Source organism: Malania oleifera, chromosome 2 (assembly GCF_029873635.1).
Source record: "Malania oleifera isolate guangnan ecotype guangnan chromosome 2, ASM2987363v1, whole genome shotgun sequence".
Classification (NCBI taxonomy): domain Eukaryota; kingdom Viridiplantae; phylum Streptophyta; class Magnoliopsida; order Santalales; family Ximeniaceae; genus Malania; species Malania oleifera.
In genome coordinates this window covers 139,889,665-140,033,843 of record NC_080418.1, presented here as the reverse complement: position 1 = coordinate 140,033,843, position 144,179 = coordinate 139,889,665, and the positions used below count along the sequence as shown (strand labels likewise).

At 37.3% G+C, this 144,179-nt stretch overlaps 2 protein-coding genes across 5 annotated transcripts; both read right to left on the bottom strand.

Annotated features, from left to right (window-relative positions):
- Positions 1-28,393: 28,393 nt before the first annotated feature.
- LOC131149469 (magnesium-chelatase subunit ChlD, chloroplastic) lies at positions 28,394-89,041 on the bottom strand. 3 transcript variants are annotated; one of them, XM_058099922.1, is made up of 15 exons: positions 88,708-89,041; positions 77,117-77,295; positions 68,219-68,303; positions 67,824-68,140; positions 67,550-67,673; positions 39,239-39,331; positions 37,681-37,776; positions 33,390-33,524; positions 33,000-33,200; positions 32,550-32,705; positions 30,822-30,929; positions 29,616-29,750; positions 29,217-29,375; positions 28,785-28,905; positions 28,394-28,706 (listed from the first exon to the last, which is right to left on the bottom strand). In XM_058099922.1, the coding sequence occupies exons 1-15, from the start codon at positions 88,981-88,983 to the stop codon at positions 28,621-28,623; spliced, it is 2,271 nt and encodes a 756-aa protein (XP_057955905.1). In that variant the 5' UTR covers positions 88,984-89,041; the 3' UTR covers positions 28,394-28,620. The 3 variants fall into 3 exon arrangements, with proteins under 3 accessions (XP_057955905.1, XP_057955906.1, XP_057955907.1); XM_058099923.1 differs by having other exon boundaries at positions 88,713-88,845; XM_058099924.1 differs by lacking the exons at positions 28,394-28,706; positions 28,785-28,905; positions 29,217-29,375; positions 29,616-29,750 and adding an exon at positions 29,826-30,049 and having other exon boundaries at positions 88,708-89,029.
- A 19,461-nt stretch (positions 89,042-108,502) lies between these two features.
- LOC131149218 (DDT domain-containing protein PTM) lies at positions 108,503-139,802 on the bottom strand. 2 transcript variants are annotated; one of them, XM_058099470.1, is made up of 10 exons: positions 137,944-139,796; positions 137,230-137,835; positions 126,498-127,593; positions 125,448-125,736; positions 125,215-125,339; positions 124,187-124,647; positions 122,337-122,365; positions 110,259-110,852; positions 109,913-110,124; positions 108,503-109,831 (listed from the first exon to the last, which is right to left on the bottom strand). In XM_058099470.1, the coding sequence occupies exons 1-10, from the start codon at positions 139,536-139,538 to the stop codon at positions 109,508-109,510; spliced, it is 5,331 nt and encodes a 1,776-aa protein (XP_057955453.1). In that variant the 5' UTR covers positions 139,539-139,796; the 3' UTR covers positions 108,503-109,507. The 2 variants fall into 2 exon arrangements, with proteins under 2 accessions (XP_057955453.1, XP_057955452.1); XM_058099469.1 differs by having other exon boundaries at positions 108,503-110,124; positions 137,944-139,802.
- Between the last annotated feature and the right edge of the window lie 4,377 nt (positions 139,803-144,179).

The window sequence follows — 144,179 nt, the reverse complement described above, 5'->3', positions numbered from 1 at the left end:
AGGGTGAAATGCAGTACTGAAAGTGAGTTGAGAACCCAATGCTCCCTACAAACTCTTCCAGAACTGGGAAGTGAACCGCAGATCTTGATCTGAAACGATGGACACAGGCATGCCATGCATTTTGACTATCTCATGAACATAGAGTTCTGCTAGCTTATCCATGGAGTAATTGGTTCTAACAGGAATGAAATTGACAGTTTTCATTAATTTGTCAACATCAACAACTACCCATATGACATTCTACCCATGCACCGTTGAAGACAATCCCGATACAAAGTCCATTGAGATATGCTTCCATTTCCACGTAGGGATGTCGAGTGGTTGAAGTGGTCCTGCTGGCCTCTGGTATTCCGCCTTCACCTGTTGACATGTCAAGCATTGTCCTACAAATTTGGCAATCTCCCTCTTCATGTTACTCCACCAAAATGATTCTCGCAAGTCTTTATACATCTTCGTGCTACTCGGGTGAATAGTATAGAGAGAGCGGTGAGCTTTCCCAAAAATTGTGAAATCTAAGAACTCCACCCTCAGAAACATTAAAGTCTGTGCGCTACTCATCCTGTAACTTCTCTACAATCTCCATCAACTCTGCATCTTTCAGCTGAGCTATTCTGATTCTCTTTCGTAAAGTCGGTTGAACCACTAGACTAGAAATGAACGCCTGATGATTCCCTTCTACCAATTCTACACCCAACCTATCCAAGCCCATCATGATCTGGTGTGAAGCCATAACTGCTGAGACTGACGTACCCCCAAATTTCCAACTCAATGCATCGACTACCACGTTTACCTTTCCTGGGTGATAGCTAATGGTGCAGTCATAATCCTTTATCAAATTGAGCCATATGCGCTGCCTCATATTCAACTCTTTTTGGGTGAAGAAGCACTTGAGACTCTTATGGTCAATAAAGATCTCGCACCTTACACCATAAAGGTACTGTTGCCAGATCTTTAACACAAACACAACTACTACCAGCTCCAAGTCGTGCGTAGGATAGTTCTTTTCGTACTCTTTCAACTGGCGAGACACATACGCAATGACTTTCCCTTACTGCGTTAGAATACAACAAAGTCCCTTCAGCGACGCAACACTGTAAATTACAAATCCACCCTCACTTGATGGAAGGGACAACACTAGGGCAGTGACTAGACGCTGCTTCAACCACTAGAAGTTCTGCTTGCATTTGTCGATCTAGTAAAACTTCACATTCTTCCTCGTGAGTCATGTCAAAGACCCTGATAATCTGGAAAACCCCTCAACAAACCGGTGGTAGTATCCGGAAAGACCTAAGAAACTTTTGACTTCCTGCACGTTCTTTGGCCTTGCCCAGTCAACTACAACCTCTACTTTACTCAGGTCCACTGAAATCCCTTCCTTAGATACCACATGACCCAAAAATGCAACCTACTCTAGTCAGAATTCACATTTCTTAAGTTTAGCAAATAACTTCTTTTCCCTGAGCACCTGAAGTACTAGTCTTAGATGAGCTTCATTCTCCTCAAGGCTCCTCGAGTAGAATAGAATATCATCTTTGAACATAATAAAAAGCTGGTCTAAGTACTCGTGGAATACCCTGTTCATTAGATCCATGAATACTGTTGGAGCATTCTTCAACTCGAACGACATAACCAAGAACTCGTAATGGTCGTACTGAGTTCGAAAAGTAGTCTTTGATACATCATCTAATCTAACCTTCACCTGATGATATCCAGATAGCAGATTGATTTTAGAGAAAATATGCGTACCCTAAAGCTGATCAAACAGATCGTAAATTCGGGATAATGGATACTTGTGCTTCACTATTACTTTATTAAATTCGGGATAATTGATACATCATCTAATCTAACCTTCACCTGATGATATCCAGATAGCAGATTGATTTTAGAGAAAATATGCGTACCCTAAAGCTGATCAAACAGATCGTAAATTCGAGATAATGGATACTTGTGCTTCACTATTACTTTATTAATCTCTCGGTAGTCGATGCACATCCTTATCTACTCGTCCTTCTTCTTCATAAACAACACTGGTGCACCCCAGGGCGATACACTTGGTCTGATAAACCCCTTGTCTAGAAGCTCTTGTAGTTGCTCTTTTAACTCCTTTAATTCATCTAGAGCCATTCTGTATGGGGCTTTAGAGATTGGTGGTGTCCCTGGAATCAACTCTATTGTAAATTCTACCTTCCAATCAGGAGGCAACCCCGGTAAATCCTTTGGAAAACATCAGAGAACTCTTTTATCACTGGGATATCTTCCAACTTGAACTCCTCCTTTGGTGCTTCCTTCACAATTGCAAAGTAACGCTGGCATCCCCCCAAAAGAAACCTCTTCGCCTGGATAGTAGAAAGGATTTGTGGTGCCGAACGCACACACGACCCAACAAATACAAACTCCTACTCCCCAGGAGGTCTGAATACCACCTCCTTCTTGTGATAGTTAATGCTCGCGTAGCTGGATGCTAGCCAGTCCATACCCAAAATAATGTCAAAATTATGCATATCAAGGACTATCAAGCCAGAAGGCAGCACTCTCCCTTGAATCTCTACTGGATAATCCTTGATCACCTTGCTACATATTAATACTGACCCTGTCGGTGTGCCCACTACTAGCTCAGTCTCTAACAGTTGAGCCTCTAACTCACATAGTTTAACAAATCCCTGAGACACAAATGAGTGGGTTGCACCTAAATCAAATAGCACAACAACACTATTTGACAAAAAGGTAATAATACTTGTCACTACATCACTGACATTCTCCGCATCTCCCGGCATAAGTGAGTACACCCACACTTGGGCGGTGCCACTCTAGTGACCACCTCGGGGTGCCTGGTTACCACCCTGATAGTGAGGTTATGAAGGTGTGTAGTTCAATGTCGCGCGACAGTCCCGCGCCAAATGTCCTACCCCACCACATCGGTAGTAGACAATTGGTCCTCCTCTGCACTCGTCCCAATGCCTCTAATGGCATCTGGAATAGATAGAACGTTAGGGACCCCCCTGATGGCCTCAGTACCCTATCTACTATCACTGGCCCGAGAAATTACCAGGACGCTTCCATGAGTCCTGACTAGTGTTGGTTTGAAACTTTTAAGGCAAAGGCCTCTTCTTCTGGTTCACCACTCTCTTCCCCTCCTGAATGTTGGCCTTGACTACCATAGTCTGGTCCACCAGCTCAGAAAAACTCTAAGTCAACAACGCCACCACCTATGCGCGTATTACCTATCTCACTCATCTCTCAAACATTTGGGCCTTCAGTGGCTCGGTCGGAACTATGTGTGGAGCAAAATGGGATAACTCCACAAACTTGGTCGCATATTGCTGCACAGTCATGGGCCCCTGAATCAGCTTCAGGAATTCCTCTACCTTAACTACGCGGGTGACAGTGAGGAAATACCTGTCGAAGAAAATTTCCTTGAACCAGCTCCAAGTGTTAGTCGCTGGCCTTGGGCGCTGTTCCTCCAACAGTTTTGCCGATTGCCACCATCTATTTACTTCCCTCATTAGTTTGTAAGTGACATACTTCACCTTTTGATCTTCTGTGCACTCCAGCACCCCCAGCAGTTCCTCTATTTCCAGAATCCAATCTTCAGCTGCGATCGGGTTTGGTCTTCCTGCAAATGCCGGTGGATTCATCCGAGTGAATTGCTAAAATGTGCAGTCCCGCTCAACCGATGGCTGGTCCTACTTTCTAGAGTCCCTTATGTTCTCCTTTCTAGCCTATCGCGCTATATTTCACAGCACTGTTGAAGCATCAGCATCATCCTCACTAGAGGTATCCCCTCCAATCACAATATCTTTTCCCCTGGAATCCATCCTGTAAATAGGATATAACTCGACTTAGAAATTGTTAGAATTGGTGTATTCCCAAGAGTGGGGGTGAATTGGAATTTTAAAATTTTCTCCTAGGTTAAATCAGAAATCAATATGATTTAGCTACCTAGGGTCTTTCTATACAATCCCTAATGTGCAAGTAGATATAATGTACGAAAATTTAAATTATGCGCATCATTCACACCATGACATACACATGTGGTAAATAAAGAGTGCAAAAATATAAACAGATATACGATATGTTATCGGGGTTCGGTTAACCGTGCCTACATCCTCGCCTCTAGCTCGCAAGCTTGAGGATTCCACTAAAGGCTCACTTAAAGGGTGGAGTAGCACCGATTACAACCAGGTTAATTAGCACAGGGCTGACCTCAACCTTCACAACCAAGCCAATTAAAGGGGTTGACCTCAACCAACACGCCTTACCAGGATGGTGCACCTAACTTTCCTAACCGGGTTTAAGCCAATCCGAGACTATTTGATAGGGCTAGTCTCCCTTTTTAGGCTCGTGCCTGAAAATACAACAAATTTGCTCAATCAATGAAATGGTACAATGATTATGCTTTCATGTGAAGCAGATGTGTACCCAGATACGCTTAGTCATATACACCACAATATGATTTAATATGTAAGTTCAGCGTGGTCTAATATTTCAACTCTCAAAATATTTGCTATCAGTGTAATGAGTGTGTGAGAGTATCAACCAACAATCTTTGTATCTCAAGATATTCAATCAATTGCGTTCACACAAAGATGTCAAGCAAACCTCAAGTATATCAATCAATAAGATATCTTAATCTCGTGAATATAAGATAATGTATATGCTTGGTTTGAAAAAGATGTATAATCTTTGTATTCAGCAAATGATGTGTAAATAAATATTGCAACAAAGATCAGTATCACATAAACAAATATCTTCTCAAGAAAATATGTTAAAGTAAATCAACCAAGATAATTGAGAATGTTTTTGAAAATGTTTTTGCAATCCAAAAACAAATACAAGCTTCTTAAGATATTGCAACACAAATACAGACTTCCCAAGATATTGCAATGAATGTGTAATACTCAAAAGTTTAATATAAGTCTTCTTAGGAGAAACTTATTAACAAAGTCCCCTAAGAACACTTAGGTTTGTCTCTCAAGAAAATTGTATCAAACAAGCAAAACAGAGAGGGCAAACCTTTCCAAACAAACACTCAATCAACTTACAAAGAGTTTAGGCAATAGTAGAAGATAAGTATGAGTGAATTGGGTGAGAAAATGAGTAGTATGAATTTTGGGATTTTCAAGGAATTTATTTTAATCAAGATTGCAAATCCTCTGCTAATCTTTGCAAATGATGAGTTATTTATAGATGTTGGAAGAATTATAGCCATTAGGTGTGATGCCTCGATTTTTGTACAATTTTTTTTCAATAATAAATAAATAATCACACGTTATCCATAATATTCACAAATCAGCCACGTCAACAATCCTACAATCATTCATCTCATCTCATACTTCACGTATGACATTTTATCATTTATATTTCACGTATTTCCACATTTCTCATTTTCATATTGTAGAATTAACATTACAATATTTTCATTTCACATATTCACATTTCAATATCAGTATTATCAATACATTTCATCATTTAAATGACATTTTCTCAGTTCATAATTCATCTCATCTCATACTATCATATACATATCTCATTTCACAATTACTCAATATTTCTCAAAACACATTTCCATATTTCACCTTTCTTCATTTTCTCAGAGAATACATTTCTTACACATTTCACTTTCATCATTTTCCCACATTTCAATTCTTATATTAAAACACATTTCGGTATCACATACTTCACAGGGTAAATCATCTAACTCAGTTTAAACATTTCTCAATAGAAATCATATGTCACACAAATTTCATATAATATTTATATCATAATAAATTTAAGGTAAAATAACATACGCCATTTTCACATATTTCTCAACCCATAATTTTCATAAAAAGACTGTTATAATTTATTCTCCTTACCTGACTTACTGAGAGTCTCGCTAGAACCCAAAATCTCACGCCCTTGGCGCTCGAAATTTAACTCCTGCAATTTACATTTTTTCTAAATTAATTAATCTATTTCTCCAAAATAATACTCATGTAGCCTTCCCTAGGCTTCATATACCTCAAATTAATATTTAAACTATTATTTAACACCCCCATCTAATTTTTTGAATTTTTCCTGCAGGTCCCAAAATTACACCCGCGGCGCTCACCCGGGTCCTAAATTTCAAAAATCCTACTTTAGCCCCAGATGCTCAATATTTTTGCATTTCTAAATCAATACTAATTAATTAAAAATAAGCCCTTAATAACCCCTGTACCCTAAATTTGGGGCTTTGGCCCGACACCCCCACGAGAATTTTGTCTCACTAGACTTGTAGAGAATCATCCCTAGATTCTCATGGTGGTTTCCGTTCGTCAATTGAGCTTATATTTTGTAAGAAATTAAGGAAAAAAGGGAAAATGACTTACCCCAGGGAATATGCCTACGTCGCTCTTACCACCAATCCGCTCAAGTAGAAATGATGGTAGCGGAGAATGGAGTCCAGCGGTATTTTCGAATTTCCGATCGGGCAAAAATCCGTCACGAAATCGAGGAGAGAGGGAGAGAGAATGAGAGGAGAGAGAAAGTTCAGAGCTGCGCAAAGAAAAGAAAAGAAAAGAAAAGAAAGAAGAAGAAGAAGAAGAAGAAAAAGAAGAGAAGAAGAAGCCTGAAACTTTCTTCAGGATAATAATAATAATAATAATATATTTAATTAATAATAATATATTTAATTAATAATAATAATAATATATTTTATTAATAAAAATAAAAATAAAATTTAATTATATATATATATTTTGGGAAGCACTATACTAATCTTCTATAATCCTTTTTGGGGTTATTACATTCTCCCCTCCTCATAAAAATTTCATCCTCGAAATTTGCCATTTCCCTGCTTCCATTCCTTAGTGAAAACACTTCCAATTTTTATTAATTAACCTCACTTATGGCGGAGGAATACCTTGGTTACAACGAGGGTTCTGGGAGATTACCAAAATTCTCCTAAAGCCATTCATATTTCAAAATTAAAAACCCTATCTATCCTATGTTACATTATACAAATAAAAACTACAATACTATTCCATTCACTTGACTGGCTCAGCTCTAAACTCCACTGAATAAGTGCGGATATCTCTGGCGCATCTGATCCTCTAGTTCCTAGGAAGCCTTCTCAATGGCATGGTTGTGCCACAGAACTTTTACCAGTGGAATCTTCTTTGTGCATAGCTCTTGTTCCTTCCAGTCAAGAATCTGCACTAGCACTTCCTCATAAGCTAAAGTATCACCTAACTCCAGTGCTTCATATCTGATCACATGGGAGGGGTCTGGGACGTATTTTCTCAGCATAGAAATGTGGAATACGTCATGGATCCTAGATAGGACCGATGGTAATGCCAAACGATAGGCAAATGGACCCACTCTCTCAAGAATCTCGAATGGTTCAATATACCTAGGGCTCAGCTTACCCTTCCTCCCGAACCTCATAACACCCTTCAGCAGTGTCACCTTCAGGAATATGTGATCTCCTATGTCAAACTCTAATTCTCACCTATGAGTATCAGCATAACTTTTCTGCCGGCTCTGCGCTGTCCTAATCCTGTCTCTGATGAGTCTGACTTTATCCTGAGTCTACTGTATCAGATCTGACCCCAATACCTGTCTCTCTCCAACCTCATCCCAGTAAGACAGGGATCGGCACCTCCTACCATAAAGTGCCTCATACGGTGCCATCCTAATGCTGGCCCGATAGCTGTTGTTATATGCAAACTCAACCAGTAGCAAATACTGCATCCAACGACCTCCAAAGTCCAGCACACATGCTCGTAGCATATCCTCCAGAATCTGTATTGTCCTTTCTATCTGTCCATCTGTCTGAGGATGAAAAGTTGTGTTGAACGACAACTGAGAACCCATGGCCCCTTGTAGACTCTTCCAAAAACAAGATATGAACCGTGGGTCTCTATCTAAAACTATGGAAACTGGGACGCCATGGAGCCTAACTATCTCCTGGATGTATAACTCAGCCAATTTGTCCATGGAGTAGCTAACTCTGATTGGAAAAAAGTGGGCAGTCTTCGTTAGTCGATCCACCATTACCTAGATAGCGTCCTGTCCATGTAATGTCGGCAGCAATCCTGAAACAAAATCCATCGCTATATGCTCCCACTTCCACTCAGGAATGTGAAGTGGCTGCAATGATCCTACCGGTCTTTGATGCTCAGCCTTCACTTGCCGGCACGTCAAACACTGATCCACAAACTGAGCTATCTCCTTCTTTATGTTGCTCCACCATAAGGACTCTTGAAGATCCCTGTACATTTTAGTGCTACTTGGATGTACAGTATATAGGGACTGATGTGCTTCCTCCAGAATGACCCTTTTGATCTCAAGATCAGCAGGAACACATAACCTGGTACAGAACCTCAAGGCTCCATCATATGAAATGTTGAACTCTAGTTCCTGACCATCCCGTACCTTTCCCATAAGCTTTACTAGTTCTACATCATTCCTCTGGGCTGCTTTAATCCTCTCCTGTTGAGTCGGCTGCAAAACCAAGTTAGCAATAAACGCCTGGGGATTGCCCTCTACCAGCTCCACACCGAGCCTCTCCAGATCCATTTGGATCAGATGCTGAATTTTCATTGCAGATATAGATGAATCTATTGATTTCTGGCTTAAAGCATCAGCGACCACATTAGCCTTTTCTGGGTGGTAGCTGATAGTGCAATCGTAATCGTTTATTAGCTCCAGCCATCTTCTCTGCCTCATATTCAATTCCTTCTACATGAAGAAATACTTTAAACTCTTATGGTCAGTAAATATCTCACACCTACCCCCATATAGATAGTGCCTCTAAATCTTCAGTGCGTAAACAATCGCCGCCAACTCTAGATCGTAGGTAGGGTAGTTCTTCTCATATTTTTTCAACTGTCGTGAGGCATAGGCTACCACTCTCCCCCGTCGTATCAATACACATTCGAGCCTTTTATGGGATGCATCACTATAAATTACGAACCCCTCTTCTCTTGAAGGAATCGTCAACACAAGCGCAGTGATGAGTCGCTGCTTCAATTCTTGGAAGCTCTGTTCACATTCATCAGACCACTCAAACTTCCCTCCCTTCCTGGTCAATCGGGTAAGTGAGCCTGACAATCTAGAGAAGCCCTCAACAAACCTGCGGTAGTACGCAACCAATCCCAAGAAACTCATGATCTCATGCACGTTCTTTGGTTGTACCCAGTCTACTACCGCCTCAATTTTACTCTGATCAACATAAATATCACCCCTGGATATGACGTGTCCAAGGAGGGTAACTTGTTCCAACCAGAACTCACACTTCTTGAGTTTCGCATAAAGCTTCTTCTCTCGCAATACCTGAAGCACTATACTCAGATGCTCCTCATGCTCCTCTGGGCTCTTCGAATACACCAATATATCATCAATAAATACTACCACAAACTGATCCAAGTACTGGTGAAAGACCCTGTTCATCAGATTCATAAACACTGCAGGAGCATTCGTCAACCCAAATGGCATAACTAGAAATTCATAATGGCCATACTGTGTTCTAAATGCCATCTTCAAAACATCTTTCTCCCTGACTTTCACTTGATGGTACCCGGAGCGTAAGTCTATCTTCGAAAAGATCCGTATCCCCTGTAACTGGTCAAACAAATCATCGATACACGGGAGCGAGTATTTATTCTTGATAGTTACTTTATTTATTTCTCGATAGTCGATGCACAACCTCATCGAGCCATCCTTCTTCCTCACAAACAAAATCGGTGCTCCTTAGGGCGACACACTGGGCCGAATGAACCCCTTATCTAACAGTTCCTACAACTGCTCTTTCAATTCTTTCAGCTCTGTCGGTGCCATTCTATATGGCGCCTTCGAAATCGGCGATGTCCCTGGAACCAGATCAATAACGAACTCTACCTCATGATTAGGAGGTAGTCCCGACAAATCCTTGGGGAATACATCAGGAAAATCCCTCAACACTGAGATATCCTCCACCCTCAGCTCCCCTTCTGATACTGCCTTCCCATAGGCTAAATATCCCTGACAACCTTCTAATAGCAATCTATGTGCTTGAATAGCAGATAATAACTGAGGTGGGGTGTGTACACGTGATCCCATGAATTTGTACTCCTGTCCCTCTAGAGGTCTGAATACTACCACTCTTTAATGGCAATCAATGCTAGCATAATGGGTAGTTAGCCAATCCATACCCAAGATTACCTCAAACCCATGCATATCAAGAACCACCAGATTAGCTAGCAAAGACCTCCCCTGAATATCCACTGGACATGTAACACCCCAACCCCGAGGGGTCTGGGATATTTACTTTTTACCATTGATTTACAGCGGAAGCAAATAAATTCAATTATTATTAAACTAGAACGCTAATTATCCATATTACAATCATTTATTTTAAAAGAAGAAAAATTACACAAGCATAAATATCTGGCATCATACTAATATTTCTAATTAATCTTTATTTTTCTATCCCCACCAGCATGCTTGCTAAGCCTGATTTCTGACATGTCCTTCAGAGTTATCTGAAATAAAAATATGATTGAGTGAGACGATGCTCAGTAAGTAAATAAGATTATTATTAGTGTGTGGCCAAAATGAGTTTTTAAAAATTTTGTAAAATAATATTTAATATTATAACTTCAAAATTTCTTCTAAAATAAATGTAAATCTAAAAATTTCTGCATAAGACTTTTACCATCAACTATAACAGTAAAATTTAATAACCATATACTGTGACCGTTAAATTAAACTTTTAACTTTAAAACTATAAAAATATTTAACTATATACATACATATACTTTTCCTTATACGTTTCCTTTAAATCGTCATTTAGGCACAAGAATGACCCTTTTCATATAAACTTATACTTTTTCTTCAACTCATTAATAACTTTGTACACGTAATTAAATATGTATAAACATATATTATAAAAAAAAACCACCCTTAGGCCTGTTTGCCGTAAGTCACGTTTACTCCTTTGACTGGGTTGTGCGGTCCGAAGATTGGACTTAGTTGACTGGCCGACCAAACTAAATCAACGTACGTAAACATTAAGTGAGATTTTCCTTATTAAGTCCTGGTCCGGAACCAGGTGTGCACTCAGGAGAAATCCACTAACATAAATAACCACTCTGTAAACAGTGTGGGTGCACTCTGATTCGTTTAAACTTTAAGCTGCGGTACCGAGCATCTGTAACTTTGAACTTTCGTTACCATAAGGAGTTTTAAAATCATCTTATTATAATTTATGCAATTCAAAAATAAAATCGTGAAAATCTCATCTTTACTCATATTTTCATGAAAAAAATGCAATGTAGAAGTAAACTCATGCCACACAATTTTTATGTTAAAAATATATATAATTTTTTTTTAATAGAAAGAAATGCTGAAAATTTACTCGAGGGATTAGAACATTTCTTAACCCAAAAATAAATGCAAGTATATTAAAGATAGAACTGGTATAATTAAATATACGTAAAAATAAACTCATGGAAATTTCATGGAACTAACAAACATACTTGAAATTTACTTACAAAATAAACTCGGGTATGAATTTTAAATAAAAAAAAAACTAACATAATCAAATTTACTTACCTTTTCTTTTATCTTATGCTACGAACACAGTAACTATCTTTAAGTAATGAGATCGGAAAGAGTGGGTGAATGAGAACTTACTCAAAAATTCTCTCTCTACCACAAATTCTTTCACTTACTAATCATTCTCTTCCTTGGAAAAATTGTTGTGAAAAATGAAGGTTGAGAGTTTCCTATTTATAGGAAAATTTTGGGAAAGAAATGGAATTTATAAAAATGTGGGGAGATGGGTGAAATTATAATTTTTTTAAAATTAAAGAATAGGTAAGGGATGGGCAAGGTATGGGTTGAGTATGGGATGGGGATGGAGGCCATGTGGGAGTGCTTGCCACCATAAATTTTTAATTAATTACTTACCTAATTAATTAATCAATTAGTTAATTAATTATTTTATTATTTTTCTTAATCATTATTATCATTATTATTATCATTGTTATTACTTTTAAACTATTTTTAGTATTTATTTATTTTATTATTTATTTTTGAACAAGAATTAAATTTGAATTTTGAAAATTCATATGGGCTCCACATGGTCTTGTGGGCCCCACACAACTTCGAGACCTAAATGGATCCTATGTAACTCCAATCATCCTTATACGATTTAATGAGCCCTACACAGTTTCGAGATTCGTGTATACCTCCACATGGCTTCAGGACTCATGTGGGTCCCACACAGTCTTGTGGGCCCTGCATAAGATACTTATATTATTATTATTATTTTATCATATATTTATACAAATTATGTCAGTCAAAACATTATTTTATGTACTTATTTACGTATATAAACAGTGTCTATCTTGTTTATCCTTTGAAATTCCATTTTGACCAGGCCGACCTCCAGGGAGCGACTGAGCCGCAATGGTCTCTGAGCACTTGCTAAGACAAGGTCTTTCTTAGGCATCAAACTTGGAATCAAGGATCCTATAGAAAAACACTTCTGTATTGATATTAACTTAATGACCATTTTTATTATTTTATTATTATTGTGCTTTAATTGTATATATATTTTTGGGTCATCACAAGATAGTCCCTAAGTACGTTTCTACATACCCCTACAGCCCCAGTCGGCGTAGTAACAGACAAACTAATTTCTAACTGCTGAGGCTCAAACCCACACAATTTAACATAATCCCAGGCGATAAACGAATGTGTCGCCCCAGAATCAAACAAAACAATAGCTTTAAATGACAGTATTGAAACCGTACCAATCACCACATCTCCCGCCGCCTTAGCATCTCCCGGCGTCAGTGCATACACTCGCGCCGGAGCAGTATTCCTCTGCTGTCCACCTCGAGGTGCTTGATAGCCTTCTCTGTATGGTCGAGGAGCAGCCGCTACCGCCGGTGGTGCTTGGCAGTTTCTCACGATATGCCCAGGCTGGTAGCACTGATAGCAAACCACCTCTCTCACTTAGCACTCTCTTAGGTGCCACCTTAAACATCTGGGATAAGGAGGGGGCATCTGTTTGCCCTGTACTGCTCGATCTCCTCCTCCCTATCGTCATCCCCCTCAGCTATCAAATCTCCTCCACGGCCCTCGACTGGGCCCTACCTAAAAATCAGAAGGCGCGGACCTCTTCCTCTGGCTCTAGGCTCTTGTGCCTCTCTGTATGCTGCTCTTAATCACTGCAGCCTTCTCCACTATCTCCGAGAAGGTCTAAGCTCGGAAGCCTACCACCTGCTCATAAAGGTTCTGCCTTAAGCCCTCCTCAAACTTCCTCGCCTTCCTCTCATCATTTGGCACCATATACGGGGCGAATCAGGATAGTTCAACAAACCTCGTTGCGTACTGCTTCACTGTCATAGACCGCTGTGTCAGATACAGAAGCTCTGACGCCTTTGCGCTCCTGACCGTAGCGGGAAAGTACCATTTGAAGAAAATCTCCCTAAAGCGACTCCACGTCATCGCTACAGGGTTAGGCCTCTGCTCCTCCAGTACTCTTATTGACCTCCACCAGCGCTTTGCCTCCCCAGTCAATTTAAAAGTAGCAAATAACACCCTTTGCTCATCTGTACATGAGAGGACTGCCAGTATGTCCTCTATGTCCTAAACCCAGTTCTCTGCTACCAGTGGGTCCACTCCTCCAGTAAAAGACGTGGGTCGCATATATGTGAACTGTTCGATCATGCAGCTTCGTTCCCTTGAGCTCCTAGCCATCTCAGCCATCACTTGCTGAGTGACACTACGCAACATTGCGTCAGGGTTTGCATCACCCATACTGGAAGGTCCTGCTCCATCACCTCCCGCATTTGTGTTACTGTTCCCCGGATCCATCTTGTAAAGGAAATAGCTAATCTCAGCATACAATCACTATCACACAACTCATATACTGCAATAACTCATAAATTACTCTTCTATCCACATCCTTAATCCCCATTTAAGATTCAGTCCTACTACTCAGAAACAAGACCAAGCGGTAGTATCCATGATTTTCCTGAAATTGTTACCCCAGGAAAAACACAGAAACAACCTCGGTACTCCTGTCTCTAGGCCGCAAGATAGAATCCTAAATTCTCACCTCATCATCAAACAACCACTAACCCACATTTCAGTCTACCCATCTCCTATTTTCCTCAAAATCTACTCCTATACTCTGGTATTGTATTCTGCTGTTTACTAAAGTCTATAGAACCTAGCAACCTAGGCTTTGATACCAAACTGTGATGCCTTGATTTTCGTACAATTTTTTTTTTCAATAATAAATAAATAATCACACGTCATCCATAACATTCACAAATCGGCCACATTAACAATCCTACTATCATTCGTATGACCCGACCCGCATTGGGTACCGGGTAAAAAGTTATTTTATTATACAACCTAATAGCGGAAGACAGTATATACATATCAGTCAGAATATATTACCCAAAGTATCAATATACACATATACCCAATACTATCTCATACAAAAAAAAAAAAAGACAATACAACCCTAGTCCAAACTCACCCTGTATATCAGGGTTCCAGCTCCTTACTATCATGGAGCTCTATCACCCGACCGGTCTCTGTTCCCTGAAAAATTTAGATAAATTGGGTGAGACACATCTCAGTAAGAAGGAATAAATTATTTACAGTGTGTGACCATATGAGTTCAATTATAATACACTTTACTTTTCAAATCATCGTTTTCATATGAGAAAATACACTGATATACACATTCTCATAATCATATAGATATACAACACAAGCTTTTATAAGCTTTAAAATCATTTCTCAAATTCAATAGTTTCCAACACATGTTTACCGCGAAGTTCCTGAGAATAGAGAAGATTACCGGTCCATATAGGTAGCTTCCCTCTGCCCTAACACGTTATGCAACCACGTATGGCCACATCTGATACCTATCAGGGCACTCACCTTACTCAACAAGCCCTCAGGTGGAGAGTTTCACTTCGCCTCAAATATGTATATTATTAACTTACATGGTTCCATTTCTCAATTTTATCATTATTTAGTTCTCAATTTCCATTCTTTCTTTCATTTTAGCCAATTTTATCATTCTTTTACTTTTGGTTTCCATTTTACTTTTCGGCTCATGAGTATCCTCAGTATCAAATACAAACATCGCGTCTGTAACTCATGGCCACCCTGAGGATCTTTCTATCCACGCCATGCTTCCCCCCATGGTCAAGGTTGGGCGGCCTGAAGGTTAGAAACTTCGGTTGGACGGCCTGGTTAGATCAAATATCATATCACATATCGCGTCTGTAGTACGACTGGCCAGCTTATAACCCTGATCCGGACTCAGGGGGCCCAACAACCCTATATAATGGCATAGTCGACTGTCACGCCACATGCTCCAAGAGTCTGTGTGGTTGCACTAACACCACTAGCAACGGTACCGTACTCAATATCATAACCATCCAACAGGGTTTACCACCACATACCCGCAATCATTATGCGGTATTGGCATTTTATCATTCATATTTTACATATTTCCACATTTCTCATTTTTCATATTGCAGAATTAACATTGCAATATTTTCATTTCACATATTCACATTTCAATATTAGTATTATCAACACATTTCATCATTTAAATGATATTTTCTCAGTTCATAATTCATCTCATCTCATACTATCATATACATATCTAATTTCACAATTACTCAATATTTCTCAAAACACATTTCCATATTTTACATTTCTTCATTTTCTAAGAGAATACATTTCTTACACATTTCACTTTCATCATTTTCCCACATTTCGATTCTCATATTAAAACACATTTCAGTATCACATATTTCACAGGGTAAATCATCTAACTCAGTTTAAAAATTTCTCAATATAAATCATATGCCACACAAATTTCATCTAATATTTATATCATAATAAATTTCAGGTAAAATAACAAACGCCATTTTCACATATTTCTCAACCCATAATTTTCATAAAAAGACTGTTATAATTTATTCCCCTTACCTGACTTACTAAAAGTCTTGCTAAAACCCAAAATCTCACGCCCTTGATGCCCGAAATTTAACCCCTGCAATTTACATTTTTCCCAGATTAATTAATCTATTTCTCCAAAATAATACTCATCTAGCATTCCCTAGGCTCTATATACCTCAAATTAATATTTAAACTATTATTTAACACCCCCACCTAATTTTATGAATTTTGCTTGCGGGTCCCAAAATTACACCCGCGACGCTCACCTGGGCCCTAAATTCCAGAAATTCTACTTAAGCCTCAAATGCTTAATATTTTAGCATTTCTAAATTAATACTAATTAATTAAAAATAAGCCCCTTAATAACCCCCGTGCCCCAAATTTGGGGCTTTGGCCCGACACCCCTACGAGAATTCCGTCCTACTAGACTTGTAGAGAATCATCCCTAGATTCTCGTGGTGGTGTTCATTCACTAATTGCGCTTATATTTTGCAAGAAATTAAAGAAAAAAAGGGAAAATGATTTACCCCAGGGAATATGCCTACGCCGCTCCTACCACCGATCCGCTCCAGTAGAAATGATGGCAGCGGTGAATGGAGTCCAGCGGTATCTTCAGATTTTCAATTGGACGAAAATCCGTCACGAAATCGAGGAGAGAGGGAGAGAGAATGAGAGGAGAGAGAGAGAGAGGGAGAGAGAGTTTAGAGCTGCGCAAAGAAAAGAAAAGAAAGAAGAAGAAGAAGAGAAGAAGAAGCATGAAGCTTCCTTTAGGATAATAGTAATAATAATAATAATAATAATAATATATTTAATTAATATTAATAATAATATATTTTATTAATAAAAAAATAAATTTTAATTATATATATATATATATATATATTTGGGAATCACTATACTAATCTTCTATAATTCTTTTTGGGGTTATTACATTAGGACATGTTGGGTGTTATTAATATTGTTTAAAATCATTTTAACCATAATTAATCTTGTTTAAAAATATTTAACCACGGTAAAAATGTAGGGAAACCCGAGAGCACCAGTCGAAAGCTCATATGGTTCAGTCGACCGGGCCAGAAATGAATTGCCTAGGTCGTTCGATCGGACGAGTATGTTCGAGGCAATTTTTTTTTCAAATCAGTGAGATTCGGTCGAACGGGGTGAAAATGAACTAACTGGTCGGTCGAATAGAATGGCATATCTGAGGCGATTTTTCAAAATCAACGCGGTTCAGTCGACTAGGGCTAGAATGAACTAAGTTGGTCAGTCGACTAGATCGTTTGGACAACTTCTGAGGACCCTTGGTTGACCAGGTTGGTGTGATACAAATTTCGCTCGGTCGACCAGGAAGTCAAACTATTGATGTGACGACCTGCTATTTAATTGGGGGGGGGGGTTTTTTTTAATACTGCAAAATTTATAATGCTCTGACACCTACTTGATCAAACTAATCCATCAACCTAAACAGCAAGAAGCAGAATTCATACAAAGACAACCAAGAAAATATACAATACCAGAGTGCTAAAAAGGTTCTCCAAATATACATATAAGATTGTTACCCAAAATACCCTCAACTGGGCTAGGGCTATACCTAATTACTCTAAAAAATACTCACTTTACTGATAGGGCAGTATTGAAGCCCCTCTATCTGTGAGATTGATCTGCTCGCCTACCTGGATCACCTGAAAAATGTTAAAGTAATGGGATGAGCGAACGCTCAGCAAGACGAAATATGCTATTGCTAGTGTGTGACAAATGAGTTACAATACTAAGAAGACCTATTTCTATATAAACACGTATAACTGAATCTAAAAATATAATACAAATAATATGATAACCATCATCTAATGTTGCTTAACATAACTGTATTTTTAGGTTTCTATACATAATAATTCTACTATACATAAGTACGCCCTCTGTTACTGTAAAACTGTATATACATATAATAGCTGAAAACTTCCCTGGATGGTTGTATGTCATGATTTACCCCCTCATGACAGGGTTGTGCAGCCCGAAAGCGGGATCTACCCTGGCTAGCCAACCAAGAATAAACCACTATACTCCATCAGTCTGATCAGCCCTCCTTAACCCATATTTGATGGGGAGCCTATCCGCTCCTGGGCATTTGATCGACCTACATACCACGTATTATCTGAATAGGTGGTTGCACTATGTGCTGAATATATATATATAGCAACAATATCGTGCTTTGCTGAATCTGATCCATTAGGGTCTGATATTAAATAATACCTTACTATATACAATCTATCTGTTTTACCATGATTCTATAATATTTGTATTAACTATGACGCTGTGATAAATTGTATCTGTATCAACTGTATTTCTGAAATAAACTATAAAACTGTATGTCATGGTACTGAAAACTGTATAATCATGGTATTTTGAAAATACTATAAACCATATTCCCTGTCTGTATAATCTGTAAAACATGATCCTAAAAATACTGTAAAAACATGTTTTTGTACTATATCCATAATCTCATGCCACACAGTAAAATAAAACATTTTAAATGTATTTGATACACTGTATAAATTCTTGCTGTGAAATAATAATTTGATAAAAACATATATTTCATACGGAAATCATACTAGTATTATCGAGTATAGCATATTTCTCTTACCTGATTTCTGCTAAAATCTCCCTACTATGAAGGGTCATAGACCCGCAGGGTTCTCCACTCAATACCCTAAAAACCATAAATCCCAGAACAAAACATCATTATTTATACGTCTATTACATTTCCTACAATTGCTACTAAACCAAATTTTGCTTAAAAGACTTTACCCTGAATTTGGGATGAAATCCAACTTCGTCCCATCGATGATCCGCTCCCGCAGACTTGGAGAGAACTTCCCCAGGAGTGTTATGGTGGCCTTAGATCGTCGATTCGGTGAACGATGGGGCCGAAATCGAAGAGAGATGGAGGGGGAGCCGCAGGAGAGAGAGAGGGAGTGAATTTTTGTAAATTTTCTGTGTAAAAATCCAACTTTCGGCTATTTATAGAGCCGGATTCGTCGACGAGACACGTCTCCTCGTTGACGAGTCCTGTAGAAAGTTCATCGATGAACCTGCACCCTTATCGACGAATTTCAGACTTCCAAAAATCCTCTCTCGGTATCTTCTCGTTGAGGAGACGGAACTTCGTCAATGAGATCCTAAAGAGCCCTCGTTGACGAAACCCCTATGTTCATCGACGAGGCCTGGGAAATTTCTTGGAATTATCACCTCCAAAATGTAATGTCGTCGATGAACACAAAGCGTTCGTCGACGAAGTCGACTGCCTCCTTCTGTTACTGTTTCGATTTTCCTCCCTCTATATTATTAAAATAACATTATTCTTCGGGTCGTTACAATTGACTTCAAGGGTATTCGGTTGATAGAGGTCAAATGAGCTTTAGAAGCTCGGTCGACCAGACTGCGGTCAACATGTTGACTTAGACTTGATTCGGTCAACCAGGGGCAAAATGACCTGTGTAGGTTGGTCGACCGAAAGTGCATAACTTGTGTAGTTCAGTCATATTTTATTCCACAATCACCCTATTCAAGTATCTAACACATACAAGTGCAATGGTGAGTGTCCTAAGGTCCTTTCTAGGTCTTTTTAAAGATATCGAAAAAATCTGGTGTCGGTCGACCGATTCCCTAAGGTCTTTCTAAGGTCATTTTTAGTTTACGGTTGGTTTCAGCTTACCTATTAGATCATGCATGTGATGTGTGTGAGCTTATTACAAATCAATCCCTATTTACTATTACAGACCCTTTGCATAAAAATGAAATACAATACAATTGTAAATTGGGTCTTCAACTTCAGTTCCTCTTTGTTCTATCACTATGATCGGCCAATTAGAATACCTACACATTAACTCGGTAGACATTAAAACAAGGATATGTCTTATAAGGTTAACAGAAATTTCACATTTAACATAATTAATGCAAATATGGAATAATGAAATTGATATAATATACAAGTTCTAATTTAATAATTCATATTCCAATTCTATCACAAAACCATTGAGGTAAAAATCTCCATCCTAACATTAACTTCACACACATACCCACTCATTTTAACATTCCAACCTAAATTTTCTGAGTTCCAGTCCCTCAACCTACAAACGAAACCATCGATGGATTTACCATAGTTTTCTAAAACTCGCGACTGATTTAGAAAATCACAGAAGTCCGTCAAAAGATTTCCGCCTCCAAGCTTCCATACCAAAACCCATCTTAACCTACCCACTCCTATCTCTATCTTATCTCAATCGATACTCTAGTAATTATCAATCCTCAAAGTCTGCAGAACCTAGCAAACCTAGGCTTTGATATCACCTGTAACGACCCCGACCCGCCATGTGGGCCTGGGGTGCTACTTTAGTGACGTTTGTGTACCTGATACCTTATTCATCATATATGAAACACATATACGCAATAGAAATAAAACACAAAATTCTCAAATTACATTACCAGAGTTTTAACTATCTTCATACACAAATATCTCCATTTTCACATAATTACATCCCATAAAACTATTCTAAAATAAAATCATTGTCCATACACACCACCTACATAAATTTAAACCACTAGCCCGACTCCTCCAACCTGCTAGACCCTATCCTTAGGATTTCCTGAAAAGATAGTTTGTAAAGTAGGGGTGAGGCACAACTCAGTAAGGGAAAGACTAAGTTAATGTCAGTGTGTGGCCAGCATGCATTTAGTGTACAGAAAATAACCAGTTCACTAAGTAGATAAATACATTTATAAAATCATTCTTATTTTACGCTCACACATACAATTAATCGAGCATAAGGAAGATTACCCACCCATACAAGTAGCTTCCCTTTGCTCTAATATCATTACTGCTACTAGGGCACTCACCTTTATGAGCAAGCCCTCGAAGTTATCTTTTTAATTATCTGTATTCACATAAATTAACAGATATGCATATAAGAAAATTCCTTGGGACTAATCGCCATGTATAAACCCCCATGGTCAGGGTTGTGCGGCTCGAAGGCTGGACTAATGTCTCAGGGGATCCACCTAGACAATAGTCATTTGTACTCTTCGGTAACATACTCCGCAGGCATATGCAACTCTAGCTGCTAGTCTAATTGCCCTTACCCAGGAGGGTACATTCACTTCACGTAGGCAAATCAGACAAGGCCAGCCTACACCTCTCAGCACAGGTGTGGGTGCACATGACCACATAACAAATCCCTAGAAATGGTACCGTGCCTACAACTCACTGGTCCTTAGAGTTCTTAGAGCATATCATGCAATTTAGATAATAAAAATCACCATTTAAAACATCAATTCACGTATATTTCCTACTATTCCAAAAACCTGGTCCCCGGCCACAAAATACAACCCGGTGTATAGCCATTAATTAGAATTCGGCCCTCAGCCGTCAAATAATAATCCTGGCCCTTGGCCAATCAACAATACCTAGCCACTGGCTGTTATTTCAAACTCCTACATTTTATAAACGGTTCTAGTATTTTCGCAAGTATTTCCAGTATTTCTCAAACAATTCAGTATTTTATAATTTCCAACCCATTCAGATCATCTGCCACACAATTTCACATTTAAACGCACTCATATATATATATATATATATATATATATTCAACTGTCCACCATTCATTTTATACAAAATTACATATCATATATCCTAATTTTGTAAAATGAATTAATTCGAACAGGGGTTTTCGAAAATAACCTCCAAATTCTTAAATTAAGTTATATATATAAACATAACAATTAAATTGATTCAAATTCTATAAAATTACTGACTTAACTTAATCCCCTTACTCGATTCCTGAAAAACTCGATAAAACCCTGACCTACACCTCACAGTGTTCAAAACCCTTGAAACCTTGAAATTCAAATTTTACCATATTATTCATCACAATCCTAAGAGTAACTTTCACTAAAATCTCTCTAGGTTCTGAATACCCTAAATAGCCTATAAAAGCCTAAATTGTTAAGCTTACCCCGATTTAGAGTTGGTGCCCCGGAGCTCCAACTCGAAAATCCGCTTCGATTAGATTATAGAGAATCTCCCTATGAATCTCCTGGAGGTTTCCGTTCGTCAATTGGGCTTAAGATTTAAGAAAAATTGAGGTAAGAGTGAAAATTTACCTTATCCCAGGAGATATGTCTACGTCGCTCCCACGACAAATCCGCTCCTGTAGGAATGTCAGTGGTGGAGATAAGAACCCAACGGTATCTTCGATTTTTCGATCAGCTGAATATTGGTCGGGAAAATGAGAAGAGAAGGAAGAAAGGCGGAGGAGAGCGTTGAGACGCAAAGAGTTTCTGGGGGGCGCACTTTCTCTGGATGAAATATCTCGTGAAGGATATCCTTTAGAAGATTTACTTATGTTATATAATATCTTAAACATATATATATATAATTTAATTAATAATAATAATTATTTAAAATTAAAAAATTAATTAATTTTAATTTTTTAATTTTTTAATTTTTAATTTTTAATTTTTACATTTCCATGCATAAAATTTTTGGGGTCTTTATAGAGATAATCACTTAAAATGTCAACACTTCCTCTCAAGTTGGTACATAGATATCACTCATACCTACCTTGTCGAAATAAATGTTAAATGCTTGTTTGGACTTTGCCATGGTCATCACATCAGCAAGCTGGTCTTGAGCTCGAGAATGAGGAACTTCAATAAGATTTGCTTCCAATTTCTCCTTGATAAAATGCCTATCTACCACAACATGTTTAGTTCGATCATGTTGAACTGGCTTGTGGGCAATATCACATGCTGCCTTGTTATCGCAATATAGTTTCATAGGACTTATATGCTTAATATGTAACTCTTGCATTAGATTCTTGATCCATAGTAATTCACATATTGCCTTGGCCATTCCCATGTACTCGACTTCAGCGCTGGATCTAGCAACCACCACTTGTTTCTTACTTCGCCAAGTAACTAAATTTCCGCTTACAAATGTGAAGTATCGAGATGTAGATCGTCTATCTTTGATTGACCCAGTCCAATCAGCATCGGTATAAACTTCAATATTCAGGTTGCCCCCTTTTTAAATGGAATTCCCTTTCCTAGAGTTGATTTAAAGTAGTGCAAGATCCGAATGACAACATTCATATGTTCTTATTCTGGAGAGTGCATGAATTGATTAACCACACTTAATACTTAAAGCTAAATCAGGTATGGTATGTACGAGGTACATTAACCTCCCAACTAGTCTATGATAACGTTCCTTGTTAGCATGAACCTAATTTGGATGGGTACCTATATATTTTTAGATTTTCTTCCATAGGGGTGCTAGCTGGACTACATGTTGTCATACCAGTTTCTTTCAATAGATCTAAGGTATATTTTCATCGAGATAGAAAAATCTCTTTCTTTGATCTTGACACTTCAATTCCAAGGAAGTATTTTGATTGACAGAGATATTTTTTCAAACTTTCAGGCAATATGACTCTACAATGCCTTCTTTTCTTTAGAATCATTTCCAATCGCTATCATATCATCAATATACACAATAAGAGCTGTGATGATGGCTTCTTTATTATTCTTCAAGAAGAGAGTATTATCTGAGTTGCTTTGCCTGTATCCAATAGACTTCATAAAGTTTGTGAACGTTCCATGTAATGACCCGAAGAATAATAGTATTTAAATAAAAAAGAAAAAGGGTAAATGGGAAACAGTAACAGAAGGAGGCAGCTAGTTTCGTTGACGACGTTGCATACTGCGCTCGTCGATGAAGGTGTGCCTCATCGATGAGAAGATACTGATAGGATGTTTTGGGCGACTCAGAATATCATCAACGAAGGGAAGAGTTCATTGACAAATTGCCTCTTGACCTCGTCGACGAGGTGACGTGGCTCGTCGATGAATCTCATTGTATAGATAGCTCAAACTCAGATTTTACGCAAAAATTTTCGGCATAAAAACCTTCTCTCTCTACTCTACGATTCCTCCCTCCTCTCTTTTTGATTTCGGCCCCATTAGTCGCCGGATCGACGATCTGAGGCCACCATGACGCTCCTGGGAAAGTTCTCTCCAAGTCTGGCGGAGTGGATCGTTGATGGGATGGAGTTGAACTTCATCCTAAGTTCAGGGTAAGGTCTTTTTTGCAATATTTGACTTTCCAGCAGTTATAGGAAATGTAGTAGTTGAAGAAATAGTGATATTTTGTTATGGTAAATGTTATTTTCAGGGTGTTGAGTGGGGAACCCTACGGGTGTAGGACCCATTACAGTAGGGGATTTTAGTAGGAATCAGGTAAGAGAAATATGCTATGCTAGACAATTCTATTACGATTCAGTATTAATTATATGTTTTTAGCAAATTATTATTCAAACCATATGTATAGTTTCAGAGCCTGATAATATTGATATTTAGTTGTGTGGTATGAGTTCAATATTAGATTAGCACATGATTTAGGTAATTTTTAGAATACCATGATTTATAGTAAACATTTAGAAACTTGTATTTTACAGTAATTTTAGAATACTATGATATACAAACCTTAGAATCATAACATTCAGTTACAGTTAACCAGATATTTCAGTTATTCAGTTATGCAGATATCGCAGATATTCAGTTATTACAATTTATTCAGATCAGTTTATATAATGTTATGATTATTTTAGTTGTTATGAAATCATGGTAAAAACAGTATTTTAAAAATATCGGTTATATATATACATAGTATCAGACCCTGATGGACCATATTCAGTCAGCAAAGCACGATACTGTAGCTATATTCAATTCAGAGTGCAACCACTACTCAGATAGTATGTGGTATTCAGAAGTTGATCGTGCCTATGTTGTGGATAGGCTCCCCATCAGATATGGGTTGAGGGAGCCGATCTGACTGTCGAAATTCAGTTGACTTACCCTGGTCGGCTAGCCAAGTTAGGTCTCGCCTTCGAGCCGCACAACCCTGTCACGAGGGGTTAAATTATGACTCTCAGCTATCCATCTAGGGAACTTTTTCAGTTATTATATAAATGTATAATCAGATTTATAGAAAGTAGTCATACCTATAGATATTAGTAGTATTATGAATAAATATTCAAGAAAATCAATTTATGTTAAGAAACATAGGAATGATTTATATTGTAATAGGTATACAGATTTGACTCAACTTTGTTAGTTATGGTATTTGCCTAGTCAGAATTTGCAAGCATGTAGCTCACTTGCCACACACTAGCAATAGCATATTTTATCTTACTGAGCGTCGACTCACCCTATTATTTTAACATTTTTCAGGTGAACCAGTTAGGCGAGTGATCGGTTTTCCCCCGGACCGATCGATGTTTGATCGGTTCGTCATCCCTCGAACCCATTCACGCCGATTTTTCCTATCTCACTTGATTATTATTTAGTTATTCAGAAAATCCACAAAATGGTCTCGACCAAGACCTTAAACTGGTTTTCCCCCGTACCGGTCAGCGTTTGACCAGTTCATCATTCCCGGAACCGGTTCACATCGGTTTTCTCTGTTCCACTTGTATATTATTATTTATGTACCCAGAAAATCCGCAAAAATCACAAAATTCTCAAAAATCCCAAAACATTTTCATACTTTGATTTCCATTGATTTTATTTACATTATTTTGAAGTTCAGGAAAAATATTGAAAAATCACAAAAAAATATTTTCATACTTGGGAAAAATCACAAAAATATTTCTTAGGCATGAAAAATCATTTTCATTCCAAACAAACTTCGAAAACGTCCCAGAATAGTATTTTCCTACTTAGAAAAACTTACAACTTTCAAAACCCTCGGGAGCGTATTTTGTATCCTATTTTCTTGATTTTCCATCCCAATGATTGCAACCAAAGGCATTGACTCTTCGGAATATTGGATTGCCCCGGTTATGAGGGAATACGTATATAGTATTTTCATTATTTGGTTTTTGAAAGGGAGTAATTTTGAAAGACTTATTAGATTTATTTTGGGATAATTTTCGATTAATCTGGTATCGTTCGTAAGAATGGGCGTGTAGGGGGTGCTAATACCTTCTCCTCAAGTAACCGTACTCCCGAGCCCGACTCTGGTAACGCAAGCTGATTCTACCCCTAATGAGGTAGCAATTAAGTGTTCTAATTGCACTTCAAAAGGTTAGTGGCGACTCCATCACACATTTGTTTTCCACGAAAAATCATTTTCAAAATCACACATCCCATTTTTCCCAGTTCGCAGCCGAACCCACATTCCACATTTTTTGTGCTAGAGAGAGTTGGCTCTCTCTGGGCGGGGTCCGGGATGTCGCGACAATAGCTACAATTATGTGATCCAGATGTCTGATTTTGGTCAGTGATGGGACTAGATAATCGATCTGATTTAGGTTTGGCCTGGTGATCCACCATGGCAAATGACTCAACATGATTAGGTTCACTATTTAGTGTCGCTTTGCGAACAGAGTCACAACGTATATATACATAGGCTTCTTCAAGATCCAGTATAGAATCCTCCCTGAGAATCTCACCTCAAATTTGTTCAAATTATGCATCCAGTTCATCCAGGAAAATGTGTACACAATTGTTCAACTGATTTAGGCGATAAGATCATCACAATCTTTCATTAAAATCCTATCACAATGATCTATTTCTTGGAAGATTTCTACAAGATCACCATAATAGATTGATAGAGGGCGATTGACCTGTTTGGCAGAAAAGGTTTGCCGATTCAGTGAAAAAAGTTGTTATTCATCTAACCCATCATAGAAAGATTTGCCAAAAGCACTCTAGATTTCACGTGCGGTGCGCAATTGAATATAGCACTTCATAATCTCTGACGACATAGAAGTGAGCAACCATCCCTTTAACTTTTGATTTTCAGCATACCACTTCGCATAAGAAGCATCAGTAGTCTGTGGAAGGGATGTTTTGCCCATAATATACTCAAGCTTCTCACGTCCTGTAATATGCATCACCATGATTTGGGATCATACATTATAGTTGACTTCAGTAAGAGTGACGCTGGTTGTTAAACCATAGTTTTCTGTTTGAACATGGATAATTGGTGTTGAGGTTGATTGAGGTTTGTCATTAGACATGGTGCAAAGAATATGAGATTCAGCAGTGATATTAACCTGCTTTAATACCAAGTCAAAAGAAGGTTTTTAAAGGCACACACTTCTCTTCTAATCGAAGGTATAAATAGCCATTATACAAGATAGGATTTCAAAGTTTGGGATCATGATAGACTAATCTAGGAAAACAATAAATACCTAGATACAAACTAATAATCACATAGTTCCTAGTCTATTATGTTCAACTAACAACAAGGGAAATAGAAAAATAAAGAAGGAGACAATCTTGGATTATGAAAAACGGTGTAACAGCTTGGAGATAATCACTCACAATATCAACATTTTGATCATTTAATTAGGAAAATTTTGAATTAACCATCCTTCGAGTAGATGATGCGTGGATCGACAATTGAAATCAAAATCAGAATTATAATGGATATTGGAATAAGAATTGAAATTGAAATCTATTACAATAAAAAATGTAATCCATTGCACTTCCTCTATGCTCCTTCTCACACCTCCTTGCGCAACCTCAACTCATTGCCGCCTTACACCAGCAGATCCCTCTTCAGATTTACAAATTTAATGGCATTTTTTTTGGGTTTGACTAATTCATTAAGCAGAAATTATTGATTTCTGAAAAATAGATTAAAGTAATAATATAATAAATATAACTTAGTAAAAATATTATTGTAAATTACGAAATAATAATTACTCTAGCTAAGATTTAAATAACTTGTTAATTAAAAAATATTTAAAATATTAATTAGGAAATTTAATTAAAGTTTAATTTATTTAATAATATCATTGATCACATAAAAGAATTACTAGCACATATAATTATGTAATTAGTTTCAAATTTTACTCATGTTGATTGGGCAATATAATTTCTTTTGTTTCTACTTTCTCCACACTACATTTTTATAAAATCCGATGTTTATCGCTACAAATTGTTCAATACGCTTCTCTTGCATATTTATACTGATATCATTGCTGTAATTTAAAAGGTAGAGATAAATTGAGCGTGTAAATTCTTGATGAGTGTGGATACCATCTACCAAAGTAACTAAACTCAATAATTAGTTTACTGATAAGACACCATAGAAATAAATAGTAAACAAAATTAGGACTGTTCGGGCTAAGGTTTTGTTTGAATAAAATAAAATAATATTTTCCATTACATTTTTTTTTTCTGTCTTAAAATATTATTAGAAATATAAATTATTCTAACATAATTTAAAATTTTAATCACGTGTGTAGTCAAATTGCTATGTATATATATATAATTTTCTTTTTGACTTTTTACTAAAAATGAAACATTAAAAGGTAGATTCTTTTATATTTTTCTTTCCTTTTCCGAGCATTTTCTAAGTTCCAAACTTAGTAAGGATAGAAAAATAAAAAAAAAATTAAATTAAAATTATATTTCCAAAAAAAAAAACCCAACAAGGCATACACAAGATTTCTCAAAATGAAACCCAAAATTTTAAGAAAGAAGTAGACATTTCTGTGGAAAACGCCACCACTGGAAACAATTGGCCATATAGGGAACTTTTGTTGCCTCCAGATTTTTGTATAGATGGAAGAAAACTTGCAAATGACTGCCATTTAAAACTTAAAATCATGAATTTTTTAAGGATGTCAGAGCCTCCTTTGTCGTAGCCGAGATAATTGCATCTGAAGCGTTCGGCAAGTAATAATATTTTCCTGGAAAAACAAGTTTTATAGTGAGAACATGGAAGCGAAAACCATTTTTTCAAGAGGCATATTGTCCCACTAACAAACCTTGAGCTACTCTTGCAATTTCCTTGGCAAAACCAGTTGAAACAAATTTGTTTTCTGTGTCAATGACAAGCAAAGACATCCCTGCTTTGTAGATCTTCCCAGCCACTTCGAGAATCTCATTCTACACCAAGAAGTAATGAAGCCTTGAGATTTGATGAACAGTGAAAAATTACAGGATATAATCTCAACACTTGGTGTACAAATCATTATAAGAACACCATATATCTCAGATATGTAAAAATTGGAGAGTGATAATTTGATGGGTCTACATCGGTTGACACAACTACTGAAAAAAACGATGGTTATTCAATGATTTTGGACAGTTTTGTTTCAGAAACAGTTTGTTGGAGTCTACTGATCAAATCTTTGCTTATCATCTGATGTTAATAATTTCAAGACATGGATCTTTGATTATATTTATCAAAACATTACCTTTAACTCTTCAGCAGAAGGTCTTGGGGCATTTGAAGCAGCTCCTTCTGGGTCAGTGGATCTCTTCAGCGATATGTTGGCTCTGCCATCAGTTATTGCAACAATCATTACACGGCCAACATCGCCACTCTTCTCTGCATTTAGTCCAACCCTGACAGCCTAAGCACATTATGTTATATTGAGAAGTTAGGGGATTTGGCAATAATGTAGTCTCATGGAACTAAAAATGGTGAAGGGGAAAAATGCACTTCAGTGTAAAAGTAAAGAATGAACTAGAAGGATACAAAATGTATGATGGGAAAGAATTACACAGGAGCAGACCAGTTATATTTAAAGTTGCAAACCAGGAGAATTTATAAATTTTTTAATTTCCTAGCTATTTTGTCAGAGACAGCCTACCGTGGTCAGCCCATGTGCTAAAGGAGAACCACCACCACATGGGAGTCTCTCAAGACGCTTTCTTGCCATTGCAATTGATCGGGAAGGAGGCAGGAGAACTTCTGCAGAGTCGCCGCGAAAAGGAATGATAGAAACCTATTTATCATTGCCATTAAACCAGATTACAAGGGTGATTACAATTTACGAGGAGGATAAATATGAAAGAAGCTTTTTTTCTCATTTTTCCAAGAACAATTAAAAGGAATTAGATTATTATTTTAAAAAAGGGAGAGTTTGGGGATATACAGACTGGAATCATGAGCCAAAAATTATTAGTCCCCCTCTGCCATAGCTGCTGCAGGGACAGGTTTAAAGTTCTCTCAAATTTTCCTTTAACAGTAATCTCTTTTCATCCAAGGACATCAACATATGGAGGGGGTCCTTGACCAAGCATCCTACATATCAAAGGTATTTCTTATCAAAAACCAATATCTAGGGTAATATTTTTCCAAACTTCTGGTTCTCCATTTTTCTCAAATCCTTCTCAGGAGGATATTGTAACCCAGAGAAAGCTGCCACATGCAACCATTCAGTCATTCAGTCAGACAAGGATTTCCCCACATGTTGTTAAACTGCGCATAAACGCAAAATCTTTGAAGCATGTTGTAATAATTGTAAGAGTGGCAATCACGACTTATTAGCACAATTTTCTTGCTATACGGCTGGATTATGAGCTGCATGCACAATTGTTTTCTACTACATATAACAATGTTAATCTATCTCCCAAGTATTTTTGAAAAAGAAGGCGTCGAAACTTTTTAGGTCAATGGCAAATTTAAATAGAAGTTTAATGCACAAGAAGTCTTCTATTTAAGCAAACTAGAAAGTGAATTTATTCATGTCATAGGGTTTATTTGAGAGCTTCATAGCAAGTGGTTCCACTGCGTAAGTTATTTTCAATTAGATAGAAAAAGAAATTTTTGTGAAAGAAAAAGTACAAAAGTAAAAGAATAATGTGATGGTAAAATACAAGATAAATCGTGAGAATATAGTTGCATGGTGGTCTTTTATCTATAATGAACTATTAGAGGAGGCTTAAACAATCAATTTTTTTCAAAATCATTTCCAACCCCAATAATGTGATATACGAAGTTGATGAAGAGCTTGCCTAAAAATATTTTTGCACTATGCAGTCACCTACATTTAATGCCAAATCCTCAATATTACCTGATCTCTGCTTGTATAGCTCTCTGCCAGTAATTTGAGCGCAGCACCTTTTGCATTCTGCATTCGGTTCAATGCCATGCTCCCACTAGCATCAACCACAAATATTACCTGTTTGCACCAAATACTTTATATATTAAACACATTGACTGCCAGAAATTTTGTAGGAAAACTCTCAATCACTGTTTGGTGTCTAGATGCAGCTGTTTGTGCATGTGCAGCTGCATGGAAAGCAAAGCTCAGTCGGGATGGACCAAAAGCATTAGATTTGAATTAGTCATCCTTGAACGAACTAGATTGTCATCAGCAAGGGTCCAATAATACATAATAATGTATGACGTAGAACTAAAATATTATAAATAATATGGTACAAGTATATGGTATGTATTGTGCAATAACTATAAAATGTTAAGCAAATGAAAAAATTCAACCAGAATCAATGATATTCATTATAATCTAAATATTAGTTCACATGCAAAAGCAACCTATTAAAGCATGCTCAAACTTATAATACTAAAACTCCATTTTGATCGAAAGATCTATATGATGAAATTCTTCAAATTTCTCAAGACTTTTTACAAGAATTATCAAACCCTAAAAATTTTCATTGAAGTTTAAAAAAAAATGGTCCTATATTGAGTTTGATATTGGAGGCTTTAGCCTGAATTTGTTCTTCTTTTTCTTCTTCTTTTGGGGTACAATGAAAGGGTGAGAGGATGAAACTAGAACCCATGATCGCTTCTCTTATAATTGAGCTGTCCTTAACATCAAACCCAAATTTCAATTGCAATGAAATTTTATTCCATAACCATATGTTTGACAAAATTTGTTGATTTTTTTTTTTTTTTGATAAATTTAGCATGATTTTCCATCAAAATTTCGAAGAAAATTTTTAAGGCAGAAAATTGGCCTTCTTTTGATTTTGGGGTAGTGGAAAGTGTAAATTTAAACAGAATTGTCGTCAAATGGAAATTTAACTGGTTCTGAGATGGGTTAGTGGTGTCCTACTTTTGGTTAAGCCCACTAAGCAACAACTTCTAATTGAACTTAAGCCCAAGGGTTTTTGTCAACTCAATTTTGATATGTTTTTTCCCAATCAGAACTTATTGATTAAATGAAAAAAAGAATTTCTTTGCTTGTGGGGTGAGGCTTTTGGGTGGGGATGGGAAAAGAGGATGTCAGACATGTGGACGAGAGTACAAACTCTGACCAAGCTCAGTTACAAGCCCTATCAGAATCTTTGCCAAGTCTCTCTCTGTTTCCATGCGCATGTATATGAGCATGAACTTAGAGATCCAGGGGTTAATTTTTCCCAATAAAAGTGGGAAGGCTACCCCCCCCCCCCCCCCCACAAAAAAAAAAGGCCGTACCCAGTGCACAAGGCTCCCACTTTGAGTGGGGTCTGGGAGAGGTGGATGTTGGCAAGCCTTACCCCCATTTTTGGAGAGGCCGCTCCCAAGTCTTGAACCCGAGACCACCCGTACCGAGGCGGAGGCACTTGCCATCGCGACAAGGCACGGCCTCTCAACACCACACCCCAAGAACCCAGAAAATAAGAAAGAAACAAAATCTCCTTCTTCTCTCTTCCTTGGGCAGGCTAGACTGAAAATTCCATACGTGCATGCACAGGAATGCACACACTATTGAGAGGGAGATTTGCACCACAATAGGCTTCATAAGAAGAAAAGGAATTATGGATAAATGTGAATTGTGAGAGTAGAGCAACACTACCAATGCTCCCGCTTTTCGAGCCATTCTTTTTGCTCTCATGTCTGTTTTCTCTATAAAAACTTTCCTGCCCTTTTGAGCATCCTTCTCCCTTCGCAGCTTTTGGTAGGGTGCAGCAGCTCTAAGGGTAGCATCAACAGCTAATCTCTTCACAGGACCCTGTTTAAAATCATGGAGCAGAGTCAGCACAGATGGAGTGATAGCAAATTATTCACATAAACAAGGTTCAAGTCTGTGAGGCTTGAAAAGTGACTAGTCAATCTCCTACTTTGGCTATTTAAGTAAGAGCAAGTGAATTTTAAAATCAAGTATCAGTTTCAAATAAACATATCTTCCAAACTAAGAAGTTTTGGATAAATTAAATTCATGCAAATTCACAGGTCAGAAAGGGCATAAATCCAAATGTTAACTTATTCATTTTACTTTTTTTTTTTTTCCATGTAAGGAAGAGACCTTTGGAAGCATTGGCTTAATGTAACGGCCTCTATCCTCTGAAAATATGACATTCTTTGCTCGCCCAGCCTTTCCTCTCCGTCTTTGTGCTTGTTGTGCAAAGAAAAGAAGCTTCTCATCCACTAATCCCCCTTCAGCATCAAAGACAAACTCTTCAGGTATTTGCTCTTGCTGCTGTTCATTCTCCTCATTTTTGTCATCCTAGTTATGAAAAGATGCCTTTAACATCATTAGCATACTCATATTTCACTTTCCAACTTCAACTGGAGAAAAGAAAAAATTAGCTTTAAAATATAAAGATAAATCATAACCAACAATCACTTCAAAAGGGAAGGAAACTTCTACATAGTTTTGTACATCAAATAACAGCTATGATCAATATTATGGAACCTCTTGATCTTCCTCCTCAGTTTGCTCCTCGGTCAAATCTTTATTTTGTGGAGGTGGAGGGGGTGGAGGCTGTTGGTTTTGCTGATCTGGAGGGTTCTCATTAACAATTGAACGAGGAAGAATAACCAGTTCCACCTGCATCAGATGAAACATCAGAATGAAACGTTAGGATACTTTGATCAAAAGAATTACTTATGATTCAAAGAATAAAAAATTATTAACATGATACTACAGATTATTTGTCACTTAAAAGCAAATGGTTATTAGTAGCTGTTTTTTTTACTTAATAAAAAAATATAAATAATATAGCAAAGGACCTGAACCAATCCATTGGCAAATTGGCATTAAAAAACTCATTATTTTATATATATATATATATATAAGTATATAATCTACTAAAGGTGCTACTGTTAATGTTAGCACTAGAGGAGTCCATCTGCAGGCTTGATATACATAGGTGTGTACCAACTTGACCCAAAAGCTTAAGCCTTTGGGTCAAGTTTGTGCTCACTAGTGCATATCAAGCCCATGCAATGACTCCCCCAACACTAACAATTGGTATAAGAGTCAATGGTCGTCATGCTGGGTGAGCAACATCACAAGTTGGGTTTTAGAGCTAAATCTCATCAAATGCTAACAGTTTGAGGACCAAGTGTTATTGAAATGATTATTTAGGTGGCTAGATGGATCAAAATGGATCAAGATGAGAGAGAGAGGATTCATTCAAAAGGCATTTGGAATGCAATCCTAGGCATGCAAAGCACCACAAAGGCAAGTGAAGTTGGTGAGCCGTAGGATGGGATGCTAGCTCCTGCATTTTGGAGAGGATTCTGCTGTTACTCAGTACCCCTCTTGGTTTTGAGGTTGAGTTGTCAACTCCTTCACCCATTCTATTATATATGCTTAGGGAATTTTTTTATTTTATTTTATACAACAAGGTTTTGGTTCACTCTTAAGAGAGACATGACTTCCACTCAAGAGGGAGTGCCAGAAGCTCACAAGGGGGAAGATTGTTGGAAATTCAACTTATGAGTTGTCCCACATCAAAAAAGAGACTGGAAGAAAGGCTTGTATGCATGGATTGGCCCAAAACCTAATGGCTTAAACTTTTAGGTCAAGTTGACGCTCATTCATGTATATCAATCTCGCACATGGACTCCTGTTAACAGTTTCAAGATAGTTCTTGGACCATAGGCAAAAGATCCTTATTGCCAAGTCTTTAGGAACAGACATTTTAACAGTTGCCTTTGCACTTTTTTTTCTTCCTTTTTTGAAAAAAAAAAAAACTTTCCTCTTTCAAGGAAATGTTTTCTGGTCTCAAAATTCATCTACAATAGCCATTGCTTTTGTGTTTTTTAGATTTTGAGCTTCCTACATTTAGTGCAGCAGATACAAAAACTTTCCTCAGAACATCCTTGTTTAACTCTTGCAGATAATTAAGCTCAATGCCGGTTTTGTGCTTCCAGCACCTAATCACTAGAGGGTGCAAATGCCTTATTAAGTAAAAGCCAAAAAGGAGATGAAGACCTGGGATTTCAATAGTTTCAAAATTTTGGTTTGAGAAACAACCTTGGAGTTGGGGCAAAATTTTTACAAATTTCACCCTTCACCAGTGGGGTTAAATACTGCACAGAAAACAGTTTAAACCCAATGTAGTGGATTTAATTCACGATATGGTTTTGTTAAGGCTTCATACATGTTAAAGGTTTGCTATACATAGCTGGCTATCAACCAAACAGCTTAAGCTTTTGGGTAAAGTGGTAAATATAACATGATGTCAGACCAATGGTTGCCAGCAGGTGCTGGTGCCTGTGTTAATTGTCCATTTATTTGTTAAGAATAATCTAATCCCTGCAAGGTGTGTTGTTTATCATTTGTTTATCTCTCCATGTGCAATAGGGCTGTACGGGTGGATGAGTTTTAAGGCTTGATATACATAGTGGGCCCACAACCTAACAGCTTAAGCTTTTAGATAAAGTGGTAATCTAACAATATACATTGTTGGCTCGCAACCTAACAACTTAAGCTTTTAGGTAAAGTGGTACACTAACATATTATCAAAACCATTTTCGATCCTGGGACTTATGGGCCCACCACACTTCAACTTAGATGTTCCAATATTCTTTCTTTCCATATGAAGAGATGTTCCTTGGCTCTCTATACACTAACCTACTAGTAACAGATTTGTTACTTAAAAGCAAATTCAAATCAAATTAAAAAAACTAAAGGACAAAAGACACTCAAATATTCAAATTATGTATCTTTCTATACATGTAAATTTTTTTTACTGGGATTAAACCTAAGAGACCAACATTGTATCAAAGCAAAAATGCCATCTAAACACTTGGTAAAAACACTTATAGGGCATGGGAGAAGATTACTGAAGGTCCCTAAATGTGGAAAACCAAATATTGTACATGAAGTTGGGAATAAGGAAACACTTTCTAGTGTGATGACAAGTAGTTACCCTTTGGTTCCATTGTCGATAGATGTGGTGAGGTCATAATACAGGATTCAGGTCTTAATGAAGATGCAAAAGTGGCAGATAAAATTTCTGTGTTTGATGGATGAGCCACAGTTGCTTCTACTGCTGATTAATTTGAAATTTGGCAGTTTATTAACTCTTCACCTCTGAATGATATCCAGTGTAAGGATAAATTAGCTGGAGGTCTAACTACAAGGTTATGTTTGGATAACAAAATGTCTATCCTAGAACATAATTGTTGTAGTATAAAGGTATGATAGCTTGCAAAAGAAAAATTGTTTTCATCATGTTAAAGCTTGACATGCATTGTTGGTCACAAACCTAACAGCTTAAAATTTTAGGTGAAGTGGAAATCTAACAAGGTATTAGAGCCATGGATGCCAAGAGTCCTCAGTTCTAGTCTTGTTGCCCGCATTATTGTGCGGTGTTTAAACGATAATTGTATTCCCTGTAATGGGTGTTATTTATCATTTGTTTATCTCTCCACGTGCTATCAGGTTGCAATTGCGGGTGAGTGTTAAATCTTGATATAAATTGTTGGTCCACAAACCAAACAGCTTAAGCTTTTAGGGAAAGCAGTAATCTAACACATCATAAAGCAATGGAAGTGCAAAATGTTGTGTCATTTCATCAAACAAGCAATAGGATAGGAATAGACCTATGGTAAATTATGGAATAATAATTCCTCATCTATACCATGTGTGAATTAATAAAAAGTTTTGCACCGTCATTTGGTTTATGATGATAATACCTTTTCTTTTGTAAGTTATCAAATCCCTATACTAAGACCATTATATTCATAGGAACAGACAATCCGTGAGCCAAACATAACCTAAAGAAATTTACAGAATTAAGAGATGGGATACTGTAAGGCAGAATATGCCAGTTGTGCCTTCGAGGCAGTTGGTGTGGACTATGAGTAGACGACACATATGACCAACTGGAGGAAGGAAGAAATCTAAATGGTTCTTTCTGCATTTTTTTCTGCTGATAATAATGAAATTGTGCCTCATCTGTTCTTTGAGTTTGACTTTTCAAGTAGATTTGGAGATGAAGTTATCTGGGTGCAGAAAAAATTTAAAGGAGATGATACCCAAAGCTTGAGGGTAATACCATAGAGCTATGTTGGCAGCAGCTATGTAGCATATCTAGATAGAGAGGAAAGATCCAAAAGCACAGGAGCCAATAGGATAACAGAAGTGGTTGTGAAGAATGTAAGAATGAGATTGAGATGGTAATTGGCATGTAATAAGCTTGTACTGGGTGTGATTGTCAATTTAGCTATTAAGGCCGTATTCGTTCAGGCTTGTGTTGCTTTTTCCACATGTGTTGGTGTTCAGTATTGTCTAGCATCTTCGTATGTAAAGTAATTTTGCTTGCCCAAAAAACATTCAAAGTGGGATGGTCTGGAATTCAGTTTGTAATGCTGGCCAAAAAATCTGACGGTCTTCAAAGGTTTGACAACAAGATTTCAAGAATATTTATACATATGGTAGAAAAGCCTCGTATGTTGTCCAAAGCAGAACAAAAATATCATTCATAATTTGGCCATAATTAGGAAATGAAAAGAACATAAATTCAAAAAATTAAAAATAAAAATTACATTGTCTAATTTATATGTGGGTAAAAAACTGAATTCATCAGAAATCTAAATAAATAAAATTTAATCCACCGTGTTTGATAGTTGTGACACTGCATGGCAAATAAGTGTTTTCCATGAATGAGTTAAGAGAACATGTAAAACAACTACAGTACGCTATCAGTGTAAAGAGACTGTAAGCACTTTGTCACAGAAAAATACTTAACAGCTTTTTTCAGGTCATCCACATTAACTTTTTCACGTCCCTCTAGAGCGGCTAAGCATTTTGCAACACGGGCAGCAAAAAGTTCAGCTCTATGCCCCTGTAAACAATGGACGATTAACATAAGTGCAACAAAAACCTGCATACAATAATTAGACTGTAATAGCAGCAGAGTCTGCTCAGATAGACATAGATAGTGATTATCACTATCATTTATCAATTGAATGGTATTATTTTATTTACTAATATTATGGTATAATGATTAAAAGAATTTGCAATGTGCACTTTAAATTTTATATTACTGTCTTTAATTATGTTTCTGAACCGTGAACCACCTTCTATCTTTATTCATTTAAAAATAAATAAATAAATTATTTTCATAATTCACTTGTTGCTGCTGTTATCATCGTTGATGTTGTTGCCTGAAGGACACTGCAGTTCCAGATGGCTGAATTTTAGAAATTTTATGTTCTGCCCATCATGAGATACAACTTATACATTCTTTTTGGGTAAGGAAGTGATTTCATTAATATGGAAGGCAAATACACATTAAATCTCAAAAGCTCAAACCAGGGACCATAATTTGAGGTCCAAGATCAATGAGAGTTTAAATGCTGTTTGTAACTCTACCCAACCCCAACTTTGCCCAGAAATCTGGAGATCCTGATATCCATGGAACCAAAGGAAAAGAGTTGTAAAATATTCCTTCCTCTCTCATTCATCATTGCTCGATAAATACATCAAAGGCATCATTGCATTGGGACCTGCTTTCAAAAACTAACTGTGAAAAGAAAGGAGAGAAAGGAAAGGTAACTACAAACACTTATGGAGATCCTGATATCCATGGAACCAAAGGAAAAGAGTTGTAAATTATTCCTTCCTCTCTCATTCATCATTGCTCAATAAATACATCAAAGGCATCATTGCATTGGGACCTGCTTTCTAAAACTAACTGTGAAAAGAAAGGAGAGAGGAAAGGTAACTACAAACACGTAGCAGGCTGACAAAATTCCAACACAACCCTGCACCACACCAAACATTACCACAGGAATCCGATAATGCATCAATAAACTTGTCCTCATGGTCAACCATCAACAGCAATCGGCAATGCAAAACCTGCTTTAAATTGGTAATAAAAGCACCCCAGAACAGATGACTTGCAGACAAAAAGCGTGTCAAGAATCTTTCGTAGGGTGCAAATCTATGAAGACTCCACAGATTTAATAGACATAAACATATCATTGAAATTTAGGAGCAAAAGTGATTGGATTAAAAACTTATCCACAAAAAAGTAAATCTTGTCTATAAAAGCTAATCTCAGGTTAGCATCCCCAAGAAATCAGGCTACTGACATCCTCCCAACTGTGGGAAGATTCCAAGATTTGGCCTCCAACTACCATAGCAGCTTAGAGTTGGGCTGGCTGGCACAAAGGGATAATAGCCTTTTGACCGGAATAAAGTATAGCTTTATCAGACTATAATAAGAAGCCGATGTAAAATTTAATAGAAACTTAACAATTTAAAATTTATTAGAAACTTAGGATGAGTTACATATTAAGAACCTGGCAACCACCTCGTAGGGCTTCCATAACTAGGTACTTTAATTGCTCTTTGCCGATGTTGACATCCTTCAAATACTCCCTTGCCAAAATGATCTGCAACACATTATCACAAACGTACGGGTGAATTCTCAGTTCAATTGTTCAAACAACAGCCAACCATCATCTTGTAGCATAACAAAAAGCCCTGTGGTGCTGGGACTCATGGAAGAAAAATTGATCTCATCCAGCTCGTAAGTCCTGCAGCAAATAAACATTTATCCATTCATCATATCAAGTACAAAACCGAATAAAAGTTGTTCAACTCATTTCAGATTTTGCTGGCCTTAGGGTGCTTGAGTACCATGGGTAAGGAGGATTGTTAGTCTTAAGGTGGGGTTAGCGTTCACCCTTTGTCCCAGTTCCATGTACAGGTATGGTACAAGGTTCTTAACATCCCTACTGCCAATGTGCTAACTGTGCATTGCAATGCCTGTCAGGTCCATCAGCTGCACATATAGATAGATGCAAGGCTCCATGCTGCTACTTTAAGAAAATTTAGGGAAAAGTGGGATTGCAGGTATTAATCTAGGAGGTGATATATCTTTGGAGTTGGCTTCTTTAGCAGGTGTGCTATCCTTGACTGGCCTTTGTTGTTTCTAAAATTTCCATTGGGTTGTAATCCTAGGTCCATGGACTTTTAGGATCCTATAGTAGAAAAGGTGTCTAAGCATCTTGGCAGGTGGAAGGGTACTTCTTTTTCTTTAGGGGGTAGGGTAACTTTTATCCATTCTTGTCTTTCTAGTATTGAAGTTCCTGTTGGGCTGGCTAGGACTATTAAGAGAATCATGAGAGACTTTCTTTGGTCTGGGGTGGGTGAGAAGAAAGAATATTTGGTTGGATGGGAGGTGGTAAGTCAAAAAATGAAGAGAGTTTGGGTCTTGGGAATTTGGTGTCTAAAAACGGCTTCATATCAAGAGCAATGGTGCAGCTGATCGATTATTCTTTCTTGGCATAGATATATCAGTCACCGGGTGAAGAAGTGAGGCGAAGCGTACCATCTACCCAGCTGCAGAGCTATCCCTTGTTCTATTGGTTTGGTGGTTGCTACCAAGACGATTTCTTTATGCCCTCGGATTTGGTTCGATCAGTGTTTTCGTATGCATTGGGCATTTAGTTTAGGCCAGAACAGCGAAACTGAAGACAACCTTTAACCCTTAATGAGTAAATGGTTATCGAGCTTTCCTTTAGAGGAGAAATCACTTTGGCATGAAGTAGTTAAAGGAAAATTGGGAATACAAGGAAATGGATGAGATACTAACGTAGGTTTTAGATCTTCCTACACCAAATTTGTCCTTGAAGATCTGTCTCAGCTTTATCCACATTTTACTCCTAATACCAAATTTGAGGTGGGCAATGGGATGAATATTCGTTTTTGAGAAGACCCTTAGGCGGAGGATTCGGTTCTTTACATGTGGTTTCCTCACTGGTATTGTCTTTCTTCATTACATAATGGCCTCATTTCTTCCTTTTTGCTTTCTAATGGGAAAAATATTTCATAGGATTCTCATTTCCGTAGATCTTTGAATGATAGAGGGGTGGAGCAGCTGGCGTCATTGTTGAGTTTATTGGAGGGTTGCTGTCTTTCTAACAGGAAGGACGTGAGGAAGTGGATGCTAGACTCTTCAGGAGAATTTCTAGCAATTCTTTCTTTGAGTTCTTGACACAAGAGAATGTCTTTTTCTTTCTTCTAGATTTGGAAGGCCAACTTTCCTCTAAAATTAAGGCTTTTATTTTGTTGGTTGTTCTTAATAGAGTTAACACCAACAATCTGTTGCAAAGTAGGAGGCTTTCTAAGGCATTATGTCTGGCTATTTCTTTTTTGGGGTTTGGAAGGAATGAAGACAAGGCTGCTCCATGGAGATGTGGTTTGTTTGTTGTATTGTGTGGTATTTGGATGGAAAGGAATAATTGCATTTTTAAAGGAAGAAGACTTATTGGTTTTTGTTTGGGATAAGATTCAGTATTTGGATTGTTTATGGGCTGTTGCTGCTGGTTGTTTCAAGGGATTATATCTAAAGGTTGTTCATCTTGACTGGTCTGCTGTCTTGTAATAATTGTTTGTTTTTCTACTTTAATTTTTCTGTTTTTCCTCTTCTTTTTTTTTTGGAGGATTCCTTATTCTACTGTATTCTATATTCTCTCTATTAATATACTTCTTATTTTGTGATTAAATAAAAAAATAATTTTTTAAAGCAATACTAACAGCATTTGCTTTTAGGACAGTTTCATAGTTTGGAGTGCTAATGAACTACTAGATTTTTCTTGTGAAAAATCCAAGAAAATCCTCCGGATATAAAATCCCTCAGCATCACACTTAGGGCTATCATTGCATCGCACATTCCTAAAAAAGATTAACTGGTAGACAATTTCTTCAAAAGACATTCCAACTTTAAAAAAAAGTGCGTGCCCCATGCAAGCACACTTGTACTTTTTACGTGTGCGTGCATGTGTGTGGACCACTGGAAGATCTCTTATTCTAATAAAATTTCAAATAGAATTACCTCAAAAAAAGTAACTTGTAAAACAAGACTTAATACAACTTAAGGCCACAAGTAATGGTCCAATAACACTTCGAGCAGAAAACATATGGGTAAAAATTACATGTTGAACAAGTTTAAAACTACCAAAGTACTCAAAGGTCCAATCAACAAAATTAAAGGAAATTAAAGCTAAATTAGTAACTATATCAACCCCCACATTACATTTCAATCATAATTATGCATTTCTCTGACCTCTATGCTTGTTTTTACTTATGTTTTACTTGTAGTTTGCACCATTAATATTCTATCATTGTTTTTTGTCCTCTAATAATATATAAGAATAATCTATTTTCGTGATGCAATTCATCCCCAATTCTTGTTTATGCTTAAAAAGAACACTTTCTCTTTTCATTATTGCGTTATTATCGTGTTGATGCCTGCCAAAGTGATTTAATGAATGTTGGAGTCATGAAGCCCACAAAACAATCATGAAGCAATGAGGTGTTTGAAGAAATATCATCAATCCCTTCTTGTTTTCTTCATATTTCAATTAAGTTTCACTTCCTATTTCAATAAAATCAACAGCATTGGGAGTACTAGTCCAGTAGCAATTCCTATGTCATCCAGAAATATAAATGAATATTTTGACGCATGACTGATCTCAGTGAAAACAAAACTTCTAGTATGACTATTAAGCATACAAGCTTAAACAGTTGACATTGCATTAAGGAGCATGAAGTTCAAGCCTTGATTTGGAATTGTGTGGATTTGGAGAAAATGCAATATAAAATTGTATTGAGTTTTGCTAACTCCACACCGTTCTAAATTCAACGCCTGAACTCCATGCTCCCAAACACTATAAATTTTCAAGAAATGCAGAAGATTTGACATCTCAAATTTGAATGAGAAATCCCCATTGTTCAGATAGATTATTGCTGGCGAGAATAAGACAAACTAGCACAGTGAGTGGAATTTGAATGTCATTTTGAAAGACTTTGTGATTTAAATTGGACTCGATATCATGCCTGTGGCTGTGCATAATTTATTGATCTAAAAATATGAAGTTATTTCATGAATTAATTTGGGTATATTGTGAGATCAAGCTTGACATATAGATTCTACATATATTTCCTCATATGTTTTGTTAGAAAATTTTGCAACTCAAATATTTATATAGAAGGTCATCTCTAGTTAAACTGAAATCAATTTGGGTTCAAATTTAAGATAGACACTGCTCATGACTAGAATTAAATACTTCATGCGTGTACCAGGGCATTAATTTCAAAATACAGGATTGAATTGAAATTTGCATTTTGTTTGTTGAGTTTCATGAGAGAGAGAGAGAGAGAGAGGGATGAAGAAATCATGAGGACCAATATAGCTGCCTATCACTCTATTTATAATAAAACATTTGGAGTAGACAATAATACCCCTTCGACTCTACAACACTTCCCCTCAAGCTAGATCTTAGATATCATATTTGTTGAGATTTTGATTAAAATGAATGACCTAACTTGAAGATAGGTCTCTCCTTCTATTTATAATAAAAATTAAATACATTCTAATGACAATAATACCCTTACTAACTCTCACTAATTAACATACTAATACGCTTAATAATAATATTAAAAAACATAAATAACCTCTAACACCCCCTCTCAAGCTGGAGCATAAATGTCATATTCTCCTAGCTTGTTACAAATAAATTTAACACGAGCACCCCCCAAAGCTTTAGGAAACAAATCAGCAAGCTGCATATCAGACTTCACATAAGTGGTAATAATGTGCTTCTACACAAGTGTCTACCAAACAAAATGGCAATAAACTTCAATGTGCTTTGTCTGCTCATGAAAGACCAAGTTGGAGACAATATTAAGAGCAGCTTGATTATCACACATCAACGTCATAGGCTGAGAATGCGAAAAACCAATTCTTCCAACATGTTCTTCAATCAGACAAGTTCATAAGTAGTGTGAGTCATAACTCTATATTTTGATTAAACACTTGACCTAGCCACCACAGTTTGTTTCTTACTCTTCCAAGAAGCCAAATTACCACCAACCAAAATACAGTACCCACTTGTGGATCTCCGGTCGAAAGGCAACCCAACCCAATCTACATCTGTATATCCATGGATATAAGTGTGACCTCGATCACGATATAAAAGACCTCTCCCAAGTGCACTTGAAGTCAAAATAGGTTTTTTGTATTTCTTGAATGAATAATTTGTACAAGCCGATACATTATACTTATAATACAATTGGGTATGCTAAAGATGGAAACAATCTCCTAAAATAATCTCTCTCAATAATAGACAATTCTCTACATAAATATCCCCTAAATCACTCCAAGATACTCGGGATTTCTACACTCCCCTTCAAGTTGGATCATAGATATTGATCATTTCCAACTTGCAGATGAAATTATCAAAACTTTGTCGGACTAACCCTTTGGTAAAGATGTCTGCTATTTGTTCCTTGGTAGGAACATAAGTCATACAAATGGTTCCTTCTTCAACCTTTTCTTTGATAAAGTGTTGGTCCACTTCTACATGCTTAGTCCTGTCATGTTGAACTGGATTGAGAGAGATACTGATGGCTGCTTTGTTATCACTGTAGAGTTTGATAGGAAATTTCATCGTGATCTGTAGTTCTTTCAAAAGTTTTTGTAACCACAGTCCTTCACGTATCTCTTGTGCAACTGCCTTAAACTCAGCTTCAGCACTACTTCAAGCCACTTCATTCTGTTTTTTACTCCTCCAAGTCACCAAATTCTCCCATACAAAGGTGCAATATCCGGTGGTAAACCTTCTATCTTCCGCTGATCCTACCCAATCAGCATATGTCAAAACTTCTACTTCCTTGCTTTCACACTTCTTGAAGAAGAGTCCTTTGCCCGGAGAACCCTTGTGATACCTAAGAATCTTGTACACAGCCTCTAGGTGAGTCTCCTTTGGTGAATACATGTGTTGGCTTACCACACTTACTACATATGCGATGTTGGGTCTGGTATGTGATAGATAGATTAGTTTACCAACCAATCTCTGATACCTCCCCTTTTCAACCGATATTCCACAGTCTTCAACTTTCTTTACTGCTTCAATTGGGGTTTTACTAGGTTTGAATCCAAGCATGCCAGTTTCGGTTAGGAGATCAAGGATATACTTTCGCTGAGAGACACTGATACCCTTTTTTGAACTAGCAACTTCCATTCCCAAGAAGTACCGCATTTGTCCCAGGTCTTTAACTTCAAACTCAACAGCTAGGGCTTTCTTCAATCTTTCCATCTCCATTGTATCATCTACAGTTAGGATTATATCATCAACATACACAATTAGAATTGTTTTCTTCCTACTTTCAGATTGTTGGAAAAACACACTGTGATCTGATTGCCCTTGTCGATATCATTGGTTCTTTATCACCTTTGCAAATATATCGAACCATGCTCTAGGAGATTGCTTGAGTTCATATAGGGACTTCTTGAGTTTACATACTTTGTTTTCTTCACCTTTCTCACTAAAACCTGGTGGTATTGTCATGTAGACTTCTTCTTCTAACTCGCCATTTAGAAATGCATTCTTAATGTCGAGTTGTTGAAGTGGCCAATACAAGTTGGCCGCCAAGGACAGGAGAACTTGAACTGTATTCAATTTTGCCATAGGTGCAAACGTCTCCTTGTAGTCAATGCCATAGGCCCGTGTAAACCCTTTTGCAACAAGACGGGCTTTATACTGTTCAACTATCCTATCAGCTCTATATTTCACCGTGAAGACCCATTTGCAGCCTATTGACTTCTTCCCTCTTGAAAAATTCATAACATCCCAAGTTCCATTCTTTTCCAACGCCCGCATTTCCTCCATGACGGCTTCCCTCCATTCAGGAATCTCCAAGGCTTCTTGGATATTCTTTGGAATTTTTATCTTGTCAAGGTTAGAGGTAAAAGCACGACACCCTGTAGACAGAGTTTTACAAGACATGAATTTTGAAATGGGATGGAGAGTACATGACCTAGTTTGTTTTCTGAGGACAATAGGTAAACTGATGTCATTAGGTGCAGACTTATCAAAAGAAAGCTTATGGCAATTTGGATCTATTACCTGATCGAGATTAGGCGTGGACTCATGGTCGCTCGAAGCTATCACCGGTTCCAACTCTCTTCATGCCCCAGGTATGAGATTATCCCTCTTCTTTGATTTTGGCTTCCTTGAGTAAACAAGTATCTCCTTGTTATTTTGTTTGTCTACATCTCCCCCTGAGTTTAAGTGGTCTTTTGTGCATGACAGATCAAGAAATGGTGTAATGATAATGATGTTGACAGACTCAGTGTATGTCACAGATTCATCAATAGAGAAATCAAAGAACCAATCTTCACTCCATTTCTCCCCCTGAAGAGAGGGCTTTTGAAAGTAAGGAGTGGTTTCAAAGAACGTGACATCAAGGCTAACAAACAAGTTTTTTATGATAGGATCATAACATTTGTAGCCTTTGAGTAACCAATAAAAACACACTTAATGGTGTGAGACTCCAATTTATCCCTATTGTGAGCATGAACATGTACAAATGCAATACACCCAAAAATTTTTAGGGAGAGATTGGAGTTGAGCCGAGAGTTGGGAAAACATTCTTGGAATTTTTAGAGAGGAGGGAAAAAGAAAGAACTCGACTAGGCATTCTATTAATGAGATATGTAGCTGTTAAAATGGCATCGCCCCAAAAATATTTTTTTCATATTTGTAGTGAGCATCAATGCCCGAGCTACTTCAAGAATATGCCTATTTTTGCATTCGGTAACCCCATTTTGTTGAGGGATATCCACATAGGAACTTTGATGGATGATTCCATTTTCTTGAAGATAATTTCCTAAGATATTATTGAAATATTCTGTACCATTATCAGTATGCAAGATTTGAATGTGAGTTTGGAATTGTGTTTGAATCATGGAGTGGAAATTGATAAAAATAGAACAGACTTCAGTTTTATATTTCAACAGGTAAACCCAACAAATACGAGTGTGATCATCAATAAAAGTAACAAACCATTTTGTGTGAGTGTGCGATTAAGAGAGCGTGAGGGCCCCCATAAATCACTGTGCATTATAGTAAACGGTTTGGATGGTTTGTATGTGGATTTTGGAAAGGAATTACATTGGTGTTTTGCAAGTTCACAAATCTCACACCGAAAATCAGAAGATGTCTTATTTGAACAAATGGAAGGAAATAAACGTTTTAAGTATTGAAAATTTAGATGACCCATCCTAAAATGCCATAACAAAATTTCACTATCCCTAGAAATAGATACAGAATTACAAATAGCAGTTTAACATTGTTCACTCATATTCGCCTCTTCAAAGTAATAAAGTCCCTCACACTCCTTAGCAGAGCAATTGGAATATTTTGTCAACTAACTAATGGATAACAAATTGCAAGACAGCCTAGGGACGTGTAGGACCGATTCTAGAGTTATAGAATCAGAGATTTGAATACTCCCTTTGCTTGCAACAGATGAGAGTGATCCATCTGCAATTTTAACTTTCAAATTTCCAGCACAAGGTGAATAGGATGAGAATAGATGATAGGAATTGGTCATATGATCAGAGGCACCAAAATCAATTATCCATGGTGATTTGTAATGAGAGATGGTATTTAATACTGTCAAAAAATTACCTCGGTGGGCTAAAGAACCAGAAGGAATACGTGTGGAAGACTAACCCGATGCTTGAATGGTAGAGAACATTTTATAGAGTTGCTCCAATTGTTCTGGATTGAATGCTCAACTTGAAGTGGAAATGTAGAATTATTATTTTTCTCACCTTGTGGTTTCTCGGCTAGGTTATCAATAGCAGCTTGGTGGCCACGATTTTTGGGATTCTATCTTAGCTTCCAATTTGCGGGCTTCCCATTTAATTCCCAGCAATTATCTTTTGAGTGGCCCGGCTTGCGGCAGTGCTCACACTAGGGTTTTCCTTTTTGCATTTTTTGGCTTGTCCTAGCAGGAGTGCCTCTTGAAATGAGGGCAGACATTTTGGGTCCATTGTTTCCGATCAGAATCAGCTCCTTCAACATCACTTTGTGCCAGTTCTCCTCTCGCCTCAACTCCAAGAAAACTTCTTGAGTTGAAGGCAGAGGACGTCGGCCGAGAATCCTCTCTCGCACCTCGTCCAAGTCTCGGTTGAGTTCGGCAAAAAATTCAAAGACTCATTCATTCTCGAGTCATTTTTTGTATTGGACACTATCTCCAAGGAATTCCCATTCTTCCTTAATGCTCAGGTTGAGTTCTTTCCAGAGATTCGTCATCTCCATATAGTAGTCTGTGACTTCTCTTTCTCCTTGCCGCATTTGCCATAGCTGAGTTTTGATCTCAAAGATTTGAGAGTAGCTTTCAACGTTTGAGTATGTCTCTCGGATAGCATCCCAAACGTCCTTTGTCGATGGTAGGAACAGATAGGTCTTGCTGATTGAAGGTTTCATGGAGTTCACAAGCCATGCAGTCACCATGGAGTTCTCCGACTTCCACTTCTGCAAAAATGCAGCGTCGGTTGAGGCGGGCTTCTTCTTCTCACTGGTAAGGTAGCCTAACTTTCCTTTGCCGTCAATCACGAGTTTGATTCACTAAGCCCATTCACGGAAATTCTTTCCGTTCAGTCTCTCCACCGAGAATGGGAAGGACGAGCTGTCTAGCCCATTCGATTTCAAGGTGGAGGTGGCTTCAGTTTCGCCGTCGAGAGCTTCAGAGGTGCTCGACCCTCTGCTGTTGACGGCTCCTTCTACCATCGTTAACTAGGATTATAGAAACCGTAGCTATGATACCATGAAATCAAAATAGGTTTTTTGTATTTCTCGAAGGAATAATTTGTACAAGCTGATACATTATACTTATAATACAATCGGATATGCTAAATATGGAAACAATCTCGTAAAATAATCTCTCTCAATAATAGATAATTCTCTACATAAATATCCCTTAAATCACTCCAAGACACTCGGGATTTCTACAACACCTTTGAGATATCTCAAGATGTGAATTATTGCATACCAATGACTTGTCCTCGAGAAATCTACAAATTAACTCACAACACTTGTTGCAAAGGATATATACGATCAAGTGACTGTGAGATAATTCAACTTTCCAACAAGTCAATGGTATTGTCCAAGATTAGGTAGCAAATCACCCATATTTAGCAACTAACTTGCTGTTAGGATCCATGGGTGTATCAACCGGTTTAGATCCCACAATCCAGTTTCATCCAACAGATCAAGAACATCCCTTGTGAAAAAATAGTTCCTATACGAGATCAAGATACTTCTATGCCCAACCCCACATCTTTGGTTTGAAACTTAGTCTATAGAAAAAGTTTGAGACTTTGAATACCTTTATCATGATCACTTGTAATAACAATATCGTCCACATAAACAACAAGAAGGATCCTACCTGATGAAGTATGATGATAAAACACAGAACGATCCACTGCACATTGTTGAAGACCAAACTCAAGTACTATAGCATTGAAACGACCAAACCATGTTTTGGGAGACTATTTTAAACCATATAGTGCCTTCTTGAGCTGACACACTAAACCCGACTCCCCCTGAGCAATAAACCTAGGTGGTTGCTTCATATAGACCTCCTCCTCAAGGTCATCATGCAAGAGCCAAGAAGGCATTCTTCACATCTAATTGATGCAGGGGATCAGTAGTAGTCAAGGAGATGAACAAACGTACTAATGTAAGTTTAACAACCAGAGAAAAAGTGTCATAGTAATCTAGACCATACACATGAGTATACCCCTTAGCAACAAGATGGGCCTTTAGACGAGCCACATAACGATCAAGGTTGACTTTCACAGTGTAAACCTAGCGACAGAGAACCATAGACTTGTCAGGAGGAAGAGGTACCAAGTCCCAAATGTCATTGTCAGGTAATAAAACATTCATCTCTTTAACCATAGCATTACTCCACCCATAGTGGGCTAAGGATTATGAAAAAGATTTAGGAAAGGTAGTAGATGATAGGGTAATAACAAAACAATAATAGGAGGGTGATAAGAAGTCATAACAAACATAGTTGGAAATGGGATGTTGAGTACATGTGCCTTTACCTTTCCAAACAACAATGGGAAGATCAACATCATAGGAAATATGATCATCAGACGAGGAAACCAAAGGTGTGGTAGTAGAAGCTAGAGGGGACTCTCTTCCTTGGAGCTTCCGTCGTGAATACACTTGCAAATTAGAATGATCAAGACGACGAGAAGAACTCGAACTACACGGAGACTCAGATGGTCGGTTGGGCAAGGACAACAAGGTAGAATCTAGAAGATTAGGCACAAGAAGAGACTCATTGAGCTTAGAAGCACTCGGGGGTTGGGTGTTAGTAAGGTGTATACTCAAAGAAGGTAACATCGGCAGAAAAAAAAAAAAAAAAGCGGTGCAGCACATGACTATAACAACGATATCCTTTTTGAGTGTATGCGTAGCCCAGCAAGACATTTTATAGCACTAGGATCCAACACATCCACCCTAGGAGTTTGTTGATGAACAAAGGATACACACCCAAATATATGAGGAGGGAGAGAGAATAAAGGTTAATTAGGAAAGAGAATGGAGTAGGAAATTTTACTACTAGGAACAAAGGATGGCATCCTGTTGATTAGATAGCAAGCAGTACGTACAACATTACTCCAAAACACTTTAGGTACATGCATTTGATGAAGTAAGGTGTGAGTGATTTCAAGGATATGTATGTTTTTCCCTTCTACAACCCCATTTTGTTGAGGAGCGTGGACACGATGATTGATGGACAATACCAAACTGAGTCATACAAGTGGTGAATTGTGCACTGAAATACTCTTTAGGCTTATCACTTTGAAGTATTTGAACTAGAAAACCGACTTGAGTCTTTATTTCATAACAAAGGACACAAAATACATGAAATAACTTCGAACTATCTTTTATTAAATATAGCCAAGTCATTCTTGAATAATCATCCACAAAGGTTACAAAGTACAAGAAACCCAACTTGTAGACAACCTTACTAGGACCCCAAACATCAGAATGAACTAACATAAAAGCGCTTGCAACCCGTTTACTAACTTGACAAGCAATAGGGGCACGATGGTGTTTTCCCAACTAATGAGACTCATAATCAAGACTAGATACAAAACCCAAATCAGGAACAAGACGTTTTAACTTTTCCAGCGAAGGATAACCAAGACATCAATGAATTTGGAGACGTGTGGCAACAACAGTGCAGGCAGTAGAAGGAGGTAGAAGCTCAAAGTAATAAAGTCCATCAGCTTCCTGTCATTTGCCAATCGTCTTCCTCGTCTTCAAATCTTGAATAACTATAGAATTAGGGAAGAATGTCACTGAACAATTCTATGATTTAGTTGTCAAAGTATTGTGTGAATGGCCGAATGGTTTGGCCTTGAGTTCTATATATTATATATAGACTTTACAAGAATGCTATACATGTAAAGTAAATAAGTTCTAGCATGATTCTAGCCTTATACATGTAAACTATAATCTGTCAAGCCCTATACATGTAAACTAAATATATGCTAATTGTGCAAAATAATGAAATGAGGAATAAGGAAATAATTGTGGGCTCAAGTATGGAAAGAAATCCTTTGCTTTTCTGTTTGCTGTTCCGTTGACAGCCCCCCCTCAAATTGATGCAGGTTTATCAACAAGCATCAATTTGCTACTTAGGAAGCAATGTTGATGACGAGTGAGAGCCTTGGTGAAGATATCCGCAATTTGTAATTTAGTGGAAATATGTGGAAGAGTGATAACACGAGCTCCAAATGCTTCACGGATGGAGTGACAATTGACTTCAAAATACTTCGTGCGCTCATGATAGACAAGATTGGTCGTGATCTAGATAGCATTCGTATTATCGGCATGTAAAGGTGTAGGATTGGTCTCAGAAAAATCTAGCTCAACAAGAAGCCAAATAATTTCAGAACAAGCAAAAGACATTGCCTGGTATTCAGATTTTGTCGATGACTTAGAAACTCTGTCTTGCTTCTTACTCTTCCAAGAGATCAATGCATCACCTAAGAACACACACCAACTAGTGATGAAGCGACGTGTATCCGCATAACCAGCCCAATCAGCATTGCTGTAAGCAGCAAGGCGAGTAGAATTTCCTGCAGAGAAGAATAAACCATAGGCAGAAGTGCTCTGAACATAGCGTATGATCCTACGGACAGCAGCCAAATGAAGATGACGAGGAGTCTGAAGAAACTGGCTGACTTGTTGTACAGCAAAAGAAATGTCTGGTCTAGTAATGGTGAGATCGACAAGACTACCCACCAACTTTCGGTATAAACTGGGATTAGCAAGTAAGTCACCCTCCTTTTTGCCAAGCTTGACATTTAATTACATGGGAGTATCAATAGAAGTACCCTTCTGAAGGCCAATTGTGGCCACCAAGTCATTAGCATACTTATGTTATTGAGTGAAATATCCGAGGGACTACGATTCACCTCAAGACCAAGAAAATAGATCTTTCATATAAAAGGGCTCTGAGAAATGAGTCTTAAGCTGAGCAAGTAAAGCAAAATTGGAACCAGTAATCACAATATCATCAACATAAACCAAAAGAACAACAATACCCATGTATGATTTCCGAAGAAACAATGAAGTGTCATACTTACTCTGCATGAATGAAAATTGTAATAAAGTGGTGCGGAATTTATCAAACCAGGCCCTCGGAGCTTGTTTGAGACCATAAAGAGAGCGATGAAGCTTACACACATGTGAAGTTGGAGAGGGAAACAAGCCTGGGGGTGGCTTCATATAAATACACTCTTTATGATCCCTGTGAAGAAAAGCATTCTTGACATCCATTTGATGTAGTTACCAATCACTGGAAGCAGCAATAGCCAAAATCGTACGAGCAGTAGTCATCTTAGCCACAGGAGGAAAGGTCTCTTCATAATTGACAACATATTCCTGATTATTCCCAAGTGCAACAAGGCGAGCTTTGCAACGATCCAAACTTCCATCAGATTGGACTTGGACTGAGTAAACCCATTTATAACCCAGAGGAACAATGGTGGGAGGACAAGGCTCAATGTCCCAGGTGTGATTGGCCTCTAGAGCGGCAATTTATTCCAACATAGCTTGTCGCCAACAATCATGCTTGGCAGCGTGTGAGTAGGATGAGGGAATATCTAAATTGGACAATGCTGCAGTAAGAGTTGAAACAGAATCGCCAGAACTTGAAGAGGGAAATCCATACCTATCCGGGGGTACAGACACTTGAGAAGAGCAACGTACCAAAAGCTCTAGAGGTGCTGCAACTGATTGAATCTAGAGCATGGTAGGATCATATATTGGATGAGCTACCGGAAGAGACTGTGTGCGGGAGCGTCATGTGTACACAATACTTGGTTTAAAACAAGAACTGACTTGATGAGGATCTAAAAACTGCTCCTCAAAGGAGGGGAGCGTCGCAGTAGAAGAGGAGGGTACAGAGGACACAGGAAAGAAATATTGATTTTCAAAGAAAATAACATTCCTAGAAATGCATGTACAATGTAATGTAGGATCATAGCTAACAAATCCCTTTTGACACACATTATATCCCAAGAATGCACATTGAACAGATTGAGCAGATAATTTATATCGCTCATGAGGAGGTAAATGAACAAAACAGACACAACAAAAGGTACGGAGGTCATCGTAACTAGGTTGCTTAGCAAATAAGCGAAAATAGGGAGACTCCATGAGTAGGACTTGAGAAGGTAAACGATTAATGAAGTTGTCAGTTTTTTGTCTGAATGTCCCTTCCATAGGGTTTGCTTTCATTATATAGAAGAAATTTACATAGTGGGAACCATATTTTCAGGCAGATTTCCAGCACCTAAATGCTGTCAGAATTTCAGGCACATGCTACCAAAATTTAGGAACATGCTGCCAGAATTTCAGGCACATGTTCAGTGCCAGCATGCTGCCTGATTTGCAGCATTATTTACATAATTACAGAGATTTTTCCTATAATCAAGGAGAGTTGACTGGATAAATTTCGAAACTTTCCAACACTCCACCTCAAGATGGTTTGAAGATGTCTTCCATAGCTAACTTGCCAACCAAATTTTCAAATTTCTTCTTTGGTAGTCCCTTTGTAAGTATATCTGCTACTTGTTCAGTAGTAGAGATATAGGGTAAACAAATCAGTCTACTGTCCAGCTTCTCCTTTATAAAATGCTTGTCGACCTCAATATGTTTTGTTCTATCATGAAGCATTGGATTGTGTGCAATGGCTACGGCAGATTTGTTATCACAATACAGTCTCATAGGTAGCATATTAGTGACTTTCAATTCTTCCAATGATTTTTTAATCCACAACACTTCACAAACTCCATGAGCAACTACTCTAAATTCTGCCTCTGCACTACTCCTAGCTACCACATTTTGTTTTTTGCTTCTCCATGTAACCAAATTTCCACCAACAAAGGCACAATAACCAGAAGTTGATCTTCAATCGATTATACTCCCAGCCCAATTTGCATCAGTGTATACCTCAACTTGTAGATGTCTATGGTCTTCAAACAATAGACCTTTTCCTAGAGTTCCCTTTAAATATCTCAGGATTCTATAAACTGCATCAAAGTGGTCAAGCCCTCGTGAGTGCATGAATTGGCTTACCATAATGACGGCAAAGGCTATGTCAGGACGTGTATGTGATAGATAAAGTAGCCTCACCAATCTTTGGTACTGGTCTCTATTGGTCACTTCCTCAGGCTTCGCAAGTTGTAGTTTAAGATTAGGCTCTATAAGTGTCTCAGCTGCTTTACACCCTAGTAAACCTGTTTCTCCAAGCAAGTCAAGCACATATTTTCTTTGCGAAACAAAAATACCTTTTCTTGACCTTGCAAATTCCATACCGAGAAAATACTTCAAGTCACCCAAGTCTTTAATCTCAAATTCAATAGCAAACATCTGTTTTAATTTCTCAAGTTCCTTGCTGTTATTACCTGTCAAATTAATATCGTCAACATAGACAATTAGAATAGCAACCTTCCCTTCACTCGAGTGCTTATAGAACATGGTGTGATTAGCTTGACCTTGGCTGTAACCATGACCCTTAATAGCCTTCCCAAAGTGTTCAAACCAAGCTCATGGAGATCGCTTGAGCCCATACAATGATTTTTTCATATCTCTGCCAAGATTACCTTCAAAACCTAGTGATAATCCCATAAACACTTCATACTCTAGATCTCCATTTAAAAAAGCATTCTTTACATCCAATTGGTGTAAGGACTAGTTAGAATGCACAACTAAGGAGAGTAACACTCAGATTGAGTTTATCTTGGCCACTGGAGCAAAAGTTTCTTGATAGTCAATTCCATATGTTTGTGTAAACCCTTTTGCAATGAGTCTTGCCTTTTATCTCTCCATATTGCCATCAGCCTTGCATTTAACTGTAAACACCCACTTGCACCCTACGGTTTTCTTTTCCCTTGGCAAATCAACAATTTCCCAAGTACTGTTGTTTCGTAGTGCATTCATCGCTTCAAGAATTGCTAACTTCCAATCCGGATGATCCATAGCTTCTTGAATTTCAGGCACATGTTCAGTGCCAGGATGCTACCTGAGCAAGGATGGAACAGAGTTGGCTAGATAAATTTTGAAACTTTCCAACATAACTAAGTAGCAGTTTTCAGAGTCTCAACCCAGAGCAAGGATGGAACAGAGGATTCTAGCAAGAGAGTACGTACAACATCTACGAGATGACGATTTTTCTGTTTGGCAACTCCATTTTGTTGGGGAGTAGCGGGACATGAACGTAGATGAATAATACCTCTAGAAGCCAAAAATTCCTGAAACTCAATAGACACATATTCACCACCAGAATCTGTGCATAATGTCTTAATAGAAGTAGAAAATTGATTGTCAACATACGCTAAAAACTTGGTGAAAGTACAAAAAACCTCAGATTTAGAGCAAAGAAAGTAGACCCAAGTAAATCTGCTATGATCATCAATGAAAGTCACATAGTATTTAAATTTTTTCATGTGAACTAACCGGGTAAGGTCCCCAACCATCACTATGGATAAGATCAAAGAACTGAGAAGCTCTACTAGCATGCAAAGGGAAGGGAAGAGTTTCACTTTTACCAAGTTTGCAAGAGGCACACTCAAGAGATAAAGAAGAACGTTCTTTATTACCAAGTAAACCAGAGTTCAATACACGAGATAAGATCTGAGTATTGGGATGGCCTAAACGACGATGCCACACCATACTAAGATTTGAAACATTATTACAAGCAAAAGACTTAAAAGAAGAAACTAGAGAACATGCTGGAATAGGAAAAAGTAGTGGAAACAAGCACCCCATTTTAGGTCCCTTTGTGATATGCTCCCTCGTTACTTGGTCTTGCACAACACAACCATTACCAGAAAAATTAACAGCACAATTGTTATCAACTAATTGACCAACAGGAAAAAGATTCGTGGAAAGCTGAGGAGCAAGAAACACATTAGTGAACTTAGAAGAGGCATCACGGACAGCAGCTATTGGCAATGAACTGCCATTGGTAGACTGAATAGCAGATTGACTAGCATAGGGTTGAACATGACACAGGGTAGTGGGATTATTCGTCATGTGATTAGAGGCACCCGAGTCCACATACCAGAGTTTAGTAGAATTGTTACCTTGGAGCCCCATTTCTGATAATGCCGAAATTAGCATTTGTTGCACCATTTTGGGTGTGCAGTAATTCGCTGTAGGAGGTGCAGGAACAGAAGAGTCACCTGAAGAAGAGGCGGGGGCCGCAAAAGTCACTGTGAGGTGGGTACAACAACAGAAATTTGTAATGCTTGGGCTTGACAATTTTGTGGGCGGATACGACAATCTTTGATAATGTGACCCTTCTTCTTGCAATAATAGTAGAATTTCTTGGAACAATTAGCAACGATATGCCCAAATTCTTTGTAGCAAAAACAGTGCAAGGTGGTAGAATGCACAGGCAGTCCTCGTTGTTGAGCAACATAAGCCATAGGGACAGACCCTAAACTACCATGATATTGTGCCCAAGTAACTTGAGTACTAAGTCGTTGTTCTTCACGAAGTAACTCACCAAAACAAACATCAAATAAAGGAACCGGAGAGCGATTCAGCAAAGACGAGCGAATAGATTCATACTCGGGGCAGAGTTTCATAAGAAACTGATCACGACGACTAGTCTCGTGAAGACGTTGAATAATGAGAAAAGAGGCAACAGGAACATCCGCAGTAACCAGATCAGAATATTCGTTCCAATGAGTCAGAAACCCCGAATAATAGTCTTGGATGGAACGATTGTCATGTTGAAACATGGCAATCTGTCACGGTCCGCCTTTTTCACACCGTTGTGAAGGGCCGTGCGGCGCTAGCTAAAGCACTCTTGCTTAACTAGCCAGCCTTTTGTTTACCAACATTCATCCACGGAACACTTTCATTAACATTCAATCAGATAGCAGCGGAAATTATAATCAATTCATGAAAGCCGTGGCAACCAAGCAGTAAATATTGAAGCAAACGTAATTCATTAACAAATCCTCCGTTGACATGTTGTACTTAGCGAGGGAGGCAAGTAGGCTAAGCACGTTGACAATTGCTAGTGAGTTTTACAATGATTGATGAACACTCACCCTCCCCTAAAGAGCTTTCTAGGCCATTCTCACTCTAGCACTAGGAAACATCAAAGTGACCGAGGAGTCATACTGCCTTATTTGGCTTACAATGAAAGAAATACTAGAAAATAACCCTACACTAGTATTTACATGATGGAAACCCATCCCAAACACACGAGATAAGCGGTCATAGGCAAGCATAATGCCCTGAACAAGCTTAGCCCGTGACATTCTCCCCCACTTATGCGGTCGACGTCCTCGTAGACTTTTGGCGGTAGGTACACTTCAAAGTTGTCCACGAACAGTTGAATATCTTCCGCAAAATCCAGCTGATTTCTTTGTCATCAAGGCATTTCCACTCCACTAGGAACTTCTGCCGCTTCTTCCTTGAGGATATGAACATTCTGTCTGCAAGGATCTCTTCAACATCATGTCTGTCAGGTGGCACTGTCTTCAACTCTACGCTGTTTGACTGACTCCTGCTCAGGTTGTTGGTGTTGGCGTTGAATGGCTTGAGGAAGTTGACATGAAACTGCGGTCTTCTCTCCTGTTCTGCCCATTTCTTCATCTGCTTAGAAGCTTTCTCCAGATAGGCTTGGGCAAAGTCTGCATTCTGTCTCCCTTCACTGGTGAAGATGTACGCCTTAGGACTCTTTCGTCTGTACGGCTCGCCCACTGTGTGAGGTAACAGCGGCAGCTGGTCTGTAACAAGCTCAATAGGGCTCTTGTTGATAGTTGAGCGCCTTTGGGCGTTGCCACAGAATGGAGCCACATCAAGTAGTTGCACGCCATTCTTCTGGTTGTCGTTGACAAAATGGCACAAGTACTCATCTAGCAGCTCTCTGAATCTCTTCATCTGTTCGTCTGTCTGTCGATGATAACTCGAAGAGATGTCAAGGTGTGACCTGAATATCCTGAAAAACTCTGTTAAGAAGTTGTCAGCGAACATTAAATCTTGGTCACAAATAATAACTTGGGGAAAACCCCAATGTTTCACAACAGTCACAAGGAACAATTGTGTCGTCCCCTCTGCCGAACAGTACTTTGGTGCGGCCATGAAAGTACCATACTTCTTCCGCTCCCCCTTGTCTTGTTGGCAAGTGAGACAAGTTTTGGTATAATCAACCACATCATCCCGCGTGTGCGGCCAATAATACCTCCCCAGTAGTCCTGTCATTGGAGTCATTCTCCGCGAATACCCCTTAACGAACTTCCTGCAGTAACTAGTAAGGCCAAGAAAGGAACTCAACTCCTTCACTGTTGTGGGGATCTTCCGTTCTTGAATCCTCCTTACCTTCTCCATACCCCTCCGGATACGACCTTGTTCAACGACTTGACCAAGGAATTTGTTGCTCCGCCGAGCGAAAGAGAAATTCTCCTTCTTCATATTCAAACTGTTTCCCTTCAGCCTGTCGAACACCTTCCGTAGATGCTCTTCACGTTTCCTCTGAAACGACACCGATACTCCCAACGGTGTTTTGGAAGGGCGAACACATCCCGCTTCCACTTCATCAAGCTGTTTCCCCAACTCTACTATCTCTCTAGGCGCAATCCAACATGGCCTTTTAGCAGGTGGTTTCACTCCTGATAACAACTTGATCTCTTGCTCCACAGTCCGTCGTGAAAGCAAATTTTGAGGCAGCTTATCCGGCAACACCTCCTTATCCTCATCCAACACCGCTTGGATGGTTGTAGGCTCCAGCTCTTGGCCTACTTCTTTGTCTACCACCACCGTGGCTAGACGTGTCTGCTCACCCTGACCCAATCCTTCATTGAGTTGTATAGCTGAAAGGGACTTCCCTTCGTCTCCTTTTGTTGCAACGACTTGCACCATGCACGAGTGATCTCCCATCAGACACAGGGAACCAGCCGAAGGCATCAGCACTGCCCTCGTCCCCATTAGGAACTCCATTCCTAGAATGACTGGATAGTCATCCAATGGCACCGCTGTGAAATTCGCGTGACCTTCCCACTGTCCAAGCTTTATCACCACTTGCTTGGCTACTCCCAGAGTAGGCTGGGCTACAGAGTTAACTGCTTTCACGCGTCCTGTATCCTTCTCTAAGGATAAGTTGAGTCTTCCTGCTTCCAACTGCGAAACAAAATTATGAGTAGCTCCCGTATCCACCATAGCGCGAGTACTCTTCCCATTTATCCTCAAGTCCACAAACATTAACCCTTTTGCTCGTGTAACTTTCGGTATTTTGGCCTGCTTTTCCAATGCGTTCACTAACCGCACTGAACCCACCCTCGGGGCTTCATCCTCTTCCCCATCGTCTTCCACTGCCTGTTCTACAATGGAAGCTTGTAAGGCATTAAGTGATGCTTTGTGAGGGCACTCAAAAACTCTATGAGGGCCTCGACACAAGAAACACTCAATTTTACTCTTCCCCTTTCCATTGGGTGTGTTGAACCCTCGAGACGACGAAGCTTCCTGTGAGGTTGATGAACTAGGGTCGGCTCCCCCACTCTTGGGTTTGCCATTCTTGAAAGACTTTCCACCGTTTCCCTCTCCGCCAAACCGTTTGGACGAAGTGGTCTCATCACCAGCGTAGTCTGTCAAGCGTTCTGCAGCCGCTTGTGCAGTTGACAAGTCTTGAACCCTTTGTCTATGAAGTTCAGTTCTTGCCCACGGTTTCATCCCCTCTAGAAAATAGAACAACTTGTCCTTCTCCGACATATCCCGAATATCCAACATTAAAGCAGAAAATTGTTTCACATAGTCACTGATTGAACCCGTATGCTTGAGATCTCTCAGTTTTCTCCTTGCATTATACTCAACATTTTCAGGAAAAAATTGGGCCTTGAGCTCTCTCCTCAAGTCTGCCCAACTATCAATCACACAGCTTCCATTTTCAATTTCTCTGTACTTGGTACGCCACCACAGTTTGGCATCACCAACCAAGTACATGGTTGCAGTATCCACCTTTGCCTGTTCTGAGGCCATCCTCACAACGCGAAAGTACTGCTCCACATCAAACAAGAAGTTCTCTAACTCCTTGGCATCTCGGGCACCCCCATACGTCCTGGGTTCTGGCACCTTGGTCTTGCTAACTCCCGGAGTGTTGGAGTTCCCCATAGCAAGAACCATCACATTTACCTTTGCATCCAGATCTGCCATCCGGGCTTGCAAAGTTTCCACAGTGTGGCGAAAGTCCTCTGACATGTCGCCTATCAAACCTGCTTGATGTTTTTGTGATCCCCTCACTTCATCAACAAGTTCTCTCATCTGGGCCACCTCCGCGGCCATAGTGTTGGTTGACTCTTCAACCTGTGCTTCCAGCACGCTGATCCTCTCAGCATTGTTTGGTGCCATGGTCACTTACCAAAGCTTTCCAAACTCAACAACGAAGGCAATCGAATTCACGTAGCAACTCAACCTTGGGCTTTCACCAAGTGTCACCGACTTGGGCTCTGATACCAAATGTCACGGTCCGCCTTTTTCACACCGTTGTGAAGGGCCGTGCGGCGCTAGCTAAAGCACTCTTGCTTAACTAGCCAGCCTTTTGTTTACCAACATTCATCCACGGAACACTTTCATTAACATTCAATCAGATAGCAGCGGAAATTATAATCAATTCATGAAAGCCGTGGCAACCAAGCAGTAAATATTGAAGCAAACGTAATTCATTAACAAATCCTCCGTTGACATGTTGTACTTAGCGAGGGAGGCAAGTAGGCTAAGCACGTTGACAATTGCTAGTGAGTTTTACAATGATTGATGAACACTCACCCTCCCCTAAAGAGCTTTCTAGGCCATTCTCACTCTAGCACTAGGAAACATCAAAGTGACCGAGGAGTCATACTGCCTTATTTGGCTTACAATGAAAGAAATACTAGAAAATAACCCTACACTAGTATTTACATGATGGAAACCCATCCCAAACACACGAGATAAGCGGTCATAGGCAAGCATAATGCCCTGAACAAGCTTAGCCCGTGACACAATCGCATGCTCAAACAAAAAATGACGGGCACCATTATCTTGATGATATACTATTTTTAAATAAGTCCACATGGATTGAGCGGTGCGATAAGGTCGCAACTTGGGTACAATATGAGGCTCAACTGAGCCAAGAAGTCAAGACATAATCCGAGCATCAAGCACAACCCATGAAGGACAAGCCACTGAATCCTTGGCACCAAGCACAGCCTATGAAGGAGAAGCCGCTAACACCTTGAATTTATTAGGATTGGGTGTACAATCCGTGCCATCAATATGACCCCAAAGATCTTTTTCCTTCAGGAAAAGTTCAAATTGAAACACCCATGTAGAATAATTGTTGCCCGTAAACTTGGCACGCACAGGTGCGGAGTCCATGCTAAATGAAGGAGAGAATTGAGAAGCCCAAAAAAACAGACTGTGCCGAAAGAAAAAGACCACCAGAAAATCTAGAAGCCCAAAAAATAAATCAACGCAGGTACAAAGAAAACCAAGAACAATCTGCCTGCACTAAAAAATAAATCTTGAACGAAAAAACCTACTGTGCCGAGAATCACAAGGACAGAGAAGCACCAGAAACAGCAGCAGAGAGAACCAAGACCAACCTTCCTGAACTAAAAAATAAATCTTGAACCAAGAAACCTGCTGTGCCGAGAATCACAAGGGCAGAAACCTGCTGTGCTGAGACAGAGAAGCACCGGAAACAGCAATGGAAATCTGTTGCCTGTTGTGCTAAGAATCACAAGGACAGAAACCTACTGTGTCGAGACAGAGAAGCACCAGAAACAGCAATAGAAAGCTGTTGCCTGCACTAAAATAAATGGCAAACCAGAAAACCTGTTGTGCCAACAGCCACAGAAATACCGAAAGAACAGAGAACATAAAAATTCTAGAAGAGAAAAAAAAAAAAAAACAAAAACCACAGCAGCCACAGAAACAAGAGACACCTCCAAAACCAAAAAAATTCGAAGGGAAAAAAAACTTAGCAGTCGGCTGGCTCTGATACCACATCAAAGTATTGTGTGAATGGTCGAATGGTTTGGCCTTGAGTTCTGTATATTATATATAGACTTTACAAGAATGCTATACATGGAAAGTAAATAAGTTCTAGCATGATTCTAGCCCTATACATGTATAATCTGTCAAACCCTATACATGTAAACTAAATATATGCTGACTGTACAAAATAATGAATTGAGAAATAAGGAAATAATTGTGGGCTGAAGTAAGGAAAGAGATCTTTTGCTTTGATATTTGCTTTTCCATTGACATTAGTAATCTTGCCAACAGACATAAGATTGAAAGGAAATTTGGGAATATACAAACCGAAGGACGAGAAATAATAGAAGTGGGATTTACAGTCCCAATTCCCTTGACAGCAATGGTGGATCCATCAGCAAAAGTAACACAAGGTAAATTTACAGGATATTGAAGAGTGGAGAAAAAGCTAGATATACCGTGATATAATCAGTGGCAGCAGAGTCTATGACCCAAGGACTAGGACGAGAAGTACAAGATGGCAAGCATATTGTGGGATTACTTGTTTGGGCAAGAGATGCAATGGGAAGAGAAGCTTGTTGTGATGCTTGATACTGCTGGAATTTGGAATACTCTTCCTCTGACATGCATATAGCACGTTGCCCCCCACTCAGCCTTAAAGGTGTGGAGTCCGTGGTGGCTGCATCGTCTGCCCCCAAAGGTGTGAAGTCGGTGGTGGCTGCATTGGAAACACGTAAAGGTCTACTTTGGAGATCTCAACACTACTCAATAGTATGGTTACTGCATCCACAATGAGTCCACTTGCAAGCCTCTACCTCGTCCTTCTCTACCACCACGACCACTCGAACCACCTCGATAACTTTTGCAGTTGTTTGGTAGAGAACTAGAATCGCCCTATGTAGCAAAGGCTGTATTCTCAGAGCCAAATGCAAGAGCAGGAGAATGCGTACTAAAGGGAGCACGAAGAGCATAAGAATAAACATCAGCAATGATGGTAGCTCGACACTACTAAGTATCTGGGACCAGACTGCTTCAAACTTGGGTCTCAAGCCTGCTAAAATTAGAAGGGCTGTCATCTGCTTCCTTTGCTTCTGCATCGCATGAACATCAGCAGTTATAGGTTGCAAGACATTAAGCTCCTCATGAATACGCTTCATCTCTCCAAAATAATCTACAATACTCCTATCTCCTTGTTGTAACTGAAAGTACTCCTGTGATAATCATACATACGTGTAATGTTACTAAAGTGTAGAAGCTTGACATAGTCCCAAATCTCATCGCATGTATCTAGACGCATACACATCCGTGCAATATGTGGCTCCATGGAAATCCGTAAGAGGGAAACAATCAAGGCATCTTCTTGAATCCAAACTTCTTTTCTCTTCTCATCAAAAGGATCAGATTGGAGCAAATGGTCAGCTTTTTCTAATCCTGCTAATTAAACCTGAACAACTTTAGACAATTGAACATAATTCTTTCTGTCCAACTTTGAGTGGTTATTTGTGGCAATGATATGGGAAACAGATTTTTGGGATTCGTGGACTCCATCGCAACACTCACAAACTTGCAGCCACACCAATCTCAAACAGGAAGAACAGTAAAAACTAATCGGGACAATCACAAACTATGTGAAGCACCAACACAACCACGAACAAGGTGAACAACTCACCTTCTAATATAGCACTACCACAGCCTCACAACTTGACGTAAGAACACCACCACTGCTCCAAGAAACTCACAAAGAATCCTTTACAAACAATGAGCAGAAATTAACATATTATCACGAGTGCATGGTAAAAAAAGGTTGGATTAATTGAGCAACAAAATTGCCCAACAGTTTGATAATATTGTCTAAAAAGGAATCAGAACATGGCCGAGGAAAAGAAAAAAAAGGTGGCTGGAAACTCTCTCGCGCGCCGGCATGTGGGGTTGGCACTGCCGGCACTTGACTCTGGCAATAGGGTTTTGTGGGGTTAGGCTTTAGAGGGTTATGTGTTTGGGTATATGGTTGGTTTTGTGAAATAATGAAGGGTGGAGGTGGATTTGAAAAGGACAGCAACAGGAATGTGTTTTCCAGCGACGGCCGAGTATAATAGGGTTTAGGTTGGATCACGCTCTGATACCATGTTGATATTTTGATCAAAATGAATGACCAAACTTGAAGATAGGTCTCTCCTTATATTTCTAATACAAATTAAATACATTCTAATGACAATAATACCCTTACTAACTCTCACTAATTAACATACTAACACAATAATAATACTAAACGACATAAATAACCTCTAACAACATGTTCCCAGATTGTTGCAAATATATTTAACTTAAGCAGCTCCAAAAGGCTTCGTGAATAAATCAGCTAGTTGGTCCCCTTATTCAACATAGATAATGCTGACAAGTGTTTTTCGATACCCAAGTTCCTCCAACATATTCCTCAACCAGATTAACTCAATAGTATAAGGCATGGCTAGATATTCAGATTTTTCAACTGTTCTTCTCCAGAACAGTGGCAGATAAAAAGGTTAGAATTCAATTAAGATCCCTAAATGCTGATGGGGCTAAAATTACCTCTCCTGATGAAATCTATTTATCATTGAGTATTTCTCTAATCTTTTGGGCGCTCAAGATCACGAGTTACTGGAATTTAATCCTGTTTTGTTAAGGAAACTTATAAACTTTGCTTGGTCAGAAAGTGAAAAGAATATTCTTAGTAAACAAGTAGGCAGCAATGAAGTAGAAAGGCCATGTTTTCTTTTGCTGACTATAAATCCCAGGAATTGATGGTTACAATGCAATTTTTTTAAAAGAAATGCTAGCAGATAGTAGGTTGTGATGTAACAGAAGCTACTCTTTCTTTCTTCAAGGATGCTAGACTTCTTAAACAAGAAAATACAACTCTTACAACCTTGGTACCTAAGATAAAGAATCCTGCACATCCAAAGGACTTTCGACCTATTGCATGCTGTAATCTGGTATATAAATGCATAACTAAAATCATGACGAATAGACTGCAGCAGTGTATTGGCTCCTTTGTTATTCCAAACCAAACTGTTTTTATGGCAGGAGCATACATGATAACATCCTCTCAGCCCAACAGCTGTTACAAGGATATCATACTAATGCTAAATCTCCCAGGATTGCTCTTAAGGTGGATCTGATGAAAGCTTTTGATACTGTTCGCTGGGATTTCCTCATTTAGGTTTTAAGATGCATCGAGACTCCTTCAATTTTCATTGAATGGATAAAGGAGTGTATTACATCGCCTTCATATTCCATTTAAATCAATGGTGCTGCTAAAGGTTTTTTTAAGGGAAAGAGGGAACTAGACAAGTCCAATTTCTCCCTATATTTTTGTCATGTTGATGGAATTATTAACCAGAATACTACAGTATGCTGCAATTCATGACAAGTGGAAATTTCATCCAAAGTGCAGGAAGATCAATTTACTTCATCTCTGTTTTGTAGATGACTTATCAATATTAGCTCATGGAGACTTTAAATCAGCCCAGAGTATTAAACACGCCTTGTACATATTCTCTAAGTTGTCAGGTTTAAAGGGTAACCAAGCTGAATCTGAGATGTTCTGCTCTAGGCTGGTCATGATATGGTTCAAGAAATTTCTATTGTGCTTCAACTCAAAAGAGGGAAACTTCCAGTCAAATATTTGGGTTTACATTTGATGACAAAGAGAATCAGTGGAGCTGGTTGTGAACTTTTAGTAGAAAAAATCTCTGGTAGAACTCATACTTGGACACAAGTATCCATCCTAGTCTGGTAGATTGCAGTTAATAAAATCAATTCTTCCAGAGTATTTTTGGTTATTGGTCTTCAGCATTATTTCCTCCTCAATCTGTTATTCCTGAATTGGGGAGCAAATTCAAGACATTTCTATGGAGGGCAAATAAATGGAACACTAAAAGTTGCAAGTTTAAATGGAAGGATTTATCCACGCCTTTAAATGAGGGTGATTTGGGTATAAGATTACTCAAACAAGGAATACAGCAACTGCAATAAACTCTTATGGCATATATGTGCCTCAAAGTCTTTCTTATGGGTGATTTAGATTCACACTTATAAATTGGAATGGAATAGTATATGGACAGCTAAAATATCTCTTGGATGTTCCTGGACATGGAGAAACATTTTTAAATCTAGAGAATACGCTTATCCAAATATAAAGTTCATGACAGGAAAGGGGCAGTCAATCCATATATTTTATGACAACTGGCATAACTTTAGCCCTCTTGTACAACACTTTGGTTTACACTTTCCAGTAGAGATGGGCATTTCATCCAATGGCATGCTTCATCAATTATCTTGGCATCCTTTGAGAAGAGTTACTGTAAATAAAGCTTCATTTTACTCTTCTTTAGAAACTATTCAAATCAAGGAGATGTATGATAAAATTAGATGGCAGCTTACAGCAACTGAACTTTTTACTTTTCATCTTGCTTGGGACAGTATAAGAGAGAGAAATACTACAGTTACCTGGGCTAAAGTACTCTGGATTAAACACAATATGCAAGACATGCATTTGTGGCTTGGCTTGCATTAAGGAACAGGTTAAATACAATGGATAGAATTGCTAAATGGAAAAATAATATTGATCCCATTTGTAAGATTTGTGGGAATCGTTATGAAACTAGAAGGCATCTATTTTTTGAATGTTCAGATCCCTATTAAGCCTATCAGAATGCTAATACAATAATGAGCTTTCAAGGTGTATTGTCAAATTGGGATGACAAGCTTAACAGGCTTTCTACTATGGGTGTTAAAGGAATGGAAATACAGAAACTTTATGGGTTGCAACTATATACCACTTGTGGATTGCTAGGAACAAACTTGTTTTTGAAGGAATGGTTGCTAATCCAGATTCAATTGCAATTCTTGGGGTTAATGACGTCAAAGCAAACATTAGTCATGAAGAAGTCCCCTGCTGATGACTGCCGCAAGTTGTAATTTCAGTATGCTTGAAAATGTTCTGTTTCTTGTGTTTAGTAGCTGTGTTACTCTAGTTTTTGCTGTTTGGTTGTTTTTCAGCTGTATTGTTTTAGTTCTATAGCTGCTGTTTGAAGCTTGTATTGTAGTGACTGATGTATTGGCTTTATTGCCTTACCAGCTTGGTTTTATATCTGGAGCTTATTTCACACTAAAAAAAAAAAAAATCTGTGCAAGTAATAATTCAAGAGCAGCTTGTAGATAATCAAACTCGAGCTATTTCAGAGTTACCTGAGTCTTTGCGTAATCTGTTTCTTCCTCAACCATTTTGAAAACTTCATTACTATGTTCCTGAAACTGCGTTGCAACTCCAACAGCTGCAACACGATCTTCAAAACTCATTGGAAGATCTGCGCTGCAGAAGTTTGTCATCAGCAGAAAGAAAAATAGAAGTCAAATATTGTAAATCATTTCCCAGTGCCAGAAATTAGGACTATTGAATATAAATATACAAAAATGCTTCCATTTGAGTGTTCAACCAAAGTGCTGGATACAAGGTCTTCACCTCAAATTGATTGCAACACGATCTAGTAAGTGCTCACGTACAGCACCCTCTTCCGGGTTATAAGTAGCAATTAACAGTGGCTTGCATGGGTGCCTAAAACTGATTCCCTCTCTTTCCACAGTATTAACCCCCTCAGTCAGCACATTAAGAAGCAAATTGCTAATACCCTCATCTAAAAGATTAATGTCATCAGTATACAGAATCCCTCTATGAGCTTCAGCAAGAAGGCCTGGTTGAAATACTGTTGTTCCAGTTTTTACTGACTCTTCAACATCAACTGATCCAATGAGTCTATCTTCAGTGACTCCAAGAGGAATCTACAGAATTCATGAAAATAGCACAATTTATGAAAGAAAATAATTTCAACATGGAAGGCCTTTTTTGTAAAAAAATACCTGGACAAAAGGAGATCTGACAATCTGTGTCTTAACATTTCCAGCAGAATCATGCTCAACCCTTTCACGTAGTCCATCTTCCCACCTTGAAATATTTATTAAAAAATTGTTACAATTTTGAAAGAAATGGATATCACTGTTGCATGCATAGAATAAAACAAAAATAATATATCAAGTCAAAATTTTGTTATACATCATCCTTCTAAAAGGGAAACATTGACTCTTATCGAAAGTACACTGTCAATTTTTTGAACAAACTTTGTCTCTTTCCATATCATAGTTTGGGTTAGAAAAAAGCCGAATAAACAGAGGGTTTCTCTTTGGGGCAACTCATAAGAGAAAAAATTCCAGTTAGTTCATATTTACCAGAGAGAGAGAGACCTTAGTACAAGGGGATTTTGGGAATTTAGAAGGGCTTTAGTGAGTACAAGGCCATGGACATTTGCTATCAAAAAAGGTGGCCTCTGGAAGAGGGTCATTTGAGTTTGTTAGAACTTGATATACATTTTTGCTCCACAACCTAACATCTTAAGCTTTTAGGTAAAATGGTAATATAACATAGTATTAGAGCTATAGTTGCCACCAAATGGTCCTTGGTTCTAGTCTTGTTGCCGTATTTATTTTGTGGTGGTTAACACTCCCCTTGTCCTCAATTACAGAAGACAGATGCCCCTAATAAGGTCGCCGTTTTTAACCTGGGAAGCACCTCACAATAAGTTCTTGACCCTGGACAACTTGCAGAGAAGGGGGTACTCCATTGCCAACAGATGCAACTTTTCATGGCTGAGGCAGAATCAGTAGACCATATCCTTCTCCATCGCCCCTGGACTAGAAATCTTTGGAATGTGGCTTTGACTCTTATTGGACAACGGTGGGTTACTGCTAGATCTGTTGGAGAGGAGCTCTGGGCCTGGAGAGGGATTTGGGCAACAAAGGAAAAGATAAAGACTTTGTCTCTCATTCTTCTCGCAATTTTCTGGTGTGTTTGGAAAGAGAGGAACACAAGGGTTTTAAAAAATTCAAATTCCATGCTTCAGTTCAGCAAAGAGCAGTGGTTTACTGCAGTTACTAGTTGCATTGTAGCAAATGAGTTTAATGTAATTTTTCATTTTTGAGACACCCTTCAGGGTGGTTGATTTCTTGTACTTAGGTTTGGCATCCCTTGAGATGCCCTTTTAATATATACTTTCTTTACTGAAAAAAATTATAATTATCTTATTTCCTGTAATGGGTATTATTTATCATTTGTTTTTATCTTTCATATGCAATCAAGCTGCAGGAGTGCAAAGTTTGACACATATTGTTGGCCCACAATATAACAAGTTAAGCTTTTAGGTAAAGTGGTAATCAAACAGAGTTGTCAAAGTGGGCGCTGATGACGTGGAAGGACTGCGTGAAGTGGGTTTGGAGCATAAACTTTTATTTGAGGTTGGAAGCAGAAACAATATCAACTATTGGGGTTTCATTTTTAAGGTTGGGAGAAGAAAGAATCTATACCCTTGGCAAATGTTTGGTGTAAAAAGGGTTACGTTAAAGGAGATATTTCCCACTTTGTTCTGCTTGGTTCTAGATCTAAATGCCTCAGGTACAGATTACATGGAAATATGGAATGGTGAGTGAGGATTCTCCAAGGGTGCTTTTCTTCGCAAGGAAGAATACTCACGATCTGGTTTTGATGCAGGGTAACTTAAGAAAAAGAGGTTATAGGATGGCAAGTAGGTGTTAATATGTGCATTGTGAAAGCTGAATTCAAGTTCCATCGCAAGTCACGACCAGCAACGATGTGGATCCAAGAACTTCGGTCACTCGGGCAATGAAAAAATATCAATAATAATATTTAGTGTGTGTTTATATATATTTATTAAAATGCATTAAGTGGTCCACTAGACTTGAGCTACACAATGGCAGTAGCCTGCTCCCCATCCCAAATTCCTCCCAACCTTTTCAAGGTTTGAACTTCTCCAACATTAATGTATCCCCATGGTCAAACTGTTAAGTTGTATTTTGACAATGTGTTTGCTTTATAGGACTAGGTTTCACAGGACCGGATTGGAGTGAGTAGAAATGGATTAAACTGGCTATGACGTTATTCTGTCCTCCTTGGCCTGCCATTTAGAAAGAAGATGAGTGGGTTCTTTTTCTACTCTGGTATTTATATGAATGAAATATAAACACATTGGCCTTGGTCATTCCTAGCCGATTGCAGGGTTGGTTTGGGTGGAAATCCCCACCTAGCTCATGTCCATGCAATAAGGATTGCTCAACCCCCCCACCCCCGGACACCCTCAAGCCTGTCCAACCCCTCATTTGGCTGTACCAAACATGGTCTATGAGAGCTGAACCAAACCTGTTCTGCTTTAGCCTATGAAACAAATGTGGACTTAAAATAAATGCTTACCCACATCACTCTCAAATATAAGTAATAGAAAAAATTGTAGGAAATTATTGAGAATTTTAATAATATAACAACAACTAGCATACATTCATGCATGCACCATTAGTGGGGGCAAAGTCACTTGTTAAACATCCATGTAGGATACGCATCAAACCTGTTTTTTAAGATTTAGTGGGCAATTGGACTCTATGAGTGAATGTCACTCCAGCACAGACTGGAAAGGGAGGTATGGTCTAGGCATTTTTCTTTGGAGTTCAATGAGTTATGCAATCATGCCAGAGAGTAATTAGTTGGTTTAGGGCTGCTGGGTTGCAAGGCTGAAACAGGTTAATTCAGTGGTCATTATTATTTTTTTAATGTTTTTGGCATGAAAGGAACAGGAGGGTCTTTGATGGCATGTGGTCTTCTTTGGCACTTTGAAATGATTAACTTTGAGGAGGCTTAGTTGTTATTGGTTAAAGGCTTTTAGTTTGTTTTTTGTGTGCAAGGATGAAGCATATCCATTGCGACATACCTCACCCATTCCCTTTATATGCATGCTGCAACAATATAAAACGCCCAATCAAAAATATTTTTAAGAAATCCATAGCCTAACCTAGATGAAGCAAAATAATATACAAAACTATGAGCTAGAGATTTAGAACTTCAAATTATGGGAAGGCCCACCAATAATAAGTTTTATGCCAGCCCCATCAAGCAACTTGACAGTTTCAACTATACAAGAGTAACAAGAAATTAGTTTAAGCGACGTGAAATTTTGAAATGTAAACAACCCATGCAAGGTGTCAACGGAACAGCAAACAGCAAAGCAAAAGATTTCTTTCCTTAGTTCAGCCCACATTTATTTCCTTATATTTCAATTCATTATTTTGTACAGCTAGCATATATTTATTTTACATGTATAGGGCTTGACAGATTATAGTTTACTTGTATAGGGCTAGAATCATGCTAGACCTTATTTGCTTTCCATGTATAGCATTTTGTAAAGTCTATATATAATATACAGAACTCAAGGCCAATTCATTCGGCCATTCACAAAATATTTGACATGGTATCAGAGCCAGCCAACTGCTAATTTTTTTTTCCCCTTTGTTTTTTGTCTTCTCGGTTTTGTGGCTGTTGGGGTTTTGTTTTCTCTTCTGAATTTTTTTCCCAGTTCTTTCAGTACTTCTGTGGCTGCGTGGCCGTTGGCACAGCAGGTTTCTGGGTTGCCATTTATGCCTCCAGTTTATGTCCTTGTGATTCTCGGCAAGTAGGCAACAGTTTTCTGTTGCTGTTTGTGACTTTTGGCAAGCAGGCACAGCAGGTTTCTGGTTTGCTACTTATTTCTCCAGTTTCTGTTGCTGTTTGAGACTTTCGGCAAGTAGGCAACAGCTTTCTGTTGCTGTTTCTGGCACTTATCTTCTCGGCACAGCAGGTTTTTGGTTCAAGATTAAATTTTTAGTGCAGTTTTTTGGTTCAAGATTTAATTTTTTAGTGCAGGGAGGTTGTTCTTGGTTTTTCTTTGTACCTGCGTTGTTTATTTTGGGCTTCTAGATTTTCTGGTGGTCTGTTCTTTCGGCACAGTCTGTTTTTTTAGGGCTCCTCGATTTTCTCCATTATTTAGCATGGACTCCGCACCTGTGTGTGCCAAGTTTATAAGCAACAATTATTCTACGTGGGCTTTTCAGTTTGAACTTTTCTTGAAGGGAAAAGATCTTTGGGGTCATATTGATGGCACGGATTGTGCACACAATCTTGATAAATCCAAGAAGTCCGCAGCTTATCTTTCATGGGCTGTGCTTGATGCTCAGATTATGTCTTGGCTTCTTTGCTCAGTTGAGCCACATATTGTCCCCAACTTGCGACCTTATTGCACCGCTCAATCCATGTGGACTAATTTAAAAATAGTATATCATCAAGATAACGGTGCCCGTTGTTTTCAGTTAGAGCACGCGATTGTCATGTTTCAACATGACAATCGTTCCATCCAAGACTATTATTCGGGGTTTCTGACTCTTTGGAATGAATATTCTGATCAAGTTACTGCGGATGTTCTAGTGGCTTCTCTTCCCATAATTCAACGTCTTCACGAGACTAGTTGTTGTGATCAGTTTCTTATGAAACTCCGCCCCGAGTATGAATCTGTTCGTTAATCTCTACTAAATCGCTCTTTTATTCCTTCTCAGGATGTTTGTTTTGGTGAGTTACTTCATGAAGAACAACGACTTAGTACTCAAGTTACTCTGGCACAATCTCATGGTAGTTATGAGTCTGTCCTCCCTGTAGCTTATGCTGCTCAACGACGAGGATTGCCTGTGCATTCTAGCACTTTGCCGCGTTTTTTTTGCAAAGAATTTGGACATATCGCTGCTAATTGTTCCAAGAAATTCTGCTCTTATTGCAAGAAGGGTCACATTATCAAAGAATGTCGTATCCACCCGTAGAATCGTTAGGCCCAGGTATTCCAGACTTCTGTTAGTGTACCCCCCCCCCCCACAGTGAAGTTTGCGGCTCTTGGCACTTCTTCAGGTTACTTCTCTATTCCTGCACCTCCTCCACCGAATTACTACACACCCAAAATGGTGCAATAGATGCTAATTTCGGCATTATCAGCAATGGGGCTCCAAGGTAACAATTCTACAAATCTCTGGTATGTGGACTCAGGTGCCTCTAATCACATGACGAATAATCCCACTACCTTGTGTCATGTTCGGCCCTACGCTGGTCAATCTTCTATTCAGACTGCCAAGGGCAGTTCTTTGCCAATAGTTGCTGTCGGAGATGCCTCTTCTAAGTTCACTAATGTGTTTCTTGCTCCTCAACTTTCCACGAATCTTATTTCTGTTGGTCAATTAGTTTATAACAATTGTGCTATTAATTTTTTTGGTAATGGTTGTGTTGTGCAAGACCAAGTAACGGGGGAGCCGATCGCAAAGGGACCTAAAGTGGGGCGCTTGTTTCGACTACTTTTGCCTGTTCCAACACATTCTCCAGTTTCTTCTAATAAGTCTTTTGCTTGTAATAATGATTAAGATCTTAGTATGGTGTGATATTGTCATTTAGGCCATCCCAATACTCAGATCTTATCTCATGTATTAGACTCTGGTTTACTTGGTAATAAAGAACGTTCTTCTTTATCTCTTGAGTGTGCCTCTTGCAAACTTGGTAAAAACAAAACTTTTCCCTTCCCCTTGCATGCTAGTAGAGCTTCTCAGTGTTTTGAGCTTATCCATAGTGATGTTTGGGGACCTTCCCCAGTTAGTTCACATGAAAAATTTAAATACTATGTGACTTTCATTGATGATCATAGCAGATTTACTTGGGTCTACTTTCTTCGCTCTAAATCTAAGGTTTTTGTACTTTCACTGAGTTTTTAGTGTATGTTGCCAATCAATTTTCTACTTCTATTAAGACATTACACACAGATTATGGTGGTGAATATGTGTCTACTGAGTTTTAGGCATTTTTGGCTTCTAAAGGCATTATTCATCAACGTTCATGTCCTGCTACTCCCGAACAGAATGGTGTAGCCGAACGGAAAAATCGTCATCTACTAGAAGTGGTCCATACTCTTTTGCTGGAATCCTCTATTCCATCCTTATTTTGGGTTAAGGCTCTAAAAACTGCTTCTTACTTGATTAATCGTTTACCTTCTCAAGTCCTACTCATGAAGTCTCCCTATTTCCGTTTATTTGCTAAGCAAGCTAGTTACGATAACCTACGTACCATTGGTTGTGTATGTTTTGTTCATTTACCTCCGCATGAGTGACATAAATTATCTGCTCAATCTATTCGATGTGCATTCTTGGGATACAGTGCGCATCAAAAGGGATTTGTTTGCTATGATCCTACATTACATCGTACATGCATTTCTAGGTTATTTTCTTTGAAAATCAACATTTCTTTCTTGTGTCCTCTGTACCCTCCTCTCCTACTATGATTCTCCCCTCCTTTGAGGAGCAGTTCTCAGATCCTCATTCATTCAGTTCTCGTTTTAAACCAAGTATTGTGTATACGCGGTGCCCCCACCCACAGTCTCTTCGGGTAGCTCATCCGATATCTAATACTACCACGCTCTAGATTCAATCAGTTGCAGCACCTCTAGAGCCTTTGGTACGTCGCTCTTCTCGAGTGTCTATACCCACGAACAAGTATGGGTTTCCCTCTTCAAGTTCTGGTAACTCTGTTTCAACTCTTACTGCTGCATTGTCCAATTTAGATATTCCCACTTCCTACTCACACGCTGTCAAGCATGATTGTTGGCAACAAGCTATGCAGGAAGAAATTGCTGCTCTAGAGGCCAATCACACCTGGGACATTGAGCCTTGTCCTCCCACCATTGTTCCTCTATGCTGTAAATGGGTTTACTCAGTCAAGGTCCGATCTGATGGAAGTCTGGATCATTACAAAGCTCGCCTTGTTACTCTTGGGAATAATCAAGAATATGGTGTCAATTATGAAGAGACCTTTGCTCCTGTGGCTAAGATGACTACTGTTCGTCAATTCTAGCTATTGCTGCTTCCAGTGAGTGACAACTACATCAGATGGATGCCAAGAATGCTTTTCTTCATGGGGATCTTAAAGAGTGTATTTATATGAAGCCATCCCCGGGCTTGTTTTCCTCTCCGACTTCACATGTGTATAAGCTTCGTCGTTCTCTTTATGGTCTCAAACAAGCTTCGAGTGCCTGGTTTGATAAATTTCGCCCCACTTTATTACAATTTTCATTCAAGCAGAGCAGGTATGACACTTCATTTTTTCTTCAGAAATCATACAAGGGTATTGTTGTTGTTTTGGTTTATGTTGATGATATTGTGATTACTAGTTCCGATTATGCTTTACTCACTCAACTCAAGACTCGTCTCTCAGAGTCCTTTCATATGAAAGATCTTGGGTCTCTCACATATTTTCTTGGTCTTGAGGTGAATCGTAGTCCCTATGGTATTTCACTCAATCAACATAAGTATGCTAGTAACTTGGTGGCCACAACTGACCTTCAAAAGGGTACTTCTGTTGATACTCCCATGGAATTAAATGTCAAGCTTTGCAAAGAGGAGGGTGATTTACTTGTTGATCCCAATTTATACCGGAAGTTGGTGGGTAGTCTTGTCTATCTTACCATTACTAGACCAAACATTTCTTTTGTTGTACGGCAAGTCGGCCAGTTTCTTCACACTCCTCGTCGTCTTCATTTGGGTGTTGTCTGTAGGATCATACGCTACATTTAGGACACTTCTGCCCATGGTTTATTCTTCCCTGCAGGCAATTCTACTTGCCTTGCTGCTTATAGCAATGCTAAATGGGCTGGTTGTGCGGATACACGTCGCTCCATCACTGGTTGGTGTGTGTTCTTAGGTGATGCATTGATCTCTTGGAAGAGTAAGAAGCAAGACAGAGTTTCTAAGTCATCGATGGAATTTGAATACCAGGCAATGTCCCTTGCTTGTTCTGAAATTATTTGGCTTTGAGCCTTGCTTGCTGAGCTAGATTTTTCTAAGACCAATCCTACACCTCTACATGCTGATAACACGAGTGCTATCCAGATCACGGCCAATCCTGTCTATCATGAGCGCATGAAGCATATTGAAGCTGATTGTCACTCTATCTGTGAAGCATTTGAAGCTCGTGTTATCACTCTTCCACACATTTCCACTAAATTACAAATTGTGGATATCTTCACCAAGGCTCTCACTCGTCATCGACATTGCTTCCTAAGTAGAAAATTGATGCTTGTTGATCAACCCGCATCAATTTGAGGGGGGCTGCCAACGGAACAGAAAACAGCAAAGCAAAAGATTTCTTTCCTTACTTCAGCCCAAATTTATTTCCTTCTATTTCAATTTATTATTTTGTACAGTTAACATATATTTAGTTTACATGTATAGGGCTTGACAAATTATAGTTTACTTGTATAAGGCTAGAATCATGCTAGGCCTTATTTACTTTCCATGTATAGCATTCTTGTAAAGTCTATATATAATATACAGAACGCAAGGCCAATTCATTCGGCCATTCACAAAATATATGACAAAAGGAACCAGATTACCACCATCCTAGTGAATTACATAGAAGAACCGAGGCCATAAAACGAACTTGTGCACTTTTTTTTTTAATTTTTTAATTTTATAGCTCAGTTTCACTTTATAACAGGTTCAAGCATTATGACAATAAATTTGAAGATAACATGCACGTACACACATATAAAAAGCAATCATGAAAATAGAGAAACATGAGATTTTGAGCAGACAATACTTTGCCACACAAGATGGTCAACAAAGTTCTCCCAATCATGGATTGTACAAAGAAGAGGTTTTTACAAAGAATGCTTTTTGAAGAAATTGTAGCATAATAGTGGCATCAGGCCCACAATTTCTAGATTTCCAATATGTGGGCATCTAATAAAGGAAATACACCAATGAAAGAATAGAAATGTAAACACTACCCAGATGTTTTGCATGAAAACATTATTTCTCTTTTCTCTTGAGATAACATTATTAGTGTGCAGCATTCAGTAACCTTACTCTTCTGGGCAGGCTGGATCAGCATTTGCTATTGAACTAACAACTACTTCAATTGGTGGCAAAATTGCATGCAATCCACGTGCCATTACTGTCTTCGCTGTTCCTCGCTTACCAGAGATAGCAATCCCTCCAATCTCACGGTCAATTGCCCCAAGCAAAAGAGCAGTTTTAATAGCATCCTGTTAAAAAATAATTATAAATAAAATAAAAAAATAAAAAGATTAAATAATAAAACCAACCCCATCTGTTAACATAGACATCTCCAGTAATGAACATTCAAGCATGTACAAACATTTGGAAAGATTCTTGAAGTTGAACCTCATTTCTATATTTCCAAATACACAAATAAAAAATAAGGAAGCAATGCATTCATAACAGTTTTTAAATAATCTGATGGCAAAAATACATTTCTGGATTAAGCTGATTTTTCCCAAAGCAAATCCTTAAATAAATCTTGAAGTTTTAAAAAAATTCCCTAATGTCTTCAAAATATTTCTGATAGAAAGTCTAAAATCTTCAGAGAGCTAATTTCTGAAAAATAAAGAAAATATAATAGAAGGGCGTCCTAATCCGAGTTGAATGGAGAAAAGGATTCCCGAAGTGAAACCTAAATAATTGGGACAAAGGCTTTAATGTTGTCATTGCTGTTGCTATTCATCTGTTTCCCTTTGATTCTCCAAAATTTAGATCAAGATGCATGGTTTGCAGTTTTCAGATTAATTCATGGTGAAAATGGTAATGTGGTCTGTAAGTGCACTTTAATATTATATAATTTATAAATATGGTGGATGTATCTTGGGAAGGGATATGTACCTTGAAGGTATATACATCTATAATTAATTGAATCATTGATGACATAAATTCATAATATTAATAAATTGGGTGTACTTTTAACTTACATTTGTATCTATTATTTTAAATACATCCTACATTTATTAAGATCATGCATAATGGAAGGTCATGTGAGCCTATAGACCCTCAAGCATTGGCACTTCACACCATTCTCATTCCAACTCAATCATGCATAATCTAAATCAGTTTGACAACCAAAAAAGCTGTTTCTTTCTGGAGCTTTGAACTCTTTCACTTGAACTGAATCGGAAAGAGTCATATAATTCAAATCAAGCTTCTATATCCAGGGGAGACAAGTCAAAAAGAGTTTTGTTGCGCTAGTTCACGAGCTAAGCCAAAACCACAAGGGGCTTGAATCTTCTTAAAGAAAGCAAGATTTTTGTGCATCAAACTAATTGTGAATTGTGTTTGTTCTTTATTTGTGTTTTTGTTTATTTTTATATCTATACTAAATTTCCAACAATTTTAAGGAGATTCATAATATGGAGCCTATTATTGAAAAACTAAAAGAAAATGTTAGGGATCTCAATAAACCCTTTTTTGTTCAAAGGAACCCTCTTCAATAGATGGAAAGGCAAGGTACTTTTGTACCTTAGTCTTGTCAAGGTTGCATACGTGCTCCCTAAGAGGCATTTGAACAAGGTACTTTTGTACCTTAGTCTTATCAAGGTTGCTTATGTGCTCCCTGAGAGGCATTTGAACAAGGTCAACACCGACAATATGAATGAGGATGAATTGATCGAGCACCATGAGAGCTCGGGAAGATTGAACAATATGAAAAGGATGAGCGTAACAATCCATTACCTTTTAAATTATCTTGTTGATACTATACTAGTTTTTTGCAAAAAATAAAAAAAAAAATTGGGAGGCTTTGCAGAGATAGTATGCTACTGAGGAAACAGGCACTTTGAAATATGCTGCTAGCCGATTTTTCAGTTATCAAATAGTGGATGGACAGCCGGTTGTGGAGCAAGCTCAAGATTTCAAGTTACATTCGAAGGTATCAAAATTGGAAAAGATTTTGTTTGCCCCCATAATGGAGAGATTTCCAAAAGAGCATGTTCCACAAGCAAAAGGATATGTCCCTCGAAACCGTAATCACTCGTATCTGCATAAGCCATAAAGGTAGTGACAAGAGGACAAGATGCGCTTATGCAAGAAAGTTATAGGAACAACCAATATAAAAAATAATGGTAACCAAGTCACCAACTGCCCCCATTATAATCAAAAAAAGCAAAACAATCATGTTTGTTCTATTTGCGGAAAAAATGGACATATTGCTCAAATTTGTAAATGTAGAAAACATGGACCTAATCCTCAAGCCAATGTAGTTGAGGACACTTTTGTGGCAATAATTGCTAATATATACATGGTCCACAATATTGAACGTAGTGGGCAAACTTTGGAGCTAATAAACGTCCCTGCACAATAAATGTTGGTTCAAGTTGTACACTCTTTTTAAGGAGCCTAAAACTTTCATGCATGGTGTGATTCACAGACCACATAGGTACTTGGTAGCGGTGAGGTTGAATTGAAGTTTACTTCTAGAAGAATATGATTATTAAAGGATGTGTATTACACCCCTTCCAAGAAAGAATTTGGTGTCAAGTTTTCTTCTTAATAAGGCTGCATTTAAACAACATATGTAATTCGATAGTATTTAATCACTAAGAATGGAACCTTTTACTCTTTTAGGGCAACTTTAAGTTTGTTATGGGAATGTTTAAATTAAGTGTTGAAAATGGCAATAAAGCATCCTCAAGTTCTGTTTACATGCTTTCTTTTTAATTTTTTGGCATGCTCATTTATGTCATATTAATAGCAGATATGTACGCACAATGAATAATTTAGGATTAGTTTCAAATGCTAGAAAGGATTTTGAAAATTTTGAATCATGTAGTAAAGCTATAAAAAAAAAAGGGTCTCATGAAAGTGTTGCAAGAAACACCAAATTGCTAGAGTTAATTCTCACTGATTTGCGTGAATTAAAAGGAATTTTAACTCATGGATTAAATGGGTATTTTATCACGTTCATAGATGATTTTTCAAAATATATGCATGTTTATTTGTTGAAAAATAAAAGTGATGCTTTTGAGAAATTTAAAAGATTCCTCCTTGAGTTGAAAATCAATTCGGTAGGAAAATAAATAGAGAATTAGAAGTGATAGAGGCCATGAATTTGAATCTTTGCAGTTCAACGCATATGTTCAATCCTTGGGAATAATCCAAAATTTCTCCACCTTACTGACATGCTTCCAATGGCATAGCTAAGAGAAAAATAGAAATTTAATAGATTTAATTAATTCTATGCTAATAGAATCAGAGGCATCTCCTAACCTTTGAGGAGAAGAACTTTTTTAATTGCTTCTCATATATTAAGCCTAATTTAGGTTGTCTTAGAGTTCGGGATTTTTTACCTTTTGTAATTACTTGGTGTTAGAGCTTCTACTCATGTTTTTTTTGGATATGTCGTAAATAGTACAACAGTAAACCTATAGATTTTTTAGACATTAAAATGATGTTATTTTTTAATCAGGTGATGAAATTTTTCATGAAGAAAAATTTCCTTTTAAGACTAGGAATAGTAGGGGCAAAACTTTAGTGACAATGCTTTCATAGAACCTAGCTCATCTACTCCTAGTTTAAAGAATAAAAGAGATTTTGAGATTGAACTTGCAAAAGAGCAAGAGTTGAAAAGGATTTTGGTCTGGACTATTTTGTTTATATCTTAGAGTAGGCTCAAATTACTTTGCAAGATGCATTTGATGCCATTTTTTGGAAAGAGGCTGCAAACGATGAGATAGAATCTTTAACTTCCAATAGAACTTGGAAATTTGTTGATTTACCACCAAGTTGTAAAAACACAGGCTATAAATGGCTCTTTGAAAAGAAACTCAAACTCAATGCATCAGTAAACAAGTATTATGCACATCTTGTAGCCAAAGGTTTTAAACAAAAAAGAAGACCTTCATGTTTCCAATATTTTTTCTCTAGTTTCTAGAAATAAGGATTTAATGGCCTTGAATCTGTCAAAAAAAATGGTCCATGATCACATAAATTGGCAGAAAACGATTCATATAGCCGACCCCACCTAGTGGGACTTAAGGCTTGGTATCATTGTTGTTGTTGTTTCTAGAAGTATATCCATTATATTAATTGCATTGCTACAATTTATAATCCACAAAATCGTCAAATGGATGTAAAAATTATTTTTTTACATGAGGCCTAGATAGAGAAATTTATATGGACCAACCGAAAGCCTTTATAGAGCTTTGCCAAGAAAATAAATTGTGAAAATTAAATAAGTCATTTTATGGCTCAAAGCAAGCCCCAAACAATCATATGAAAAGATTGATTCGTGCATGATAGAAAAAATGGATATAAAACAATGAGTCTAGCAAGTGTATTTATTTTATATCTTGCAAAGGCTCACTTATTATTAGCCTCTATATGGATCACTTCCTAATTTTTTGTTCAAATTTGCAAGTCATAAATAAAATGAAAAATATGCTTAGAAGCATTTTGAGATGAGGGATTTTAATAAGACATTCTAAGATGAAAGATTTAAATAAGGATAATGTTATTTTAAGCATAAAAATTATGAGACTATGCGAGGGTATATTCCTTGATCAATTGCATTACATCTAGAAAACTTTAAGAAAATAAGGCTTTGATAATTGCAAACATGTCTCTTCTCCTTTTCATTCTAGTAATCACTATTTCCCATCGAGAGAGAAAATGAAGTGTTAAAGAAATACAATAGCATTATTGGTAGCGTACGGTATTCAACCAATTTAACTAGACCTGACATTGCATATAGGGGGTACTTAGTAGATTTTCTAACAAGTCAAATAGAGAACATTGGCATGCCTTGAGCATATAATGAAATATTTAACCTATTGTGCTTGAAGATTTTTGTGAACTCATGATTCCCTCTCTACCACTAGTTATAGTTTTAATTCAAGTAGTGGTGCTATTTGTTACAAATTTGGAAACAAAAACAAAAACAAAAATAAACAATACTTGCTAATCAACTTGGAAGTTGAGCTTATTACTTTAGCATCAACTAAAGAAGCTAGTTGGTTGAGAGATATGTTATATGAATTTTCTATTTTGGGAAAAGCCAATACCACCTATCCTAGATAATTGTGACAGCATTGCTAAAATTGGTAGAGTGAATAACAGTTATTATAATAGTAAATCTAGACCCATAAGAAGAAAATACAGTACGATAAGATCTTATTTAAGTAGTGGTATCACTAATGTGAATTATGTAAGATATTATGAGATCCACTAACTAAGGTCTTAGCAAAGGAATGGATTTAAAATACATTGAGGAAGTTGGGTTAATGCCCGTAAAATCATGAACCACATATGAGGATACCGAACCCAAGGATTGGACATCCTATAATTAGGTTCAATGGGAAGAAGGTGGTCATAATAAATGAGCTATTATTTTTTAACTCAGCCCTATGGTGTAAATGCTTTTGTCTTCTTGGTTTGAGTCTCAAAACTCTCAACAAAATAATTTATATCTCTTACGAGCGTAGTGTTAAAGTTACACAAGAACTTTTGTGAGCATGCGAGAGGGGTTGCTCTTTATAAAAATTGGGCTTGTTCTCTAATATGCTCTTGAAACTAGGATTAGCACAAGCCCGAAATGTGCTAACTATTAAAGCTCATGTCATAGTTCAAATCTAAGACCACTACTAACTCTAGAGTAAAGATTATTATTTTACTAAGCGGAGCCTAAATGTAGAGCACACCTTCGTTATTCATTATTATCCCTCTTTGATTGTTAAACTCTCTACATACACAATACATACATAATATTAAACTGAGTGGGGATTGTAACTGTTGTGAATGAACTCGGATTTTGCATAGCGGAAATTAAATGTAGCAATCAATGAAGAACAAATATGGAACACACACACACACACACACGGTATATATGAAAGCAAGAACAACAACGCAAAAAATTACGTAGTTCGGCAATGCCTACATCCACGGGAGCAATCAACAAAGTTTTACTATATAAGTGTCAAAGGACGTAATACAATACTTCTTACAATGATCCTCTACTCTCTGAATATACCTAGAATGGTATATTTATAAACACTTTGAAGGTTTCCCTCCAAACACCCAACCAACTTAACGTTCACATTCAAATTTTGAAAATCTACGTTGGGTTCCCGAGCCAAACCATCAACAAATTGGGCCAAACCGTCGACTGTTTCAGCGAAGTAGTCGACGGTTTCCCTGCTGCTCCTCAGCACATGTGATTTTCCACTACGTATTATTTCTTGTTTATGCAATCCATCAAGTATATGAGCCACAAAAATACAACAATCTCCACCTTGGCGAGTATACACTCCTTAGGAGAACCTGAAAACAAAGCTCGTTGCTCCACCTTGACCTTGGAACGTTAGGTTGGGTCCGTCTCCCTTCTAGCACTTGGAGACATGAAGTAAGTCCAAACAATGCTTGAACTTTTCAGTAGTAGCCAGTTTTGTCAAACTGTCCACTGCGTTTTCAGATGTGTGAACCTTATCCAGTACAAGTTCACCTGAAATAATCAATTTCCAGACCCTGTGGAACCTTACATCAATATGCTTGGTTCTAACATGGTACACTTAATTCTTCGCCAAGAAGATAATGTTTTGACTGTCACAATGTAGCACAACCCCACTTTGTTGTATACCCAGCTCTTTGACCAAATTGGTAAGCCATAAGGCTTCTTTTGCAACTTCGGCAACTGTCATGTATTTAGATTCAGTTGTAGACAATGCCACCAAGGATTGTACCCTAGACCTCCAACATATAGGTCCTCCCACAAGGGTAAAGATATAACCCGTTGTAGACCTTTTGTCATCCATATTCCCTGCATAATCAGCATCAACAAACCCCACAACTAATGGACTATCCTGTTGCTTGCCAAACATGATGCCATAACTAGAAGTACCTCGTAAGTATTTGAAAATCCATTTGACGGCTTCCTTGTGCTATCTACTCGAATTAGAGAGAAACTTACTCACCACACTCACTACATATGCCAAGTCTGGTCTTGTACACACCATTAAATACATTAAACTCTCCACGACGCTAGCATAGGAGACCTTTGACATGTCTCGAATATCATTATCCGTACTTGGGCATTCAGCAGTAGACAATTTAAAGTGACTCACTAGTGGTGTACATACCGGTTTAGCATCAGCCATGCTGAACCTTTCCAACACTTGCTCCACATAACCGCCCTAAGATAACCACAACCTCCTTGCAAATCTGTTCCGGCGAATCTCCATCCCAAGTATCTTCTTGGCTAGACCAAGATCCTTCATGTCAAACTTTTTATGCAACATATCCTTTAACTGATTTACCTCAGTTAAATCCTTCGCAGCTATTAACATGTTATCGACATACAACAATAAGAAAATAAGATAACCATCATCAAGCTTCTTCATATACATGTAGCAGTCATACTCACATGTAGCCTCTCCTAATCATATAGGAATCAAATCTTTTGTACCATTACCTTGGAGGCTGTTTCATCCCGTAAATAGACTTCTTCAACTAGCAAACTAAGTGTTCTTGCCCTGGTTTACTGAATCCCTCCGACTGTACCATATAAATATATTCCTCCAAGTCACCATGGAGAAATGTCGTCTTCACATTCATTTGATCCAAATGCAAATCATAATAAGCTACTAACCCCAACACTATCCTGATGAAAGTATATTGAATCACAGGTGAAAAGATCTCATCATAATCTATTCCTTTTTTCTGTGAGTACCCCTTTGCCACTAACCGTGCATTGAATTTCTCTCATTCCTTTTCTGAAATTGCTTCCTTCTTCCTACATACCCATCTGCAACCTATCGCCCTCTTCCCATCTAGAAGCTCCACCAACTCCCAAGTTTGATTCTTATGCAGCGATTCCATTTCTTCAATCATAGCACCCATCCACCTACTGTTCTCCTGGCTGTGCACTGCCTCTTGAAAAGTAGTTGGATCATTGCAACTGATAATGAAAGCATGAGATACTAACTCTTCAAACCCATACCTTGGCGGTGGTCTAATAGTGCGTATGGATATCTCCGTATAGGAATATTGTTGACTTGTTGGTTTCCCGAACTAGAACTCCCTGCAACTAGAAGACAAAGATCATTATCTTGCCCTAAGTTTCTAACTCCACCTGCACAATATGTTCGTCTCTGGTCCAGTTTCCTAACTCCTATTTCTCTTTATCAAATTCTTGAGTATGCTTCACCATAGCTTTCTCATCAAAAACTACATCCCTACTGATCACCCCCTTATTTGTCATTGGATCCCACAGCTTGAACCCTTTCACACCCTTTTGATATCCCCAAAAAATGCAATGTCTAGACTTTGCGTCAAGCTTCGATCTCTCCTCACTAGACATGTGAACATAGATTGGACAACCGAATACCTTCAATCCAAAATATTCTACTGCATTTCCCGTCCATACCTCTTCTGCCACTTTCCTTTCTAGTGATGCCCTTGGCGATCGGTTTACTAAGTAACAAATCATACTAACTGCCTCAATCCAGAAGTTCTTTGGTAGCCCCGCATTAAGCTTGAGACATTGAGCTCTTTCAACTAAGGTTCGGTTCATCCTTTCAACCACACTATTTTGCTGAGGTATCCAGTGAATAGAAAAATGTCTCTTAATGCCCTGCTATTCACAAAACTCCGTGAACCTAAAATCAGCATACTCGGTCCCACTGTCTGACCTAAGGCATTTGATTCTCCTCCCAGTCTAGTTTTCCACTTCAACTTTCCACAACTTAAACTTGGAAAACATATCAAACTTGTGCTGCATGAAGTATATCCAAACTTTTCGTAACTATCAACAAAACTCATAAAGTAAACATGTCCACTTCTTGATGCTACTCTAACCGGCCCTTAAACATCAAAATGTATATAATCAAGAATACCTACCGTCTTGTGAATAACTTATTTGAATTGTGCCCTATTTTGTTTCCCAAGAACACAAAACTTGCAAAAATTTAGCTTACATGCTTTCATACCTTTCAAGAATTTACTCTTGTGAAGTTCTTTCATACCATGTTCACCCATATGCCCAAGCCGCATAAGCTACAAAATGATTTCATCAAATTCGGAATCTACAGCGGCAGCTCCACCTACAACAGTAGTTCCCTGCAGTGTATAAATATTTCCATCTAACTTTTGCCCTTTCATCACCGTTAGATTACCTTCGCAGACCTTCATTATCCCACTTTAGGACGTGAAATTGAATTCATTACAATCCAGAGTGCCAAGTGAAATGAGACTCTTCCGTAGGTCTAGTATGTGTCTTACATTACTCAAGGTTCTTACAGTACCATCAAACATTTTAATTCTAACACTTCTAATGCCAATGATTTTATAAGAGACATCATTGCCCATAAGAACTGAACCTGAATTTACCAACCTGTAAGTGCTGAACGACTCCTTATTTGGAGTCATATGGTAAGAACATGCCGAGCCTAGGATCCATGAGTTCGTGAGGCGATCCAACACCAACGAAACTAAAAGTACATCACCATCACAGCAAACTGAATTTTCTTCTTGAACTCCATTTGCTGATTTTGAAGTCCCTTCATGCTTTTCAACATTTTCTTTCTTTCAATCCGAACACTCCGGTTTAATGTGCCCCTTTTTACTGTACTTATACCACCGGATATCCTTTTTCTTATTGGATTGAGTTCGGGAGTTTTGACTCGATCCATTTCTGAATTTTCCTCTCTCACGATCATGGTTACCTTTCACCGCAAGTCCTTCTCCATGTGAATTTTCATCCCAGACTTTCATCCTTTGATGAAACCCCAACAACGCACTTGTCACCACTTCCAAGTTTAGGGTCTCTTTCCCCCATGTAAGAGTGGTAACCAGGTTCTCATACGTGTGAGTCGCTGGCAAGGAATCAAATCACTTATAATTTGATTAAATGCGTTGATGCGTTGGTTCAAAATTTAACCATCAACCATATTAAGCCAACAAAGACGCTGCTTAAGAAAGAGTTTGTTAGTAAGAGATTTGGACATATACCGGGTTTCAAGCTTTTACCAAACAGCCGCAAAAGAATCTTCCTCCATGACATGATAGAGCACTTCATCAACCAAACACAACCGTATTGTAGCAACAACCTTTGCCTCTAATTCTTTCCATTTAGCCTCATCCATACCTTCCGGTGGAACACCATACAAGGCCTCCACCATCTTTTGCTGCACAAGCAAATCTTTCACTCTCCTCTGCCACAAACCAAAGTTTCCGGTTCCATCAAATTTAACAATATTAAATTTCGCAGATGAAGTGCCCAATGCCATAACAACATCGCTCTGATACCAATTGTTGTGAATGAACTCGGATTTTGCACAGCGGAAGTTAAACGCAGCAACCAATGAAGAACAAATATGGAACACACACACGCAATATATATGAAAGCAAGAACAACAATGCAAAGAATTACAGGGTTCGGCAATGCCTACATCCACAGGAGCAATCGGCAAAGTTTCACTATATAGGTGTCAAAGGACACAATACAATACTTCTTACAATGATCTTCTACTCTCTGAATATACCCAAAATGGTATATTTATAAACACTTCGGAGGGTTCCCTCCAAACACCCAATCAACTTAACGTTCACATTCAAATTAAAAATATGCGCTGGGTTCCCAAGCCAAACTGTCGATTAATTGTGCCAAACCATCGTCTGTTTCAGACAAAATATAAATTGTCTAAATTCTGGAGCCAAACTGTAGACTGTTTCAGCCAAACAGTCGACGGTTTCCCTGCTGCTCCTCAGCACATGTGATTTTCCACTAAATATTCTTCCTTGTTTATGCAATCCATCAAGTATATGAGTCACATAAACACAACAGTAACTTATTTTAATATAATACAATTTATTAACATTAGTGAATGTATCTTGGGAAAGTGATATGCATCTATAGTTGATTGATTCATTCAATCGTGAATTTCATAAATTCATAATATTAATTAATTGGGTGTAGTTTGAAATTATTCTAACTTAATCATTCACAATTTAAGTATTAGAGAGTTTAACAACCAAAGAAAGGTATCTAGAGCTTTGTAGAATTGATAAAAGTCATACAATTCAAATCGGGCTGTTGGAGACAAGTCAAAAAGGAGTTGTGTTGCACTGGTTCGTGAGCTAAGGCAAAACCATGGATGGATCGAATCTTCTTAAAGATAGTGAGATTTCAATTCCTAAGCCCAATTATGAATCATGTTTGTATTTTATTTTTTTATTTTTATTTTTATATTTGTCCTAAATCCCGAACAGCCCTCAAACTGATGTCTTCCTGGACCTTTCCAGTTCTTTTTTTAAGGTTTTCTTTTCTCAGATTTTCTGGAACAACATTCAGAACAGTTCTTCTCTTCTCGTGTTTTCTGGAATAAAAAATATATATATACCCACAGGCTTAATCTTAAACACATGTTATGAACATTAGTAGCATTTTAAGAAAACCCCCATTTGATCAAAACCACTTCCATGCAGTCAATAAAGATCAACACCACCCAAGAAACTGACTTGACCCAGTTAACCAATCCTTGGAAAATGCGTAATCAACGGCCAAAGAAGAAGAAAAAAAATGTCAGATTCACAGTTGCCGTTAGAAGACAACGAACACTAGAGAGAGAGAGAGAGAGAGTGAGTTATGAAGACAGAGAGATAAAGAGGGAAGGAGTGACCTGACCGACGACAGCAGCTAAAGGGAAGTATTGTCTTCCATAGGAAGTAGCGGCTGGATTCTCGGCGGCAACAGCGACGGCGCCATTGCCGGCTTCAAGAGTTGCAGCGGCAGCACGTACCTGAAATCGAGCTGGCAGTGACAATTGGCGATTGTGAGGATGTTTCGGCCTGAGAGAAGAAGAGAAAAGAAAAGGATGCAATTTGAAAGAGGGAAGCACGGAGAATTGGATGTTAGCAAGAGAAGAACAAGCTGAAGCTGCGACTAAAACCCCCATGCTACACACGAGAGAGAGAGAGAGAGAGAGAGAGGAGTCGGGAGAGGTTCGCCTGCTTATCCGTTACCGTGCTCTATGCATAGGCATTTTTTAAAGCAAATTTCTTTCATATTTTTTTCTTTTTTCCTTTTAATCTTGAAAGCTTATTGAAAGAAAAGAATGTGAATATAAAAAATGTGTATAATTCAGTGGAGAATAAGTTCATGATTTCTTATTCTGCTGACTTCTACTATGCTTAAATAAATTTTAATATAATTTTATGTTATATTTTATTTAAATTTAATATCTTTCAAAATACAAATTCTATTTAAAATTTAAAAAATTTTAATAAAAGGAAAAGAAAAATACAAAGGAATTTACCATTTCATATTTGGTTATCAAGAAAAATAAGAAAAAAATATTAAAAATATACCCAATCTAAAAATAAAAATGTAATTTTATGAATCATTTACATTTAATTTTTCTTAATTTTTAATCATTTTAAAACAAATTTTCGTAGTATTTGATGTAGAGGAAAACTATAGTGAAAAATAAATTTTTGAAGTATAATCACCCCCTTAAGTACATCCTTATCACCTTAAATCAACATACTAGTAACATTTTAATTTTTCAACATTTTATTAACAAGTCTTTCATTGTTGTCACACTCTCTACAGATTCATCTATTGACAATACTAACATTAATAAGCATGCAAGTGAATATTAAAACGTAGTATTGATTTGATGTGTTTGTCGCTGATAAGAAGAAGTAAGTTATGAACTTTGTGAAAATATTAATAAAATTAATAAAAGTCCTTTGGACTTAATTAGTTGTATGGATATTTTAGTCTTTTTAGTATAATTTAACAACAAAAAATTAACGAGATTGTAATTTAGTATTACTATGGAAAAGCGCAAGGGATTTTTTTAGTATAATTTATTTCTAAAAATTAATTAAATTGTAATTTAGTAGAACTAGGGAAGGCACAAAGGGTTTTGATAGTTATTGTAAGAACCCGAAATATGAAAAATGGATTTAAATATTAAGAGAGGAACAAAATTGGAAATTGCTGGGTCAAAGGGCTATAAAAGGAAATTTCCTTTGTGTCCTCATTAAGAAATCTCAAATCTCTCTCTCTCTCTCTCTCTCTCTCTCTCTAAACCTCTCCCTACTCTTTCTCTCTAGAACTCTTCGCCGATCATCGACGGAATCGGAAAACGGAAGCTACCACGAGGATCGTGGAAGGATTCTCTACAACTTCTATGGATCGGAATCTCGTTTCAGAGATTTTCGAGTTTCAGCGTAAAATCGAGGTAAGGCTCGGTTTTCAATTATGATCTGGTAGATTTGTAGGTAACTGTCTTGTGAACATATTCTGTATTGTGATTTGTAGGTTTTGGAACTCGGTTCGCTGTTTAGGGACCTTGGAGTTCAGGATTTGCTTATGGGGTTAAGGTAAGGGGAACTATGTTTATATTGGTTATTTTTTAAATCGGACTCGGTGGAACTGTGGTCCACGGTCTTGTGTGTGTTTTGGCTACTCATTTGGGGGGATCTAACGGGGAAAACCATGGGTTTTTCATTATTATAGTTTTAAGAAAAAGGGGGCGACGGGATGAATCCCGGGTTTTGTTGAAAATCGAGTATATGTGTGATTTATACTGTGATATTAGGATGGTCGTGCCTTGACTTTGTTTAAACTATATTTGTTTGGAAAACCATGATTTAGATTACCAAATGAGTGTGGTTTGTTTGGTTATATGAGTATGCATGTGTGTGTAATATGTTGAAATGCTAGTAGGAACGCGGTTCCGAAATGATTCTAGGTGCTGAGAGTGTCCGGCTCTATATCCGAGGGCGTGAGCCTATTCCGGCAGATCAGGCCGAAGGGTGTGGATCCACCAGTTTAGCGCCGGTACGATGCCATGGGAGTCAGGGACTAGCCATGTGCTGGTGGCGCCGTGTTCGCTGGTTGGTTACGGGCCAACGTCGTATGTCGCTGGCCTGCTTCGGGCCGAAGAGTGTGACGACACTGAGGATTACTGATCATGTGTATGTATTGTGAATAGGCTGTGTCTAAATGGCAGTCGTATGTGTGCGTGTATGCACTGTGCAAATTAGTACTGGAATGCATTTAACTGCGTGTATGTTGTATCATGATAACACTCAAATGTCACACACCGATAAAACCTGTGTTCTTCCTTACCGAGAGGTGTCTCACCCCTGTTGTATGTACATTTTTTTATAGGTCCTTTGAGTAACCAGAACTAGCGTCCTGGTGTAGGGAGCATAGTGGCCGGTGTACTGTGTAAGCGCTTGGGTAAGTGCTAGGACTGTAGTTTTGTTAGGTTTCCATTTTGGGTTGTATTTGGGCACCCAGTGTGTACATTTTGTTAGAGCCATGTTCTGCTCTTCTATAGACTCTGGTATGGTACTGCATATTTTGATATAGAAATACTTTTTTCACTGCGTACATGATTCTGATTGGATGTGTTTAGGGTGCCTGGGAACCCCACGGGGTCGGACCCTCATCCTTTGTTTCTGTATCTATGGATGATTTGTATGATACAGGGACAGGTTAGGTTACTTTTTCAACCTTGGGTCCTATTTCAGGGTTCGGGGCGTGATAGCTTGGTATCAGAGCTAACCAGGTTACTAGATCTTGTAGACTTTGTTAGGCTTAGTTATGAGTACATACTAGAGTATAGGATGTGGATACGGGTAGAGTTGGTTGAGGGTTGTTCGGTTGCTAGACCGAGATTTGTAGACGGTATTCCGTGTTTTTCCTAGGATGACGATTCCAGTAAAAGTAGGGCAGATCATTGATGACTTTCGTGTCAATGTGATAGGACAGACCTAGACCTGGCAGGGAGTAGTTAACACGATTAGTGTAGATCATTGTGTTAACTGTATGTGTTGTAGGGATACTGATAGATTCCTATTGCGTCGCAGCATGGAGCCCAAGGATAATAACCCGGGAAGTGGCTCTGAGGAGACTGCGAGTGATGATTCTCCTTCTGTGCCTCGGGGTTTGACGAGGCAGGTATTACTGGTGATCGAGCGGAGTATGAGGAGACGCGAGCACTCTTACTGCTGCAGGGTGTACCATTGAGAGGTTCACACGCATGCATCCTCCGACGTTCTCTGGAGGACCTGACCCGAGGATGGCAAGGGATTGGTTGGAGAAGACTGAGAGGAACTTGGAGGTCCTGCACTGCACGGATAGGCAGGGAGTTCTTTATGCCACCTTCCAGCTGTCTGGGGAGGCAGGTCGATGGTGGACTACGGTGAGTCTGCTGGAGAAGCAGAGGGGTGGTCATGAGGAGATGGCATGGAGCCGTTTTAAGGAGGTGTTTTTTGACAGATACTTCCAGGCTTCAGTACGTGATGTGAAGGCAGATGAGTTTTCTGCGCTGACTTAGGGGAGTTTGACGGTGCAGGGGTATGCGGCTCGATACATAGAGCTGTCCCGTTTTGCACCATGTATGATCTTAAGCGAGTATGAGAAGACTTGGAGGTTCGAGAAGGGTTTGAGGAAGGATATCCGCAGACTGGTGGGTATGCTTTAGATCCATGAGTTCTCGGTATTGGTGGATAAGGCCACGGTGATCGAGACTGGTATTTGAGAGGATGAGGCAGATTAGGAATCGAGGAAGAGGACAGTACCTTCTGGTTTTCAGACAAGATCTCGTCAAGGATCGTGGAAGAAGAGGAGCAAGGGGTCGGGTTACCACCAAAATATCGAGCGCCAGGATTCTTAGGGGAGCCAGACTGGTGGTCGTTTTATCAAATGTCACAGGCAGCACGAGGGAGAGTGTCGGTCATTTGGGGGTAGTTGCTACAACTGTGGCCAGCCAGGCCATGTCTCGTGATTGTCGAGCACCGAGGCGAGATGTGCCTACAGTTAGTAGGGACTAAGGGGGTAATCAGATACCTCGGGGAACCGCTCAGACGAATATAGCTCTAGCCCAAGTATACTCTCTTACTCTAGCGGACGCTGAGCATGCAGGTAACGTGATGACATGTACCTTATTATTACTTTCAAATAAAGCTTCTGTTCTGTTTGATTCGGGTGCAACCCATTCTTTTGTATCTATAAATTTTGTGGGATGGTGTGGGATTGAGACTCGAGACATAAATAAGGTATTAGCTGTTACTACGCCATCTGGGAGTGTATCTTTATGTAGGAAGATGTTGATAGACTACCCAGTAGAAATTTAGGGAAAGTTGTTACCGGTGAATCTTGTGGTATACGACATGTCAAGGTTCGACGTCATTCTGGAGATGGACTGGTTGTTCTCCAGTTATGTCGTGATCGACTATCGTAGAAAGGTGGTAGTTTTCAGACCTCCTAGGGAGCAGGAGTACGAGTTCGTGGGATCGTGTGTGCGTTTAGCGCCACAGATTATGTCGGCACTACAAGCGAGGAGGCTACTCTTGGATTGATGTTAAGGGTACTTAGCTTGTGTGGAGGAACCACCGAGGGATGAGTTGAGACTCGAGGATATTCGGGTAGTCAGTGAATTCCTGGATGTGTTCCTAGATGATTTATCCAGATTACCTCCGGATCGTGAAGTGGAGTTTGCGATAGAGTTGCTGCCTGGTAAGGCGCCGATCTCTAAAGTTCCATATCGGATGGCTCAAGTAGAACTTTGGGAGTTGAAGGAGCAGCTGCAGGAATTACTGGACAGGAGATTCATTCGACCTAGTGTTTCATCCTGGGGAGCTCCAGTACTGTTTGTGAAGAAAAAGGACGGGTCGATGCGGATGTGCATTGATTACCGTGAAATTAACAAGGTAAATGTGAAGAATCGTTATTCTTTACCTTGTATAGATGATCTCTTTGACCAGTTGTAGGGGACACGGGTCTTTTTGAAGATCGATTTACAGTCAGGATATCATCAGGTGAGGGTTAGAGCAGAGGATGTAGCGAAGACGGCTTTCCGAACCAGATATGGCCACTACGAGTTTTTAGTTATGCCTTTTGGGTTGACGAATGCTCCGGCGACGTTCATGGATCTAATGAACAGGGTTTTCCATGAGTACCTAGATTGGTTCGTGGTGGTATTCATTGATGACATTCTGGTATACTCGAGGAGTATGGAAGAACACGTGGAACATTTGAGGTTAGTGTTACATATTCTGCGAGAGAAGAAGCTGTATGCTAAGTTGAAGAAATGTGAATTCTGGTTGAGTCAGATTGCGTTCTTAGGCCATGTGGTTACTGGGGATGGAATATCAGTTGATCCTAGCAAGATTGAAGTTGTGGTCGACTAGGTAAGGCCAAAGAATGTGTAGGAGGTTTGGAGTTTTCTAGGACTGGCGGGATACTATCTTCAGTTTGTAGAGGGTTTCTCTAAACTGTCTGGATCTTTGACTCGATTGACCAGGAAGGGAGTCCTGTTTGAGTGGATCAATGATTACAAGCAGTGCTTTCAGGAGTTGAAGCACCGGCTGGTTACTGCTCCAGTGTTGACCATTCCTTGGGGGAATGGTGGATTTGTGATTTATAGCGACACGTCTCTGAAGGGCTTAGGATGTGTGCTTATGTAGTAAGGTAAGGTTGTGGCGTATGCTTCTTGGCAACTGAAGAAGTATGAGAAGAATTACCCTACGCATAATCTTGAGTTGGCTGCTGTTGTATATGCACTGAAGATCTGGCAACACTATTTGTACGGGGTGCAGTGTGAGATCTTCACTGACCATAAGAGCCTCAGGTATTTCTTCACGCAGAAGGAGTTGAATATGAGGCAGAGGCGGTGGCTAGAGCTGATCAAGGACTACGATTGTACGATCAGTTATCACCCGGGGAAGGCAAATGTGGTAGCTGATGCGTTAAGTCAAAAGTCAGGACCTAGTTGTATTTGCGGTTGTAACTCAGTGTCACATCAGATGGGATTTGGAGAGCTCGGGTATAGAGTTGGTGGTTGGTGATCATCAGGCTTATTTTGTTGGTTTGGTGGTCCAACCGACCCTATTTGAGCGTATAAAAGCCGCGCAGGCTAGTGATGCAGAGTTGACAGAGGTTGTGGAAAAGGTACAAAAGGGACTGGTTAGGGAGTTTAACATCTCTAAGGGAGGTGTACTGAGGTTTGGGACTAGACTGTGTGTTCCGAAAGATGATGAGATCAGAAGGACGATTCTAGAGGAGGCACAACATTCTATGTTTATGGTACATCCTGGTAGTACGAAGATGTATCGGGACTTGCGCGAGACCTTCTGGTGGTCTGGTATGAAGAGGCAGATTGCTCAGTTCGTGGAGCAGTGTTTGACGTGTCAGTAGGTGAAAAATGAACATCAGAGGTCGGCAGGGCTGTTGCTACCTTTGCCTATTCCGGTGTGGAAATGAGAGCATATTTCCATGGATTTTGTAACCGGATTGCCGCAAGCGCTTCACGGGCAAAATGCTATTTGGGTGATCGTGGATAGATTGACGAAATCTGCTCATTTCATACTAATGAGAGTTAGCTATCCTTTGAATAGACTAACAGAGTTGTATGTGCATGAGATTGTGAGAATGCATGGGGTACCGGTGTCCATTGTGTCAGATCAAGATCCGAGGTTTACTTCTAGATTCTAGACGAGCTTGTAGAAGGCATTGGGGATGAAGCTTACTTTCAGTACAGCGTTCCACCCTCAAACTTATGGACAGTCGGAGAGGACGATACAGATATTGGAAGATATGTTGCGAGCTTGTGTGTTAGACTTCGATGGTAGCTGGTTACAATTTATGCCACTTGTGGAGTTCGCTTATAACAACAGCTTCCAGTCTACTATCGGGATGGCACCGTTCGAGGCCTTGTATGGTCGGAGGTGTTGATCTCCTTTATGTTGGGATGAGGTTGGTGAACGTCAGGTGTTAGGACATGAACTTGTTCAGCAAGCGTCTGAAAAGGTGGGTTTGATCCGAGAGAGGATTAGATTAACTCAGAGTCGACAGAAGAGTTATGCAGATGTTCGCCGCTGTGATTTAGAGTTCGAGGTGGGGGGTAAGGTATTTCTGTGAATTGCTCTAATGAAAGGTGTGATGAGATTCGATAGAAAGGGCAAGCTGAGCCTGAGGTATATCAGACCATTCGAGGTACTTGAGTGAGTGGGTCCGGTAGCCTATAGAGTTACATTACCTCCAGCACTTTCGAGGGTCCATGATGTGTTTCATGTCTCCATGTTGAGGAGGTACGTGTTGGATCCTTTGCATGCTATTGGTTATGATGAGTTGGAAATTGGGGATACTTTAGTGTATGAGGAGATACCTATTCAAGTTCTGGACCGTAAAGTTCAGAAGCTTCGTACCAGAGAGATACCGTTAGTCAAGGTATTGTGGCGAAACCACGAGGTTGAGGAAGCTTCTTGGGAATTGGAAATGGAAATACGCCGAAAGTATCCACAGTTATTTTGAGCACTTGTACATAATCCTACTATAGGTTGGGATAGGTGGTTAGTCGTCGGGAGTGTGAGTATTGTGAACTCTTGAGACTATTGTATATGCAACCACGGTATTCCTCCGCCATAAGTGAGGGTATGTATGTGTATGTATATGATGGGATTGCGCTGTGGTGATCGCCAATTCGCTCTTGAGTTGTGTCTATGTGTATGTGTATGATGGGATTGCGTTGTGGTGATCGCCAGTTCGCTCTTGAGTTGTGTCTATGTGTATGTGTATGATGGGACTACGTTGTGATGATTGCTAGTTCGCTCTTGAGTTGTTTCTATGTATTTGATTGTATGTATGAATCTTGGAATGAGAGATGGAAAATTTTGAGGACAAAATTTTTGTAAAGAGGGGAGATTGTAAGAACCCAAAATATGAAAAATGGGTTTAAATATTAAGAGAGGGGCAAAATTGGAAATTGCCGGGTAAAAGGGCTATAAAAGGAAATTTCCTTTGCTTCCTCATTAAGAAATCTCAAATATCTCTCTCTCTCTAAACCTCTCCCTACTCCTTTTCTCTAGAATTCTTCGCCGATCGTTGATGGAATCGGAAAACGAAAGCTACCATGAGGATCGTGGAAGGATTCTCTACAACTTCTACGGATTGGAATCTCGTTTCGGAGATTTTTGGGTTTCGACGTAAAATCGAGGTAAGGCTCGGTTTTCAATTCTGATCCGGTAGATTTGTAGGTAACTATCTTGTGAACGTATTCTGTACTGTGATTTGTAGGTTTTGGAACTCAGTTCGCTGTTTAGGGACCTTGGAGTTCGGGATTTGCTTACGGGGTTAAGGTAAGGGGAACTATGTTTATATTGGTTATTTTTGAAATCGGACTCGGTGGAACTGTGGTCCACGGTCCTGTGTGTGTTTTGGCTACTCATTTGGGGGGATCTAACGGAGAAAATTATGGGTTTTTCATTATTATAGTTTTGGGAAAAAGGGGGCGACGGGCTGAATCTCGGGTTTTGTTAAAAACCGAGTATATGTGTGATTTATACTGTGATATTAGGATGGTCGTGCCTTGACTTTATTTAAACTGTATTTGTTTGGAAAACCATGATTTAGATTACCAAATGAGTGTGGTTTGTTTGGTTATATGAGCATGCATGTGTGTGTGATATGTTGAAATGCTAGTAGGAACTCGGTTCTAAAATGATTCCAGGTACTAAGAGTGTCTGGCTCTATATCCGAGGGCGTGTATTTTATCGCCTGCCATGTGGACAAGAGTGTCCGGCTATATATCCGAGGGCGTGAGCCTATTCCGGCAGATCAGGCCGAAGGGTGTGGATCCGCCAGTTTAGCGTCGGTACGATGCCATGGGAGTTGGGGACTAGTCATGTGCCGGTGGCGCCGTGTTCGTGGGTTGGCTACGGGCCAACGCCGTATGTCGCAAGCCGGCTTTGGGCCGAAGAGTGTGACGACACTGAGGATTATTGATCATGTGTATGTATTGTGACGGGGCTGTGTATAAATGGCCGCCGTATGTGTGTGTATATGCACTGTGTAAATTAGTACTGGAATGCATTTAACTGCGTGTATGTTGAATCATGATAAGACTCAAATGTCACATACCAATATAACCTGTGTTCTTCCTTACTGAGAGGTGTCTCATCCCTACTGTACGTACACTTTTTTACAGGTCCTTCGAGTAACCGGAACTAGCGTCCTGGTGTAGGGAGCGTAGTGGCCGGTGTACTGTGTTAGTGCTTGGGTAAGTGCTAGAACTGTAGTTTTGTTGGGTTGCCATTTTGGGTTGTATTTGGGCACCCAGTTTGTACGTTTTGTTAGAGCCATGTTCTGCTCTTGTATAGACTCTGGTATGGTATTACATATGTTGATATAAAAATACTTTTTCCGCTGCGTACATGATTGTGATTGGATGTGTTTAGGGTGCCCGGGAACCCCACGGGGTCGGACCTTCATCCTTTGTTTCTATATCTGTGGATGATTTGTATGATATAGGGATAGGTTAGGTTACTTTTTCACCCCTAGGTCCCATTTCGGGGTTCGGGGCGTGACAGTTATAGTGAAACTATAAGCCCATTTGAAGATTCTTTGACCTAACAAGTGGTATCAAAGTTTATGTTTCGTAACTTTGGGCGAAAAAATATCACAGAACCATAGACCCATATGCCAAAAATAATCAAAATAATAATAAAAAAATTAAAATAATCACTCCATCGGCCTCTAATTAAAGTTTATCTTTAATTGACAGTGACCACGTACAAAATAATCACTCCATCGGCCTCTAATTATCACGGGGAAGCCTCTCCTAGACTCATGTGCCCAAAATAATGAAGGGCCCTTCACTTATATTCTTTGTTTCTTTAGTTATTTTGGACTTTTTAGAAATTATAAAAATGTCATTTTATTTTGAGTTTTTCCAAATTTTAAATATTTTCATGGAAAATATGAAAAAGAAAGTATTTTTAAAATCTTCTTTTTATTTAACACTAGTTTTACAAAATTTATATATAAAAAAAGGTGTTAAAGCTAAATTTAAAACTAAAAAAATTAACAACTAAACGGCCGAAAAATGAGCTACCTTGTTCAACTCTTGCTATGAAAGAGCCCTCAATAATTTGCACAGTTTTAGGGCGTGTTTCAATTCAAAAATGAATTTTGGTCGTGTTTGAGAGGATGAATTTCGGATTTTGAATTCGAATTTGGATGGATTTGGACAAATTTCAATATAACTTTATACATCATCTTATTCAAATTCAATACAGCTCCAAATTCAAGTCCTCTCTGAACATGAAGTTTAGGAATTCATTAAGGGATGAGTGGAGCAGGAAAGATAATGAAAATGACCACCACTATATTCAAAATTCGAATCCAACCTAATGAATATGGTACTCAATTTATGAGCAACTAGAAAATATAGTTTTCTAAACCTAGTTTTTTAGTTCACTTCATGTTTAGGACATTTCTTTTTTATCTCTTGAAATATTTTGATAGAAAAGATCAAACGTCATAATAAACACATTTAGGGCTTTGTATACAAGCTCACACTTAAATCATTTTATCAAAGATAATGACAGACATTCGTCTACATTTCTGCTGCATTTTGGGAACATTAATTTCATATATTGAATTTGAATTTGTATAGATTTATATAAATTTTAATATAATTTTATAATACATTTCATCCAAATCTAATACAAATCCAAATTCAAGATCTCTCCAAATAAGGGGTTAAAAACATAAATTTTAAGTCTTAAAGTTGAATTAAATTTCCAAATTTTACAATGGCCATATGAAAATTTGAGACTTGAAATTTAGGATAAATTTTGACTTCAAAATTTACAATTCAAGACTAAATCATTGAATATAGTTTCCTCTTTGGTGTAGATAAACAACACCCCCCCCCCCCTTTCTTTATCATCAATCTCCATCCATCTCCTTTACTTTCACTCTCTAAATTTCCGACTCCGTTTGGAACTCAAAAAATATTTTAAAAAATATTAAAAAGTCTTCGTTTTCATATTTGATTATAAAAAAAAAATCAAAATCAAAATCAAAAGAAAAAAAAATTCACCAAATTTATAAACAAAATTTTGATTCTACACATCATTAATATTTCATTTTTCCTAATTTTTAGTCATATTAAAATAATCTTTAATTTTTAATAATATTCAATAGAGAAGGAAAATATTTTAAAAAAAAAGAAGAGTTTCCACTATATTTTCTTTTTCTTTTCTATTTCTTTTTTCACATAAAATTATTGATCATGGACCCTAAAAGATTTGGAGAAAAACTGGAAAGAGATAAAAATCACAAAGTTGTAAAACGAGATTCAAATCATCTCGACTATCACGGCAATTATTGGGGATAGGCAATTCAATTGAGCCCACATCTCGTCTATCTTCTTTCCCATCTTCCTTCTCATGCTGCAGCCATCATCACCAGCTTCCATTTGCATTCAATAAGCTCTGAACAAATGCAAATAAAACCATTTGTTGTTTGTTTGGTTGGCAGTATCCTATTAACCTAATTTCATCAGGAGGTCACTCCACAAAGAGTCCCTTGTTCAATTCAATGAACCCTAGGGATTCTATATGGTACAAAACAATGTAAAGGATTGAAAAATAAAAAGGAAGAAAAAGGATCAATCACTTTAAAGCCATAAATTAACCAAAGAATTTGATTCGTATTGTTACTTGCCTGAAAAAATCTCATAGGTGGCTTGCGTGTGTTGGGGTTGGAGGGGGAAATTAGCCCTTTGTAAACTAACCCAAATCCAAAATAAAACTGTCTTTAAATACAAAATTAATACAGGGCGACAACAACAAAAACAACCAGTTATGAAAGAGAGTTATTAACTCGCGATACTACCTACCATTGGTACTGTGATGAAAACCCATTATTAACTTTCACAACACAGCACATTCTCCATTCCTCAATGAAATTAACATATCACTAGTAGTCATATACAAAAATCAGATGCAGCCTGAGAACTCAGCTATGGTGGCTGATGCACAATTGATAAAATGTACAAGAACATGCCCAAAGCACAAATATGAGCGTCCAACAACATAATAAGAGACTAAGAAAACACCACAGATATTTTGTGTGAAACAAATCTAAACACCCAAGAGACATTAAACAACTAGTGCAACTCCAAAGGCCTGCAAAACATGAAATAACAGTGCAAATGCAAGTGCAGGTGCCAACAGATAAAGTTGCAGGCTTGCAGCCGCATATTGTCTTAAGCCCCAATTTTAAGCTCCACTCTGCCTCCAATGATGTTGTCCGCTGCTTAAAGGGAAAATGAGAATGAATAAGAGAAAACAGAGGGGAATGGTGAACCAAAAGAAACATAACATGCAAAATCAATTGCAATGATATGATAAACCCACTGATCAATTTTACTTTAATATCATGCTACATTTTGAGCAAGACTGAAAGAAGATGAGTAACGGGGAATGAAGAAAAATGTGTGTGAGAGAGAGAGAGAGAGCTACTGCACAAACCAATCAAACAAAAAGACTCCTGCGCAAGGGTTGGCTCATCTCTCATAACAAAATATTAAGACGACTTAAATATCAGCACCCCACAACTATGCATCATCATTCATACAAACAAATTGTAACAACCACAAAAAGTCAAAAAACCAGGTGAGCCATCGATTGCCCCGTCCAAAGTCCAAAAAAACTGAACCTAGCTTGTTGTAAGTGGATTGACGTCAGATACTCCAGGAGACCGCTTTACAAAACTGCAAAATGCTCAACTAAAATTCCTTTAGTTCAATTTTTGGCAGCTAAACTAAAAACATCCAGGAAAGCTACACGTTGCAATAAACTGGTAGCTGCCAGTGCAATTGCAAAATATCATTGTTTGTTCAAAATTATCATATCATTGTTTACAATTAACATAAACTTTTGTCGAATGAACAGGACTCGGTTTTCTAGTTAACAATAAATCAATGTCTAGAAAAAAATGCTAGGTAGGTTGATCGCCTCTGCATATAAAGCTTCCAAAGAACAACATCAGTACACTACCTTTTTCTTAAGTTAAAAAATCTAATAGAATGCCCAACTAAAAGTGAATATGCACTCCCCAGTCCCCAACAACCTTGATTAAGCAATTAAGCGATCAACTCAAAAAGTGAAGATGGGTTCCCCCAATAACTTTGATTAAAATAATACATTATATCCAAGGATATTGGAGATTTTTCAGAAATTTGAAGTCACAAAAGGATGCGTGACAAAAATATGAGAAATCCCCAATAACCTCGACTGAAAATCAACCCAAATCAATCCAAGTTTCATTCAATTGGAATCTTCACAAAAATTGCATTTAAAAAAAAATATATGATACGTAAATAGATGAAATATAGCTTCTGAATGAGTAACGTTTCTGCCCAAATTCTTGAAGTTGCCTATACTATAATAGAAAATTAAGTAACGTGACATGCACTGCAGAATCTCAATTATTTCACTAGTTATTGCAAAGTAATGAAGAAAGAAATGTTGGTTAACAGAGACAGCACCAGCAAATAACAAAAGGAAAATGCTGGGCGACACAGGTCTGCAATGACACGGGCCCACATGGCAGGCACCAGTGGGTGCAGGTCTGTGGGACCCAATGGTGCCCTGTCACGTGGGCCTGTGTCATCATGGGCTCGTGGCATATTGCACGGTTGATAACAAAATAAAATCAATCTTTGCTATAAAACTGAAGAATTCACAACACATATAATCATGATGCTCTACAAAACAACTAGAGAAATGTTTCTATGCACAGGAAATAATGGATTTATGTCGATGAATAAGGATATATTTAAACTGATGAGGACAGTAACCTTAACAGTAATAGTCTAGAGATTCCAAGCTCTGATGCAGATTAGGGTAATTTCACTGCTCAGTTTGTGACATCAAGAATGAGGTACCTAGCTGCATGAAAGCACCATTTTTTAATGAAAGAAGAGATTTACTAACAAGGAGAAAAACAACAAAGAGAGGAATTAGCAAAACAAATAAATAAAAAATGGACCCAACAAACCTGAAAATTGGTTGCACTTCTATGAAACCAGCAATATTAGAAACTGCACTTGATGACGAGAATTACTTATCAACCTCAAACATGAACCAACAACAGAGCAAAGATGGTTGGGACAAGCTGGTACATGATTAGATGACAGCACAATGCCATTCTTACTGTTTTAAAAATATATATTTCAAAATAAAAAAAATAAAAAAATACACCTTCACGTGTTTCTATTTTTTTTTCTTCAATTATTTTCAGATTGATGACTTAAATGGAGCGACAAGTCATTAACTGGACAAAGTGATTGCTGGCGCTGAATCATGCCAACAAGTAGCAAATGTTCTTACAAACGGAAAAAGAAAATATTTCTTAAATAATAAAAAGGGAAGATGAACGATTAGTGAATTCTTCACCAGAGGCAAGCTATCTAGGGGGGCATTTCAGGTCCACTAGATGCTCAAAACACAAATCTACTACTGATATAAACTAGTTACAACTTAAATTTTAGATCAGAGAAGACTTCTCATACTCCAGGAAAGTTGATTGTTTCTATTCAACATCAATTAAAAAGTTCAGCAATTTAAATCCATTTTAAAAAATGTTATATTAAATCCGAGATCAAAATTAGAACAGTTAATGATGTTAATTTTGGTCTGAATGCCCTTTCCATCAGGTTTGCTTTCATTACATAGAAGAGATTTACATAGTTGTTGCCTGATTTTCAGCACTTAAATGCTGCCAGATTTTCAGCATTATTAATAGCCTGATTTTCAGCACTTAAATGCTGCCAGATTTTAAGCATTATTTACAGCTTAATCAGCATTATTTACAGCCTAATTGCTTGAATTATCTATGTTAACATCCCCCCTCAAATTGATGCTGGTAAATCAAGAAGCATCAATTTGTCAACCAAGAAATGATGCCGGTGCCGAGAAAGAGCTTTAGTGAATATGTCTGCAGTTTGACGTTCAGTGGAAATGTGTGGAAGAGTAATCACTCTTTTATCAAAGGATTCACGTATGGAATGGAAATCGACTTCGATATGTTTCGTACGCTCATGGAAGACGGGATTTGCGGCGATCTGAATAGCACTGGTATTATCAGCATGAAGAGGGGTGGAATGAAGCTGAGAAAAACCAGGTTCACCCAATAACCCACGAAGCCATGTGATCTCAGAGCATGCGGAAGACATAGCACAATACTCAGACTCAGTGGAGGACTTGGAAACTCTGTCTTGCTTCTTACTCTTCCAAGAAATGAGTGCATTGCCTAAGAACATGCACCAGCCAGTAACAGAGTGACGAGTATCCGCACATCCAGCCCAATCAGCATCACCATACCCCACCAACTATAAGGAAGATTCCTTAGGAAAGAACAACCCGCGTGTAGAGGTACCCTTCAGAAATCGGATAATGCGGTGGACAGCGGCTAAATGAAGATGTCGAGCAGCCTGCATAAATTGACTGACTTGTTGCGCAGCAAAAGAAATATCAGGACGAGTAATCATTAAGTAGTTCAAACTCCCAACAAGCTGCCGATACAAGGATGGATCTGATAGAAACTCACCTCTAAGAGAGTAAGAACAGAATTACCCTATTGGAGATCAGCCAATGAAATCACTTCCTGCGTGTATTTGTGCTGGTGTAACAACATACAAGTCGGAGTAAGCTACACCTCAAGGCCAAGAAAGTACTGCAGGAGACCAAGATCTTTCATGTGAAAAGAGGCCTTGAGATTCTGTTGTAATTGATTAATTAACGTAGTATCAGAGCCAGTAATTACAATGTCATCAACTTATACCAGAAGCAATACAATTCCTTCAGAAGTCTTGTGAAGAAAGAGAGAGGAATCAAACTGACTCTGAGTAAAATGAAAAACAAACAAGGTAGAGCGAAATTTATCAAACCATGCATGCAGCGCCTGTTTCAATCCATACAAAGATCAGCGTAGCCAACAAACCTCTAAGGAAGATGTAGCAAACATGTCGGGAGGTGGAGAAATATAGATTTCTTCCTTCAAATCCCCATGTAGAAAAACATTCTTCACATCCATTTGTCAAAGAGACCACCCCTACGACGCAGCAAGTGCCAAGATAATCTGCACAGTAGTCATTTTGGCAACAGGCGCAAAGGTCTCTTCATACTCCTATCGGTTCCCAAGAGCCACGAGACGGGCCTTATATCTATCTAGTGACCCATCAGATCGATACTTGGCTGAGTACACCCATTTAGAACCAATAGGTTTGACACGAGGAACAAGTCAAAAGATCCCAAGTGTGATTATCTTAAAGAGCTTGGATTTCTTCTTGCATGGTCTTCTGCCAACATGCTTGGGTGGCTGCTTGGGTATATGAGTGAGGAATAGAAACAATGTTGAGAGTGGCAGTAAGTGAGGTATGAGGAAAACCATACCTATCCGGTGGATGTGTAACCCGAGTGGAGCGCCGAGGAACCGCAAAATTAGATGACAGATCAGTTGAAGAAGAAGAGGACGTCGATGATACACTACACCTGGTTTAAATCGCTCTATAGAAGAAGACACATCATCAAAAGCGGGAAGAAGATTAATTGGAATATCATAAATAACATGAGACTGAGAGAAATATTGATTTTCAAAGAAAATCACATTCCGAGAGATCCGTAATTTGTTTGCATGAGCATCATAACAAACAAATCCTTTCTGAGTAGGACTATATCCCATAAAGGCACACGTGACAGACTGGGCAGCAAGCTTGTGACGCTCAACAAGTGGTAGATGAACAAAACAAACACACCCAAAAGTATGAAAGGATTGATACTCAGGTTATATGCCAAATAATCGAAAATAGGGAGAATCATAATTTAGAGTGGCAGTAGGCAAATGATTGATCAAATAGACAGTAGCAGATAAAGCTTCTACCCAGAACTTAAAGGTACAGAAGAATCAATCAACAAAGTACGAACGACATCTAAGAAATGACGATTCTTACGCTCAACGACTCCATTTTATTTAGTGGTATAAGGATAAGAATGCTGGGAAATGATCCCTTTTTGTTGAAGAAAAGTCTGAAAAGAATAAGACATGTACTCCCCACCTGGGTCAGAGCGTAAAGTTTTGATACAAGTATTGAATTGTGTCTTGACAAACATAACAAATTTTTGAAAGACAGAAAACACGTCAGCATTAGAGCGGAGAAAATAAATCCAAGTGAATCGAATATAATCATCAATAAACGTCACAAAATAATGATACTGACCATGAGAAATAATAGGACTCACCCTATACATCAGTATGCACAATCTCAAAGCAATTAGAAGCACGACTACCATACGCAGGAAAAGGTAAAGTTTTACTTTTACCAAGACGACAAGTAGCACAATCAAAATACACACGAGAAGAAAAAAAAGGAATCTTTATTGCCCAAAAAACCATGTTTCATAAGATGAGCCAAGATAACAGAATTAGGATGACCCAATTACTTATGACAAACTTCATTATTATTGGCAGTAGATGTATAAGCAAGAGAAACAACATTAGAAATAGAAAACTGTAAAAGAAATAAGCATCCCACTTTAGGTCCCTTCGCGATCATCGTCCCCGACACCTGATTCTGCACAAAACAACCAACCACGAGAAACATGAACATCACAATTATTATCTGCCAATTGTCCAACAAAAATCAAATTGGTAGACAATCCAAGAGAGACAAAAACATCGCGAAATGAAGAGCCCAAATTACCAACAGTAGTAATTGGAAGCATACTGCCATCAGCAATCTGAATATTTTGCGTGCCCCTATACTTATGAACACCATGGAGACCCGTCATATGACCAGTCATATGAATAGAAGCGCCCGAATCAACAATCCAAGAAGTTGAGTTAGTAGTCATACCTTGTAGGCCTAAGGTCGTAAAAGCAGACACAAACATATGTTGGATCATAGCTAGTGTGAGAACAGACGAGTCAGAGCTTACAGTGGGTGGCGCAAAAGAAGAAGAGGACTGAACAGCAGCCTAAAAAGCTTGGGATTAGCGATTTTGAGGCCGCACTCGACAGTATTTGATGATATGGTCTTCTTTCTTGCAGTAGTTACAAATTTTCTTAGGACTGTTACGAGCAATATGACTAAACTCCTTGCAACTGAAACACTACAACTTGTTCCTCCCTCTCCCCTGTGCTACATATGCTACATTCATAGCCTCAAAAAATACCTTCTCAGAAGTCATACCCATCTGAGTGGATAATCGCTGTTCTTCACACAATAAATCTTCCAAATAAATATCCAAAGGAAGCGGATTACAGTTCAATAAACTGGCTCAAATTCAAGTCAAAGTTTCATAAAAAAACTAACCACATTGACTCTCAGCATGAACCGCTTGAAGAGTCGTTAGTGTCGTAGGGGGAACCTTAGCATGAACAATAGCAGAATATCGCTCCAAAGATTAAGAAAACCAGAATAAAATTGTTCAATAGGTAAATTACCTTAACTGTAATTACTGATTTCCAACTCCAATTGGAACTTCTAAGCACTGTGATCTTGGTGGTAAATACAGTGGAGATAATCCCACAGAGCCTGAATCGTAATAAAATAGCGAAGATTGGTCACAAGGTGAGACTCAATCGTCCCCAAAAGCCAAGAGATCACCTTAGCATCCTTGACCTCCCATTGTGCAAATTCCTTTTCATCAGTGGGAACTTGAGCAGAACTATCAATATGATTTGATAATTGGTTCAAGAACATTTCAAATTGGAATTCTCATGTAGAGAAATTCTTTCCAATAAATCGAACAATAGTCTTTTCAATAGACATGATGAAAGGCACTAAAAAAAAATATGCCCAAGCAGTCAACCAAATAAACGGCAAGCATAACTCAAATCAGGTCCAAATCCAAATAATAAGAGGTCCACAAACACAAGCAGATTACAAAAGCCCAGCAGAAATAATAATAATAATAATAATAATAAATAAATAAATAAAAACCCAAATCAAACACGGAAGGCTTAGATCAAACATGGAAGCCTAACTCAAAATACTTGCCCTGTGTGAAAAATGACACAGCAGAGGAAGAAACACAGGACCTTCGTCGATCATACCAGGAGGAGTCAAAGCTGCTAACCACCACAGAAACTGCCGACAGCCACAAAGATGCGCAGCCACCACAAGAAAAAAACACCGAGATGAGTAGCCGCAACAAAGAACAGCATGCGCAACTAAGAAAAAATTCCTGCAGCCCCAAACAAAACTCAAAACCACCAAAGTGGATACCACAGAGAAGGCTGACGCCCACAAAAAGCAAGAAAGAACTTGCTGAAACCGAGAGAGAGAAAAAAAAAGGCGATGAGAATTGCACCTAGTGATTAAGACCAAAACGACGGAATCAGAAGAGGGGCTCGGATACCAAGTTAATTTTGATCTGAATGCCCTTTCCATCAGGTTTGCTTTCATTATATAGAAGAGATTTACATAGTTGTTGCCTGATTTTCGGCACTTAAATGCTGCCAGATTTTCAGCATTATTTACAGCCTAATTGCCTGATTTTTAGCACTTAAATGCTGCCAGATTTTCAGCATTATTTACAGCCTAATCAGCATTATTTACAGTCTAATTGCCTGAATTATCTCCGTTAACAAATGAAAGAGGAATGAAAGCAATAACTTCATTTAGGATTTACAAAGATACACATTGAAATTTAATAACCTTCATCTAGGTCTAACAACCTGATTTGCAGGTACATAAAACAATTCAACAAGTTAACAGAAGCATTCAGTTAGAAAATTATGCCCGGCACAAACAAAAAGAAAATGATACTACTCCGGAAACTAAATCACATGAGCAATAGCCATTTGGTCAACATTTACAGATGATGGATACAACTGCACTTCAATCTGACAGAGAGGAATGTGTCAGGAAACTGAGGGAATACAAGGTTGTCTTCTCTGAATCATGAGATTGATCAATGTCAATGCCAAATGTAAATTTGCACTACTCACTTGGATAAAGAATATTGATGGTGGGCCTTCATAATACCAACTGAAAGCTACTCAAAGAGCCTTTAAGCTTCCATGAGTTTGTTATAGAAAACTTCAAGTTTCCATAATCAATTGAACCATTTTAAAGTATTGATGTAGCAGACATCATAAGAAGCTGTCTCATTAAAATGAGACCCAAAAAGAACATCAGTAACTTGCGTCAAAAAAATCTGCACTGCTAAATTTCAAAAATTCCTTCCAGATGAGCTTCCCTAGTAACAAATATCACCCATATGTGAACCATTATCAAAGGCACCGCCATGCTCAAGTTTCCACCATAACACGAATGTTACAAGGAGGAGCAATCTTTTCAAGCGAATCAAAATTATATGAATGGAAGGAAATTACATCCTCAAATCAACTCTTTATTTATTTTAATTTTTTTCATTTTTAAATGAAAAATCCCAATATAGCTTTCTGCCACGCATCTCAACAACATTAGAAGAACCATGAGCGGTTCTAGCCTCTATGGTATTGGCAGCTTGTTACATCAGCTGAGGGATAGGTTGATAGTCCATTGTATATTGTTTTCTCTCTACCAAATCACCTGATGTCATGCTTGTAAGCAAATGTAAATCAGCAAAGTTAACTAAGGTACCATCCACCAGTGAGTTCTAAATGGTTGTCTTCACCAAAGCATTCTCTGGTTCATTATGCGCTAAGGATTTCAATTCCATGTCTAAGACATCCACATCAGGCTTAGATGCTGAGAGTTCCACATCAACAACAGCAACAGATTCTTTACCTGAACTGTTTGTATTCTCTTCCAAAATGAGACTCCCACTGGGTTCACATAATAAATCCGGTTTCAAATCCTTACAACCAGAATTTTGATTTGCATCTGCTTTCTGCTCGTTAGCGGGCAGGTGCTCCTTACCTTCTTCCAAATTAGATTTTGTCATAGAATCTTGATTTGAACTGGGACCCGCAACTAATTGCTGCACCACAGGAATAGGCCTATCAATGAAATATGAACCTTGGAGTTCGTCAGCTGAATGAGATTTCTGATTCAAAAATACCTCACTTGGAGGTGAAATAACAGTAGATACTTCCTGAACACACATGGGCCCTGCTTTACTCTTCATCTCATCAAATTGGGCAACATCACTTTTCAGAACTTGCAAATGGGGGCAGACTGGAGGAGACCTTTTACAGCATTTGTGGCACCTAAACCCAATGAGATTATCAATGTTTTCCACATCAAGTCCAAAAGCATCTCCATGAAACCAATCTGCAATGAAGCCAGTAAAGAAAATATTGCAAATAAATGCTGAATAAAATTTATGATTAAACAGATTAAATTATTAAATAGTATAATTAGTAAGGGAAAAGAAAATACTTAAACAAACACTGAAAACTACTTACCTCCACAAATGTCACAGGAAATAAAACTTGATTTGGATGTATATCCAGCTTCACAACAAAGACAGCATTTAGGTAGGTCAACGACATCAGCAGCATGTTCAGATGAGACGAGAAGTTTTTCTCTCCTAAAATGCATCAATCTTTCATCATTTGGCTTTCCAGAAAAATGTAGACCATTTAGCCAGTAAGAATGACAAACTTTTGTCCTCTTTTTCTGCCATGAAGCACCTTTCCTTGGTTTCGACGTAGCTTTTTTAGATTTGCTCTGTTTTCCTTTCTTGCCTCTTCCACGTTTTTTCTCTTGCAGTGATTTGCACTTAATTTTCCTGGCTGAACGTCGCAGAGGTACGCATGAAGATACTTGTTGATTGTCTTGTGCTCTTACTAGACGTCCACTTGTGCAAGCCTTTTTGTTCTTTTTTGATCGCACAGGCCTGGAATTTACTGAGGCTATTTTACTTTTCTGTGATTGTGCTTTCCTTCTTTTACTCCCAGCCTTCACATACCTCCCATTCTGGCATTTGTGACACGCATATGTACACTCAGCAGTGATAGCCCCAGCTGACTTTCTGACATGTCTTCTGTGAAAAAATCCTGAGAATCATAGTATAATAATCAGACATCCAATTAGCCATGTACTGAAAAGAGCATGCTAAGCATCATCCTTGAAGCTAAAGTTATAATGTATCAATAACACTAAATTAATCACAATCACAGTTTAAACCAATGTTACCTAAAACATGAAATGTTCCAGTCCATGGAATGGGAACGGGATCGTAGGACAACACACACTGTAAATGTGAACTAATGTTACATTTGAGTTGTGGAATGTCTATTCCCAGATAGGAAAATCATGGTTGATTTGGTAGCTTACAAAAGAAAATATCTTCTTGTAAAAATAAAAAAAAACCAACTGAGACTGTAAATTTTTTCTCAAGGAATGACTATTCCTAGATTTCACCATGCGAATCTATACTCCTATCATATTCCATGTTGGATGGAATACCACACTTATAAATAAGTGGCCTTTTTTTTTTTTCCTAAATTAGCATATCCTGATACAACTTCAATTACATTCCAACCTATTTCGTAAAGCAAATGTAACGTTTGGATATACTTACATTGTTGAAAGATGTAATGGTACCTGTAAATTTTGGAGAGGATGTTGAGGTATTTCTAAATCTAGACGAGATTTCTTTTCTGAAATAAATTAATAGTGAACAAAAATTGAATTATAATACAGTAATTCTCCACTTTAACTAATTTTAAATATGTTATATGAAAATATCATATTAAAACTTTGGATCATTAGATTTAGCATTTCAGAACAAAAAATGTACCATGTTTTCATTCTATCTGAATTTTTGTTTTATTTTTTTGTTTAGAATTCATTAATGGGAACCAAAGGGGTACCAGCCATGTATGAAACAGTGTCAAGAGAGAAATCAGTAAATCACTCGCAAGGCTGCAATACATGGTATCAAATAGGTAGAGAAGAGTATGGGTGCCTATCATGTATAAGCCACTATATCAACAAAAGTAGTAGTCCATCTATCTTTGATTATATTCAGAGACATAAGTGATCCTTTGAAGGCTTTTCTATTTCTTTCGCTGCACACAATCCAAAAAACAGTAAGGGGAATAAGAGTCGAGCTGTCCTCCTTTCTTTCACGCTATTCATCTGAACCTTTCTACTTATCTCAACATATTTTAGCCGACCATTCAAGACCCAAAATTGAAAGTTTTTAGAATGCAAATGTACCACATTTCAGAATGTTTGTACCAATCTGTAGTTCATTTCACTAGGGTATTGGTGCTTTTTGGTAACTATGGTTTAAACCACACAACAAAAGTAAGCTTATTATTATTTTTATTTAATTCTTATTATTATTGAGGGTGTGTGCCGCATGTGCGCTTGTGTGCCAAGTGGGGGGGCTGATCAAGTGGCATTGCTTGGCAACCAAATTTACCGACCATAAAGGGCCTCTAGCAAAAAAATTAAAAACATTAAGACCTAAAAAGATTGCTTTCAAGTAAGGTACCAATTGGTGTCACTATAAAAAATTATGAAAACAAAAACCAAACAAGAAAAATAAAATCTAGATACAAACACAACCGAGAACCAACAAATTGATCTGTTTATGGGAGTATGGTTGGTTTTGTAATACAGGATGGAAGTGGATCTGCGAAGGACAGCTGCGGGAATGGTGTTTTATGGCGACGACTGAGGGGAATAGGGCTTAGGTTGGATCACACTCTGATAAAATGTCAAGATTTGATTAAAATGAATGACCTAACTTGAAGATAGGTCTCTTCCTCCATTTATAATACAAATTAAATGCATTCTAATGACAATAATACCCTCACTAACTCTCACTAATTAACATACTTGCACACAATAATGATACTAAAAGACATATATAACCTCTAACAGTTACTATATATAAAACTAATACAAACTAAAAAATTGATTGAACAAATTATAAATTTTTCCTTGAATCAAATAAAAATTAACAAATATGATTTAAATAATAAAAAACAAAAATATACAAATTAAAAACAAATATTATAATAAAAATTGAAATTATTATATTTCAAAACTCACTTTTTAGTGCTACAATCTTATTGTATAAAGAAATTGAAAAACAGTAGAAATATTTTCAAATGTCTCATTATTTTTTCTTCAAATTTTTTAGAAATTTTAGGAATATTTTTTTTTATTTTAACATTTAAATTTATGCATAAAATGACTGATTTAACTCATAAGGTAATTCTGCATATTAAATTATTTTTCCAAAACAAATGAAAACCATAAAATCTGGTTTTCAATTTTTTTGAAAAACAGCTGAAAAGCAACAACAAACACAGAAATCTAGCAATAAAAACAAAGTCATAATCTGTTTCTTCACTGAAGAAAAAATAGAAATAGAAAACAAATTACAGAAATGATAACAAACAGATTATTCACATGACAAATGTACCTTAGAAGAGAGGAAGATTAAGAAAAATGACAGATTATCAAGAGATTAAGATCATTTAATCAAGGAGTTGGAGATACAAGGGAGCTGTAAAGTAACCATTAAAATTTCCTCAAAAGGTATTCAAATTTGAATTTGAAAACCCTAAAAGAATAAGGGGCTTAAAAATTAATAAAGAAAAAGGAGTAAGCATACCAGAGAACAGACCATGAAGTGTAATTATTATGAAGCATAACAAGGCCTTTGCTAACTCTTCAAAGATAACTTGTAAAAGAACATAAACCCTGTTATTATACCAACTCAAAAACCATGTTTTCAACAAAAGCATGATAATTTGAATTTCCCATTGAGTTTCACTTAACTTTTAGAGGCTCCCAAATACATTAACCGGCACCATCCTCCTATCATATTTCTTCAAACTACACTTCTGAACCATCTAACTTGACACTCACCATTTAATCAACAACTGAGGTTTTTTCAATGCTTTGAACTTTCTGATATTAATCCTGACATTTCTACTTGTCTATCTCAATATTTTAGCAGGTCATTCAGGACCAAAAATCAAAAATTTTATTTTAATCAACAACCAAGGCTTCTTCAATGATTTGAATTTTCATTATATTTGTTCTTTTAATCAGCAAAAAGAGAATTCATCAATGGGCACCGAATGGGTGCCACCCTTGTATGAAACAGTGTAAAAAGAGAAATCAGTAAATCACCCGCAAGAAATTCGAGGTGTCAGAAGGGTAGAGAATAGTTTGGGTGTCTATCATGTATAACCCACTATATCAACAAAAGTAGTAGTCTATCTATCTTTGAATATCTTTGAATATATTCAAGGACATAAGTGATCCTTTGAAGGCTCTTCTATTTCTTTCTTGCACACAATCTAAAAAACAGTAATGGGAATAAGAGTCGAGCTGTCCCACTTTCTTTCATGCTATTCATCCCAACTTTTCTACCTATCCCAGCATATTTTAGCTGGCCATTCAAAACCCAAAATAGAAAGTTTTTCTATAATCTGTACTTAGTGTGAGCCGCCCTCCCCCACCCCACACGCGCACACACAAAAAAAAAAAATCCTCTTTTGAATGAACCACTCCTTTTACATTAAGTTGGGTATAACACATTTAGTAAACAGCTGTTAGAAAGCTAAGGGCTGTTTGGTATTGTTTCTGCTTTTTGTTTTCATTTCTCTAGATTGAAGAAGCAAAATATGGAAAAGCATTTGTTTAGTTGCCAGTTTCTGTTTCTATTACCAATTTTCAGCCGTTTGTGAAAAAACTAAAAAACAGAGTTTATGGTTTTCAGTTATTTTGGCAACATATTCTAATATCCAGAATAACTATTTATGAATTAAATCATAATACATACTTTTTAATTAAAATAAAAATAAAAATGATCATATAAATTTAAAATATAATAAGAATAATGTCCATAAATTTTCAAAAAAAAATTAAAAATAATAAAATTCTTTTACAAAATATTTTTATTATTTTTAAGCTATCATGTACAATAAGATTGTTCTAGTGAAGTGAATTTTGAAATATAATAATTAAGTAAAACAATAATAATAATTTTATTTTTATTATAGTAGTTTGAATTTGTATTATTTTGTATTTTTATGATTTCAATCATATTTTTTTAGTTGTATTTGATTCAAGGATAAAAATGAGCATTTGTTTAATCAAGATTTTTTTTTTTTTTTTGTCTTAAAAATATTAACCACATAGGTTACTAGATTTTGATTTTTAGTTTTTGTTTTTGGTCTTTAGTTTTTGTTTTCATAATTTTTGACAGTGATACCAAACGGCTCCTAACTTTTGGCATTATGAGGAACTTCTAAAAATTATGGATTAAAAACTTTTAAAGCTAGCTTTTTTTTATAATAAATTATTATATCCCATGGGTGTTCTTAGTTTTTTCAAATATTACAAAATTACCAACGCATTAATTTTTTTGGAACAAAAATACATATCCAATCATTTTAAACATTTTTAGACACCTTATAGTTTTTTTGTCGAACACTCAAGAGTAGCTCTTTATGCTAAAAGTTCCTATTCCTTAATGAGCCCAGATAATTTTTGGTTAGCTCCTTTCCATAAATTTCCTTTGAAAGGCTTCATTTCATTGGCCTCACATGCGCAAGAGGACCTAAGTCTTAGATATGTCCTATCATGGGGGAAGACCAGCTCAAACTTGGGCATGTTCTCAAAATCTTAGGTAGATTGCTTCTATCCAAAGGTAAATAAGGAGAAAATGACTTCTTGCAAGTAAATGAGTAAGTCCCAAGCCAGCCAAGATCATGTTTCATGCTTGGAATGTGGTCATGGTTGAGATTTTAACAATTAATAAACCTTAGTTCTATGTGAGATTTTTCCCCTAGGAAAAGAAATTTTATTGAGAGAAGAGTGAGGTAATAAGGAAAAAAGAGGGTAAGACATTCACCTAAGGAAGAAAAAGAAATGAAAGAAAAAGGAGGGAAAAAACAATAAAAAAAAAAATACACAAAAATCAAGAAAACAGAGCCATCATGCAGGGAAAAAATCCTTTTTTTTTATTAGTTTTGATAGAAAAAAGAAGAATATCCCATTAAAGCCACCATATGATCTAGCCCAAACAAAAGCAAGAAAAAGAATTCTGTCCTAAAGCAGATGTAAAGGCATTACTGCTTACATCCTTAAGCCTCCTAAAGCCTATGGAAGAAGTTAACAAAAAGCCTCTTAAGAGCTTGAGCACACCAAACATTCACCAAAGAAGCCAAATAGCTTATTCCATAAGCTCAAAGCCACTGAAAAAGGCAGTAAAAGATAAGAATGTGGCTCATAAGTACCATAGCACATTACGCATGTGAGGAGATGAAGAGCTTGACCTTCACATCAACCATTACTTTCCACATACAACTAATAAGATTTTTTCCCCCGAAAACTTTTAACGCATCCTGATCTGGAAATTTTTTTTTAAAAGTCACCAAAGAAAAAGGTTAAAAATTTCTTAGTATATATAATTCATTGTTAAATTCATTCGGTTAAAGCTTCTTTGAAAAATTTTCAGCATTTCCTCACTCAAGCTTCTTTCCTCAGGTGCCCCACTAGAAAGACAAGTTTAAAAGCTTGAAAGCTCTAAGGACCACTTCATATTGAAGGTATCCCCTTTCAAACATTTGCCTTTTGGTCACAAAGGAATAGCACCATTTTTTAGCAGGATAATCATAAAATGGATACACTAGACAACAGAAAGATTCTTTGGTTGCTTTTTTGGTGTTTCTACATTGTGTTTAAAGGCACTTCGGTGGCTGACTTGAATAAAGTAACTTCTTACACTACTTGTAAAGTTGCAATCTACCATTCAGGTACCATGTAAACTCTCCTTCAGTTAGGAGGAGTTTGCATCAAAAATGGAAAATCATGTTTTATTCTTATCAGAATTCAAAGTTTGGATAATGTTCAACAACATGAAAAGATCTTGGGGGTTAAAAAAACCATGCGGCATGAGGTGCTCACAACTCCAGGAAACCTCAGACTCAGTCCAGAAGGAGCAAGTCCTCAACCCACCAACATGACTCTTTTCTTTTTGTCAACTAATAATGCAATGATAAAGCAATAATCTCTAAAATTGGTAAATTAATTAGACTAGCTGATGGCAAGTGCAATGCAAATATGAAATATTTAATGCCATAATTTAAAATTAATATTACTTTTCATATCAAATAAATTAATTTTTACGACCCAACTCCCTGCCTCCCAGTTCCCCCAAAGCATAAGTAACAAAAAAAAAAAATTAAAATGAAAAAGAAACGAAATGGAGAAGTGAAAACTCCATTGTTCAAATGATAAAATTGAAAAAAAAAATTGAAAAAAAAAAACATTCAGCAAGACAAAAAAAAAAAACAAATACATCAAACTCAACTTTTAAAGGAGTAAAGGACTATTTGGTATCACTTATGATTTCATTTATCTAAAAAATAACGACAGTTTATGACTACGCCTTTCTTTATATTGCTAAAATTTCCATTTCTGGTGTTAGTTTTCCTAAAAACTAAAAATGAGATTTTATGGTTTTTAATTGTCGTCGCAGCCTATTGCTACAGTGCATTAATATTCAGAATTGAACTTTGTGAATTAAATTATTCACTCCATACAATTTTTTTAATTAGAAGTAATATAAACAACCACATGAAATTAAAATATAATTAAAACAAAATATATTCATAAAAATATTCTAAAATTTTGAAAAAAATAATAAGTCATTCAAAAAAAAAATTTACCATTTTTTCAAATGTCAAGTACAATAGGATTTTTTCTTGGAGCACTAATAAATGAGTTTTTAAATATAATAATAAATAAACTAATTATAATTAATTTCTATATTTTTATTATAATACTACCTAATTTATTAGCGGACCCCATCTAGTAGGACTTAAGGATTGGTTCGTTGTTGCTATTGTTGTAGTATTTAATTTATATTCTTTTGTACTTTATTATTTTAATTATATTTTTAATTGTTATTTGAAAATGAACATGAGTTCAATTAGGTTTTTAATTTGTTTTAGTTTTAGAAATATTAACCCTACTTTTAAAATTTTAGTTTCTATTGTCAATTTTCGCTACTGGTTTTCGTTTCCATAACTTCAGACAATGATACCAACACCTAAGTTTTTCGTGTTTATTTTGCACGCATCTGTGAGAGAGAGAGAGAGAGAGAGAGAGAGATGGGGAGAATGATCAACGAGGTATAGTAAAGTTATGCATTAACTTATATTATGAAATTATTAATTTGCAAGTTTAACATTTTAAAGATAATAAACAGAGCATGGCAGTAGAAATTATTATATATGCTTTAAACTATCAAGTAAGAGGTGGTTGAATTAGATTTCCATTATCGAGTTTTCCATTTAAAATAGCATCAAAATAGAGAAATTAAATTTAGTAAAAAAATACTATTTTCGACAATGAGCAAAGCAGAACGCAATGTTACCAAATACAATGTGTAAAGTACAAAATTTGCACTTCAAATATAAATGTTGTCATACAAATATATATATATATATATATATATATATATATATATTTAAAGACTTCTATTTCCAAACATTTAAAACACTAAAGACATAGTTGTCAAATTGAGATTTGAGTCATGGATCAAAATTCCAATTTTGGGAATCAAGAATCGAATCAAATCAAAGCATAATATTTGGTACAAATCTCCAAAAATAATTCTAAATGACAAGCATATATTGATATACAACAATAGCAACAAGCCGTAAGTCTCACTAGGTAGGGTTGGCTACATGAATCCTTTTTAGCCAATTCACCCGATCAAGAGCATTTTCCTCTATTAGATTAGGGGCTATTAAATCTTTTCTCATGACCTCCTTCTAAGTTATTTTAGGTCTACTCCTACCCTTTTTCATCCCAGAAACAATAACTACTTCACTCCTCCATACAGGTGTTCTACTAGACCTACATTTCAAATGCCCAAACCATCTAATTCGTTCCTCCCTTATCTTGTTTTCGACCAGTGCTATACCTAAATCATTGTTTAAGCTCATTTTTTACTTTATCTTTTAATGTTATACCACTCATCCACCTTAACATTCACATTTCAGGAGTTTTTTTACTTTTTGTACATGTCGTTTCTTAGTTGCCCATCATTATGAACCATAAAGTATAGCTGGCCTTATACTCGTCTTATAAAACTTTTCTTTTAATTGTAAGAATATTCTACAATCACATAACACACTCCTCCATTTTACCCAACCTATTTTAATTCTATCTACTGCATCTTCTTCAATCTCCCCTATCTAAATCTATTAGTGCTATTAATCTCTTGATTATCAACTTTAATCTTCTCTCCACTACTACTCCTTACATTACAAAAATTACATTTTGTATATTTTGTTTTATTCCTACTTATCTTAAAACCTTTAAACTCTAATGTGGCTCTCCAAAGTTCAAACATCTTAATACCACAATAGTTGCTACAATTTTGAATATCACCTTTGTTTTTGTATAAAGGTGCTAACGAACTTTTCCTCCGTTCTTCCGACATTTTCTTAGTTTTTATAATAATGTTAAAAATATTTGTTAACCAAATATTTCCTTTATCCCCTAAACATTTCCAAACATCAATTGGTATTTTATCTGGTCCTATAGGATTCCCGTTTTTCATTTTTTAAATGTCATCTTAACTTCAAGAACTCTAATTTTGGAAAAAAATCTCCTATTTTTAGTCTTCTCTTCATTTTTGGTTTTCATTAAATAACTTATCAAAGTATCTTCACCCACCTCTCTTTTATCTCTTCTTCTCTAGTTAATACATTATCATTCTCATTCTTTATACATTTTACATCACCTAAATCTCTGTATTTTCTTTTTCTATCTCTAGCAAGTTTATAAATGTCGTTTTATACTTCTTTTGTATCTAGTCTAGTATATAAAGTATCATAAGATATATCCTTAGCCTCACTAATAGTGTTTTTTTTTTTTTTTTTTTTTTTTGTGCATTTTTTCTCGCCTTTTATATTTTTCTAGATTTTCTATATTTCTACAATTTTGCCATATTTTATACCAAATTCTTTTTGTCATGACTTTTGAACTTTTTTATCCCACCACCAACTTTCTTTACTATCCGATTATCTTCCTTTAGACTCACCTAAAACCTCTTTTGCTATCCTCACAATAGAATTAGTCATTTCACTCCAAACAATATTTGCATCTACCTTATCTCCTACAATCCAATTGCACTCCTTAATCATTTTATCTTTGAGTTTTATTATATTATCTCCCTTCAAACTCCGCCATCTAATCCTTTTGTGTTGATTTATGTTACTATTTTTCTTCCATTTTTTAGTACATATATCTCATACTAGGACTCTATGTTGTGTAGTCAAACTTTCACCTAAGATAACTTTTCAATCCTTAGATCTCCATTCCTAGTTAAGAAGAAATATATTTGGCTTTCATTATATCCACCCTTGAACGTTATCAAGTGTTCTTCTATTTCTATGAAACAAGTATTCGATAAAACCAAATCATAAGACATGGCAAAATCTAACATAGTATGACCCCAGCCTCATTTTTATCTCCATATCCATGACCTCCGTGTATCCTTTCATCTATATTATCCTTTCCAATGTGTCCATTCAAATCAGCTCATATGAATGTCTTTTCAAACATTAGTAGCCCTTGTAAAATGCCATCTATATCTTCCCAAAATTGTCTCTTAAGATTTTCTACTACTCATATTTGGGGAGCATGTGCACTAATGGCATTCACTATTTCCAGGCCTAAAGTTATCGTAATTTTAATGATCCTATCCTTTATTCTTTTAGCATCTACTACATAATCTTTTAGATCTTTGTCTACAATAATTCTCACCCCGCTTTTATGTTTCTCTTCTCTAGTGTACCAAAGTTTAAGTCCTCATTTTTGCCACTATTTCCATAATTTTGCCCATAAGAATTCTTATATTCCAAGTTGCTAATCTAATCTTAGTTTCTTGTGCTAACTTATTAGCCCTCTCCCTTCTATACTAACCCGGTCTAATCCCTTGACCTAGGTGAATTTGGTGAATTTGTTCGTATATGTTGGTATACAAACAAGAAGCAAAACATTGAAATACGTATAAATTTTGACCAAAAAAAATCATATTTAATGTGTATGCTTTACCTCAACAAATGAAAAGTAAACGGGTTAGAAATATTAATTTTTTTTTTTTTTTAAATTTACATTGTTTAAGGGAAAAATCAAGAAAAAATACTTTAAAAACTGAACTTTCGGTGTTTATCAACAATTAAAAAAATAATATTTAATGCATATTCTTTTTTTTTTGGGGGGAGGGGGTCAGTAAAGAAAGTATAAATTAAAGAGCATCAAGGAGATACCAACCTGAAGTACAAGAAATCAATCACCCTGAAGGGCACCCTAAAGGGTGTCACAAAAATCAAAAATTACATTGAATTCATTTGTTACTGGACTATGAGAACTAGTAACCCAAACCATTGCTCTTTGCTTAACTGAAGCGTTGAGATTGAATTTTTGAAAACTCTTTTGTTCCTCTCTGTATGCAAACACACCAGAAAATTGCGAGAGAAATGAGAGAGAAAGCCTTCCTCTTTTCCTAGCCTTCCATAGTATAGTTTTTGCTAATTTGCCTCTCATTAATATATTGCTTCTTAATTCTTCCAAAAAACAAAAAACAAAAAAATAATAATCAAATCTAAAAAGAACATTTTTGAATCTAAACAACACAACTAAACATGATTACCACCTTAGCCAATGAGTGTTTTGCCCTTCTTCTCAACAGCAAAACACAACTCCACCAAGAGTGGAAAATAGTTTTTGTGAAGGCAACATAAGACCTAAAGTTCTATTTTCTCCTTCCTTTTTTAAGCTCAAAATTGATGCAGACAAGTAATGGAAGGTAATCATATAATAGTCAAAGCAAAAAAAGAATAAATGTTGTTTTTAGGGTTTTTAACCAGTTGGGTACGTCAGTATATGATAGGTCTATCATGTGAATCGATGGATTTACATCGATTCGTTAGATTCACGAGGTGAATTGATTGATTTGGCAATGATTCAGTTTTTTTTAAAGATTCACAAGAAAGATTCAGATTGATTTGATGTGGAATTGATACGAACCACATGAATTGAATCGTAAGTTGTACGATTCTAACTATGACTAAAGAGTATATCTGTAATTCATAACAGCGCACACACTTGCTAGTTGCTAGCAAGAGTTAGCACCCATAACTTCACACTACAGAATTGACAGATCTGCATTTTTAAGGTGGAGGACTATAATATATACCCATCAAGTTGGCAACAGAATAAGTGCTCATAAAAAATGTTTGCCCGATAATAAGTGGAAAATGAAAGAAATATAGATAGACTCATACAAAATAAGTACAATTTGCGAGCTATCAACAGTAGCTTTTGTGGAGTAAAATAATAAAGACAAATAATGGATGCAGGTTTCTTTTGACCCATACTAGTTATGTTGCTAATATGGTATCATCAAAGTCAAAGCCAGTGAAGCACTAAAACTAAATTATTAAGCACGAACAAGGAAATTTCACTAAAAATTAACAGTTTACCTTCACAATACTGACAGCTCACAGCTTCACTGCAAATGAAGAAACAGATATCAAGTCAATAACAATTAAACAGAATAGATACAATAATAAACAAGGAAATAAAAATGTTAGCATGGATAGTCCTTTTTGAATGATATACATAGTAATATAATAATTACACCATAAAACCTACTAAAACCATGAAACTCCACCCTCAAGTTTTTCCCACTTTATATTATTTGTTTTTAAATTGTTCCTAATTTTATTTAAAACTCAATTTAAAACTTTCAAAAATACAACCTGAACCATCATTTGCCCTTATGTTTTAACTTCCCCATAACATAACATCCAACTCGACCTAACATGCATAAACAAGCAACCAAACTTTAACTGAACAATATGAACAACAAATGCGAGTTCTAGGTAGTGTTAAATTCTCAAAATGAAGCCTAGCGAAAACAAGGGGGAAATGGGGAAAGCTGGGGAAAAAAAAAGTACTGAAAACATCCAGGTAACCAAGCACCAAAACAATCCAGGACTGAGAAGACTGTTGAAGCTAATGTCAGAAACTAGGATCACCAAATGCAAAATTTTGAATAAAATATAGATGCCAATCATTCATGGCAATAAAATGCGAGAGTGTAACACTTGTTTTTCGCTAACAAATACCAAAATAAAACACCCGTGCAATAATATTTGAGAGTAATAAAATTTGTCTTTAACTAACTGACAACGAAACAAAACACTCACACTTCCAAGAGAATAAGCAAGATTAGACAATTTGAAGTATCTAATTCTCTGGATAAGAAAGAGTGGCGAGAGAAAGTTGCTTGACAAAATCATTGACAGTTGAAGTTGCAACAAACTATAAAACGCATACATCATTTACAACCCAAATAGATAAACAACTGTTTGCCATGTCTTGTATGAACTAAAATAAGACAGTATTTCCCCCAGGTTTATTATCAATAACAGAAATAATATAACCATTAATTTCAAACAATTTATTATCATTTTTTTCAAAATTTTAATTTTTATTATGTTGATTACATGTTTGTTATATAATTTTATGTAATTTACATTTAACGAATATGTTTTATTTTATTTTAGTTTATTGTATATATACGTGAAGTTTTTTCATATTGTTACATATATTCAATTTTGCTATTTAAAAACAAATAGATGTTGAATCAACAATTCAACAGGGATGGATAGTCTGCAAAATATTGAAGATGAAAAATTAGTTTGTGTGACCATAAGAGTTTAAGGATTAATGCTATAAAGTTACTTAAGAATAATTATTATCTACATCATATTAATATTTTTAGAATAAACTTAAAATTAAAATATTTCATACAAAAGGTTTATGTCCTGAGTTGCAAATAAAGTGTGATAAAGATGCAAAAGATTGCATGATATAATTTTTTTAAAGTCAAGCTTCACACCCCCCCGCCCCCCAACCCCGGGGCCACTGACAGTAGCTACAACAACATTTGTCCCAGCTTATACTGTTGTATGGTCAATTACAGAAGTAATAGATCCATTAATTTCAAACAATTTATTATCAATTTTATAAAAAATAACTTTGAAATTAACAATGACACACAAACACACAGACATTTATAACAGAATGTCATAAGAATTATCAAGATCTCACATTTATGACAGAGTTCAAGTTACAAAAACTTTGTTTCTTTACTCCAATATTACTGTGGTAAATTTTCACATAATTTTATACGATCTAATATTAAGAACACCTTGTATTTGAGATTATATCAGAATTTTGAGGAAAGATTTCATGACAGTCCCACAAATTGAGCAATTGAACAAAGTGGTAATTCCAAAGTATGAATTATATTCAATTTTATTACCTGATCAGGACATCCTTGTTACAGTGCCCACATTGATAATTCTCTGATCTTTGAGCTTTTGAAAAAAGATATGAGAAGTCCCTCTTCTTGAAAGGCTTCTTCATTATCCTGACACTCTCATGAAGTTTTCTAGAATTTGTACTGGTGGACTTACGTGCAATTCTTTTATCTTCAAAAGCTTTCAAGAGATTTAAAGGAACATGAGATTCATCCAGCCAATATTTCTTCCTTCCACTCGATGATTCTTCCAATATGGATCCATATCTCAAAACAATATTAGGAATAATTCTTCTCTTGCCAAAATCAAGAAGATATTTCACAGCTGTTCCTTCACAGCTTTTCCTGCGGATTACAACTTTCTTGAATGCCCGGATTGATTTTTTTGATTCCTTGCCCAACAATGGGAGAAGGTGAGTATTTTCAATATCATCCCATCTAATGTTAAGATCAAAGTCTCTAATCTGCAAAAATTATATATACAATCCATCAAAACAGGAACCACAACATTCCGATTGGCAGGAAAAATAATTAGAGCTTGCAATTGCTCATATTAGGGCCATTACACCAATCATAATGTTGGATAGATGGCTTCCACAACCAGCCCCAATTTACCCCAACTCTGGGGTAAGAATAGCCAGTATTCCAGGATCCCAAAGAACATTAATGAGCCACCAACAAAGGCATACTACCAAATGAAAAACTGTATGCTAGAAAATAAAATTAGTTAAAATATTAATATTTTTCATAAAAGAAACTAATAAATATTTTAAACTTTATTTAATAGTTAAATCTATAATGCAAGCCAAAGGCCAGCCTGAAACCTGACTTTGCTGCTTCATTCAAACATAGCCTGTCCTGGAAGGTCCAATATGAGAACAAGGTCCGATTACAACTTACACGCAGGAGATAGTCGCCAGGCCAAAAAGGCCAGGCAGGCTCCAAAATGGGTATTCCTACCAGGCTGCAGAGACCAGGCAGGTCATGACCATACCTAAACATAGCAACCAGAAAAGGGAAGAAGATCCCACCTGATAGGCAAGCTGCTCCACACTTGTTGCTGTTTCTACAGCAGCTCGCCAGGCAACATGTTTGCTTCTCTTTGCAAAATCTGAATTGTCAGGATATAAGATGCCTGGTATCTTGGTACACCCAGCTGCAGAAATTTAAACTTCAAACAAATTCAGAATGATTATTCTGTTCTAAAATCGAAAGCACAACTGAACCAAAAAGAAAAAAAAAAAGCAAAAAAATACTCACAGACCTTGTCGAGCAGCCTTGGAAACCAACAATCGTGGCAAAACCTTCCAACTGAACAACTGACATGAAAGCCTACCACCTCTCCACCAAAATATACCCAACCCAGTAGCAATATTAGCGGAAGAGTTAGAGACAGATTCTGAATTCTTGGCCCGTTTTCTGCTGATCCCATGCTTTGAAGATACACGTGGGGAACTAGTTACAACATGAGAGGCAGACCCCACTGTAACAAAAGAATCTACATGCTTCAACCAGTCATCTGAAAGAGCAAGACGATGCAAATTTGACTCTAACTGCAAAATTGCCATTAACAATCTACATCAATGTTCCTCCTCACACATTTTAGCTTCTCTTTATAAAATTTCTCTCTATCCAAAAAACAAACAATATACATTAATGCTAAAATAGCAGAGAATGAGAACAATAAAAATTAATTTATTGCATCTTTCTACTAAGGGTGCAATGTGGATTCTCCTGAACTGCGGAATAGCCAACACAACCAGCATTCAGAATTGAGGAATGCAGATACCATAACTGCAACATGAGTTGCCCCAAATCGAAACCTAATAACCCAACCCGCCAATGGGATGGTTTTTGGGTCTGGTCTTGGGGCATTTGCATGGTTCCAGGTCAACAAACTAAAAACTAGTCTCAAGCAGGGTTGTTTTACAGTCAAGAGACTCAAGACAGTAAGTAATCTAACTCAATCAGAAAGCTTACTGAGAGAGATACGAGATTTGTTAGTTATAAGACGAGCTACAAACAAGTCCTTATTTGCATAGAGATACGAGATTTGTTAGTTATAAGACGAGCTACAAACAAGTCCTTATTTGCATCATAAATGAAACCGTAAAAACTGAAATAAACAACAAACTGAAGTTAAATCTGTTTGAGAAATTTGATACCCAATTAAGCTATGTATTCAAAGATTTAGATCATATGTTCCAAGCAATTACTAGGGCAATATTTGTATCAAACAGTCAAGCAGACCAAACAAAATTATAGTAATTGCAATCCTGAGCTCAGAGAGGGACAGACAGAGTGGAGCCCTTACTGTAAGCAAAAGGTGTTTCACTGATGCTATATTAGGCGACTTCAAAACAGTTTTGCGCCAAATCTTGCTGTAATTTGGATTCATCCATGGCCCTATTAGAAGCCCACGCAGACGATCTTCAATGGACATTATATGACAGACAACATCAACAAGATGGCCTTTCTTATCCCTCTTTGACCGAACACTAGCCACCTCATTTTTTGAAACTTCTGAAACAGGAACTGTATGGCACATTTTAAACAAGCAATCCCTGTCATCACTGGGAACTTTGCAGGAGAAGCACCAACCACAGTTTTCTTTCTGTGCATCAACAGTGAGGTTTTGAATGCTTGGCCAACAAAACTTGGTAGATTTCTTCAAGATGACCTTCAATTGAGCTGAAATTATTTCCTCAACAGACATTATAGAGTTCTCATTGATTTTGTTTGATGATTTATGCATCAACTCTTCTGCAACTGATGAAGCTGTTTGAGCAAAACTATAACAGTTCATGTAACCAATTCGCAACTGCACTTGTGATGAAGCATTCCCTTTGCTTGGGCTTATTATGGATGATGTATGACCAGGAACTGCAGTTTCTACATCTTTTTCCTGTTTAATGTCCAAACTGATAGATGTCAAAGCTAGAGTCAGAGACTGATTCAGATTTTCACAAGATGCATTCGAGCAGTCAGGCCCCTGCTTCTGAAAATTTTGAATGCCTGTACTTGCTTGTGTAATTTCAGCTGACCCTTCAGAACTTGTATATGGCTTTTCCATATCCATATGGTGGGTCCCAGCCACAGAATCTATGTTAACAGACTTTGAAAAATTGGAGCCAGGGTATCCAGAGTTGCTGGTAATGACTGAGATTTGCTCTAGTGCTTTGTCACCAACCTTTTCAACCTTAACGCATGCCTCTGAGCATATGGTATGAATTTGAGAGTTCATATTCGTACTTGGTTTAAACAAACTAACCGGAATGTTCCAATGCTTGGAGATTCCACTTAAAATACCATCATAATGAATATGTGATGACTTTAGCACCTCAATAACAACATTCAAATCATTACTCTGGTAATAATTGGAAGATGAGTCAGCATCACAGGAATCAGACCTGTAAAAAAGCAACACATGAAATCCAAAAAAGGTCCAAACCAAACCCATCGTTTCAACTGATGACAACAACATGAAGATTATAATATAATATGAACCATGGAAACAATGTTGCCTTACAAAATGAAGAGTAGGGGGAAATATACATCAATAATGTCATATTAGAGATCCCATTTAATTGAATTTTAAAATAACTGGAACAGATGTAATCAATTATTGTTCATCCAAAAAAAAGGAATTTGTGAACCTTTTCAGTTTTTGCCCATCTTCACACAAAGGTATGTCTTTAAAGGCGCACAAAAACAGCAAGGGAATGAACACAATAAATAAAACATTATCCCATTCCATGGAATATCTAATCAGGCAAAGATAGAAAGACAGTTTGAGCTAAAAGAATCTTCCTCTAATGTTTAGGCACAATTCAATTCAAAATTGCCACAATTTCTTGGTTTCCTTAATCCCTATGCATACTCACTTGTCCAGCTTTTTTGAACAGTTTGATTTGCCGAGAGTTGCATGCTCGAGTCTCCAAACTCTTAAAAGTTAGAATTCCTGAGAAAAAATTGAGATTACTAGTGTTTAAACTTCAAATGCACATGCCAGTTCAGACATATCCCTTCCTCCAGATTAGTTATTTTTAATGCAATATGACCAACTATTTATTCAGGTGGGGGTGTCTTGATGTGGCCCCTACCAACTTCAAACTAGTTTACAAAGTTAAGTGGTTGAAGATATTCTAAGATCATTAGATTCATGGCATAGGATCAATTTGTTTCAATGTAAAGACTCTCACATAAATTAATTTCTGTGTAAAATACCTTTTCTTTATGTTTGGAATGGCATAAAATGTTCTTTTTTTATAGGTTAAAAACAGATTTGCTAAAGGCGCCAACACGATGCCACCCAAGTGCCAAAATGATTACAAGTTCAAGGAATTTGAAAAAAATAAAGAGGTCAATGGCAGCTTGGGACTTGGGTACGAACAAAGTGCTATATGTTGAACAAAAAACAAATACTAAAATTGTGCTTGGGAGCATGATTTCAAGCCTCAATTTTGGATTTGTATGTATTTGGACAAAACTCTGTACAATGTTGCACTGTATTTCATTCAAATCCAAACCCAAGGTCCAAATCCCAAGGTCCTAAATATAAGGTAAGTTTTGATCCAGCGATCTCTTAATAGAGAGAGAGAGAGAGAGAGAGAGAAGAATCATATTAACAATGAACAAAAAAGTACAATTAAGGGAGAACAGCATGTCCTCCCAAGAACAAAAAAAAAATCATCCAAAAAAAATATTGTGAAAGCACTGCCTGCCAATCCTAAACAAGATGGGGGGAAGTGGCAAGCCCCTGAAAAACCAAGCAAATGGACCAACAGAGAAGCCAAAAACACTGCTCTATCCCATAAGAGACCTTAAAAGGTTGTGCAATCATTGAAGGTTCTCGCATTCCTTTCAATCCATAAGGTCCACAAAATAGCAAAAGCAGCACTATGCCACAACACCTCAGCCTTCCTGCCCTGCCAAAACCCAAATATCTCACAAGAAGAAGAAAAAAAAAAAACCAGCTTCTGTGTGGTGACCAAGCTACACCAAAACAAGAAAAGAGGGCACTCCAAAGATGGGTAGCAACCATGCACTGTAAGAAAGGTGAACATTTGTTTCATTGAACTCACAGCACTTCACACACATGTCAGGGTTGAGAGTCTTGTAAGATGTTCTCATATGAAGCAAATCATGCTTGTTAATCATGTTCAAAGTCAGAGTCCATATAAAAAGTTTGAAACTTGAAGGGAACTTTAGCCTTCCAAACAATGTCACTCCAAAGGGAAAAAAAAAAACTAGGTGTGGGGGTTTGACGAAGTGAAAAAAAAAAAAGTAGAAATCCTAGACAGTGGAAAACAATTCAGGGTGCTGAATAACGTGGTAAGCTCATCAACCTCTATTTCATTGAAATTCCTAAAAAAGTAGAAATCCTAGCCCACCCCTACAAGGAGGAGGAGGAAGAGGATAAGGCATTGACAGGTGAACTATGAAGGGATAAAGCAATGTTATTAAAATCGAAATCATACATAGGATCGCTAGGATGGTTTGCAGGATCAGACTGTAGAATCAGATCAAAGATCGTAAGATTCTACTGATTACATAAATAAATATGAAAAATGCTTATTTTTTCATAAACGTCTATGATATAAAACTACAGAATTGGCTAGTAAGTGTTGAAGACTCAAAAAATTACAAGTATCTATGGGAGCCCTCACATTACAAAAAAAAAAATGAAAGATGAAGTGTTCAAATAGTTGCATTCCTAATTTAATCAAAGCAGCTCACAAAGAAAATGAAATAATCACTTATAAAAAATTTAAAATTTTTATTTAAAAAAAAATAACACAATTTTTAACACAAATCAATCAACAAACAACTATACAAACATGAATATCCATTTTCCTTTTTCAAAAAAATTCTTAACAAACAAAAGCAAAACTATCAAGCTAGCTTCTACTATTCAGTCTATTCTACCTCAAATATCAGCATCCAAGCCACCATTTGTCTCATTGGTATCACTAAGACTATTATCAGTGAAAGGCCATCACTAAAATCATCATTATCATCATCATTATCATTGTTAAATACATCAATGTTATTTAGCTATCTTCATTCTTAATGTTTATAGTTTGCACCACTTAATAATCAGTAATGAACCAAAAAGAAAATTTTTTAATCATAATTCCGTCAATGTAAAATAAACCAAATCACTTTTTAAGTTGTCCATTTCATGTATAAATTATACAAAACAAAATGCCAGCCTATATGAAAAGTATTTTAGTAAGATTTTAAAAATATGAACAAATGTAGGATCTTACAAACCTACTACAATCCCACTACAATCTTACCAACTTGCAATTCTAGGTAAGATCAAGATAGTTCTAGTAAAGTAGGACAGTACGATCCTACAATCTGGATCGTGATTTTAACGACCATGGTACAAAGTTTAAACAAGCGAGACACCATCAACTCCAACAAACATTCACCAACCCAAGAACCCACCCAAAAACAAACCATGTTGCCATTACCCACTTTAAAATGGCCAGGTGGGAAGAAAAGGCTAGCAACCTTAGAAACAAACTTCTAGAGGCTACAAGACTAGCATGAGGAACAAACCCACTACCTATAAAGTCCCACCCATTCTGATGAACCCAGTACTTGCTTTTAATAACTCATAAGGAGTGTGCCTCTAAGGGAAACCTTGACAACATTTTCCAATTAAAATATGTTTTTGGAAACCACATTCTCAAGTCTCAGCCGGCCTTCCAATTTGGGTATGCTAACAACCTCCTAACTAACAAGATAATCTCTCCTATTCTCCCCAAAACCCAACCAGAGAGACACGCATCATACCCTCAAGGATCCTAGCCACACTCTCAGGCAGCCCAAAAAGAGATAAAATGTAAATAGGGATGTTAAGGAGGGCAGCACTAATGAAGGCGGCATGACACCCTAAGGAAAAGTACCCCCTTTTCCACCCCTCCAGCCTCCTACTTGATCACAAATTTCAGGATCCCAAAAAATCACAGAATTGGGGTTTCCTCTGAGAGGGAGGCCTACATAGGATAACAGTCATTCGACAATAGCGCAACCACCTAATTGTAAACCCCTAAAGATCCTTGCTGCCCACTACCCTACTTTTGGACAAGTTGACCTTTAATTCAAAAATCCTTTTAAAAATTTAACAAATTGACCTTTAATCCTTTCGGAATTTCCCAACATTGTCCTTGAGAAAAACATAGCGCCATCAGCAAATTGGAGATGAAACACCACCAACAGGTAATCCCCTAATCACCCTCAAGTCCTACGCATGTTAGAGCATCCTACTTAAGACATCCACCAGCAGCGTAAACAAAACTGAAGATAAGAGGTACCCTAACCTAAGCCCTCAACAAGATCTAAAACACTGTCTAGGCTACCCATTGACAATAACAGACATGTTGGTCGAACTCAAGCACCCCATAATCCATCTCTTTCACACAACCACGAAGCCTTTCCTGCACATTGAATTATCCAAAAAACCCCAGCTCACCTTATCATAAGCATTCTCAAAGTCCAACTCAAAGATAAGCACCCTCCTACCCCTCCTCCAATCTACCACCTCACTGGCCACCAAGAAAATGTCCAAGATGAGTCTACCTTATGAAGGTGTGTTGAGTCATGGTCGTCGATCTCTCCTCCTTTGGGATAGGGGTCGAAAAAGTAGAGTTCACACTATTACCAACCACCCCATTTCTATTGAATTCCTAAAAAAAACCACCTAAATATCCTCTTGCAGTGTCTCACAGTTCTCCTTAAAAAAGGCCATCATGAAACCATTAGGACAAGGAGATTTTTCCTACACATATCAAACACTTTTTTTTTTTTTTTAATTTCTTCAACTTCAAAGGCCTCTCAAGCTACTAGCAGACGTTGTCTCGATGAGACACTAATCCAAAACCTCCAACCTCAGTCTACTTAGGCAAAATCCTCAACAAATAGGTATTTGTAAGAGTCCATTTGAAAAAAAAAAAAGCATTCCCAGGCCACAAGACTCCTTGCTTTGCAAGGGTAGAGGGAGGGTCATCACAGTATACGACAGTATGCAGCCTTACCCCTGCTTTTATGCAGAGAAGTTGTTTCCTTGGACTCAAACCAATGACCAACAGGTCACAAAAGAGCAACCTCTTTGTTCCAGCCCGCCCTTTGTAACAGTCCATAATCTCCATCTTGCATATGGCCCCAAACCCTTGTAATCTAATTCAAGATCCTTAACAATTTCTTCATCCTCCCATTTTCCACTCTATAAAAGAACCCCAAGTTGTCGTCCCCTTTAGTGATCCACTTCGCCCTCAATTTCTAGTGCCAGCTCCTGCCATCCCTAACAACACTTTTCTTTGGCTATATATTTAGGATGTCATAGTGAACTAGAAGTAAAACCTATAGACTTCCTAATGAGCAGCCAAGGAGTTTTGTAAGCAACAAGCACAAAACCCAAATTGATAACACTAACTCACACACTTTCTCTCTTGGAATGATACTTGGGAGATAACTTTTTCTTTGCTGAAAACGGGTTCTGTAAGCAACAAGCCTTGGCCCAAATTGAGGACAGAAAGGACAACTCAACAATCTCATATCTTTTTGGCTATATTTAGGGATGTCATAGTGAACTAGAAGCAGAACCTACAGGGGCTCTGTAAGCAACAAGCACAAGGCCCAAATTGAGAACAGAAAGGACACTGAACTCTCTCTCTCTCTCGGAAAGGATATTTGTGAGATACCTTTTCTTTGCTGGCAAGGGATTCTGTAAGTGGCAAGCCTTGGCCCAAATTGAGGACAGAAAGAACAACTCAACAATCTCTCTGAGGATGATACTTGATTAAGAAGGAGATATTTTTTTCTTTGTTTTTGGGACCAAGAAACTGAGTTGCTGACAAAAATGGAAAAAGGGAGAGGAACTGAGGATGAAGAGACTGAATTTAAGATGATGATAAGCAGTGGAAGTGGAAGAAGAGATGCCCTCGTAGATGATGATGACGATCATGGTTTTTAAAATTGCAATTTGGAACGACAGATAGTACAATCCTGATCCTATTTCACCAAATCAATGCCTATCCTATATCAAACTGCAAACTAATAGGAAAGTAGTAAGATCATTGTAGGCATGATTGGTTGGATCCAGCAGGATCATGATAGGATTGTAAGTCGCAACATACTACAAGAAATTTCTATTTTTTAAATCTTTACCATATTACTTGTAACATGGACTTGATGTTTACCCTAAATAACTCACAGCCTAGAAAAATGGAAAGATTAGAAAGTGATTTGATTTATCTAATATTAATGACTATGGACTAAAAAATTTACTTTTAGCTCATTAATGTTCATCCAGTGGTTCAGACTTCATATGTTAATGTTTAGGTTGAGGATGACAGTAGACATTTAATACCCTATTGAATTCGATGATAATAATGATGAGGGCAGTGATGATTGTAATGACCCACTAAGTCATCAATGATCACACACACTGATACTGATGAAGCAAATAGTAGCTCGGATACTGACAATGTTGAGGAACTAGCTCGATAGCTCTGTTTTTTATTATTTGTTTTCTAAAACATTTTTAAAATTATGTTAGGAGTTCGTGTTCTATAGTTTTTTTGTTCACTTATTTGGGTTAAAATAATGTCTTCTTAGAAAGCATTTGTTCCTTTTTCGTTATACTAGTCACTGGCACTCACTATATACATGCTTTTTTTCAAAATTATATTTATTTTGAGAAAATAACTAAGAGTTGAAGGGCATTTAAATTTAATTAAGAAAGCAAAATATGATAATTATAGGAGTATTTTAGGATAGTTAGGGGCATTTTAGGTAGATAGATGAAATTTAAATTGTTTCCTATTTTTAAGCGATTAGAAATTTTTTTTTTACATTTATATCCTCAATCACTAATTTCTTTTAAAAAATAAAAGATATTTATACAAGGATAAATTTGACATCTGTAAAAAATGACACCAAAGGGGAATCCCCTTTATAGTATAGAGAAGCTTGCTTCATTAAGTTAGCAATGCAACAACTTGAACACTTGGAGCATGTTTGGTTCATAAAACCTTGTAGGGTGGGAATGAAATACAAATAGTATACAGATATAATAATTTACAAAAAAAACAACTCATGCAAAAATGAATGTTATTCCATCCAACATGGAATAGGATAGGAATAGACATTTCCATCATGAAATTTGGGAATGGTTATTCCTTGCAACTTCCATGTTATGGATTAATAAAAAATTTTGCACGATCATTTGTGGTATGACAATATGTTTTCTTTTGTAAGCTATTAAATCACTGTGCTACCACCATTCCATTCCTAACTTATTCTATTTAACAAACCAAATGTGACCTTGATCCCTTCATTACATGTGGACTCCACCAGATGAGTTGCTTTACAAGCAATTTTTTTAGTCTTGAATGCTTAACTACTAAATTTGTTTACTAGCCTATTTAATAGAGGTCTGTGAAAAAAAAACATGTAAGTGCATTTTTCATTAGTTTTTATATGGCTAGAAGAATCATAAGGTCCTTGACACAATCCTACATCTAGTCTCACTGACCCTCCTAGCAATTCCATGCAGGATTCGAATTCTAACAAACTTGATTGAGATGATAGTGTTAGTGATGTCAGGCTGAAGGATTATCTTGAATTAGGATTTGGACTTTGGAAAGGCTAGTTGAATCTTCTTGAATCTTGACCATGTCATTGAACAAATTTTCTATTACACTATTATCTTCATCCTAGAAATAGAACACCCATTTTTATTTAGGTGTTTATCCTTTCAAAACTATTCTAGAATTTGTCGCCAAACCTTATGATTCGCAATCTAAAAATGGGATACCTGATTTGACAACCATGAATCTAGTAGTACTCCAACCAAATGCATCTATAATAGTGATTAAAAAAAAATCAAACTTCTTCATAAGGTTTTCCTTCTACCACTTTATGAAAGAACCTAAATGAGAGAGCACGTACTCTCCAAAGAGGAGGGGTATGCCTATTGCTCCCCCAAAGCATCAAACAACTTATTCTCGATTTTCCATGCAGAGGAACACTACAAGAACAAATGAGAAATAGTGTTCCCATTCAAGTATAAATCAAAAGGGAAACTTGTTCGATCCTACCCTATATAAAAGATTATTACCATTGATTCTTTCAACAAATTCAAAAACAGAGAAAAGACTCTTTCAAGGACCAGTCCAGTTAAACCCTCATTTTGGAGGGACCTTAGAAACAATTTAGCTGTGTAAAACAGTTTTCACAAAAGCCTCTTAATTTTCTTGTTTTCCAGCATTTGTATACAAAAAAATTTTACTTGTTTACAAAGTTTTCCATATAAATGTTGGAAAAGTAGAAAACAAAGGTGGTATTTGGTAATTCTTTGGAAATCAAAAAAATTAAAATAAAAAAAGTTCTCTACAACTAAGCATTCCCTTGGACTTCTAAATAAATTTCAAGCAAAGGAATATAGAAAGAAAAAGAACAATCAAATTATGAATTAAATGAGCAAAAAAACAACTTACAATAAAATTTTCCTAAAGAATCTAGAACCATGCACATCACTCATCACAAAGCATCCAACGACAACACAATATCATAAGTTACCTCTCTCATTCAAGTTTATAACAATAAAAATTCCAAGAACTCAAATCCCTTCGAAAAAGAGAAAAATAAAGGAAAATGAGCAATATGAGAACTCTGGAGAGTGGATATATGACAAGGACAGGAAAAAAAAACAAAAAAACAAAAAATGCACTCAAAAGAAAGGAACATTGTGAACCCAAAGATGCTCCCAGAACCCTCTCAGTATTTCCTACTTTATAATTCAAGTGAGGGTAAAAGAAGACAAGAATCTGTGAAACAAATTTCTAAGAGTTTGAATGACAAACATTGAGAACAGCTCTAGCATGATAGCATCCCAACCATTCTGCTAAAGAAAATATTGCTATAAATTTCCTCACACCATAGGAAATTAGGCTCTAAAAATAGAAATTTACAACCACCAAATTCCCGAGCTCAAATCCCATCACCCTGAATTCCATTAATTTTTTTTTTTTAATTGCAAAAGAAGAGATTTCATTGGAGAAGAATTTAGAAAGAGAAGAATTACAAAGAGGAGAATAAGACAGCTCCCATCAAAATTCTGGGAAAATCCAGAAAAAAAAAAAGAACAAAAAGCACAAAGAGAAATACTTTGAAATATCAAAGCAAAAAATGCCTCCAATCTCGCAGAATTTCTGAAAAGCTCACTCCTTTAAAGCATCCAGACCCAACGCACCATAAAGAGGCCGAGTATTGAATCTTCTCCCAAACCAGCTGCCTATTCAATTTCCTCACTGAAAAAATCCGTGCACTGCGCTTTGTGATCTTATTTCTTATTTTCTTTTGTTTCCTATATTTTTTTTTAAAAAATTTTTTCTTTGAAAGACTTCTTTCCTCAATTTTTTTTAAAACAAAAAAGTAGACACAGAGACATCAGACATGGAGAATTGTAAATACTTCTTTCTAATGCAAGGAATAACCTATGATTTACGACAGATACTACCCTAAATACAGCTAAAAGTCAATGAGGAATTCAAGAAGCAATCAAATAGGAACTTTATTAATTATTGATTTGTTCACCAAGGATTTTTTCCTTTTTCTTTTTAATTGTTAGCCACTAGACTGCACCGAAAGGAGATAAGTCAAGGTTCTCCGTGAACTAACTGAGTCTTAAATATAAAGGAAGAGCTTTTGAAAAGCTAACATTCTTAAATGAAAGAATTTCAAAGCATATATTGTTAGGTCAAACAGTAATAAGAATAATAATAATAATAATAATAATAATAATAACAACCACAACAACATTGTGTACACTTTTGAGACATGTTGTAATTGAGTAACAAAAATCATGATTGAAGACATAATATTTAGTTTATTTTCTACGTCCTTTAGTGAGGCATATCATGCAAAATATCACAAAAAAACAATAACAACAATAATAAATTGATAACGAGGAGACAACCATAATACTAGGTGACTCAATCTTGAATATTTTGTGCAAGGAATAAACTTACACCAGTAGGTAATCGCAACAGCCAAAATAAAGTCGGCCATGAGGATCGATTCCCAACAGCTCTGCTCCTCGAAGTGACTTTCGCAATTTCATCTGCTTATTTTTGTCAATGACACACTCAGGACAGTACCAATCACCCTCTGGCAAAAGATCATTAGCAACTCCAACACACTTCGTATGATATGCAGCAGGGCAACCATCACAGCATATTAAGCTTCCATCCATCTTACAGAGGCAGCACTCATCACTATTCCAGTCAGTAGTTTCTTCAACCACCTCCTGCATCAAGTAAGTACCACCCAAAGCATCAATCCTCTTTTTCTTGCAAGTCTCACTGTTCACATTCCGATCAAAATCTGAATCTGGCTCAGCTGTCCATAACCTTCTACTAAGCTCTGCCTTTATGGCTTCCACTTCAATCACATCATCACATAAACAACGAAGTACCTCAACCTTGACATGTGCAGGTTGTTTGTAATAATCTCGATCAAATAGCTTTAAGCAATTAAGATCGAAACCACATTTCAATCCAGAACTGTGAATCAGTAGGTAGTTTGCCACAAAAACCGGCCATGTGATCAAATCTAGCAAACTCCAATTAAGTGTCCTGCATTAATATTTAAGCAGAAACACATTAAGCAACAGAACAATTAGTTTGAATAATAATACGGCTTGAAATTGAATAGAAAGTAAAAGAGGTGAAAAATAGAAATACCTCAGGCAATAAACAGCAGATTGAGAACCATCAACAGAAAGAAACTCCAAATGCTTTCTCAGAGTTTGCAAAAGAGACACATGAATGAAATCAAATAAATAAGTAGAATACTCGCATTTCAGTACTGCCACAAAATCTTCAAACTCGAAGGGACTCAAAAATAATGAAGTGCTAAATGACCTTAAACAAGCATAGACAGAAAAAACATCTAGGATGGGAATCCCATCTAAATTCAAATTTTGTGAAGAAGGGGGCAATTGCACTTTTGGAGGAAGTTCACTATGTTCTTCAGGTCCTTCACAGCCCGAGATGAATGGCTTTCCCTCTGAGGCTGTACTAACTGCAGGAGACGAGGATATATCACTGAGTGTATGTGATTTTGTTGTGCTTGCAGCATGATTATGGGCAGACATCAAAATTGATCCTCTTCTTCTACTTCTTCTCAGCACTACTTCAGTTGTAGGTTTTGAAGCATCCGCAAGTTTTCTTCTTTTTCTACCAATATTCCCTCCTTTGTAAGTGTGTCTAAAATCACCTTGGTGCCCAGCAACAGACTCACCAAAACCCCCCTTCACTTGGACCTCAGAAAAGTTACCATCCTTTACATGGTTAGCATCCAAAATGCTAAAAGAAGCATTTCTATTCAAGCTTTCACCTAGAACACCATACTCATTTTGAATGTCATCAACAGAAAGTACACATGAATCTCCCAACACATGCTCCCCAATACTGTTACCACACCTCACCGGAATTCCTTCGGCAATTTTAAGACAAGGCCCCACGAAATTCCTATTCATACCACCACCTTCAATTTCAGTTTCTCGACCAACTCCACCAATCTCCTCATTCAAGGAAGTATTTCCTTCAAAATTTTCTCCATATCCATTATCTGCATTCTTCATTTCATCATCAAACCCCAAATTCAAATCAAAGTGACATTCCCTCTTTTGGACTTTCATGCCCAAACTACCCGAATCACCACCATCCACATTTGCATCACAATCACCGTTTGCATCCAAATTCAAATCAATACTCTCGCTTCTCTTCACTTTTTCAACAAATTCAACATTTAAATTCAACTCTTCCTTCGAATTCAACCCATTATTTAAATCGAACCCATCATGGGCATCAATCCCGTCATTCAAATTAATCCTATCATTCAAATTAATTACATCGGCACAAACAGATTGCTTTGAATTCCCACTACCAGAATAAGACTCTTGCAAAATCGCCCCTGCCCATTCCCTTTCTAGGGTCTCAGACAGCACATTGTGACTACCAAAATGACCATCATTCATCATATTATCGGAAACATTACCTGCTGCATGCCCGCAAACTTCACGCTTCGCCTCGACCCTGCGCCGCTTCTTCGGCTTTCGGCCGACCCTCGGCTTCTGGTTCAGCTCCGCAGAACCACTCTCCCCCGCCATTCCCCCCAAAAGCACCGTTATCTCCGCCAAGTCCATATCCTCGGAATCTCCATCTTCGTAAACAATTTCGAAGAGCCCAGAGGAGGGGTCGAACGATTTTATGGTTCCAGCAAAGACCCCAAAGCCTTGAAATTCTTTCTTCACAGTTCTGCCCACAAATTCCATCGTCAAAAACTAGGGTTTTCGAAGCCCACTTGATGATCTGCTGCAGAAACCCAGTACAAAATTTCTCTCTCCCGAACAACCTTCTTAAGAGAAAAAGAAATGTGCGCAAGATAGCAAAAATCTGTAACTCTCTCTGAAATGGGCTTAAACAGTCATGACTCCTCTCTCCATCAATTTTTAGAGAGAGAGAGAGAGAGAGGTGGAAGGGCGGTGCAAGGTGGAAAAAACTATTCAAGAAAATGTACAACGCAGTTACAGGGAGAGGGGTTGCTTCCGTCTCGCAAATGAGAAAATGGAGGAAGATGGTGGGCCACGGTGCGCAGGATAAGTGGCACGCGCCTGGAGTTGGGCGTATGTTAGGCAGAAATTGAAGCCTCAGGACAGAGAAGAGGGTGCGTAGTATAAGGAAAGCAATTTACTCATTACTAGTTTTGGCTCTACAAATGTCTTGCCTACTCAAAAACCTTGAGTCGCCAGTAACTATCATATGCTCTCACGAAGTTCAAATTTGAATGATATACAAATTACATGATTTTTTTTTTTGTATGTGTTTGGGGGAGGGGAGATGGACACTTACACCTATTCTCCTTCTTTTTTCATTTTTGAAAGTCCTCCAGCTTTTCATACTTCTTGAAAACTTCCGGCTATCAAGGGGACGAAAAATTATATTTATGATTCTTAAAAAGTATGAAATCGTTCGAATTTCACTATTTGTCATAAAGTTTTATAAATTTATAAGTGAATACTTTGAATTTGAAGCAAGGCATGTTGAAGTATAAAACAAAATAGTGGCACGCAAATGAACATATCAGTATTTGAGTCATACAAAATCAATTATGTTTTGTAAAGATCTCTTTTAACTTTACAACAAACTTGTTACTAATTTACTCCAGTTGATTGTAATTTGAGACGTCCCTCTAGCTCATAAGCCATTTAACTTCCAATAATGCAAATACTTACTTCCAAATTTATACTTCATAAGATATGTCGTGATTATATTATAATCGTATTGTGTAATATTCTTCCAAACGGGTGAAACTAGCACGCAATTGCAAGAGTGAATGAAATTTTTAATGTAATAAATATAACAATTATGTTAGAGTTAACTGGCTTTCGACCATGCATGAAAAGTCTAAGATGAACTATTTCATAAATATAAGAATTGAGCTTCTAACTCAACAAATGCAAAAGCTTCACTACACCTAGATGTGCTGGTCATAACCCAAATTACTTTAACACTTGTGTTGGCTACACTATGGCAAGCGATGTCGTCTTATCCCAAAAGGTCCTTCTTCCGTGTCAAAAGTTATAACAAAATATGAGAATTCCCTTAGCATAGTCAAATGTTTTAGTTTAATAGGCATACGGACTACTTTTTGTGCAACACTATCAATTGATGGCATGTAAAGTTCTTCTGCTACTAAATAATGTTTGTATGCAAGCACGTAAGCATCTTAGAAATATGGTAAGAATAGTCATTTATCACTGGAATAGAAATCAAAGTTTGCACTAATGTTGCAATTGTCCCACAAAAGGTAATGCAAACTAACTTACTAGATGCTTACAAACTCGATATGGGACATACTTCAAAGCCTAACATTTTAGGAAAAGAGGCTACTTTTTAAATGAAATTCCACAAGGCAAGGCCTACCTTAAAATCAAGAAATAGCTCAGAAGATGTTCAAAATATTTTATAATATTGGTATGAGAGTTAAACGAGTCAATATTTCCATGAGCATACCTGTAAATCCTTTGATTACTTCATGTTTTCATGAGGGTGAATTCTATGTGGCTATAATTCCTTTTAGAAAAGCTTACCCTTCAAGGTTTACCAAAAAGCTTCTTTTGTTTGAGCTGCACGCGCTCATGCACTGGGGGGGAGATTTAAAATCTTTCAATAGAGGAAGACATCCTATATAAAAGTTATCTTCAAAAGGTTGTCCCCGTTGAAATTAATTCGTAAGTTGTAAGTACCAATAATAAATATTATCTCTTGTTTTAACTACGCTCAATTAATAGGTTCACTAAGCTATTATAATACCTGAAACAACTACTCTATAAGTCCCTCATCTAATATATGATCTTACCGTATATACGTAAAGCTAAAAAACAAAGACCCATTGTTCTATCATCAATTATATGTCACTTTTTATCTTGGATGATGTGCATATAAATTAATATATCATACTCTCTCTCTCTCTCTCTCTCTCTCTCTCTCTTCCCCCGACCTACCTTAAGTTTCTTCCTCTGTGTCATTTTACTTTTTATTCTCTTTTCTTTTCTTCTCGCTTGAGTTGGCATGCTTCTCTTTAGTTCTTTCCTCTTATTTTCTTTAATTTGTTATGTTTCTCTCTCATCTTTTCCTTCTATCACTCAAAATAATATATTTGTCTTTCTCTTCCTCCCTCATATTTTTTTCCTTATATTTAACACATTAGATAACATTTCGAAAGTCATTGTTATCTTTTTATATGTTAACCATTTCTTAACTCTGAGGGGATGAGTTAATGAATGAATAGACATTTACGATGGACTTGATTAAAAGTTTTACGCATTTTAAATTGTCACTTAATATTATATTATGTAATGACCTGCTATTTAACTTGGATTTTTTTTTTATACTATAACATTTATAATGTTCTGATACCAAACTAAATTAAACCCAACCATCAACCTAGCAGCGAGAAGCGAAAATCAAATAAACATAAACATATATAATTATATACAATACCAAAGTACTAAAAGGTTTCTCAAAATATACATATATGACTGCTTCCCAAAAATGCCCTCAACTGGGTTAGGTCTATACAAAAATACTCCCAAAAATACTGACTTTATTGTCAGGGCAATATTGAGGCCCTTCTATCTACGAGCCTGATCTACTCACTTACCTAGATCACCTAAAAAATGTTAAAAGTAATGGGATGAGTCAACGCTCAGTAAGATGAAATATGTTATTGCTAATGTGTGGCAAATGAGTTACAATACCATGAAAATTTATTTCTATATATAGTCATATATAAATGAATATGAGAATACAAGTACAAATAACATCTAAAGCCACCACCTGTACCCATGTTGTTCAACATATTTGCTTTTATAGGTTTTCCATTGATGATACTGCTACTATACATAAGTACACCCAATACTACTATAAAACTGTATATACATATAATAACTGAAAACTTCCATGTGGATAACTGTGTGTCATCATGATTTAACCTCTCATGACAGAGTTGTGCGGCCCGTAGGCGGGATCTACCCTGGCTGGCCGACTAGGATAAACCACTATACTCCATCAATCTGATCAGCCATTCTCTACTCATATCTGATTGGGAGTCTGTCTACTCGTGGGCTTTATACGATTGACTGTTATACCACGTATTGTCTGAATAGGTGGTTGCACTCTATAGTATATGTAGCAATGGTACCGTGCTCTGTAAACTGTAATGGTCCAACAGGGTCTGATACTATATCATATATCTCTATATACAACTATCTGTTTTACCATGATACTATAATAACTGTATGAACCATGATGTTGTGATAAACTGTATTTGTATCAATTGTATTTCTGAAATGAACTATAAAATTGTATGTCATGGTACTGTAAACTGTATCTGTATCAACTATATAATCATGGTATTCTGTAATTACTATAAAATATTTCCTTTGTCTGTATATTCTGTAAAACATAGCTTTGAAAAATACTGTAAAGCATGTCTCTGTACTATATTTATATTCTCAAGCCACACAGTAATTTAAAACATATTATACATAATGGATAAACTGTATTAATTCCTGTTCTAAATAATAATCTGGTATAAATATATATACTATACTGAAAATCATACTAAATTTGCGTAGCATAACATATTTCTCTTACCTGATTTCTACTAAAATCTCCTTACTATGAAGGGTCCTACACCCGTAGGGTTCTCCACTCAACACCCTGAAAACCATAATCTCAAAACAAAACATCATTATTGCTACGTCTATTACATTTCCTACAACTGCTACTAAACCAAATTTTTCTTAAAAAACCTTACCCTGAATTTGGGATGAAATCCAACTTTGTCCCACCGACGATCTGCTCGCAAACTTAGGGAGAACTTCCCCAGGAGTGTCGTGGTGGCCTTAAATCGTTGATCCGGCAAACGACGGGGCCGAAATTGAAGAAAAATGGGAGAGGAACCGTAGGGAGAGGAGAGAGAGAGTCTTCGCTGAAATTTTTGCATAAAAACTGAGTTTAAACATTATTTATACTATGGGATTTGTCGACGAGCCACGTCACCTCGTCAATGAGTCCTGTAGAAAGTTCGTCGATGAATCTGCACCCTTGTTGATGAATTTCAAACATCCCAAAAATCATCTCTCAATATCTTCTCGTCGACGAGACGGGACCTCATCAACGAGTCCTAAAGAACCCTAGTCGATGAAACCCCTATGTTCGTTGACGAGGCTTGGGAAATTTCTTGAAATTATCACCTCCAAAATGCAATGTCATTGACGAACGCTTCGCGTTGGTAGACGAAGTTGACTGTCTCATTCTGTTACTGTTTCCATTTCCCCCCTTCTTTATTATTTAAATATCATTATTCTTCGGGTAATTACATATTATACTTCTCACTTGCCCCATTG

Bases quoted from the DNA above. Each gene is read 5' to 3' on its own strand.
- LOC131149469 (XM_058099922.1), bottom strand. From the start codon at position 88,983: ATGGGGGTTTTAGTCGCAGCTTCAGCTTGTTCTTCTCTTGCTAACATC. The intron at 68,304-77,116 runs GTAAGGTTACTG...AAATATTTCAAG, and splicing joins GATCCAGCCTGCCCAGAAGA to GTGGGAAGATGGACTACGTG. The intron at 33,525-37,680 runs GTTAAGTATTTT...CATCTGATGCAG, and splicing joins TGGATGACCTGAAAAAAGCT to GTGGAACTGGTTATTCTTCC.
- LOC131149218 (XM_058099469.1), bottom strand. From the start codon at position 139,538: ATGGAATTTGTGGGCAGAACTGTGAAGAAAGAATTTCAAGGCTTTGGG. The intron at 122,366-124,186 runs GTAATAAAATTG...CTTCATTTGCAG, and splicing joins AACAAGGATGTCCTGATCAG to TGAAGCTGTGAGCTGTCAGT. The intron at 110,125-110,258 runs GTAAGTAGTTTT...GCTTCATTGCAG, and splicing joins TTCCTGTGACATTTGTGGAG to ATTGGTTTCATGGAGATGCT.